The sequence below is a fragment of the Telopea speciosissima genome, chromosome 4 (genome assembly GCF_018873765.1).
Source record: "Telopea speciosissima isolate NSW1024214 ecotype Mountain lineage chromosome 4, Tspe_v1, whole genome shotgun sequence".
In the NCBI taxonomy this organism is placed as follows: Eukaryota; Viridiplantae; Streptophyta; class Magnoliopsida; order Proteales; family Proteaceae; genus Telopea; species Telopea speciosissima.
The window spans coordinates 56,183,350-56,306,509 of NC_057919.1; the positions used below are offsets into that span (position 1 = coordinate 56,183,350).

Below are 123,160 nucleotides of genomic sequence, written 5' to 3' on the forward strand. Positions count from 1 at the left end.
TCTCTTTTTCTTTTGCATATCACCATTCTGTTGTGTTGTTATCAAGTTTGTGGTTTGCTTTACTACCAAAAAAAAAAAAAAAAAAAAAAAGATTATAAGGTAAAAGAAGGCTGTTTTTGGCTGATGATGGAATGTCTTCCACCTAAAACTTGGGGGCTATATGTATGTGTGAGGTCTGAACGAGAACGTTTAAAAACCCAGATATTCTAAAGTGGGATCCATCTTCATAGATTTCGATTGGAATCAGAAGGAATTGGTTGAAAACCTTGGAGACTAAAATTTGAAAGAAGAAATAAAGATTTTCATATATATATATGGGAATTTTTTTTATTCAAAATATTAATAGTTATTGCTACAAGAAATAAGTTTCATTAATTTTCAGCTGTTTTGACTAAAAGAAGGGGGATTGGGGTGGGGGGGGGGGGAAAGAATTGACAAAAATGAAGATCCAAGTACAATCATAGACTATTCAAAAGAGGATTGCAAGAATTAAGCATAGACCGGATTACTGAAATCATGTTAATTGACGTAAAAGTCGTTAAATTCTCCCTAGAAAATCCAAAATCATTACAAGAAAAAATGCGCGACTTCGACATTTGTACGAGTCTTTTAACAGTAATTTTTACTGCCGCTAAAATGACATTTTTAGCTGCATTACCGACACTAAAATTAAAAAGGCACAACTAAAGTATTACACAATTGATTGTTATATTTCGCCTTTAAAGCTTTCTTGCGGTGGTAATATTTACCACCATTACTAGTATGAAGTTTTGAGATGAGAATTTAAAACAATCATAAAAAATTACCTTTCAGAGTGGGTAATATTCTACCACCTCCTTGATCAGATTTGGAAAACCATCTCCTTTGAAGTTTCTTTTATAATTTGCTCCCTCTCCGTGCTAATATAAAGGATTCCCCAAGAAACATGCTCATTGTTGTCTCCTAGGGTCTTCCTCTTTCCATTTTGCTGCCTAGTTAGGCTTTTGTCTTGTTTGCCTTCGGGCTTGTATATTCCCCCTTTCTTCTTCATAATACATTTTTATTCATTCAAATAAAAATATATTCTACCACCTCTAATATTTATATAGAGGTCTTCAATAGATTCAGAGTTAAAAAATTGGTTTATGATTTCTGATCATATGTTCTTGTAAGAAGTTAAAACTATTTTTCAGTGGTTAAAAAGGTTAGATTTATAATTAGCATTTCCCATGATCTTGCAGGTCAACATTGTAGATATGATGTTTTGCTGAGTTTTTTAATAAATTTGTTTTTCCATAAAATATATATATATATATATATATAAAAGCTTTTATATTCCAACGGTCTTCATAAACCACCACTAATAAATTAAAGATTGAAGCCACTCTTTAAATTCCTAAACAAACATTCTTTATAATCCATCACTAATAAATTATGCAATAGAAAAAAATAGTGACAACATAGGATCTGAAAGTTCAAAGGAAACCTCCAATGGGATGGCTTTTATGTTTACATCACAAATGGACTTGCAGTTAATTCTACAGAGACCCCATATACAGCTCAACTGCTAAAAGAACAAGATCAAAAACCTTGAGAATGTACAACTTAAATTCAGATGCAAACCATGTAACATAAAGATTTAGCACCCATGTCCAAGATAGATTTGGCCAGATCTATTAAAAACTACCTTCGTACAGTACTCTTCCACTCTAAAATCTGCAGGGAAGATTTGTTTGAGCTTGAGCCAGAGCTTTACCTCGCCAGAACCAGACGACACAAAAGCATTGATGTTCAACATTTTGTACAACATGTATCTTCCCTGGGTTAACCTCGTCTTCTGCCATTTCACACCAAAGCCCTGATTTTCGGCAAGACTAATAAGCAATGGAAACCATGTTCTTTGGGATTGGAAGAGAAGATTTGGTGTCACAGCAAAGGGAGACTGAACAATTTTTGAGTAGCATGAAATTTTGGAGATGCCTACCTTCAAAAGTTCCAGCCTAATCCATGGATTTCAGAAATCTCGAAAGCTCATCCTAGGGTCCTCCCGTTTTCCACCGGTCCTTCCTCTTCCCCTACTGCCTCCTCTCCCTCTTCCCCTTCCCCTTCCCCTTCCTCTCCCTCCCATGCGTCTGAAGAATGATTTACCATGCTTCATCTCCACAAGAGAATGCAGCAGCTCATCACAAAGAATGCAACCAGCATGCAAAGTAGCCCCGTCACTCAAAGGTGTTGTTTTCTTATTGAAGTCCACTTCTATTATTGTAGAGTCACACTCAGGACAACGTTTGCTTGTTGTTGAAATCCGATGGGCTCCCTGGGGAAGGAAGACAAGGCAGTTGCACATGTTGCAATAAAGCCGCCACTTGGGAGCACTCACTGGATCAAGAACAAGTGTGCCATTGCACTCGGGGCAGGCGCATACTCCTTGAGCTATCATAGAATGCCGGCAAGTTGGGTGTGGGCAGAGAAAGCACGGCATTCCAGCCCCCTTGCCCAATTTTCCCGAGCTTCCTTGCTTGAGGGCACCAAAAAGCGTGTCTATACCTTCAAATGGAGGGTTGTTGTAGCAGTACGGACAGAGAGGGAATGACTTGCCTTCTGGGCCAGCCATGGAGAAGATTAATAGCTCAAAATTGTCCAAAGGGCATACAAGTTCCTTGTAGAGCTGCAGAATTCAACCAATTGATACATTAGATAATTGATCTCAAGAAGAACAAGGGTATTAAAACTTTAAAAGTCATTTTTACCCTGCAGAAGGATGAACAAACAGGAAACCCACGAAAGAAAAAAATAAACATTGTTATTAAACAGATTGAGAAAAATCTATCACTATTTCATTTAGGTTTCTTGCTCAGAGATATTGATGATACAATTGTTTTGCTGCGATAATTACACCTCTCTTGAAAACCTTAGATGATTATTAAGCTAATAACTTTTTTTATTCCTTTTGATTAACAACTAACAACAACAACAAGAAGCTCAGGCTTATCCTAACTTAATGGGGTCCGCTACATGGATCCAAACAAATAAAGTAGGTAAAACTGAGGATTAGACAAAATAAGGGAATGAAGAGAGAGAAAAAGAGGGAAGGAAAATGAGATGGGAAGTGAAAATTGGGAAATGACAAATGAATGATGTGAAAACAAAAGTGAAAGATAAAAGTAAGAGGAAAAAGGCACAGCCCAGCAGGTTAGGAGAATCTCAGCTAAATAGGGTCAGCTACATGGATCCTTGCCCTCCAATAGGCTCTATCCGAGGTCATACCTGGTACATGACCTAGACTATGCATGTCCTTCCTCACAACTTCTCCTATGGTCAATTTTGGCCTGCCCCTCGCTCTTCTAGCTCCTTCAATTGGAATCAAATCACTATTCCTAACTGGAGCGTCCCTAGGCCTCCGTTGAACATGACCATACCACCTCAAACGACTCTCTTGGAGCTTGTCACTGATCGGAGCAACTCCTAACTCAGCTCTAATATGATCATTCCTTACTTTATCCTTCCTTGTTTTGCCACACATCCATCTTAACATCCTCATCTCTGCCACACATAGCTTCGCAATATGACACTTCTTAAACAACTAAAAATTTGTGTACAATATATAAATTAAAACTTATTAGAATTCCCGACCTTTTTCCTAAGCAACTAACATAATAGGGTTTGAGGAAGCGGGTTGAGGGAGAATCAAAGAAAAAAAAGGAAAAAAAAAAAAAGTGGGAAAACTAATGGACCACAAGGCAGGTAATGGCTATCTAGAACAGCAGATCATCAGATTTGGTTCAAGTTCAGGTTGAAGGGCAGAGTTGGTATAAGGAATGATTTAGCAAAATTAGGAGCTAATCCAACGGTAAGATTTAGAGAAATAAATGGATAACCAAAATAGTAAGTTGCTGAAAACAGAAAATCAGATTTAGAAACAACTGAAATTAGCAACTAAAGCAAGAATAGTAAGTAATAACCAAAATAGAAACATGGAAGGTATTTAGTAACCAAGTATTACTAAAAAAGCAAGTGAAACAGAATTTAGAAATTAGCAACTTGTAGGAAAATAGAAACTAAGGTAGTAGTACAGCTGAACAGCACTCAAAGCTAGGCATCAAACAAGGAACCAATGGATTAAACTGAAGAGTGTATCGGCAGTAAAATAACCAGGTCTAAAACTAAGAATAAAACTGACAATGGATAGAGATCTAAATAGCAGCTCAACAGATGAAACAGAAACTGTAAGTCGCAGCTGCAATGATGAAGAATAATCAGAATCTGACCGTTAGTGAATGGAAAAGAAGAAGAAAATAGAATTATAGAAGGGAAAAGAAGGAAAAGTTAGGCCCCTCATCTAACTGTGGAGAAGAATTCCATCAACTCCAGCCTTGGCAACTCACCAAGGTTTCCCTACTGCATCCCACAGTAGAGCAGTTATGAATCCCACAAAAGCATGCTCTGAGTCACAGAACTCAAACAAGCTCAAGGCTAAATTGTTACTCAAATCGTTGGAGTGGGTATGATCCCCTCATCTTTATTTATAACTTCATGGAAGTAAGCAAAATAGGAAACCCCTTATGTGTGGAAGAAGGAATCCTTTACAACCTAAGTTCTCTCTACAAAATAAAAACTCTTCTAGAACTTGGCAAAATAGAAACTAGCACCTAATCCCGTATAGGACTCAAATTCCTCATATTTGGGGTTATAGAATCCCAATAATACTAAGACCATGGCCCATATAAACCCATTGGACACTGAGAAATGAACATATTGGTCCAGTCCAATGGCCTGGTTTGCTGCTGGCCTTCTTGTTCTTCTGAACTGCATCAGCAGGGTTAGATACACATAGTAGTACTGTTCTACCAAATCCAAAACGGCGAAAAAGTAAAATTAAATAGCAATTAGCAAAGATGAAAGCCAGAGGGAAAAAGAAATTGAAAATGGTTGCAGAAAAAAGATACGGCAAACAAGCACCAACAGAACCAAAACCTATGAACAATCAAGTCAAAATAAAAATGGACTGGTCTTGCACTCAGAAGGAGCTACAAGATACTAACTGGTTGTCCTATAGAGACTGTTGGAGATTCATTTTGTCAGACAATTTCAAAGGTTTTATTTATTTGTTTACTTGTTTTTTTCGGGAGTGGGGTGTGGGGGACTCCAAAGGGTTCAAAAACTCCATTTTTTTAGTAACATTCTATTATGACTTTATGAGCATCACTAACAACAAAAAAAAATTCATTTGGCTACATAGAGCATTAAATATGATTGAAATGCCAACTCTGGAAGGATATTTTAGTGGCTGCAAACTATAAGTGCAAAAGTCAACAAAAGGTGTGTCATGAAATCAAACGTGAATACCCCCAACTATTCAATTATGAGTTTGGACAGAACAGTCCCAAGAAATATTTGGTTGTTACAGCAGAGATTCCTTCATGAGACAGATCAACAGATATTATTGTATCAACTTCACAGGGGCCAGCATAAAGAATTTTGTTTGTCATGATATCCCCCGAGAGGGAGGGGGGGGGGGAGACATGAAAAAACAGGAGGAATACAACCAAAGGAACTGTTTTATTAGAACACAACAAATAGCTATTGAAAATAGAGGACAAATTATCTGGATACTTGAATAAATTTAATTTTAGAGGTAAATGGTGAATTCACACCCACCCTTTTCATTCTGTATCTGGGTAGCACAAAAGGGGCCAGTATGTAGAGCACAGAAATTATTTGCAAGGGAATACATTACCTTAATGATGCCATTCTGAGGAACATAGTAGACCTCCTCACATGTGCCACAGTATAGGCGCGATGGTTGGGTGGAGATGTACTTCATGTACCGGAGACATTTCCCACACTTGCTTAGTAAACGCCCTGAATCTGCTAATGGAGAGAACTGTGCTTCAAATAATGCATCCATGCTTTCAATCTGTACTAAAAGAAAAGTAAACATAAAAGTTAATGCTTCTTGAAGGGAAAGGAATACAGTTTGAAGATATGAAAGGGCAGACTGCTGAAAGTTGGGCATAAACAGACACCATATCTGATCAACTCAGATTAGTGAGGACATGCAAACGAAATATTTATTGCTTGGTACTGTTAAATGTGCATGCTGGCATTTCATACTTGTACATTTAGTTATGACATTAAAAATGGGGAGGAAAGCATCGGCAACTCAAAGTAAGGGTTACTATCCCTTCCAAATAATTACATATGCAATAGTTAGAGATTAAAAAAAAAAGAAGAGGATAATATAACACCAACAACCATAGTTGACCCATCAACAGGCTTCTGAAAACATAACAAAAACTGCAGAGAGGGAAGCTGATGGAGATAAATCAGAAAAAAAGGCTTATTAAATAAGCCTTGGGTCGGGTTTCATTTGTGTTGGGCCTTCGATCCACGGGGTTTTCACTGTATATGCCACATTAATGGGCCTAAAATATGGGTAGGATATAGGAATATGAGATTCATTGGTTAGTTAAGTTGTGGGGTCTTCTATAAGTTTTTTTTTTTTTTTTATTGTTAAGCTTTTGGGATGATTTTATTTTAAGCTAAACTGACTCTTCATTTCTTATTGGCTTGATGATGTAATAGATTAGTTTGGACCTTTCTTGTTGGTTAGATAATGGAAGCTCTTATTTCCTATTGGGTGAATGATGTAAGCACTCTCTTTAGCCAATCACAGGCTTTTAGAGAAACTATAAATATATGCAATGGCCATAGGCCTTTTTTTTTTTTTTTGGTGAATGAGTATATTACCGATACCCAGAAGGGAGCCGGAAGGGAAAAAGGGGGGGGGGGAATATACAAAGAAACAGGGGGGGAGAGAGAATCAGGCCACCCTAGAAGGGGTGGGCCGCAAGAGAGAGAGGTCTAAACCCCAGGTAACAACAATGTGACTGTTCCTTGGGGTATCTATAAAGGATCGCTGAGGTAAGGTGCCAAGCTTAGAGAAGACATCAAAAGAGATGTCCTTCCAAATCCAGTCAATGGATTTAGATTTGGAAGTCCATCTCCTAAGATTCCTCTCCATCCAAATGTGATGGATGGTCGAGCCAAAAACCAACTTGCCAACAGGGTGCTGCCTTTGAAGGTCGAACTTAACCAGAGGCATTCTCTATCAAAAGGAAGATGTCTTCTGCTGCGATGCCAAATGGATAGAAGGGCTTTTTTCCAGATGGAAGAGGAAAAGGTGCAAGCAAAGAAAAGGTGGGCAGTGTCCTCAAAACCATTCCAGCAGAAAATGCAGTGGGGGGGGGGGGGGGGGACAGGGATGTTATGGTGAAGGAGGAAAGCTTGGGTTGGGAGGCAGAGGGTAAGAGATCTCCAGGTCGTAAGGCTATGGCGAGGGATGAGGCCTTTGAACCAGACTAGGTTGTGCCAGGGAACGGGGGGTCTAGGGTTGCGAGCAAAGTTCCAAGCTGAGCTGTAGGTAAAGAGGCCAGTGGGGGAAGGAAGCCAGACAACCTTATCTTCGAGAGTAGGGGGGGTAGGGGCTAGAGGAGGGAGAGAGGGCCAGATCTGAGAGAGGGTAGGGGTAGGAGGGGAAGGGGGCATCCAAGAACCATGAGAGATGATGAAGGATAAGGGGGCAGATTTGGGAATGCCAGAGGAGTAGATCGCTCTAGGACCAAAAACATTGTAAAGAATACCAAGGGGGTGCCAAGGGTCAAGCCAAAGAGAGGTCCTGGAACCATCAACAATGACCGAAGATGTGGCTCTAAGGGCGAGAGGGCGGAGGAGAAGAATTTTGAACCAAACCCAGGAGGAGTCCGAGTGGATGGGGACAGTCCAGATGGAGTCCTCTTTAAGGAGACGGGAATAGACCCAGTTGACCTAGATGGAGTCATGCCTGGAAGCGATTTTCCAGATGAGCTTAAGGATTCCCGCAGTATTGGAGTCCCTGATGCGGTGAATGCCTAAGCCTCCTTCCGTCTTAGGAAGGCAGATGGATTTCCAGCTAAGAGGGTGCAGGAATTTAGAGGCTTCTTTCCCTTTCCCGAGGAATGCATAGAAAAGGTTCTCCATGGATCTAATAGTGGCTTTGGGAATGCCAAAAATTCCACACCAGTATGTGTAGGAAGATTGAAGAATCGATCTGATGCATTCAAGCCGACCTGAATAGGAGAGAAGTTTGCCTTTCCAAAGTTGGAGGCGCTTGCGGATATTGTCAAGCATGGGGGTGCAGTGATACACCCACCAGGGTATTCTGGTCTTTTGGGGTTTATTTTTATAATGAAATCTGGAACAATGGGAGAATGATTTGTGCCAATGTGACATAGGCCAGCTTTATTTATAATAGAATAGAGGAACATTCCAGAATAGAGTACAAAACCAAAATTCCCTTATGACAGTTCTACCCTTGTACCCATATTACAACACTCCCCTTAAAGTTGATGCATATATATCTATCATGCCCAACTTGCTAACAATAGGAACAAATAACATAGGACTCAAGCCTTTGGTAAGAACATTTGCAAGCTGATCAACTGAAGGAACGAAAATAATGCACATCTGACCACTCTCCAGTTTCTCCTTGATAAAGTGACAATCTATCTCCACATGCTTTGTTCGATCATGATGAACAGGATTATGAGCGATGTTGAATGCGAATTTGCTATCAGAGTACAACCGCATAGGCATCTCAACCTCAATTCCAAGATCTTACAACAAACCTTAGAGCCAAAAGGCCTCACATATACCCAAAGCCATAGCCCGAAGCTCGGCCTCTGCACTAGAACGAGCCACAACAGTTTGCTTCTTGCTCCTCCAGGTGACAAGATTCCCCCTAACATAAGTGCAGTAGCCAGAAGTAGAACCCCTGTCATTAGGTGATCTAGCCCAATCTGCATCGGTATATGTTTCAATTTTCATGTGACCATAGGGAGAAATAGAAATCCCTTTTCCTGGTGCAGCTTTCAAGTACCTCAAAATTCTATAGTTAACATCCAAGTGTGTAGAATAGGGGTCATGGCGTCATGCATGTACTGGCTTACCAGACTTATTGCAAAGGAAATGTCTGGACGAGTGTGAGAAAAGTAAATCAAACGTCCTACTAGTCGTTGGTACTGCTTCCTATTCACAGGTTCTCCTTCCATTAGCGGAAGGTGACAATTAGATTCAACAGGGGTGTCTGCTGGCTTGCATCCCAACATACCTGTCTCAGCCTACAGATCCAAGGTGTACTTTCTTTGAGATAATGAGATTCCTTTGTTAGAGTAGGCAACCTCTACACCCAAGAAGTACCTAAGCATCCCCAGGTCTTTGATCTCAAATTTAGTGCCCAGAATTTTTTTTCAAAGAATCAATCTCCTCCTGGCTGCTCCCAGTGATGACTATATCATCTACATATACAATCAACATAGTCACATGTTTGGTAGTCCTCCTAATGAATAGAGTGTGATCTGCATTGCTGTACTTGAACCCAATGGAGACCATAGCTTTAAGAAACCTACCAAACCATGCTCAGGGAGACTGCTTCAACCCATAAAGAGCTCGATTGAGCTTACACACCTTTCCTTGAGTCTTTGGAGAATCAAATCCTAGTGGAATATCCATGTAGACCTCCTCAGTCAACTCACCATGCAAGAATGCATTTTTTAAATCAAGTTGAAATAAGTTCCATCCTTGATTTACTGCATAAGATAGGAGAACCCTCACAGTGTTCATCTTAGCTACTGGAGCAAATGTCTCCTAATAGTCAATTCCGTTCGTCTAGGTGAAGCCTTTAGCAACCAGCCTGGCTTTGTATCGTTCATTGCTCCCATCAGCCTTGTGTTTAACTGCAAACACCAATTTACACCCTACAGCTCTCTTTCCTGGTGGAAGCTGAACCAAATGCCATATGTTATTTTTATCAAGGGCTCTCATCACTTCCTTCATAGCTTCTTTCCAATCAGAGTGTGCTACTGCCTCCTGCTAAGAGTTAGGAAGAGAAACAGAAGATAAGGAAGCTAGAAAGATCTGAAGAGTAGGAGATAATGAGTCATAAGAAACAACATTTGAAATGGGGTGCTGAGTACAACTACGTTTACCTTTCCGAGTAGCAATAGGAAGGTCAAGAGTAGGATCATAATCAAAAGAAGGAACAAATGGAACCTTACCAGAGGGTTCAGAACCTGGAACCGTTGCAGTCAATTTTAGAGGAAAAATGGTAGTAGGCCTGTTCTGGTCGAGCTTTTCTTTCCTGTCATATGTCAGAAGTGACTTATCTCCCTGAGCCTTTTTTCCATTACCTGGCTGATTACTTGGCTGAATAATGGGTTCAGTGGGCATAGTAGAGGACACAGGAGTCTCCCCTAAATAGAAATCTCACCTTGTTGTTGTTCCTGACTAGTAACCCCATCCTCAAGAACATCCTCATCTTCCCAAGGCAGATCTATGAGAATTTGAAGGACCTCTTCCTGATGAACAGACTCCCCCTGAAGAGGGACAGGGTAAAGGGAACATTTTCCTGAAAAATAACATCCATGGAAACAAAAAGTTTCTGAAAAGAAAGATGGTAACATTAATAGCCTTTTTGGGTAGCTGGGTATCCCAAAAAAAATACACCAAAGACCCTTGGGATCTAATTTCCCATGCACATGATGATTCTGAACAAAAGCAACACAACCAAAAACCTTAGGTGGAACAAGGAAAGTGATACTACCTAGAAGAGTTTCAATGGGGCTCTTATTATTTAGGACACGAGATGGCATCCTATTAACAAGAAAGGCTGCCGTGGTGATAGCATCTCCCCAAAAATGAACAGGGAAATTCATAGCAAACATTAAAGACCGAGCAACCTCTAGAAGATGACGATTTTTTCCCTCTGCCACTCCGTTTTGAAGTGGAGTATCGACACAGGAAGTCTGGTGGAGTATCGACACAGAAAGTCTAGTGAACAATCCCATGGGCAGAAAAATAAGACTGAAATGCCCCAACCATATATTCAGTGCTATTATCAGACCTTAGAATTCTGATTTTAGCATCAAACTGTGTTGAAACCATATTATGAAAATGCTAAAAATAGAAAACACATCACTCTTCTAATGCATTAAATAAACCCAAGTTGTTCTACTAAAACAATCAATAAAAGTCACAAACCAACAAAAACCAGAAGAAGAAACCACACGGGCAGGGGCCTACACATCAAAATGAATTAAACTAAAAGGAATTGAACTTCGATAATCCGACACTGGGTATGTAGATCAGGTTTGCTTTGCAAGAATGCAAGCCTCACAATGGAAATTGTTCAAATTACAATCTTTAGAAAAACTAGGAAATAAGCTAGTAAGAGTTCTTAGTGGTGGGTGTCCTAATCGACGATGCCACGTATGTAAATCAGCAAGTGCTTCGGATCCAAACCCTGGGAGAGAAGCCACAGTAGATAATGCAGTAGGAGGCTGCTCTAGCAAGTACAGGCCACTTTCCATCTTACCACATGCAATGGTACAGCCCGTTTCCAAGTCCTGAAATACACAGTGAGAAAGAAAGAAAGTCACTTTACAATTGAGCTCACGTGTAATGCTACTAATGGATAACAGATTAGTAGAAAAATGTGGGACATGAAGAACAAAAGATAACGAAAGGGAAGTTGAACAATTTATAACTCCCTTGCCAGATATAGGAGAAAAAGATCCATTAGCAACTCGAACTTCATTATTACCAGCTAATGGATAACACTGAGAAAAGTGTTTGGGAGAACTTGTCATGTGGTTGGTAGTCCCAGAGTCAATAATCCAAGAATTGGATTTGATAGAGGAGCTCTGACCACAAAACAGAATACTTGTAGAAGAACTGGCAGAGGAAGGAGTAGTAGTGGCAAAGGCAACACTAGCATGGGCCGAAGGTGTTGAAGTAGTAGATTCCACTCTTGACATCAAACTCCATAGGTGGCTCATCTCATCAGTAGAGAGAGGTGTACTAGTTGTACTAGAAGAATCATCCTCAGAGATGGACTGATGAGCAGCACTTCCTCTAGATTTGGGCGGACCACCCCCACGGGACTCAGGTGGACGGCCATGAAGCTTCCAACAACGATCCTTGGTGTGACACTCTTTCCCATAGTAGTCAAACTTAATAGGAGAACCACGATTCTAAATAGTAGGAGAAGCCGCAGAGGAAGTCAAAGCCCCTTTAGAGGGAGCCGTATAAAAGGCAGCATGCTCCACAGGAGGAGGATGTACCGTAGCCTCACGTCGGCTTTCCTCAGAAGCAATAATTGCATACTCCTGGGCAAGGGTTGGGAAGGGATCCCTAGTCAAGACATGGGCACGAATGGGATCATACTCCATGTTCAGTCCGGCCAAAAAATCATACACCCAAAGCTTTTTTTCCCATTGGTGGTAAGCAATAGTGTCAGCCTGACACATAGCAGTAAACTTCCCATAGAAATCCAAAGTTTGCCAGATACCTCTCATGGCATTGTAGTACAGGATAAAAGTAAGATCCTTTTGTTCCATTTTATGTATCTTCCGATGGAGTTCATAGCACTGGGCATCATTACCAACCTTAGAGCAGGTTTCTTTGACAACACTCCAGACATCGGCAGCAATCTCCACTAACAGATAACTCTGAGAAATCACAGGATCAATGGAACTGAGAAAAGACATCACCAGGCACTCATCGAGATCCCATTTATCCTGAGCCTTCGGCAGCAGTGGGACGAATAGTTGTACCCATCAAATGGCCTTTCAAACCAAGGGAACCAATGGCAAGCAAGACAGACCTCGACCACATGAGGTAATTATTGCAATCCAGTTTAACAGAGTTAGTCTGGAAACTAGGAAAATCCTTCTCACGATGCACAGAGGTTCCCCCTTGTCCCAAAGAGATGGCAAAATTTTCATCGTCAGACATGGTTGCAAAAAAGGGAAAAAATATCCCAAATCTTCACTCAACAAAGCAGCACTTAAAAAAATCTCCAAAAGAAAAGGAGATTTAAGGCATAGGTGAAGGCAAAGAGCCCTTGGTGGGATACACTCACCACCAGGGGAAGCCGAAAGAGGTAGGCAGGGAAGGGGACCCCTGCGGCTTAGGCTGTAGAGGCGGAAAAAGGTGGGAGGGGAAAAAACGGAAGGAAAAAAAAGAAGAAAGGGTGTAGTAGTTTCGCGAGAAGAGAGAGAGAAGGCGGAAGGGTTGGTGGAGGTGGGAAGCGGAAGTGGTGCTGCTGCTGCTGCTACGGTAGTGGTATTGCGATGGGGTGAGAGGCGGCTGCGTCTGTTTTCTTAGTCTCACGCATGATCAAAAAACTTAGGTCGATTTTCCCTTGTTCTGGATACCATGATGAAATCTGGAACAATGGGAGAATGACTTGTGTCAATGTGACACAGGCCAGCTTTATTTATAATAGAATAGAGTACAAGACCAAAGTACCCTTATGACAGTTCTAACCTTGTACCCATATTACAACATTTTATGTGTAGCTGACTCTCTTAATAGAGTCGGCAATAGTAGGGTTATTTGTGTCCTATGTAATTTGTTCTTTCATTATAAATGAGAGGCTTGGGGTGATCATAAGATCATTCAAGCATTACATCTCTAATTGTTCTACTAACAGTAATCATTATTCTCATTATAGGCCTCTGTCATATTTGATAAGCCAATCATTCTCCAGCATGTCTCTTCTCAACTATAATCTTATATTGTTCCATACATGAGGTTGAGGGCAAATAATCCGTAAAACTTATATAGGCTATGTACAACTTATATGGGTACAGTTTTGGCGGGCAAGGGATTGGTAGATTTATTTCTCAACTCTGGTGCGAGGATGATGCATTGAAAGACATTCTCCAAGATACTAAATTTTATTTTATTTTATTTTTTTGGGGGGTGGAGGGGGAGTGGGGTGGGGTTGGGTTGAGAGGGATCTTTTCCACATCCAAAGAAGCAACATATTTCAATACCCAACTATATTATTGTACTATCTTCATCTAAATATATTACCCAATTATTGCAAAACTTTATTTCCATTTTGCCATGAATGCAAAGGCTGTAAATCCTTCTTGATTTATATAAATAAATTTATCTAGAAGAGGCCCATCAACCACCTAGTTATCCACCAACGATATAGTCCTGACTCCTGATGCCATTTAATTCTTCTCCATTTTCTATCTTATTGTCTCAATTCCTCTCTATCGCTCTTTTTCCTGCTTTTTTTTTAAAAGGGTGGGTATTCCTTCTATTTGCTTCTCAATCAAGTTGTTATCCATCCAAAAGTTCAACTGATCAAGGAGTCAGTACCTGATGCAGATAATCTGATATAATATCTGAAGAGCCACATGCTCACCAAATCCAAGTTGGTATCCAAAACATTGTAAACAGCCAGAATAGTAGTACTGCAGCATACCACAACTCAAAGAAGAGGAACAATTATGTCTACTTCAAGAGAAAAATCACAGACATACCTGGAAAGGTTTAAGCTTAATTTGCCTAATGCAGAATTAAGGGTGTATTCAAGGAGGAATAAAGGCCACAAACAGGCCCACACTTAGACCTAAAACTTAAGTGTTTAAACCAGCCCACGATAGGCCATTACGTAAGTTTTAAGCCAGGCCCATTTATGGCCCATATGTTGGTTATCACTTAAGCCCCAGAGAGAGCTTCTTAGTAGCCATTGGCCAGTTTGGTTGGGATAGTTCTTTTTTGGATGAATAAAAATTTCATTACCAAAGGAAAGAAAAAAAGGGGGGGGCGGGGGGAGAGAGGGAACAAACCAGCACGAGCCAAAAACAAAGCCTTACCAAAAAAGGTCAGGACAAGCAAAAGAGAGGAAGAGCCCCAACAAAATCAGCGAACTAAAGAAAGGGAAAAATACATGGTCTTCAGGAATCAGGGGACAACCAAAGCCAACCTTGACGAAGACACTCTAACCCGGATCCATAGGCTCATGGCAGAGGGCATGGTCTGTGATGTCCAAGCTTAGAGGCAAAATCTTTCCTGAACAGGGCAGGGCGTAGGCGATGTAGGGAGGGATTTTTGGGAAAGGAGGGGAGCTGGGGTTATGACGACGAAAGACAAGGGTGGCAAAAAGGATCTGGCCCATGAGGCCCATCAGGGTTAATCAAAGAAGATTGGGAGGTGGGCCGGGCTAGAGAGGGAGTAGGGACCACAGGGATAGTGTTAGAGGGATTCACCAAAGGGGTTGCGGTACGAGAGGGAGACGATGGGGAGAAGGACGATCGAGGGCCCAAAAAGGACTTGGTTAGACTTTTGATAAAGTGGGTAATCCCCAGGTTCAATGGCGTTGTTATAGGAGAAGTCAGAGGAGAAAGAGCAGGACCAGAGGAAGGGGAAGGGGGTTGGACAGTTTGATGAGAAACAGAGAAGACTGACAAAGGATGGCGACAAGTCGATTTGGAGGGGAGATGAGGATCAGAGGCCGATTCATCGGGAGATAGGATAGCAGCATCGTTCCAAAGACCCAAGGATAAGAGAATGGCGTATCGATTTGGACCAGCGGTAGCCGATAGAGGGATCAACGGACTAGAGGGAGGAGGACCTCGGAGGGAGCCTGAAGCCGGGAGCTCTTTGCGATGGGAACGGCCGTATCTACTTGTTCTCCGGCTATGGCCTAGATTAAAAATCTCGTTTTTTTCGGTGTTTCTGTCTAACCGAAATTTGAGATACCGAAATTTCATCAAAATTTCGTCGAAATATGGTATTTTTTCTATGAGTTTTTCTTGGTCATTTGTGGGTGTAAAATGCCAAATTGACCGAGATTTCCGAAATTTCCAAAACGAGATGACTGAAATTTCAAAAATTTCACCAATTTTTTTGAAATATTGCAATTTTTTCAATTCAATGTTGCATTTCATTTGGACTCAACCGAAATACTCGAAATATTTGAAATTTCGACCGAAACGAAACGAGATTTTGGACTATGGTCAAGGTTAGGTCCACGGGAAGCAGAGTCTGCCAGAATGGTTTGAGGCGATGGATAAATAGAGTGGCCAGAGTCTTTTGCCGTAGGGTCCTTTGACGCAAGCTATGTAGGATCGACTTCGCACACAACATTGGTAGGGTATTTGTGAGTAGAGTCTTCATTGCACACAGCAGTAGTAGCAGGGGACTTGGGAGTACAGGCTTTGGTGAGATGACCAAACACCATGCAAACGAAACACTGGGGCGGAAGCCTTTCAAAGTGAATATTCTGATGGAAAACCTTCATCATCCACGACAATGACTGAGGATGCAGGGAGAGCATCGGCAGAGACCACAACATAGATCCAAGCAAATGATAGCCTATCCATCTTTTTGGTTCTCTTATCGGAGTAAAGGGGTTTGCCGATGACTGAGCCGACGATGCTAAGATCCTTTTCACAACAGAAGTGGAGAGGAAGACATGGTAGCGTGATCCACAAAGGTATGGAGTGGAAATCAACCTTGTTAAGTTGCAGTTGGTGATCCCATTGTCGTAGGAAGATAGGATTTTTCCCCACATGCCAAGGGCCACCTTCAAGGGCTTTCAGTTTATCATCTTTAGAAAATTTGAAAATGAAAACTCCATTTTCTAAGAGGTAAGTATTCATGGTCCCTTGGGTTAACCATTGCTTTGTTAGAAACGACTTCACAATACTGAAGGAAAGTCTGCATCCAAGAAAGTGTCCTACCAAGCAGTTCATCCATTTAGTGATTTCAGAGTCAAGAAGCCCAAACGGGCAGAGGCCAACAATTTTATCACCAACAATGGAAGGTGGGACGAAGTGGAGAGGGTGACCCTCCCTAGCAGAAGGAAGACCAGGCCTGAAAAGAGAGTCCCAAGTTTTTACACTGAAGTCGGGGAGGGAGGGGGGAGAGTTGGAGAAGAGATTTGGAGGGGTGGGGGGTGGGGGGTGGGGGAGGGAGGAACCGACAGGCAGGGCCGCCGGAGAGAGGTTAGACATGGCGGAAGGATTTCACATGGCATAGTTATCAAGGCATCGCCAAGGCATCCAATCTCCTTGGTTGCCTTGGGCATCTAAGCGGAGGCGCCTGGCCACCTTGATTTTAGACCCTTCCCAATGCCATGGTCGCCTTGCCGCCTTGATAATTATGTTGGTTGCACAATTCTATTGCTACAAGTTATTTAGCACCAAAAGTTCTTTAGTTTCTAAATTTTGTTACTTGCTACTTAGTGGTATAGTAGACAAGTAGTTATTTCTATTTTATTTACTTAAGGCTGAACCCTGATGTAATCCAATCGTAATAGGGCAAGGAATTCCCAATTAAGATTGGATTACATAAGGGTTCAGCATTAAGTCCTTACCTTTTTGCACTTATCATGGACGATATAACCATAATTATCAAGGCGTCGCCTTCCAGACACCTTGGTCGCCTTGCTGCCATGGCGGTGTCGCCTTGCTTTTTTGACCCTCTAAAATGCCATGGTCGCCTTCCCGCTTTGATAACTATGGATATAACCAAGAACATTCAAGACATGGTCCCATGGCGTATGCTCTTCACCAATGATTTTGGTTTTGGTGGATGAGACAAAAGAAGGGATTAACTCTAAGTTAGAACTTTGGACATCAACCTTGGAAACAAGAGGCTTTAAGATTAGTAGAACAAAGGCAGAGTATACGATGTGTAATTTTAGTCACACTATGATGGATACTGATATGGTAGGAATTGAGGAGAGAGAGATACCGCAAAGTGACTATTTTAGATATATGAGGTCAATCATTAATAAAGAAGGTGATATAGAAGATGATGTTTTACAAAGAATTAAAGTGGGATGGATGAAGTGGAGAAGTACGTCCGGAGTGTTGTGTGACCAACGTATTCCTTTAAAGCTTAAAGGAAAGTTCTATAGGACTGTTGTTCGACCGACCATGATGTATGGGGCAGAATGTTGGGCAGTTAAGAAGTGTCATACTCATAAGCTTTGTGTAGCGAAGATGAGGCAGTTAAGATAGATGTGTGGAAAAACAAGGAAGGATAAAGTACGGAATGAACATATAAGAGCGGACTTGGGAGTTTCCCCGATCAGTGACAAGCTCCGAGAGAGGCATTTAAGGTGGTATGGTCATATCCAAAGGAGGCCTAGGGACACCCTAGTAAGGAGTGATATGATCCCGATGAAGGGGTTAAAAGAGCTAGGGGTAGACCTAAAATGACCATAGGAGAAGTGGTGAGGAAGGACATGCATAGTCTAAGTCTTGTATCAAGTATGACCTCGAACAGAGCCTATTGGAGGGTAAGAATCCATGTCGCAGACTTTAGTTAGCTGAGATTCTCCCGACTTGTTGGGCTGTGCCTCTTGCCTCTTACTATCTTCCATCATTAATCTTTCATGTTTTTTATTTATTTCCCCTCTTTCATTTTCTTTTTTCCTTTTTCATTTCTCATCTCTTTCCCCATACCTCTTTTCCCATCTTTTCTCTCCCTTTTTGGTTAGAACTTTGTTTTGTTTGGATCCATGTAGCCGACCCCATTAAGTTGGGATAAGGCTGAGTTTGTTGTTGTAGTTGTTGTTCTATTTCCGTGTAGTAGCTTTGGATCTCATTCTAGAAGATCTTAAATAGATTGGCAACCAAGTAACCCTTCCCCACGCATCAGGGGTTACAATTCTTGTAATAGTGTGATTGCTATTATAAATAAAAGAAGGGGGGGGGCATGTTGGCCACGATTTTGGATCAACATTATGCTCTCTTTGAGTTGTTGCTGTGGTAATTCAGTTGCAGGCTTTAGGTGTGATTCTGATGAATTTCATGCTATGAACAATGTGTCCACAGCCTCTTTATTTATAATTAGAGATCATTACAATAAAGGAAATAAATTCCTAGTTAAATCACATGTGCAACATGTGCATAATGAACCTGGACACTTTAATGTATCTGGGTCCGGGTCCGGGTCATCCGTGAACATTCAACACTCCCCCTCAAGTTGGTGCATATATATCATGCATGCCCAACTTGCTAATTACAGAAGAAAAAGACTTATAACAAAGACTTTTGGTAAGGACATCTGCTAGTTGATCACTGGACTAAACAAATGGAACACATACAACTCCTTGCTCCAGCTTTTCTTTGATGAAATGCTTATCAACCTCCACATGTTTGGTACGGTCATGCTGGACTGGGTTGTGTGCTATACTAATGGCAGATTTGCTGTCACAGTAGAGACGAATGGGAAGAGTTGTGGGAAGGTATAGGTCCTATAGAAGACCTTTTAACTATAGTATCTCACAAACTCCATGTGTCATGACCCTGAATTCAGCTTCAGCACTTGATCGAGCAACAACAGATTGCTGCTTGCTCCTCCAAGTGACTAAGTTCCCTCCAACAAGGTACAATACCCTGATGTAGACCTCCTATCATCAGGGCAACCAGCCCAATCAGCATCCGTATATGCTTCTACTCGAGTATGGTTGTGAGGAGAATACAAAATTCCTTTTCCAGGTGAAGACTTCAAGTACCTCAAGATTTTGTAATCAGCTTCCAAATGAGAAGAGTGAGGGTCATACATATATTGACTGACCAAGCTCACAGCAAATGCTATGTCCAGTTGGGTATGAGATAAGTATATCAAGCAACCAACTAATCTCAGGTAGCTGCCTTTATCAACTGGATCTCCTTCCTTGCTCTTCATATGGGTGTTAGGCTCCAATGGTGTGTCTGCAGGCTTACATCCTAGCATTCCCGTTTCACTGAGCAGATCAAGGGTATATTTTCATTGAGACTGAGAGATGCCATGTGCTGAGTGGGCAACCTCAATTCCCAAGAAATATCTAAGTCTCCCTAGATCTTTTACTTCAAATTCAGTCCCCAAGTACTTCTTTAACTTCTTCACTTCTTCAGTATCACTTCCAGTGATCACAACGTCATCAACATAGACAATCAACACTGTGACATGCTGCCCCACTTTCTTTATAAATAATGTGTGATCAACATTACTCTGCTTGTAGCCGTTTGACACCATAGCTTTGTGAAATCTCCCAAACCAAGCTATTGGTGATTGCTTCAAGCCATACAATGCTTTCTTCAGATGACAAACTTTTCCCTTAGTCTTTGAAGTAGCAAACCCAGGTGGAATCTCCATGTAGACTTCCACCTCAAGATCACCATGGAGGAAGGCATTCTTCACGTCTAGTTGTTGAAGTTCCCAGTCTAGATTAACGGCACAGGAAGGAGATTATTACTCTAACTGTATTCATCTTTCCAACTGGGGCGAATGTTTCCTGGTAATCAATGTTGTGGGTTTGTGTGAACCCTTTTGCAACTAATCTGGCCTTGTACCTCTCAACAGCCCCATCTGCCTTCTGCTTAATGACAAAACCCATTTGCAGCCAACCGGTTTCTTCCCAGGTGGAAGAGATGTCAATTCCCAGGTTTTGTTCTTTCCCAAAGCATCCATCTCCTCATTCATTGCTTCTTTCCACTTCTGTTTGACAATAGCCCCCTGACAAGAGTTAGGAATAGAAGCAGAGGATAGGTAGGAAACAAATGCTTGAAGGGAAGGAGATAGAGAATCATAAGACACAAAATTAGAGATGGGATGTTGAGTACAATGCCTTTTAGGTTTCCTAATAGCAATAGGTAAATCAAGACTAGGACCATAGATAGGCTAACCAGAGTTTGGAGCAGGTTAGTAGAACTTGGAGTCGGTAGTACAGGTGGAGGTAGGTCAGTAGTGGTAGTCTTTTTGTGCCATGTTCCTCTGGCAAATGTTTCATTGAAGGAAGGATATTTTCCAATCTCCCCCTGATCCTATTCCTGCCCAGTGATCCCTTCTTGAAGCTTTATTTCTATAGATGATTCTTCAATAGTTGGAATCTCAATCTCCAATGGCTCAATGAGAGCAGAAACCTCTTCACTCCTAGGCTCCCCCTGAAGAGGTGTAGTGGGTGAAAAATAGGCCTTAGATTCACGGAAAACAACATACATTGTAACAAGCATCTACCGTGTGGGGAGGATGTTAACACTTATAGCCCTTCTAAGTGGCAGAATACCTTAAGAAAGCTCACCGTAGACCTCGAGGATCAAGTTTACCGATGTAGTGATGATTGCGTGCAAAAACAACACACCCAAACACCTTTGGAGGTACAATAAAGGATGAATTACCCAAAATGACTTCAAGAGGGCAGCAAGCATCCAAGACCTGAGTAGGTAGTCGATTAATGAGATAGGAGGTAGCAAGCACAGCATCTCCCCAAAACCTTAGAGGGACATTCATGGTAAACATGAGGGAGTGAGCAACCTCCAAGAGATAGCGGTTTTTTCGCTCAGTAACACCATTTTGTACCGGTGTGTCAACACACAAGGGCTGATGTATAATCCCATGAGTGTCAAAGTGGGTCCGAAGACAGCCATTAATGTGCCCCTTCCCATTATCAGTGCGGACAATCTTCACTCGGGCAGCAAATTGATTTTCCACCATTTTATGGAATAATTGGAAGCAAGTAAATACATCACTCTTCTGATTCATCAAATAAACCCATGTGGTCCGACTAAAGCAATCAATGAAAGTAACAAACCAACGAAACCCAGATGTAGACACACAATGGGCAGGGCCCCACACATCCGAATGAATCAAACCAAAAGGAACTAAACTTCTTTTGTTAGAAATAGGAAAAGTAGCTCTAGTTTGTTTAGCAAATATGCAAGCATCACAACTAATATTGTTTGGATAATCTTTTAACCAAAGAGGGAAATAAAGTAGTTAAAACCCCAAGTGAGGGATGGGCAAGACATCGACGCCATTTATTAAGTTCATCAAGGGTAGAATCTGGAGTGCCAGAAGGAGAGATGTGTGAAGTCAAAGTAGAATTTGCAGAAGAGGATCCGGCAAGCACAAAGAGACCACCAACTACCTTACCATCCAATCATACGTCCCGAGTCCAAGTCCTGAAACAGGCAATGAGAAGGAAAGAAGGTTACTTTGCAGTTCGAGTCCTAGGTGAGACTACTAATGGACAATAGATTAGTAAACAATTTCGGGACATGTAAAATAGAGGAAATATGCATAGAAGGTAAGCACTGTATAGTCTCTTTTTCAGAAATAGGAGAAAGGGATCCATCAGCAACACGAACTTTGGAATTACCAGATAAAGGAGAATAAGTTTAAAAAAAAAAAATGGAAGGAGAACTTGTCATGTGATCTGTTGCTCCAGAGTCAATTACCCAAGAAGTGGAACCGACGGAAGAACAAGTACCACTAAAAGAAATAACTGAACCAGAATTTTCAGGCATGGAAACGGCAGAGGCAGCCGTAGAAGAAGTGAAGGAAGCATTAGTGTCCAGTTGGCTCATCAAAGTACGAAGGTGTTGCATCTTGTCCTGGGAAAGAGGCCCGGTCTGATAAGAAAAATGATCATCAGAAACAGCTTGGTTTGCCCGGGCAGAACAGTTTGAACCACGTCCCCGAGTATCAGTAGGACGCCCATGGAGCTTCCAGCAATGGCCCTTGGTATGACGTTCTCTGCCACAGTAGTCACTCTTGACCGAAGGGCGATCATTGCTTATACGATCAGTCCCAGTACCACGGGCAGAATTCCCTCGGACACCAAACTAAGAACCAAAAAGAAGAGCAGATCGTTCTTGGGTAACAGGTTAAATCATTGCTGTCTGGCGTTCATCTTCAGCAGCAACCAGAGAATACGCTTGTTCAAGAGAGGGAAGAGGATCTCGACTTAGGACGGAGGCCCGGATCTGATCAAACTCAATGTTGAGACCAGCGAGAAAATAAAAAACACACAAGTCCTCCTCCCATTTCTGAAAAACAGTAGTATCCGCATCACAAGTAGCAGTAAAGGTCCTATAAAAGTCTAGTTGTTGCCACATGGTACACAACTTGGAATAATACTGGGAAAGAGTCAACTCCAATTGCTTGGTCTAAAGGATTTTTTGGCGAAGCTCATACCTAGCAGCAGCATTGCCAATCTTAGAGTAAGTGTCCTTGGCTGTTTTCCAAATCTTCGCAGCCGCATCAAGAAGAAGATAACGCCCGACGATTTCTTGTTCCATAGAGTTCACCAAATAGGACATGACAAGAAAGTTAGACGTCACCCACTTGTCCTGGGTAGCACCAGCATCAGTTGGTTTGGCCTACCGATCCAGTAATATAGCCAGAAAGGCCACGAAAACCGATAGCGAATAGGCAGAAGCAAGAAAACAATAAGTAACTGCTACCATTTAATTTAATGGAGCTAGTTTAGAACAGAAGGAAATCACGCTGAGTCATGCCTTCGTGTCCAGATGTGGCAGTGGTAATGTCAGAATCTCCTGGCATGATGGCTGGTTAAAGAACCCGAACAATAAATCACCAGGAAGGGTAAAAAAAATCCGGACAAATGCTTAAAGCATATGGATCAGAAACACCCCTTGGTGGGAGTCAACTCACCACCACCACAACAACAACAACAAACTCAGTCTTATCCCAACTTAATGCGGTTGGCTACATGGATCCAAACACAACAAAAGAAAACTAAGTTCTAATAGGGGATGCAATATGAAAGAAGAAATGAAAACTGAGGAAAGATGCAATATGACACTACATACAAAATGGAAAGTGGAAAATGACGAGTGAAAGATGAAAGATCGTAAGAGGAAAGAAGCCCAACCCAACATCACAAGGACAATCTCTGCTAAATGGGGTCTGCTATCTAGATCCTTGCCCTCTAATAGGCCCTATCCGAAGTCATACTAGGTACAAGACCTAGGCTATGCATGTCCTTCCTCACTTCTCCTATGGTCTTTTTAGGCCTGCCCCTAGCTCTTTTAGCTCCTTCAATCGGGATAATATCACTCCTCCTTACTGGGGTATCCCTAGGCCTCCGTTGAATATGACCAAACCACCTTAAGCGACTCTCTCGGAGCTTGTCACTGATCAGGGCAACTCCCACATCCACTCTAATACGTTCGTTCCATACTTTATCCTTCCTTATTTTACCACACATCCATCTTAACATCCTCATCTCTGCTACACAAAGCTTATCAATATGACACTTCTTAACTACCAAACATTCTGCCCCATACATCATAGCCGGTCGTACCACAGTTCTATAGAACTTTCCTTTAAGCTTTAAAGGAATACGTCGGTCACACAGCACTCCAGACGCACCTCTCCACTTCATCCATCCCACTTTAATTCTTTGGGAAACATCATCCTCTATTCAACCTTCTTTACTTATGATTGATCCCGAATATCTAAAATAGGCACTTTGTGGTATCTCTCTATCCTCAATTCGAACCATATCAGTATCCATTACAGTGTGACTAAAATTACACATCATATACTCCGTCTTTGTTCTACTAATCTCAAAGCCTCTTGTTTCCAATGTTGACCTCCAAAGCTCTAACTTAGTGTTAATCCCTTCTTTTGTCTCATCCACCAAAACGATATCATCAGCGAAGAGCATACACCACGGGATCTCATCTTGAATGTTCTTCGTTAAATCGTCCATGATGAGTGCAAAAATATAAGGACTTAAGGCTGATCCCTGATGTAACCCAATCGTAATTGGGAATTCCGTTCCCTGACCTCCCACAGATCTCACACTAGTCACCACGCCCTCATACATATCTTTAATAACATCCACATATTTGCTAGAAACTCCTCTTCTCACTAGGACACACTGGATCAAATCTCCAAGAACTCGGTCATAAGCTTTTTCCAAGTCAATAAAGAACATATGGAGATCCTTCTTGCTTTCTCTATATCTTTCCATGAGCCTCCTTAATAAGTAGATAGCTTCTGTTGTGGATCTATCTCCCATAAAGCCGAACTGGTTAACCGAGATAACTCACCACCAAGGGTGAAAAAGGGGAGGCGGTAACAGAAAAGGGCAGAAGGGCTGAAGGTGGTAGTGTAGCGGAAAAGAAGAGGCGGAAAGTGGTGGCAGGCGGTGGCTAGGGAACAATCGTGAGAAAGAGGAGAGGAGAAAATAGAAAAAAATCCAACTCCAGGATTCCCGCTCTGATGCCATAATGAATTTCATGAATAATGGCTTATGAACAATGTGCCGACAGCCTCTTTATTTATAATCAGAGATCATTACAATAAAGGAAATAAAATCCTAGTCAAATCACATGTGCAACATGTGCATAATGAACCCGGACACTTTATTTTATCCAGGTCCGGGTCACGGGTAATCCGTGAACATTCAACAGATTCCTATGGTTTGTAGGTGGTGATGCTGACCTAGGCTTGGTGGTGATACCAAGGCATATCCCCTCTACGCTTCCTCCATCTCCTTTCTTTCTCTTTCATATAGCAGCTTTTCTCTTTCCTACCGTGGTCATCTTAGGTAATATTCTTCGTTCCTGTGTTCTCTTTGTTATTCTGCTAACCACTGTTTCTGCACGTTTTATTTTTGTTTTCCCTTCTACAATTTCTGGTTTACCCTATTATATCAGTAACTTGGTCTTATTATTTCTCTTAATCTAATCATTGGATAGGCTTCAGTTTTGATATAGTCTTCCCTTCCCCCTTCACTACATTCAACCACAACTTGGTAGCAATCTGATTAGTGGATTGTGAGATGGGCTAATTGTTATGTACTAATTCTATCTTTTATTAGTTTCTATTTTCTGTTGGCGCTTTTTCCTCTAATCCAACCATAGTTGTCATGGCGTCTAGGTGACCCAAGGCATTGGAGGGGGCCTGGACGCAAAGCGACACCAACAAGACATCCAAGGCCACCAAGATGCCTGGGCACATAGATAACACCTTGACAACTATGAATCCAACCGTTGGTTGGCCTTGATATTTTAAGCACCTAACCTACCCATGAGGACCTCCATTAAGTCCAAGTTTCAGCCCCATCGGTTGTAAAAATTGAGAGATCTATTCTGTCCTAGTTTCTGCCATATATTATAGTATTGTTCAACTGTGATTTTGGTTTTTTCTAGTAAGTTTCTTGGTGTTGTCTTTTCAGCTTAGCAAACCTCATTATTGCCCTTTCATAGATATAAGCAAAAAGGGTTGCAACCATGGCAGGGGTTGGCAGCTCTCAATTATCGGTGGAGATATCTTCCATCTTTTTAGATGGGACAGAATGCTTAGCACTTTAGAAATATCTCCTTCCTCAAAAAGATATGCTCCACCATGTTGTCTGCTTGATGAGCAAGCCAAAGCTGGAGTGGGTAGATCTCAATTGTATGCAGGGCCTAATTTTAGGATTTGAAGATCTATAACAGTTGTGTTGTGATAGCTTGTGGCCTTTGTTCGTTATTCTTGTACTAGATATCTTTTCCTCTCTACTTCTATTTGGCAATAAAATTTTGTTATTCCACTCTTTTTTTATTTGGCAATAAAAGTTTGTTACTCTGCTCTTCTTTTATTTGGCAATAAAATTTTGTTATTTATCAATAGGTGGGGTGGGGGGATGGAAAGAAAGCTAGGATAATTTATACAGATGGATTTCAATCTTCCGTTACTTCTTCTCTTTTCTGTTTTCCACCATCATACTCATTCAGCTACCATTATAAGTTTAACTATTACACAAACATTACTCTCTGAGATGTACAAATAGACTCAAACCTTCTATCCAACTCTATATCAAAAGAACTAAAATATTGTATCATCACCTGCTTAACAAAATAAGAGTACTTCCGTGTAAATTGCTGCAATACATGCTGCACAACATGAAAATGATCTGCTTGACCCTTAGCTATAAGGGTAATCTGGTGCTCAATGAAGCTGCGAATGTCTGGCAGACAAAGATCTGGATCAATACATTGATATCCTCTTATCAAGGTGATTCCCAGGGCTGTTGGTACCAACCTCCTTCCAGCATGCACCTTCAATTCAAAACAAAACTTCAAATTTTGGAATGGAGGTTGTGGGAGAGTGAGTGAGTGAGTGAGTGTGTGTGTGATCACAAACCTGCACAAAATTGCGCTCGCATATATTGTTAATATGTACAGAAATGGATGCATCTGTGCCAATACCATTCTTTTCCATAAGTGAAATCAGCTCACTTTCACTGAGGTATTCTGGAGGGGAGGTACTTCCCTAATATTTGAGGAATCATTAGTTAGAAGAAAACAATAGTAATTCCTTGAAATCTTCATATTTTGTATAATAAAAACAAGAAGCTAGGCCTAATCCTGCATACTCAAACCAGAGAAGTTTAATTAATAACTAGAAACTTCAATGAAAAATGCTGAAAATGAAAGATGAGTCTGAAGTTCCAAAGCAGTACCTCATATAGCTCAAGTTTTGCAATTTTTATCTTTTCCCCTTTTGTGAACTGAGGAAGCTTCTTCTCATTTACGGCCAGCCATGGCATAATAGATGTAAAGCCTTTGACCGTAGCCTGATGCCCTATGCAGTGGAATAATTCTCCACCAGCAGCAAATTCCACCTTTGTCCTGAATTAACCATGAAATAAAGCATATTATGGGAAAGAGAAAAAAGCTTCCTGTTTTAACATCATTCATCCAAAGGAGTTTTAAGTTTTGGCCTTGAAGAAATGTAGTGGTGTCTCAATACCCAAATTATCAAGTGTAGAACATACCCTACTAATACTAAACCCTATATACTGTTAAGACAATAATTATGAGTAACAGTGTCATTGGCGATCAAGAACAGACTCCTGACAATGAACTTTTTAATTCGAGTGGATCCATATGACATTCAAGTTTTACATGCTATTGCAACTCCCACAAGCTTGTGTTATTTCTGTGTTCTTTTTTATTCTGTGTTAAGCTTCACTTTTCATTATTAAAGTTGTTAGAATAATGTACACCAGAATACCGTGGGGGTATTCTGGTCCTTTTGGGGTTATTTTTATGTTATTAAGTGTTATTAGCTTATGTCGGCTATGTGGGTTTTAGTCCCACATCGCCTAGCTTCTATTATTTGTAACTTCCCCTCTATTATAAATAGAAGAGCCTTTTTCTCATTAATACAAGCAATTCTATTATTTTTCTTCCCTCTCTCTAGCCCACGGTTCAACCAACATGGTATCAGAGCTGGTCTGATCTAGGTTAGAGAGAAAAACCCTATTTTCTCCCTTCTTTTCCTCCAATCGATCTCACCTCCTCTTCTCCCTTTTCTCGTTTTTTCCTGCTCCTGTTCTTCTCCCTTTCAGCCCAAAAACAGGGGCAGCACTAATGAGGTAGACATAATATCGATGATTTAGTGTTGCCCCCCTTTCTCTTCTATCGTTTTTCATTAAAATCCTGCTGGACCCTAATCTACGATTTGGAGTTTCCCTTTTGTCTTTGGAGAACAGATTCCTATCACCTAAAGAAGACTGATCCTCCACTTTTGGAGCACCATATGCAGCTTTTTCTAGCACCTTCCTACCCTATTCCATTGACCTCCTTTTCTTTTTTCTATTTCTCCATCTTTCATTAACCTTTCCAGCCCCTACCCTAATCGATCTCAACTTGTCAGGGTTTTTCAAAACCCTGACTCCAATCAATTTTAGGGTTTCCCTATTCAGATGCAGCAAATTTTTTGGGGGTGATTCCCTACTACTACAAGCCATACTCGACCTAAGTTTGGACCCTTTCTGATGGCTGGATTTGTTTCTTCAGCAAAAATTCCTTAACCTGCTAATTTGGTTACCTGCCAAAAACCCTGACTTTTAGGTTTTAGTTTTTGCTAATTTTTGGAGGGCTGATTACTCCCACTTCAAGGACCAATCGACCTCAATATTGCACCTATCCAAGTTTTTTGAAGACCCCTACCCCAATCGATCTCTTCTTTTCAAGGTTTTCCAAAACCCTGATAAAAATCGATTTGGGCTAGGGATGTTTGCTGCTGGAATGTTTTGTTGGTGTTTCTACCATCACGAAGGACATTCTACTTCAAGTATTTATGGCTTGAAGAAGGTCTACTGCCCAAGAAAGCTGCTGCCCTCTTTATCTGCGATTTTTAGGTATTTCTCCCATGTAAAGATCAAGTCTCAATTACAAAGGAGATTGGTCATTCGAACTGGAGATCCATTCCAGCAGTTTTTGGTCAGCAAGTATTACAATAAGCAAGCACCTTTGACATGTCAGCCTCACCTTTGTTGAAGACCCCTTCCCTACAATCGATATTCACTTTCAGGGTTTTTTACAAAACCCTGGCTATAATCGATCTAAGGGGTAGGGCAGTCCACAATTGCCAATTTTTGAGGAGAGTTTTATCAACATCAGAGGAGTATACAGCCCATCAAGCCAATCAGCATCTTACATCAGGTTTTTTAGTAAAAAAAATTCCAGTTCATTTTGTTGGCTTGGTTTCTTCAATTATCAAGCTGTTTTTCTTGTTCCTATATGGCTGGCTACTTCAACTACCTATGGATTTGTCTGGTTATTATGAGCTTCACTACCTACCTAGCTGGTGTTATTGATTGGCTTCTGTAAGCATGGCTGGTTGATGTGTTACTGCTGCCTTCATGTGGAATACTGCTGCCCTATAATTGTGACTGTGTTTCCTCTTATTGGAGATCGAATTTCTCTCGTTATTCAAGACTCGAATCTACTACCCTGGAGATCAGCCTATTTGGGATTACCACAGTGTGTTCCACGATTTTTTGGTTGCACCTACGAACTTATTCAGTTATGTGAAGCTTTTCTGGTTAATATCCGGCATACTTTGGAGCTTGCATACTAGCGTTGTTACAGATTCAGATCTGATCCAGTTTTGTTGAGGCTAGTTCCATTCATTACTGTCCAGATATCTTCTTAGTATTGTCTAGCATGTGGGCATTTCTACCATGGAATCTTTTGCACAATTGCTCCTCCCTGTTTGAAGATTAAACAAGCCTTGACAATTGGAGCATTTCCTTACTTCGAATCAGATTTGTATTTTTTTCAGATCTGAATATTGGGGTTAGGAGTTTCTCCGCTGCAAGGGTTTCCATTCAAAGTGTTTGTTTGATTGATGGAAGATGGTTGGGGCTTTCTATGTTACCCAAGTTAATCCTACTCCATTATCCCACTACTGTTTTTCTTTCACCACCTCCCAAAACATACCTTTGGCATTACCCATAACACCCTTGGAAGTTAATGGTATTCTCTTCCTTATCATTTCTTCTTTTTTCCATTACACTTGGCAGCCACTGAACCATTCTGGAATGTTATGTTTTGCCCTATCTCTAACCTAATCTCTTTTATGTCCACGTGCACTACACGTGAGGGGGGGATTATATACAGTATACCTGCAGCCATTGCAGAGAACAGAACATGCAGGGACACTTGGTGCAAAACATAGAAGGTCAGAGGTTTCACCATTGCCAATAAGTATCTACCTTCTTATTGGGTTACGTTTGCCGTAAGAGGGAGGCTGGTGTTAAAAGTTTTGAAGATGTTTGGTTATTGCCTATCCATATGAGGTCCTACAGTTTGGTTGTTTCCGCTGCTTGATCTTTTTCTTCGCTCGACTCATCCGCTTCTCGCCCCTAGTTACTTACCTTCAAGATTATCAATCGGAGATTCATCCTGGACAATTGTTGAAGATTGGTAACAATTGATCAAGTCTGCCCAAGTTTGAAGGTCTATTTGGGAGCTGCATTCCTTTTGGAGCTGGATTCTGCTACAACCTATTTTTCCCATTTTTCATTCAAGTTGGGCATTAGTACCATGTATGCGCCAACTTGAGGGGGAGTGTTAGCATTGTTATGGAGAGAGTTTTTCTTTAGTAGAGTTTTTTTTCTTTAGCCCGCGCTGGATCTTCCTTTCATATTTGTATAATCCAGCGTGAGGGGGAGTGTTAGAATAATGTACACCAGAATACCGTGGGGGTATTCTGGTCCTTTTGGGGCTATTTTTATATTATTAAGTGTTATTAGCTTATGTCGGCTATGTGGGTTTTAGTCACACATCGCCTAGCTTCTATTATTTGTAACTTCCCCTCTATTTATAATAGAGGGGCCTTTCTCTCATTAATACAAGCAATTCTATTCTTTTTCTTCCCTCTCTCTAACCCACGGTTCAACCAACAAAAGTTTTATTTGTCAACTGAACCTAACAAACTTCAGTCCAAATAGTCAAACACTTGGTACAACAGACATTATATGTAAATGTTGTAATATGGGTTCAGGGGTAATATCGTCCTTGTACCTATAGTGTCTTGGTTCATTATGCACATGTTAAATGTGCTAGTTGAGAGTTAAGCAAGTCTTCCATATTTGTAATATCCTAAGATTATAAATAAAGGCATGGCCACTGTCTCATTGACAAGCCAGTATTCACGCAATTCAACATGGCATTAGAACCAAAAATATTCCGGGAATATGGGAATTAATTTTTCCTTTTTTTCTTTCTTTCTTTCTCGGTTCAAGATTCTACCGTAAGGAAGAGCACCGCCAGCCCCTCCACCACCTAGCACCACCTCCACCAGCCTCCGCCAAGGCCTCCACCACCTTCTGCCTCCTCCACCAGGTCCCGCCAGACCCTCCACCACTTACCGCCACCTCCGCCAGGCCCCACAGCCCTCTTCTACCTTTTCCGCCACCTCCCACCAGCCCCGCAGGCCTCTCACCTCCTTTTTCTCTCGCGAGAGAGGCTTCTACCTTGCTGCCATTTTTCTAAACCCCCTTGGTGGTGAGTTAACTCCCACCAAGGGTTTTTTACCTTTCCTCCATATGTTCTATTTTTTTGGGGGGGTTTATTTCTGAGTATTTTTTCTACCAGCCACCATGCTTGACCCTTCCGAGATCTCTTCTGCTTCCTCTGATTTTGATGGTTCATCGCAACGCGACTTTATTCCGCTTTCGCTTAATCCTATCAAGTTGAATGGCAACAATTATCTTTTATGATCTCGCTTGCTTGTTTGGGATTGGCTCCTGTGGTCTTTCTAGATACATCACGGGAACTCAAGTTAGGCTTGTTGAGACTGGTACTGCACAAAATCGATGGACAAATTTCAACTTCCTGGTTATGTCCTATTTGGTTAATTCCATGGATCAAGACCTTGCCAGGCGCTATCTCCTTCTTGATTTGGCTGCAAAAATTTGGAAGACCACCAAGGACACTTATTCTCAGGTTGGGAATGCCGCCCAATGTTACGAACTGCGACAGAAGATTCATTCCACCAAACAGTTGGAATTGTCCCTTTCTTAGTATTACAATATCATGTGTACCATGTGGCAGCAGTTAGATTTTCTGGGCACCTTCACTGCAACCACTGATGTTGATGCCACGGCCTACCGCAAGTGGGAGGATGGTTTAAGAGTCTTTGATTTCTTGGCCGACCTGAATATTGAATTTGATCATATACGGGCCAACATTTTGAATCGGGATTGATGCAGATTCATCATTGAAATAGGCTTATTTCTTTAGAAATAAGTCTAGGGTTGGGATATATATATGTTGGGCCTTTGATCCCAAGGGTTTTTTATGTAATAGGCCACTCTTATGGGCCTAAAGTTGGGGTACATGAGTTGCATACGGGATTAGCCCTATACTTAGTTTATTTTCATGTTTTTAATGTTTTAAATTGAACCGGTCTAAAGCTGGTTTGAACCAGTGGTTCAATTTAAGTGATTTTATTAGTTTTTCTTTTAGTTGTTTAGTTGGGCTGGATTAGGACTGTATTTTGAGTCTATTTCAGTTTCCTAATCAGTTTAAGTTAGCTAATAGGCTAAGGATTGGGTTAGGCCTTTCCTTTTTAGTGTCTAAGTCTATTTTTTAGTCTTCTATATAAGTTTGTAAGGGAGGCCAGCATGGAACACACGAATTTGATTAATGAAAAAATTTTTGCTTGCTGCCATAGCTGTTGCTCTGCTCTGTTGAGTGAATCTTGTGAGTAATATCAAGGTGAAGGGCGGGTGGATTCCAGTGACTCCTTGCATCTGTTCATGATCGGGAGGTTCTTCTTCAAGTTTCTTCAAGTTGCTGCTACTGCAGATCTTCAAGTCCAGTAAGTTTATTTAAATTCCTGCAATTCCCTTCTTCCTCTAATCCTCCAACCTAGCCCTAACCTATCCCATCGATTCCCCCTAACCCTAACTTCACTTAAACACTGTTTAGCCTATTCCCTCCATCAATCATCATTAAACTTCATCCACAGCCTTCATACTTTACTCGACAACAACCCTAATTTCGATTCTCCATTGCAGCCTTATAATCCCTTTAACCCTAATTAAGCCCTATAGCCCTAACTTCAACTTAGACCTAACCACCCATCAAAATCTTATCTTTTTATTTCCATCTTACTCCCCATACTGCCATTAACACTCGACCAGCTCACTTTCCCCAAATTCCATCTCTAAACCCTAGATTCTAAAAAGTAAAAACACCCAATTTTTACAAGGCCTCTAACCCGAAACCCTAGATTTCCAACTTCATCCAAACCAAACCAAAATTACATTAATAGACTCCTAAAAACCTGCACATCATTAGCAAATAAAACCCTAGCTCAAAATCCTAACCCTAACCCTAATTCTGCCCTAGTTTATCTATTCTGTCCCATTCGGCCAGCATAGTTAAAAACTCTGATTTACCTGGCTCCTAGGAGGTCTCCTACCTATCTAGGACTATATTAGGGATCCCCTCCCAACTCTTGAACAGGCCTATGCGATTCTTTCGGCTGAGGACAGCCGGTGTACAGCCATGGTTCATCCTGTTACTCAGGAACTATCGGCCCTTATTTCTGGTTCCCAGTCTTCCCGTGGAAATTCTTCCCATTCTGCTAGACTGACCGAACATCTAGTGATCGCCCTCCCATTAAATGTGATCACTGTGGGAAGGAATGGCATACCAAAGACCGCTGTTGGAAGCTTCATGGTCGCCCTGCTGAAACTCGCGGGAGAGGGAAGGGTGGTTCCAATCGGCCCAGTAAAACCCGTGCTCATCAGGCAGCTACTGAAGAACAGCCTGACCAATCAATTTCCCAACTTCAAGCTGATTTGCAAAATCTACGGGATACAGTGAATCGCTTGGACACATCTTCTTCGATATCTGTCTCTCCTTCCATGGCTGCCTTGGCTCTGTCTCTGCCTACCCATCCCATTACACCCTCTTCCACAAGTATTTCATTTGGTGGGAACTATACCTCGGTCATGCCCGATTCCTGGGTAATTGACTCAGGGGCAACCAACCATATGAAAGGTTCCTCATCCTTTTTTTCCAAATATTTTCCTTTATCTGGTCATAATAAGGTTCGTGTTGTTGATGGGTCTCTTTCTCCTATCTCAGGAAAGGGATCTGTGCAGTGCACTTACTCTCTTAGTCTTTCCTCTGTATTGCATGTCCCCAATTTACTACTAATTTGCTTTCCATTGGTAGCCTAACCAAGGATTTAAACTGCAAAGTAACTTTCTTCCCCAAACATTGTTTGCTTCAAGACTCGGCAATGAATAGTACGATTGCATGTGATAACGTGGTTGGTGGTCTGTACGTCCTTGATAGTTCATGGGCAGCTTTGACATCTCAGCCTGTGTGTTCTGATTTTGATTCTGCACTTTTTGAATTGAATAACTGGCATCGGCGTTTGGGTCATCCATCGATTGGTGTTTTATCTGGTTTATTTCCTAGTTTAGTGAAAAGATGTAATAAACATAATTTTTCTTGTGATGCTTGCACTTTGGCAAAGCAAACTCAAAGTAGTTTTCCTATTTCTGATAATCGAAGCTTAAGTCCTTTTGGTTTGAGACATTCTGATGTGTAGGGCCCTGCCCGATGAGTTTCTACCTCTGGGTTTTGATGGTTTGTCAATTTTATTGACTGTTTTAGCTGGACAACTTGGGTGTACTTGATGCATAGCAAAAGTGATGTCTTCATGTGTTTTACTCTTTTCCATAAAATGGTCCAAACATAGTTCGATGCCAAAGTGAAGATTCTCCGTTCAGATAATGGGAAAAAATATATGGATGGTGTCTTTCGCTCATACTTGGACAGCCATGGAATCATACATCAGACTTCATGTATTGACACTCCGGCTCAAAATGGAGTGGCTGAACGCATGGTTCAAAATCTCGCGATATTTCGAAATATCGCTTAATTTTGTATATCTCGAGCTTACCGAGATGCGAAATCAGGTCGAAATGAAAAATACCATATTTCGTCGATATCTCGTGAGATATCGTGAGATATCGACGATATCTCGATATCTCACGAGATATCGACGAAATATGGTAGTTTGGCTTAAAGTGTCACGTGAAGGGGGGCTTTAATACAATATTTCGTAGATTTCGCTCCATATTTCGACCGAGAGCTGCATTTGCTAAGGAATTTCAGTCTTTTGCCTATTCTTCCACTCTTCCAAGCTCTCATCCAACACTCTAGCCATTGTTCAAGCACATTGGTGGCAATGTTGCTGATGATGAAGACTGGTCTAAGTCCTCAAATGATGATGATGGTGATGATGGTGATGCTGGTGGTGGTAATGCTGGTGGTGGTGATGTTGGTGGTGGTGATGTTGGTGAAGAATTTGACGGCATACGAGAGCGTTATGTGGTAGGCCAGGAGGCCCAGGATACGGCACCTGTAGAGCCACTCCGATTCACTGGAGAGACACAGTTTGATCATGCCACACAAGATACGGACCACAGAGCACGTGCCCCCGCACCCCCACCCTCGAGAGGCCCCCTACATACATACAACAGGATGCGTAGGGGTCGACAAACACAGTTGCAACCTGATCACATGGACATTGATAACCTATCTAGCTCTATTGGTGGTTTGAGTATGGGTGATAGGGAGGGAGGACCGACTGGACATTGGCGTGCCCCATCTTTTGATGCACATACCACTCCATTGGCATCGGATTATGGTGCATCACAACCTTACGGTGGATATGGATATGGATCATCATCATATGGGCAGTTTAGTGGGGTAGGGGACTATAACTACCAATCCCAGTCCCAGGGACATACTGGATCATCTTTTGTAGATAACATCTTTGCATACCCTAGCGGACCTAGCTACCAACCTCACCAGCCATACATGCAGCTAATGCCATCGCCTCTTGCGCCGGCGCCAACATCATATCATAGTGGATCATCTTCTTCACGGACTGGATCGATTGGTAACCCTAGTTTATATCCTAGGATAGGTTACCTACAGTATGTTGATGATTCCATTTACGTGACACTTGTGGATGACTACACTCGTTTCTTCTCCGATTCTATACCGTGGTCCACATATGTCCTTCAAACAGAGAGCAATGGACGTCGACTCCAGCGAGGCATGAGTGGGATTGATCCAGGGAGGCACAACAACTACTATTAGCAGTTTAGCACTTGTAATTTGTAACTTAAGTTGTGATTTCATTGATCTATGAACTTGTGAGTTGTGACTTGCGAGTTGCAAGTCTTGTGACTTACTAACTTTGACACTTAGTGTATTGCCTTTAAGGCTTTAAGCGAGTTATTGAATATTATGGAGTTTATGAGAATCATGGTACTCATCAATGTGTATTGGCTTTAACTTGATATGTGATGAAGTTAAATACTATTATTAAATATTAACTGCCTAATCTATGTGTATTTAACTATTTATACATTAGGGTCGGCGACCGTATGTCAATCAAGGGTACAAGCCCAAAACACCAATTTGAATTCACATTTTTACAATTTTATGGTTTAAATGTGTTTATTAAGCTTAAATAAGGCTGTCCATGAAGTTTCAGGCCTAGATATGGCCAAATACCCCCCGAGATGGACCCCCGAAATATTGCAGAAAAAATGCAATATTTCGATCATATTTCGCGATATTTCGGATATTTCGGATATCTCGGTAGGCCCGAGATACCGATATATCGCGAGATATAGTACTATGGCTGAACGCAAGAACCGACATCTTTTGGAGGTTGCACATTCTCTTATGTTTACTATGGCTGTTCCGGTTCGTTTTTGGGGTGATGCTATTCTTACAGCTTCTTATCTTATCAATCGGCTTCCTTCCAGAGTTTTAGATGGCCGCTGCCCTTTGGATACTTTGTTTGGGAAATCCACTTTTGTGGTTCCTCCCAAGGTCTTTGGCTATGTCGCATTTGCCAGAAATCACCATGCACGGCAAGTTTGACCCTAAAGGACTACGGTGTGTTTTTCTTGGTTACTCTGCTACCCAGAAGGGGTATAAGTGCTATCATCCTCCTACCTGGAAGGTGTTTGTCACTATGGATGTGGTGTTCCGCGAATCTAAAGCTTACTTTAACCAACCGGCACCTCTACAGGGGGCATTTATGTGGTGAAGAGGTCCCGTTGATCACTCCTCTAGATATTGAGGTTCCTACAATAGAGGATGTCTATGTTGAATTAGAAGATGGAGTTACAAGTCAGGAACAAGAACTGCAGATTGAGCAACAACCGATCCAGGGGGAGAACAATATATAGACCTACTCTCAGGGAACTACTGCTTTTCCTTTGCATGGCCCTCGGTACAAAGAGACCACCACCACTGCTCCTACTCAATCGGCATCTGTTCCTGCCAGTCCTGCTCGTAGTCATATTTCTGGTAAGCTTCCTCCTGATCCTAGTCTTGATTTACCTATTGTTTTTTGAAAACCAAAGAGGAGTTATACACAACATCCTATTTCCAACTTTGTATCATACAACTCTCTCACCCCTGCTTTTCGTGCCTTCGTATCTTCTTTATCCTCTGTTTCCATCCCTAACAATTGGCAAGAAGCAATAGCTGAACAGAAATGGAAGATACAATGAACGAAGAAATGCTTGCCCTTGAGAAGAACCATACTTGGGATTTGGTGAGTCCTCCCCTAGGGAAGAAACCCGTTGGTTGTAAATGGGTCTTTGTTGTGAAGCACAAAGCTGATGGCTCAGTGGAAAAATACAAAGCAAGATTAATTGCCAAAGGGTTTACTCAAACCCAAGGATCGACTATCAAGAGACCTTTGCCCCTGTAGCAAAGATGAATGTTGTATGAGTTATCATCTCTTGTGCTGCAAATAAAGGTTGGGAACTCCAACAACTTGATGTGAAGAATGCCTTCCTACATGGAGACCTGGAAGAAGATGTTTACATGGAGACACCTCCTGGTTTTACTTCCTCAAAGACACAGGGAAAGGTATGCATATTGAAGAAAGCTTTGTATGGTTTAAAACAATCACCAAGGGGTTTGTTTGGCCAGTTCCATAAGGCTATGATTACTTATGGGTATAAACAAAGCAATCCTGACCATACTTTCTTTGTTAAAAGAATGGGACAGCAAGTGACAATGTTGATTGTCTACATTGATGACATAGTAATCATGGGCAATGATGCCCAGGAAATCCAGAAACTAAAGGCTTATTTGGGCACCGAATTTGAAGTCAAAGATTTGGGCAGGTTAAGGTACTTCTTGGGGATTGAGGTTGCCTATTCAGCCAAGGGCATATCTCTCTCTCCGAGAAAAATATACCTTGGATTTGTTGAGTGAAACAGGGATGCTTGGGTATAAACCAGCAGATACCCCTCTTGAGTCCAACACACACTTGAAGAGTAAGGAAGGTGATCCAGTGGATAAGGGTAGCTATTAGAGGTTAGTTGGCCGATTGATATACCTCTCACATACCCGACCAGATATCACATTTGTTGTGAGTGTTGTAAGTCAATACATGCATGATCCCCACTCCTCTCACTTGGAGGCAGCATACAGAATACTTCGCTACTTCAATTCATCTCCTAGAAAAGGAGTCTTGTATTCTCTGCATAACCATCTCCGGATAGAAGCCTACACAGATGCAGATTGGGCCGGCAGCCCTGATGGCAGGAAGTCAACGTCCGGATATTGCACATTTGTTGGAGGTAATTTGACTACTTGGAGAAGCAAAAAACAAGCGGTTGTAGCCCGATCAATTGTTGAAGCTGAGTTTAGAGCTATGGCACAGGGTATTTGCGAACTTCTATGGCTTAAGGGACTTCTTCAAGATTTGGATATGAGTACTGATCTTCCAATGCGGCTCTACTGTGACAGCAAGTCGGCAATCAGCATTGCTCACAACCCGGTCCAACATGATCGTACCAAACATGTTGAGATTGGCCGGCACTTTATCAAGGAGAATTTGGAACAGTGAATTATTTGTATTCTGTTTGTCCAGTCTAGTGAACAGCTGGCTGATATCCTTACCAAAGGAATTTGCACTAAGTTATTTTTGCCTACTGTAAGCAAGTTGTGCATGTCTAATATGTATGCTCCAACTTGAGGGGGAGTGTTGTAATATGGGTTCAGGGGTAATATCGTCCTAGTACCTATAGTGTCTAGGTTCATTATGCACATGTTAAATGTGCTAGTTGAGTGTTAAGCAAGTCTTCCATATTTGTAATATTCTAAGATCATAAATAAAGGCATGGCCACGGTCTCATTGACAAGCCAGTATTCACGGAATTCAACACTAAACATGGAGTGGCATGTATTCTTACAAAACGAAGCTAATTAAATTACTGTAAAAGCGATCAAGCAAACCAACTGTTGATTATCTCATATATGTCAACTTCAGTATTGAACCGACTCCGAATACAAGTGTAACACACTATTTCAATAACATAGTACTATACTTGCAAGAAATCAATTTCAGAATTAATTTGAAACTAAATTTAAAGAACAGTAAGTGAAGGGAGAAATTGCAACCAAAAAAATAATGCAAGGGAAAAAATCATTTCATGAAAGATCTGAATCTTACAGAAGTTTCAATATCCTCATTGAATGATGATACAGACTAAAATAAATCAACACTAAATACATGCAATGTGGTAGTTCCAGTTTTGTTAAGTCACACAGGAAAATGCATTGTGTCATTTTTGTGTTGAAAACAAACATGACACGCACAAACACACACACACACACACAAATACATATTTGAATTGTCAGGATCACCAAATATAAGGCCTGAATGATTTACAGATCTATTGTTTTCAGAAACACTGGTCAAGACTATTTTGGAGCAGATAAGTGAACTTCACCAATAAAATATGGAATGCTACTCTAAAATCTCAAAAGTGATTGGCATGGATTTTCTTTTTGTCTACAGGAATACCGTGAGCATTCAGTACACACTTGTACATCACCTTTATAAGAAGAATGAATGTGGATCTAAAATTTTCATGATTGTCTGTAACAAAGTCTTTGAAGGTGCGAGCTACCTCAACTAGTAAGGATTTGGGTTGCAATAGCCAAGACCAAGGATTTATAACAACACCGAGAAGGAATTTGGAAATGCAACCCAGAGACCACAACAAAAAAAATTTGTTAATTATTGTAAAACGATATGGGGGCTATTGGGTTTAGGAGTTGTCTCTAAGTTAGTCTATTTGAGTTGTAACTAGTTTCTATTTCTGATTCCTATTACAAATAGGAGTCTATTGATATGTACTCTTTCAGATATAAATAAAGGCTTTGCGGGGACTGCTAGTATCGGTTCTTCTTCTCTAGTCAGTCCCTCTTTCCATCGATCTCTTCTCTTTCTCACAACTCTCTTCTTCTTCACCAGTTCTGGTTCTCAAGTTCTTAAATCGTTACATGGTATCAAAGCGATGAAGAAGAGGAAGAAGAAGGGGGAAAAAAAAAAAACATTCTGCAAGTCTTAAGAAAAAAAATAGGTTTTCTTATGTGGTTCTGGTTCTGCTTCGCTGCGATTGCTTACTTACCTCTACTGCTGATCGATTGAGTCTGCTATGTTCTGCTATCAATTTTCTGAACAAGGTCTGTCATCGATGTTCAATCTCTGTTTTAGTTTATTGCTGATATCTATTACTGTTGCGGTACCATTGGGTCTGAGAAGAAGACCAAGAAGACCTGCGACACACCATATTGCTACTTTCCTCCTTCACCGAGAACTCGAGAAGCACTGCTGGTTCTACTCGTGTTATGATACAGATAGCTGGTCCTTCTTTAGGTTCCGCCTCTGGGTCGAAGGTTTTCCCTTTTGTATCGTGAGGAAGAAGAAATCTCCCTCACTGTTCTCGTTAGCTGGTTGTTACAGGTTTCAGATCACCACCTCCTCCTGCCCTATTCTTGGTTGCGACTTGCAAGTTTATCTGGTCATTGGCTGGGGTTTCGAAGAATACGACTTCATCTTGTATGGCCTACTTTTGTCGCTGGAGGTTCTACTTTTGTTTGATTCCATGTTCCACCTCTGGTTCATGCTGGAGATTGGAGACAAGTGCTGCTAGTTCTTGGTTGATCGATTTGCTGTTCTTGATAAGGTATCCACAGTTGAGATCATGCACCATGATGAGTTGCCGCTGCCGCTGGTTCCTCTTCTTCCCTGGTTTCTGCTGCCAAGTTTTCCCTGGTTTCCCTTGTTTCTCAAATTCCTTTTACAAATGGGTTTCTCCTTAAGTTTATCACGGTGTTACTATCTTTTATTTTAATTTCTATTATTGGCCCTCCACTGACAGTCCTACCCCCAACTTTACCTTGTCACCAATCCTTCTTTATTAAGTTATTTGAATTGACATAATTACCCCTCTTTTTACCCTTAATTCCAACATACCCTTTAGTTATTTTTCCTTCTAAGTTTGTCCTTATTAAATATTTGCAAATCCCACTAGTGTCCATTTCCTTTTTTGACTACCAAATTAACCCCTTGAAAATTCTGGTTTATTACCAGTTTGCCCTTTGGCTTAAATTGTGTTTAAAAGTAGATTTCAACCAAATTACAGCCATGCCATCCCTTTTCCAACATTGAAATATTTACAATTCTGCCATGCACCCTTGCTATTGCCTATTGTGTGGGTTTACACCGAACCGAACCCAATTGGGTATTTTGATCCGGTTTCCGCATTACTTGAGGATTGCATGAAGTAACTACAGAGTTGTCATTGGGCTTATATATTTACCATTTTATTATTTGGTGGGTCTCGATCATATCAATTTGGGGTTTCAATTTTTGAAGATTGGCACATGCGTGACAATTATTTGCTACCGTGAGGAAAGATTAGAAATTATTTATTGGGATCTTACTTGCATGGAGATTATTTCTAGCACAAAGGGGTGAATTGGAGATTATTGGGATCTTGTTGCAGCACTACTTGTGATTATTACATTCTTTTTTGTGATGCTCATCTTTTGAGATGCTGATTATTGGTGGCCATTATTTGTCCACGTGTAATGCTACACGTGAGGGGGAGTGATGTAGATCCAAGCATCCTCGATCTGAAGAAGCCACCCTAATCATAGGGCCATAGCTAGGAACCTTTATTTTAGCCTTAGTTTATTTTCTGCATTCTATACTTAGTTTATTTTTCAGTTTAAATGAAACCAGTTCAGTTTTGGTTCAATTTAAGTGATTAATTCTTATTGGTTGTTAGGTGCTTATTTCTAATTGGTAGACTAGGAATCTTTTGTTTTAAGTGTTTTAATCTCATCCCTCCATAATTTTTAGAGGGAGAGTTTTTAGATTTGTAATGGGATTGGGCCTTAGGCCATATTATTTATTAATGAAAACGTGGGAGGCTCCCCCACAATTTAGACTTCAAAATTTTCGTTTGTTTGCTGCTGCTGTTGACCTCCACGTGAGTGTGCCTTGTGAGTAACATCAAGGTTGCCTTGTGAGTAATATCAAGGTGAAGGGATTGGTGGACTCCGATCGACTCCTTGCATCTTGTAGATCGGGAGGTCCTTCTTCTAGTTCTTCGAAGCTGCTGCCATTGAAGAACCTGTATATTCCAGTAAGTATTTTACAGTTTTTATTCATACCCTTCTTCTCCTAATCCTCTACAGCCTACCCTAACATTCCCCTTTTATTTTATTTGAATCCCTTAAACCCTAATTCAATTACAGCCTTAACCAACCACCAAAACTCATCAATAATTCAATCACAGCATCCCCTCACTAGACCTTACACTCGATCCAACTCTCAGCCCTTTCCCTCCTTCAAAACCCTAGCAATTATCATTCCCCCATAAGCTGCCGAAATCTTAGACCTTCCTAAATCTGTCCAGACCAAGTCCACCATCAGAATCCTTTCATATTTCAACCACAGCCCCTTTACATCATTCCCCTCACTCGACCTTAACCTCAGACGCAACCTAGTACATAAACCCTAATCCCCCTTCATCTCTGTTAAAACCCAAAACCCTAAAATCTACCTGGACCTAATCAGACATCAGAATTCACTCAAATCACAGCCGAACCATCCCCTTACTACCTCTAACACTCAGCCAGAAATCCATCCCTGAATTCCCATCCTAAACCCTAATTTCATCCCTTTTCTTATTTCCCCAAACCCGAAACCCTAACCCTAATTTTCTGATTTTTAAATCTTCATTCAAACTTCATTCAAACCTTCACTTTTAGTTTTCCCTAAACCTGCCAATTAAAACCATATAAGAATCTCCTTCATTACCCTAACTCTAACACTAGAATTGACCTAATACATCACATCTGCCTCAATCGGCCAGCTGTTTTAGTTAGGCCCTGGTTATTGGCTCCTAGTAGACCTATCCTCTATCTAGGACATTAGGGAGATTGAAGATTATTATTCTCTAATCTGCTATTGAAGATTATTATTCTTATCTGCTCAAGTCATCAATTGAAGATTTAATTACTCGTGTCATCTACTCATCAGTTGAAGATTATTCTTATTATTTATTGGTTCGTGTCCTCGGAACAATTTTATCTGAAGATGGTATTCAGCAACAATTCATATTTGTTTGGTCTACAACAAGTTGTATGGTCCGCAGTAACTTATATTGCCTATTTGGTCCACAGTAACCCATACTGCCCATCTGGTTCGCAGTAACCTATATTGCCTATTTGTCATTGGAGCTTTTATCTAAGACCTCTGTTTGGGGCTCAATATCTACCTTTGTTTGAGCAGAATACTACTTACTACCTATCTTTTTTGAGAAGGGCTTGTGATGTAGCCGTTGGATGCTACACTTTTATCTTTCTTTGAAAAGATGAATATCTGCTTATGGCCTTCTTTGTAAAGTGCTTTTGATATTGTTGTTGCGGATATGATATTGTGAATTGCGGTTAGCGTTCACTACTGCATTATTTTTCTCGTTGCTGATTGGATTAGTTCGACACGACGATTATTATCTACTGATGTTGTTGATGATTTGTGTACTTGAGTTGATATTGCTACCTAAACGATGCTTCTCTCTCTCTCAGTGCTCACTCACATCTACAACTGCTATTCAAGACTCATGTTGCTTTTAATATCAATTTTTATTAGTCCAAGCTGGAGCCTTCTTTTGATATATGTATACTCCAGCTTGAGGGGGAGTGTGTTAATTATTGTAACACAATATACGGAGTTTTCCCTTCTATCCTGACTTGATGTCCTGGAGTCCTACTGTGTTTAGGAGTTGTCTCTAAGTTAGTCTATTTGAGTTGTAACTAGTTTCTATTTTTTATTCCTATTACAAATAGGAGTCTATTGCTATGTAATCTTTCAGATATAATTAAAGGCTTTGGGGGGACTGCTAGTATCAGTTCTTCTTCTCTAGTCTGTCCCCCTTTCCAGCGGTCTCTTCGCTTTCTCTCAACTCTCTTCTTCATCACCAGTTCTGTTCTCAAGTTCTTAAATTGTTACAAAACTAAATATTTTTATAAAATGTCATTTATCGCCTTGAGAATGCTAAAACTATTTCTAGGTCACAAACTGCAACTCCACGAAATTGCAAACTGCTCATAAATGCAAAAAGCATAATTGATACATAATCACTATCGGCCTTTCTCTTTATACAAAGGAATAATCATAGATAAACAGTAGCTCAACACTCATAATCTCTTTAAGACATTAAACTTGGTTTATATATTTGAAGACAAATTCCATCAGCATGAAACATTAAGAAGCTATATGCCAGTATAGGCAAAGATAGAGATGAAGTTAATACCTTTCATACTTGCAATCAGGACTCACAGTTCCAATAAAATGTTGACAGATATACTGGTACAGTCTCCAAGCATCATTACCTAACATATCCTCAGTTGCTGAACGCATGGGTGTTATGGGAGGATGATCACCTGCATCTGTTCCTGATCGAGGCTTGTGGAAACCATCGGCCAGTAGCATCCCCACATATTCACCCCATGTTGGATTTTTCTGTTGTTCTCTAAGAGTGCCTTTAAAATCGAATGAGGAAGGATAGGCAGTGCTCTCAGTACGTGGATAACTGGAGAATTTCATTCAAAATCAGTAAGTTTATGATTAAATCCAAGCATCTCATGCTCAACACATAGACAAGATTGACAAACACTTGGAGACAGAAGTCTAGAAAATTTTTTAGAAAAACAAGGTATTAATTCTATGGCATACTAGCTTATGAGCCCTACAACAAACAGAAGCCAAGGCAGTAGAGAAAGAAGATAATGTTCATAGATGAATACAATGCATATGTGTTCATGTGTGTCTGTGTCTGTCTTTGAGAGAGAGGGGAAAAACCTGATGAAACCTTGCGTGTATAAGCGTTCAGCTAGTTGCATAGCAGTTTGAGGTCCAAAGCCAAGTGCACTTGAAGCAACCTGGGTAAATGAATATCATATAAATATGTTTTCAAAGGCTCTGCATTACTACAATTACATTAACAACAACAATGGGGCCGGCTACATGGATCCTTTCAAAAACAAAGTAGAGAAAAATGAGGTCCTCACAAAGGGAAAGGAAAGTGAGAGGAATGAAGAATAAAAATGAAGAAATGGACAATGCAAAAATGAAAGTAAGTAATGAACATGCACAAATGAAAGTAAAGGACAATGCAAAAATGACAGTAAGAGGAAAGAGGACAATGCATTACTAAAATTACATTTTGTTGATAAATGCTAAAATATTATTATTTTAAATTTAAATTTAAAAACAATATACCAAAATCACAACTTTAACTCCTTCGAAGCAAATAAGAGAAGAACCCACAAACTAGTAGAGAAAAAAAAACTCCTTGGTATTCTTTAAAACTAATGTATTTAAGAGGGAAAAAAAGTGCTAATTTCTTTCTTCAACAGAACTCTAAATTCAAAGTTTATGGATCCAGTCTAATTCTGAGTTAAATAGGGGGTATTTGTTTATTTATGAATAGTATCTTAAGTAAATGAAATACAAGAAGGATCTCCATATAGTCTTCATTGACCTAGAAAAATCTTATGACAGAGTCCCTAGAGAGTTAATCTGGTAAGAACGAGAGAAGATAAGTGTTGCAAGTAAATATGTGGAAATAATTAAAGATATGTATAATGGTGTGGTGACTAGTGTAAGAACTGTGGGGGATCAAGGTAGTGAATTCCCAATTTCCATTGGGTTATATCAAGGATCAGCTTTAAGCCTTTATTTGTTTATGCTTATTATCATGGATGATTTAACCAGAGACATTCAAGATGAGGTTCCTTGCTGTATGTTTTTTTGTTGATGATATTATTTTGGTGAATGAGACGAAAGCAGGGATTCACTGACTTAGAAAAAGCCTATGACCGAGTCCCTAGAGATATAATCCAAAATGTCCTAGTGAAGAGTGGGGTGTCAAGTAAATATGTGGATGTCATTAAAGATATGTATGAGGGTGTGGTGACTAGAGTGAGATCTGTGGGAGGTCAGGGCAAGGCCCAATTACGATTGGGTTACATCAGGGCTCAGCCTTAAGCCCTTACCTCTTTACGCTTATCATGGACAATATAACCAAAAACATTCAAGACGAGGTCCCATGGTATATGCTCTTTGCTGATGATATTGTTTTGGTGGATGAGACAAAAGAAGGGATTAACTCTAAGTTAGAGTTGTGGAGGTCAACTTTGGAAACAAGAGGTTTTAAGATTAGTAGAACGAAGACGGAGTATATGATGTGTAATTTTAGTCACACCTCGATGGATACTGAGATGGTGCGAATTGAGGAAAGAGAGATACCACAAAGTGACTATTTCAGATACTTGGGATCAATCATAAATAAAGAAGGTGACATAGAGGATGATGTTTCACAGAGAATTAAAGTGGGTTGGATAAAGTGGAGAGGTGCGTCCGGAGTGCTGTGTGACCGACGTATTCCTCTAAAACTTAAAGGAAAGTTCTATAGGATTGTTGTTCGCCTGGCCATGATGTATGGGGCAGAATGTTGGGCAGTTAAGAAGTATCATATTGACAAACTTTGTGTAGCAGAGATGAGGATGTTACAGTGGATGTGTGGAAAAACAAGGAAGAATAAAGTACAGAATGAACATATAAGAGTGGACTTGGGAGTTGCACCAATCAATGACAAGCTTCGAGAGAGTCGCTTCAAAAACCTAGGGAAGCCCCAATAAGGAGGAGTGATATGATTCAGATTGAAAGAGCTAAAAGAGCTAGGGGAGACCTAAAATGACTATAGGAGAAGTGGTAAGGAAGGACATGCATAGTCTAGGTCTGGTCCCAAGTATGACCTCAGACAGAGTCTATTGGACGGCAAGGATCCATGTCGCAGACCCCATTTAGTTGAGATTATCCTAAACATGTTGGGTTATGCCTTTTACCTCTTACTAGCTTTCATCTTTCTATTTATTTGCAATCTTCCATTTGTCATTTTCTTTGTCTTTTCTCATCTCTTTCCCCATCCCTTTCTCCAGTCTTTTTATTTTTTATTTTTTTGTGTATATCTATGTTTTCTCTATTCTGTTTGTTTGGATCCATGGAGCCGACCCCATTAAGTTGGGATAAGGCTGTGTTTGTTGTTGTTGTAGACGAAAGCAGGGATTCACACCAAGTTAGAGCTATGGAGATCAACATTGGAATCAAAAGGTTTTTAAGATAAGTAGAACGACGACAGACTATTAGGTGTGTAATTTTAGTTACACTAGGTCGGATAATGAGGTGGTGAAAATTGATGAGAGCGAGATTCGCAAAGTGATTATTTTAGGTATTTGGGATCAATCGTAAATAAAGAAGGTGGTATATAGGATGATGTTTCACAGAAAATTAGATTAGGATGGATGAAGTGGATAGGTGCATCTAGAGTGTTGTGTGATCGACGTATTCCTTTAAAACTTAAAAGGACACTTTTATAGGGCAGTCATATGACTAGCTATGATGTATCATGCAAAAGGTTGAGCAGCTAAGAACCATCATATAGATAAACTCAATGAAGCTGAAACAAGAATGTTGTGTGAATGTATGGGAAACTAGGAAGGATAAAGTAAGGAATGATCATATTAGAGCTGATTTGGGAATAGCTCTAATATTTGATAAGCTACGAGAAAGTCATTTGAGGTGGCATGGCCATGTTCAATGGAGGCCTTTGGATGTTCTAGAATGGAGGAGTGATTTGATTAAGATTGAAGGAGCTAAAAGACCTAGGGGCATACCTAAAATGACTCTAGGAGAAGTGATGAGGAAAGACATGCATAGCTTAGGCCATGTATCAAGTATGACCTCAATTAGAGCTAATTGGATGGTAAGGATCCATGAATTTAGTTAGGATAAGGCCGAGTTGTTGTTGTTGTTGAAATTGGAATTTAATCTGAGAGACCCTAGCTTTTGAATCTTAGAATATCAAAGGCAACGCGAAGACAACGAAGGACAAAGGACAGTGATTTTCTTGCAAAAAAATTAAACTAAGAGTTGATCAGGGAGCTTACTATCATAGCTACTCCAAAAGTGTTCATGAGAAACTGTCCATCAAAATTAAGGATATAAGAGAGGGAAAAAAAAAAAGAGGAAAAATCCTAGAATCCAAAACGGAAAACAAAAACAAAAACAAGAACGCTACACATATTGTTGGTAGAATCGTGGGTTAGAAAGAGAGAATGAGAGAAAATAATGTGGTGTTTCATTGATAGGTAAGCCCCTCTATTAATAATAGAGGGGAAAATACAAAGAGACTAAACTAGGCGATGTGGGACTAAAACCCACATAGCTGACTGTACCTAATAACATAATAAATAAACTAACCCCAAAAGGACCAGAATACCCCCACGGTATTCTGGATTACATATTCCAACACTCCCCCTCAAGCTGGATTATACAAATAAGTAAAGAAAGAAGATCCAGCTTGAACTAAAGAAAAAAAAAACTCCTAATAATGCTAACACTCCCCCTCAAGTTGGCGCATACAAGGTACTAATGCCCAACTTGAACAAAATGGAAAAAAAAACTAAGTTGTAGTAGAATCCAGCTTGACATATGAATGCAGCTCCCAAATAAATCTCCAAGAACTTGAAAAAATAGATCTTCAAAACTTAGATAGACATGATCAGCAAACCGGGACTAGAATGTCTTCCAAAAAAGGCAGCTTTCAACGATCTTCAATAGCTATCCAGTGATGAATCTCGCATTGTCATAGTGACTTAGAATCTTGAAGTGAAATAACTAGAGCAAGAAGCAGCGAAAAACAAACCGAATCAGCAATGAAAAAATATCAGTATCAACCCAACTCGAAAGTCCTCAAACAGGCAACAACCAAATATCTTCAATACTTCAATCTCCCCTTACGGCAAACTCAACCCAATAACGAAGGATACCCACTGGCAATGGTGAAGAAAACTGATCTTCTATGTTCTGCACCAATGTTCTTGCAAATTCTGCGTTCTGCATTCTGCAATGTCTGCAGGTGTATTGTACATAATCCCCCCCTCACGTGTACTACCCCTCACGTGTAGTACACGTGGACATAACAGAGATGATGTAAGAGATAGGGCAAGAACATAATATTCTAGAATTTTCCAAGAGGTACTAAGGGTAAGTAAAAAGGAAGGAATGGCAAAATTGTAATTTACCAAAAGTTTCCAAAGGTGTTATGGGTAAATACCAAAAGTATGGGATATGAAGGGAATTAGAATTATTGAAAGGGAACGGTGTTGGGAAAAAAGGATGGGATGGCTGTAATTTGGTGGAAATCCATTTTTAAATACAATCCAAGCCAAAGGGCAAACTGGTAATAAACCAGAATTTGCAAGGGTCAATTGGGTAGTCAAATAGGGGAATGGCAGAATTGCAAATAGCATAAAGTTGAATAAGGGATGGCATAGCTGTAATTTAGATGAAATCTAACTACAAATATCACCCAAGGCAAAAGGGTAATCTTGGAATGAGAAGTAAAATAAGGACATGGGGGACTTAGTGCTAATAGGAGGGGTATAAATGGAAAACTGAAATAATGAAACAAAGGACAAGGAATATGAAAAGGAATCAAAGCACTTGTCGTTTTATACCAATTTGTAGAGGAAGTCTTCTTCCCCACGAAACCATCTGGAGCAAAAACCAGGGAGTTTGAGACCTTCACGCAACGAGAAGAAAACCACGGCTATTGCAACGGTGCAACCGAGAACCAGAGAGAGGAGGCGGTAACCAAGGACCCGTTGATGAAGGATGCTATCTTCTTCCTTACAACTCAACAGAACCAGCAAATCCAGCAGAAAAGGAAACCTGAGATTCGAAGAACAAAGCAGCAACTTCATGGCCATTCAAAAGAACCAAGTTGTGATTTCCAAAAGAAGAGACTTGATCGATCTTCAAAAAGGAAGAACCAGTAGAAACTCCAATCTACAATCTCCCAGTTGCTGGACAGAACTGATTCAAAAATCTAGGCAAAATCGATGCAGCCTTTGACCAATCCTTCGATCCAGTTAATACCAAAACCATAGCAGCAGCAGCCAGAGGCGGAAAGGAGGTGGATTCAAAGAATCGACGGCGGCAAAAGCATCGACTTGAGCAACAAAGAGCAAAGACATTGCATCGACATCGTCTTCAACAAATCAGCATCGATTTAAAATATCAATCATCAGATTCTTCAACCTTCCGACTCCTCACCAAGGCGGAAAACCCATCAACAAAAAACAAGTAACGATACTGGCGGTGGCTCAAGAGCCAGATCTGAAACAGAGTATGATGAAGTAATCGAAACCAGAAAAATTCCCCAATTGATACAACCAAAGGAACCATGGGTAGAACAGATTTTCAGACCCAAATAAAAAGTGAGCCCAGCTGCAATATGATTCCCACGAAAAAAAAACACAGAAAACCATCATAGTAGCGGTAATGGCAAATCGATACTGTCGTCAGCAAATAGATTGCAGCAAAACCAAATTTATGGGTTCTTCAAATTCAAATTGAGAGCAACACCTTCAATCGATTCCAGAAAACGACAGCAACAATAGAACGATAGCTCAGAAAGAGAAATCAGAGATCTTCCTCACGACAAGAAAAGAGAAACCGAGCAAAAATAGCGCAAGTCCTGAACTCCAGCCCCTCGATCAATGGCAAATCGAGAAAAAAATTGGTTGCACCTTCAATGATAGGTTGGTTGTGGGAGGGCAGCAACTAAATCATTGGTTTAGGTTTTCCTCATTAGTGCTACCCTCTTACAAGAAAAAAAGGCTAAAAACCAGAAGAAGGAGAAATCGAGAGAGAGATAAGAGGAAGAAGTCGATTGAAGAAAAAGAGGGGTTTTTCTTTGTTTCTAACCTAGATCAGACCTGCTCTGATACCATGTTGGTAGAATCGTGGGTTAGAAAGAGAGAATGAGAGAAAATAATGTGTTGTTTCATTGATAGGTAAGCCCCTCTATTTATAATAGAGGGGAAAATACAAAGAGACTAAACTAGGCGATGTGGGACTAAAACCCACATAGCCGACTGTACCTAATAACATAATAAATAAACTTACCCCAAAAGGACCAGAATACCACCACGGTATTCTGGATTACATATTCCAACACTCCCCCTCAAGCTGGATTATACAAATAAGTAAAGAAAGAAGATCCAGCTTGAACTAAAGAAAAAAGAACTCCTAATAATGCTAACACATATCAAACTGACGTGAAAACCACAGCCACCAACAACTAACCTGAGATATGATGAAGCTGAGAGACAAAAATTCAAGCTCTAGATTTCCGCCGAGAAACCAGCAACCTTAGAAGGACATGTTGTCAGGAATTCAAAGATTTCAACGTTCGAAAATCAATAGAAAATTTTTCAACAAGGGCGGGAGTGGGAGGAAGATGTAGAGGGTACGAGAGGGGGGCTGCCGGAAGGGGTGCTGCGAGAGGGGTTGCTGCAGGAGGGACCGATTGTCACAGGTAATTTAGGGATTTTGAATTACTAGTGGTGAGGACAGTTAAAAAGCATCATATAGATAACTCAATGTAGCGGAGATGAGGATGTTGAGATTGATGAGTGGCAAAACTAGGAAGATAAAGTAAGGAATGATCATATTAGAGTTGATTTAGGAATAGCTCCGATACATGATAAGCTACAAGAAAGTCATTTGAAGTTGCCTGGCCATGTTCAATGGAGGTCTTTGGATGCCCCAGTACGGAGGAGTGATTTTATTCAGATTGAAGGAACTAACAGAACCAGTGGCAGACCTAACATGAACCTAGGAGAAGTGGTGAGGAAAGACAAGCATAGCTTAGGCCTTGTATCAAGTATGACCTCGAATAGAGTTGATTGGAGGGCAAGGATCCATGCATAGTTGTCAAGGCGTCACCTAGGCGTCCAAGCGGATTTTGTGGGTTCTAGGCGACTGTCGCTTTAGTGGTATCGAACACCTTAGTGGAATCGAACGACTTAGTGGTATCGAACCAAGTTTGGCCCTTATTTGTGTCAAATATCATTTAAGTAATGTTTACATTTACTTATGATATTTTCATAAATAAGCTAATACCCCTTATTTGAATGCAATAAAAATAGTTAAAAAATAAAATTCCAAAAGGATAAAAGGCCAACCCCACAGTTCAAGAACAAAAACTGGATTTTTGGCTATAGGTGCAATTTTCAGCTTCCTAATGTTGGGGTTTTTCTCAAATCTAAAATTTCCATATATCTTAATATGGTAAAAAACCAAAAGAGTGGTAAATATTCATTAGTTTTGATATCTAAAAATATTTTCGTTCAGAGCGATTTTGACAGCATTTGCATACACCAAATAAGGTTTGACCGAAACATAACTCCTTCAATATAAATCAGATTTAAGCAATCTTGGATTTGTTGGAAAGCTGGTTTTGTGCTCTACCTAATACAAAAGTTCTTATGTAAAAATAAATCATTTGACCAGTCACTTCAATATAAATCAGATTTAAGCAATCTTGGATTTGTTGGAAAGCTAGTTTTGTGCTCTACCTAATACAAAAGGTCTTATGTAAAAATAAATCATTTGACGAATCAAACTTCTTAGAGAACAAGAACATTTATCTAAATCGAGAGCAGTTTAATTACTTGTAGATAAAATCATATTTTCTAAGAACAATATAAACTAAATGTGAGACTAGGTATACCAGGACAATGACCAATTGCAAGAACAGTATAAACCAAATGTATGTTTTGATTGTTTCAAACTTCCAATACCTTGCTTCTTCAGTTCTGTTGTCTTCTAGTTCTATGTTTATTTTTGATGACTTGATGTGGCTTAATATTGATTTTTGATGACTTGATGTCACTTAATGTTGATTTTGATGACATGGTGTGGATTAATGTTGATTTTTTATGACTTGATGTGGCCTAATAGATTTTTGATGATATAAGGTATATTGTAGCATACTAAATAATGCTAGAAAAGAGGGGAAATAAAAAATACACTTGGGCAACTTGGTCACCTAGGCGGGTGCCTTGCCGCCTAAGCTCTTAGGCAACCCTCCACCGCCTTGAGTCGCCTTGACAACTATGGATCCATCTACCCGACCCATTTAGTTGGGATAAGGCTGGGCTTTTGTTTTGATTTTTGAATTATTAGGGGTGAAAGAGAGATGGAAGTTTACTTTTTTAGGGGAATCAGAAAATAAGTTTGAATAACTGTAGGTCAAGTATAGGCCACCCCATTAAGTTTAAATATAAGTTTCAATAATAAGTTTGATTGGAGGGCAAGGATCCATGCAGCCGACCCCATTTAGTTGGGATAAGGCTGAGTTGTTGTTGTTATGTTGTTGTATAGGGGATTGAGAAATTTCCCCTATTTTCTATTTTTGAGGAACAAAACCATTATTCAGTTGCTAATATTCTAAATCCAGGTGGGATCTAGATGACCAACTTATAAAATAAACACTAAACAGTTAGGCTCTGTTTGGTATAGTTTAAATTTATGTTTATCTGACACATAAACATAAATAGATGTGTTTGATACGATTTATGATCCCTATTTCTCATTAAAATAAATCAATATAAGCATAAATTCATAAACAGCTCGAGAGTTGTTTATGATTTATCATCATAAACTGTTAATGATTGTTTATGCGGGTACCATTGATGAACATGTGCAGAATTGCTATTTAAGTGAGGGTAAATTGGTAAAATTAACAAAAATTAGAACAAAACCTCTCTTTTGGCCCCCTCTATCTCTCCAACCCCATCCAGCCCCCACCATAATACATGATAAATTCTTCACTTAAGCATACCAAACCTATTTTTCATTATATAATCTATTATGTCTAGTAGTAACTAAATGATTATTGTTTATAGCTCATAACCTATTATCATAATTGATTATTTATAAATAGGTAATAAATATGAATATAAACTATGCCAAAGAGAGCCTTAGTTGCATACCATTTTAAAATAGAAACTAATAATCAGCACATGAGAGACTTAGCAAAATAATGAATTCCTACAACTTGTTGGAAAGCTATGCCAAGATGTTGTATCAGTCCCCAAGCAGACTGACCTTCAACAAATTCACCGTATTAAGACCAGGAGGACGACTTTTGTACTCTTCTTTAGTTGATACATTGGTTACTTCTAGGGTGCCATCATCCGCTACCAACTTTTGAAACATCACAGCAACCTATGATCAAGCATATACATGGAAATAGCATTACTCAGAGGACAAAAAGTTGATCTAAGATCAGGGTAAAAATAACAAAGAAGAGAGGGCCTCACATCAATATCAAACAACTTGTTGCGATCCCATTCTAATTGAAGTTCATAGCCGTTGTGTATAATGTAAGGGTGCAAAGACCAAAATTTCTCTGGCTTAAAGGTAGTGATTTGCAAGTACCGTTGCACACAAAATCCAAGAGTTGGAGTCTGGCACGGCCCATAGCTGAAACAAGCACAAGATAAGCATGATTTCCTAATCTCTTTTATTGAAAGTTTGAGACTATTGAAATTAAATCACTTACAAATGCATATAAAATCCAACAGGTTGAGTTATATTAAGCAAGAACACATGAAATAGAATAAAAAATGCCAGAAAATATTTGCATAGATATAAAACTCATACAATCCTAGACTAGAAAACTTGTCAATTAAAATAGAACATCAAAAGGCATCACATAAGGAAATGAACAAGCCAAAGAGTGGCTAATCGGCTTCCTAATAAAATACTACAATATCCAAAAAAGAAAGTCGAGGCATGCACCAAGGAAAAGAAAACGCCAGTGCTATCATAATCATACAAATAACCAATTCAAACTTTTCCACAGAGACAAATCCATATGCTCCTGTGTCTTTTTCTTATTTTTTACTTTGTTTTACCCTTTTTCTAGATCTGGAATTCTTAAGAAGTGGAAGGAATGGAGTCCCACCAAAATATCACAAAAGCCACACCATCTAACAAACCATGCATACAAGATGTTTACCCATACGAGATCATATAAACTTGCAGATAAGAATAAGGTACTCAAAGTTAGAGGCCCAAAAAAAAAAAAAGAACCTGCTCCCTAACTTTTGAGGCTGGCAGAGAACAGTCATCAAAAACCTGCCATCACAGGCTGATCAGATGCACCAAACAAGGAACTAAAACTCGGAACTCGACCAGGTTTCGACCCTGGGAAAAACCGAGTTCACTCGAGATATCTCATGTCAAATAGAGGCAGGTCGTATGAAAGGCCAGATTCTGCCTTCATATTGGTCACGATGACCAGTCAATAAAGTTCTACCTTCATATTGATCGCCAAGAAACACTGCCATGTAAGTCCTGCCTGAATATGTTGCCAAAAAACACAGCCATGTGATATATCTAGATAATTCACCGTACTAATGGTCTTTTTGATATCATTTTTCATTTTGTTTTTGGCTTATTTTAAAAAAAAAAAAATCATTACTGAAAACCATTTTGATCAAAAAATAAAAACTATTTGGTAACTACATAATAGATTGTAGAATGAAAAATGAGTTAGGTAACTACCTATGTGTAAATAATTTTTATAATATTTTTGAACAAATGGACCCAAGTCACTCAACATTAAAATTAGGCTCCGTATATATTTTAGTGGTAGGTGAAGAAATTTAAGGCTGGCAAAGATGAAATTTCCATCCTCCCAAAGGTCATTATTTTCTTATAAGTCACAACCATTAGCTTAAACTTTAGGGCCCTAACCTTCAAAATACTCATTCAAAGACTCATGAATTCAAGGTTCAAAGTTCAAACACTGACAGCTTTAATTTAATGCTACCAGTAACCAAACATAAAATCCAAATGGGTTTCTCCCAATTTCTCTGCTTCTTCTTCTTCCTCCTCCTCCTCTTCTGTCACAGCGTAACAGTCACAGGTGATGAAATCTGCTCGGTTTGTACCTGTGGCGAAACTGAACCAGTGATCGGGTTCCCTTTCCAGATAAATGATTTGCAGTCGGAGACTTGCGGGTACCCGGAATTCGACCTCACCTGCAATAACCGGAGCCGGACGATTTTGGAGATCTCTTCTTCAGGAGGGTTTTGGTTACAAAGCATAGATTATATCAATCAAGAGATCCGGGTTAATGACCCGGATGGATGTCTCCCAAGACGGTTATCCCGGTTGGATCTCTGGAGTCTGGAGTTCACTGTTCAGAATGGCATTATACGAGAACTATATGATGGTGAGGTGTTCGGCGGAGCAGGCAATGCCTCCTATGCCGTATAATCCTGTAGGTTGAGATTTGGGCTACACCTTCGGCGCTGTCCATGGATATAATGGTGTCAAGCAGGGCATGCCAAGTGATGACAACGGTGCAGGTTCCGATCCCTTGGCCGGGGTACTATGATAACAGTGCCATGTCGTTTAGTGATTTAAGCGAAGACTACGCAGACCAAATGCCTCAGCACTCGGCCTCACTCGCCCAACAACCCAGACAGATTGTTTCCCTCTGTCTGAGTTGCTTTCCAGACAGAGGAGGAGGAGGGACTTTTCTAAAATCTTTTCTTAAATCAAAACAAAATGTCGATATTACCCTCACTTCTTCTGCCTTATGAGCACATGCTCATTAAACTTGAGCGAAAAAAATGAAGGAAAAACGTTTTTGGTCATAATCCATAATAGACTCTTGAGTTTATTATGATTTGGGGGTGTTTTCATTTATTTTAAATAAAAACAAGTTTCAAAAATGATACCAAACACATGAAAAAATGAAAAATGATACCAAAAAGACCCTAAATAGGAGAGAACATAGAATATCTTTCTTCATCTTTACAAAAGAAAAAAAGAGAGCAATAGGAGAAGATGAGATGGGCCAATGACGGGAATTGAACCTACGCATGGTGGAGTCACAAATGCCACTACCTTAATCCACTTGGCTACATCCACCCCCTACTCTTTCTAAAAGATTTAATAGATTCTATTTTTAGCATTCATTATTATTTAATTTAGATTTTCATACATTCATTTTAAATTTAAAATAAAATGAAAATCTTAGACATAAAATCCTAATCCTGTAACTGTATACAAAAAGAAAAGAACTTGTTTTATATGATTTATTTTACTATGACAAAAATAATATCATAGTAAAATGGATGTGCCATATAGTGAAACTATGTGTTGCAAAGATGAGGATGTTAAGATGGATGTGCGGCAAAACTAGGAAGGATAAAGTGAGGAGTGAACGTTATAAAGCTGATGTGGGAGCTGCCCCAATCAGTGACAAGCTCCGAGAATGTCGTCTGAGGTGATTTGTCCATGTGCAACGGAGGCCTGGGGACACCCCAGTAAGGAGGAGTGATCTGATTCCAATTGAAGGAGGCAAAGAGCTAAAAGAGCTAGGGGCAGACCTAAAATGACCATAGGTGAGGTTGTGAAGAATGACATGTATAGTGTAGGTCTTGTCCCAGGTATGACCTCAGATAGAGCCTTTTGGAGGGTAAGGATCCACATTGTCGACACCATGTAGCTGAGATTTTCTTGATTTCCTAGGCTATCCTCTTTCTTCTTACTTTCATTTTTCGTTTTCCATTTTCCATATCTCACTTTTCTTATCTCATTTCCTTATTTTTATTCTTTATCCCCCTTACTTTCATTTCCCTTTGTGTGGCTCTCAGTTTTCCTTACTTTGTTTTGCTAAGGATCCATGTAGCAGATCCCATTTAGTTGGTATAAGGCTGAGTTGTTGTTGTTGTTGTTGTATAAATAATATCATAGTAAAATAATGAGAAAATTACTTGGACACCCCCTTTACTATGGCCTAATTACTTATTCTCCCCAACTTTTCAACCAATTACTTGAACACCCCCTGCAGTTTACCATTTCTTTCAAGTAGCCCTGTCCGTTAGTCAGTCACCGTTACCATGGATTAAATATTTTGTAAATGCCTAAACTACCCTTAAGGTGTAGTGAAGTGATAGATTTACCCATCATCCTAATCTAACCCATCTCTCTCTCTCTCTCTCTCTCTGTTTCCGTTTCTTCAACCATGGAATCATGGCAGACCGAATTCACACCGCCATTTCTAGATGCCGATCTTGAAAGCAACCTGAGCAGCTTCTCTTCTTCTGAAGATTTTGGGATCTAGGTACCAAAATCAGCCTTCCATCCTCCAATTCAAATGTCTTGATTCAATTTTTCTCTTAATTTATTTTCCACCTCCCATGCCCCAAATTCTAATTCCAAATCGGACCTACCTTCTTCCTCCAAAACCCTAGAAAGCCTCACCGAAGAGTTGAAAGCCATATGGAGTTATCGGACTATAGAACAAATCAACGACTGGGCGCAAGTGACCATGGCAAACAAGAGGCGCCGCCACCTTCTTCTTATCCATCCTTTGCAATCAAAGAACTCCAAACTACCCAGTTCTGATGTAACATCACTAAAGGATGAGCAACACTAATTCGTATTCAAATTAGTTCAACAACTCAGTGCCTTAAACATAAAGTAGCTCCGATGATCCACGCAAAGATATCAATCAAACCATACACGATCTAGTCAAGTTGTTAGATAGTAACAGATAATTGTTTTAAAAAACAAAAAAAACATAAATTTTGGAGATTCTGAAAGCAGAAACCCTAAATTTTGGTGAACCGGATCAAAGTCTCACAACAGAAAGAAGTTTTTTATACAGAGAAATGGAGAAATGGCGGCATTGAACACACGAAACGCTCGTCTTTGCAGGATTCTACACCCCTAACCCTCCATTGGAAAAACAAACCCAAAAATGAGAAGAAAAAACTCGCAGATCTAGTACTCTGGGTTCGGTCCACTTTTTTGTTGCTTTATGTTTATCTGAAATCCAATCTTCTTTCCTGATCTATTCTTTTATCCTACCTTTTAGTCTTACACAATCTGTCTAGCATATTCTGTCCAGAATTTAAATATCTTATACTCCTTGTAAACCAGAATCACATCCCTCTGTATTCCATTAGTTTTAATCTTAAAATCTCATGAATCTTGTGGACTTACCAGCTGGTCTCCATTGAACCGGAAGGTCCAAGAGTCCCGATCAAGCACCTCACCAGGGGAGAGAAGAAAATTGAGTGATAGCGAGGGAGGGAGGGGTGAATGGCGGTGGTGGGAAGGGGTTGCAGGGGAGGAGGGAAGGGAGGAGAGAGCAGTTTCGGCTACGGAATGGTTCTGATTCAGCCTCTAGGGTTTTGAAGAGAAGAGTGTTGTTGCATCTGAAGCTGTGGAAGCGAAACGAGAACGATGAGGAGGTGGGTTTTGGAGAGAAGAGTGTTGTTGCATCTCATTTGGGTTCAAGGTTTGCAAGAAGAAGAAGAAGACGAAGAAGAGAAGAGTGTTGTTGCATCTCATTTGGGTTCAAGGTTTGCAAGAAGGGTAAGTTGGTCATTTAACTTCGTAAGGGTAAACTAAACATTTCCATTTAAACACTAACAGCAGACTAACACCGTCAGGTTTCAGGGGGTGTCAAGTAATTGTTTGAAACGTTGGTGATAGTAAGCAAAATGACCATAGTCTAGCGGGTGTCCAAGTAATTTTCTCTAAAATAAATTACAGATTTCATTTTAATATAGAACGAAACCAGAACATCCTCATGACAAGCTATACAGGAAATATCAGGACAAAAGTCCATAGCTTGCTGCTCAAGGAACCATACATCTTTCCATAATCCGCTAAGTCTTACATTGCCAATCAAAATTCCGTTACCCTGTTTAAAGGTCTCAAAATGCTACATGATCCCTTTACATAAGCCAATCCTCCGATGGAATTTGACAAGCATATATTTAAAAAACAAAGGTAACTACACTATACCTTGTCCTATTCTGTTAAAAGGAGATGGTACATAATGCATAGAATATGGTGTAAATATTAGTACATAATGCATAGAATATGGTGTAAATATTATCTTTTTCTTTTTATCTTTTTTTTTACTTCTCTCTGAAAGTGATAATGACTTACCGGGATAAAAATACAGAGAGACACAGTAAGCCTCAAAAACAGCATCATTCAGACATACTCTTATTACACTTTTCACAACTCCATGACCTGGCAATTAAGTGATAACTCAACTAGTAGCTAAACAGCCTTGCAGATGTTGGGTCATATTTGTGCAAATATTTTTTAGATTAAATTATGATGGATTTGGCCTTCCCTTTTAAGGAGTTCACAAATATGCTACACAGTTCTGGTTCCACCATTGCACTCTTCTATTAACTCATAGCTGCTAGCACTTCATTTTGTGTTCCATAATAAAAAATAAATAAATAAATAAAGTGCAAAAACTTATCTTCTGACGCAGTTGGAAGTAAGGTGGGCTAGATGTAATTCTAGCACTAAAGAACCCTCGAATCCACAAGGTAAGTGAAACCCTAATTCCACTGAAGAAGAAGAGAAAATATGAAGCTATTTCAATAAAATGGAAGTTAACCTTACAGGAATCCCCAAAGCGACCTTATATATGTAGGTCAGCTTACAAGGAAATGCAAATGCATAAAAAACAGGAAACTAGGAAAAACCCTAAATTGCACACCAAACTTGCAATCCTCGAAAACACCTTAAACAAACAATGTGGCGAATCTTCAGCTGGACCCAAAAACGGTTGGCTGTCATTTCCGAATAGGGGTTACGACTCCCATAACTCCACCCGAGCCAAAGGTTATGGTCCCGGCAGTGATGCTGGAAAATCTGTATTTTTTGGCCGGACCGCATAGCCTTCTCCCCAGTCCAGACGATCCAGGAACTTGTCTGAGACCTCCTCTACATCAGCCCCTCCCACCTGTGAAGAACTCGCCACGAGTAATGATCTGAATAAAGTGGCGCTCCTGAAGGGAAGTACTTGTACAAGTCCGCAACATTAGAAGTCTTCGAGATAGCCATGTCAGTAGGTAGATCCACTACATAAGCATTATCATTAATTTTCTGCAGGATCTTATAAAGCCCGCTTAGGCTTCAACTTATTGTAAGAACCTACTGGAAACCGTTCCTTCCATAAGAAAAACGTAACCATAACACCCTCCTGGAAAACCTAAGATAGGCGGTGCTGATCAGCGGCTAGTTTGTATATGGCATTAAATACTGCCAGCCTCTCTCGAACCTGCTCTTTGATAGAACAAACTTGCTCAACAATCTGTTCTACAGCCACACTTAATCCAGGGAGTCTTGGTAGTTGAACCAAGTCTAGAGCACGTGGAACTTTCCAGTACACAACTGAAAAAGGGGACATCCCAATAAAGTTGCGGTCAGCACTATTGAAAGCAAATTCTGCTTGGGCAAGAGCACTGTCCCACTATTTTCGTTAGTCTCCACAAATGCTACAGATTAATTCTCCAAAGTACTGCTCACCACCTCAGTCTGCGTGTCAGTTTGTGGGTGAGCAGTACTGTTATACTTCAAACTTGTTCCGAACCTCCTCCACAGGGTGGTCCAAAAAACAACTTGGTGTCACGCTCAGAAACAATAGAAGTGGGTACACCATGCAACCTCACAATTTCTTGTAAGAAAAATTTAGCCACATGAAATGCATCTGAGATAATGTAGCTCTAGATAGGAGAAGGATCCTACTAGAGGCCAAGCAACAGGATCAAAAAGGGCTGCTGGTTCGAATGGGCAGAATTAGGGTTAGGTTTATGAGAATGGAGCTAAATCTTATATGGTTTTAATAGGCAGGTCTAGGAGAAGCTAATAGTGTAGGTTTGAACAAGGTTTGAACAAAATTTAAAAATTTCAGAAATTAGGGCTAGGGTTTCAGGTTTTGGGTTTTAGAATTTAGGTTGAAATTAGGGTTTAAACTTGGAATTAGGGCAAGGGGCTAAGGTCGAGTGCTAAGGGCAATGAGAGGGATGTTCGGCTGTAATATGGTGCACTTCTGATGGTTGGTTAGGTCTACACAGGAATTTGGGGTTTTCAGAGTTTTACAGAGACAATGTAAATTAGGGTTTGAGTGTTTGGATGGGACTGAGATGAATATCGAGTGGAGAGGGAGGCCTAAGGGGGCTGTGGTTGAATTCTGATGAGGGGTTAATGCTGGACAGGGTTAAGGGTGATTAGGGTTTATGAAATTCAAACAAAAAACAAAGGGGAATCGATCAGGGGGAAAGTAGAGGGTTAGAAACAGAATCGGGTCTTAAACTTACAGTAGAACCCACTGGCAGCAAGCTTGGACAGCAGAGAAGGATAAAACCACCTTCAGATTCAGGGATCCTCCCAGCCGTCACGGCGTAAGGAGTCGTAGGAGATTCACCTACCCTTTCTTCCTTGATAGAACCACAAGGCAAGCACTCACAAAGAGCAGTAGCAGCAACAATGGCAGCAAACGATTTTTTTAATTCATAAAACTTGTGGGGCAGCCTCCCACGATTTCAATATTAATAATAGAAGGCCGTAGGCCAAATCCTAATCTAAACAAAACACTCCCTCACTAAATCGTGGAGGGGTGGACCTAATTAAAACAACTTAAAATCTTAAAAGGGCTAAAAGACCTATCTACCCCTAATAGCTTAAAACAAAAGACACTTTAATTAAATAACTTAAATTGAACCATGGTTTGAACCGGTTCAATTTAAGTTTACAAAATAGCTGAAATAAAACTAAGTATAGAACCTACTAAGGCTACGTTTGGTAAATGTCTGAACAGCGTTCAGAACCGTTGTTCCGTTCTTTGAGACAAAAAAAACATGAATTTACGTTTGGCTTGACGGTTTGTTTTTCTGGTCTTTTAGAACGGACCGGAAGGATTTTTGCCTAAAAGAATGTTCTTTACAGACCGTCTCTGAGATGGTCTGTAAAGAACAAGAACGACAAATTGACGAAGATATCAAGCAAAACCCGTGAGCACTTTCGGGTTTGAGAAAGTTATCACTTGCGAAGAGAAGGGGAAGAGAAGGATTCAGCCGGAAGAGTTCATGACCCGCAATCCCTTCAAGGTATGTTGTGAAGCCCTCTCTCTCGCTCTCTCTCTCCCTCTCTCTCTCCCTCTCTCTCTCTCTCTCTCTCTCTCTCTCGCTTCCTCTCTCACTCTCTATCTCGCTATCTCTCTGTCTCTCTCTGTCTCGCTCTCTCTCTCTCTCTCTCTCTCTCTCGGTGGTTGTTGCGTGAAGATCTGACCAGATCTGAAATTTTTTCTCCCATGTGTCTCAGGAATTGGATCAACATCCCTAAAATTTGAAGGATTCAGCCGAAAGGTATGAACTTCATGGATTTCTTGAGAAATTTTGATTTTTATGGATGGATGTTAGGGATTTTAGGTTTGTGTGATCTATATACAACTCCTGCTATTCATGTATGTTTATCTTTTTTTCTGCCTATGTTGGGTTCTATGCCTCTCTATTATGTCTCTGTTTTAGGTATACATTTTATGGATATTGTATGATCTGTGGGTCTGTTTATGATTGACCATGTACTATGGATCATGGCCAAGTCGAAGTCCCAAATCTAGTTGGTCTTCTTCCCTATTTTACTTCTTCTCTTTCTCACTTTGTTCAATTTGTGTTGAACCAATCTGTAAATTTCCGGTTTGCTCTAGTCTTCCACAAACAAAGACATCCTTGAAGGTCTTACCAAGCTAGACCTGAAGAAGAAGATTAATACAAGTTTTAAGGTGTTAAAGTTGTAATAATTGTTTTAATTAACTATAAGGTACCATATTTTAATGTATGGTAAGGTTGGTTCTGGACTTTATCTTTTAATTTATGTTAAATATGTTTTTATAAAATATTTTTAATTTAAGTTTGTTATGTAAGAGAGACATTTATTTTATTTCCTTGTATGGATGGCATTATTGTAATTGATATCAAATAGGGTAGAATAGATTATACCAAACACCATTTTCATTCTGAACGGCGTTCTTGAGACCGTTACCAGACAGTCATTTTCGGTCTCAGAACGCCGTTCTAGACTAGAAACACCAAAGCTAGGGCTCCCAAACTAAGCCCTAATTTCAGGGCTGCTTCTTCTTCTTCTTCCTTCGAATGTAGGCACATGGTGCTGCATCGTGAGGTCTTCCAACAAGGAATGAAATTGCACCATCTTGGAGAATCTATCGACTACCACGAACATAGAATCGACACCCCGTTAGGTCCTTGGAAGGCTTAGCACGAAATCCATACTAAGTTCCTCCTAAGTATCCTTCAGTGTCGGAAGCTGCATGTACAACCTTTTGTTCTACCCCTGACCCTTAGCCACTTGAACACTGGGCAGCTTCTCACGGTTGCAATGTCCTTCTTCAGTTGGGCCAATAATACCTCTCCTCGATACCTGCCATAGTTTTGTCACGCCCTGGGGGTCCACCACCATATAGGTCTCAAATCACCTTTTCCCACAAGGACATCCATGGGATGCAAAGCGAACAAATAGCCGTCTAACATATGAAAGTCCCCTACAAGTTGCTTTTGTAAACATTTCTCCCAGTTCTTAATGAAGTCTTTATCAGTCTCATAAGCTTCATGCATTCAACCCTACAACCTCACCACTTAATGCAATCAGAAGAATAGCCCTCCTACTCAATGCATCAACAACCCTGTTAGTAGCAACTTTGCTTCATCACAAAAGCATATTGCTTGAGAAAAGATGCCTACCTGGCATGCATTTTGTTAATGTGTTTCTGTGATGTAGAACAAAACATGAAGATAAAGAGGCCAAAACGTTGTTCACGAGAACAATGCCACAGCCCCTTATTTTGCCATGGTGGAATATTATTAGAAGATCCTGTGGGGCCCAAGACCAGATCATGTGATGACTTTTTATTGTCTATGAGTAGGGATTTGGAAGTTTAGTTTAGTTTCTAATTCTGATTGGTGCTATTTTGATGTTCTGCTGCAACCTATTATCGATCCTACTGCACAGTGGTTCTTACTTGCATGGAACTAAAACTCGAGGAGATCTCGGTTTTTCCCAGGGTCAACGAGATGATATACAAAACAAAAAAGTGCAATAACTCGAGCAAGATCTCGAGATCTCGACCCAAACTTTGTTATATGAGTGCCAGATCTCGAGATCTCGGTGGGAAATCTTGGTATACAGACACCTATCTATGCAAAATTGGTATACAAACACTTATTTATGCCAGAAACCTGGATAGACACTTATTTATGCCTAATATTATTTAAGTAAATGTTTTTGTATTTGTATTGAAAACAAAGTTTTCCACCAAGCCCAAGATTGATTAAATCTGATTTATATTGAAGGAGTTATGTACCGGTTAAACTTAATTTGGTGTGAGCGAATGCTGTCAAAATCGCTCTGAATGAAAATATTTTTTTAGTAATCAAAACAAATGAATATTTTACTACACTTTTGGTTTTTAGTAATGTTTTACCATATTAAGATTTATGGAATTTTTAGATTTAAGAAAAACCCCAACATTAGAAAGTTGAAAATTGCATCTACCGCCAAAATCCAGTTTTTGCTCTTGAATTGAGGGGTTGACTTTTTTTCCTTTTGGAATTTGATTTTTTTAACTATTTTTATTGGATTCAATATTGGGGTATTTGGTTATTTAAGAATAATATCTTAAGTAAATGAAATACAATTAGTGTCTGTCCTGGAATCTGGTATAATTGTATAAGTAAGTTTTTGTCCTAGTTTCCCACTAAGTGAAACTCCTATTTGGACTTTGTTTTTGCAAAATCTGATAATGCCATTGTGTTGAAAAAAACAAAAATGCACCAACTCAACTGAGAACTCGAGATATCTTGAGTCAACTCGGTTTTTCCCAAGGTCGAAACCTGGTCAAGTTCCGAGTTTTAGTTCCTTGGTTACTTGAACCCCTTTTACATTATTTTGTATCAGAGCCTAACATCTCCTAGGGTTGATGTTAATACAAGAAGATGAAGTAAGAACTTAGAAGTTCCTATGCTGGGCAAAGGAATCTATTATTTTTCTTTGATTGGTTAGACTCTCTAGAGGAATATTTTGATAGGTACAAACCAACAAAGGAACGGAAGCTTAAGTTTGTTTACTCTCGATTGACTGGCTCTGCTAGACAATGGTGGAAACTCCATGAAGAGAGACTCAAAGCTGGAAGATGTGAACCTAGAACTTGGGAGGAGATGAAGTACAAGTTGAAGAACAAATACCTACCAGAACATAAAGTTGAGGTCTATGTCGAAGCCGTCAAGGCATTAGAGGAGCTAAATTCAGTCATTGTGGGTATGGAAGCTAACCCCGATGTATAGATTTGCAAACCTCATTTTGATGATTATTGGTCAGTCAATCCAGCCCTTGATGGTGACAATGATGATGACCTTTCGGATTATGATACTGAAGAGATAGCCGAGGTGATTATGGTCCCCCAACAAGAAGAACCCGTTGAGATCACCAGTGCACAGGAGTTTGAAAAGGAGCAGTTCAAGCCCGCAACGGAAGACAATTCTGCTGTTATGATAATCAAGGATTTCTCTGGTTATAAATCAGATCACGTAGAGTTCATTCTTCCAAGAACGAGAGCCACGTCTGCAAAGTTTTATTCCAGACATAAAGGAGCTGCCAGAGTTCTACAATGGCTTGAAGATGGATGTGCACAATACAACACTCCTTCCTATCCTCTTCAAAATTCGAGGTCGAATTTTTTCTAAGAGGGGGAGAGTTGATGTAAAACAAAACATGAAGATAAAGAGGCCAAAACACTGTTCACGTGAACAGTGTCATGGGCCCTTATTTTTGCCATGGTGGAATATTATTAGAAGATCCTGTGGCGCTCAAGACCAGATCATGTGATGACTTTTTAGAAGGATCAATTTTGTCTATGAGCGGGGATTTAGAAGTTTAGCTTAGTTTCTAATTCTGATTGGTGCTATTTTGATGTCCTGTTGCAACCTATTATCGATCTTACTGTAGAGTGGTTCTTACTTGAACCTCTTCTACATTATTCTGGTCCTTGAAATACTTAATGGATTGATGATCAAAATATATCACAAACTCCCTTGGGATAAAGTAACTCTCCCAAGTCTTCAATGCAAGGTTTAAAATCTCGTTTCGTTCCGGTGTTTCGGTCTGACTGAAATTTCGTCGAAATATGGTATTTTTTCTATGAGTTTTGCTTGGCCATTTGTGGGTGTAAAATGCCAAAATGACCGAAATTTCCAAAATTTCCAAAACAAGATGACCGAAATTACCGAGATTTCCGAAATTTCCAAAACGAGATGACCGAAATTTTCCAAATATTGCATTTTTTCAATTCGATGTTGCATTTCGTTTCGACTAGACCGAAATACTCGAAGTATTCCAAATTTCAACCGAAACAAAACGAGTTTTTGAACTATGCTTCAAAGCACAAAACACTACATACAGCTCCTGCTCATATGTTGATCATCTTTGAGCTTCATTCAACTTCTCACCATGGAACACTATCAGTCGACCCTATTGGGACAGAACAGCACCAATGCTCCACAAGCATTGCACTCAAGCTCGAACACCTCAAAGTTGGGCAGAACAAGAACTGGCGCAACTGTCAACTTCTCCTTTATCAAAGCAAAGCTCTGGGTAGCGTCACCAGTCCACAAAAACTTTTCTTTCTTCATGCAATCAGTGATTGGGGCCACGATGCTACTAAAATCCCAAATGAATCGACAATAAAAATTCACTGACCCGTGGAAACTGTGGACTTCAGTAACAGTAGTTGGGACTGGCCATTATCTGATAGCGCACACCTTCTTGTCATCAACAGGAATTCCTTTGGCACTAACCACAGACCACAGGAAGATCAGATGGTCCGTTATGAAGCTACAGTTCTTCAAATTGATGTACAATTTATTATCTTGCAGCACAGTCGGTATATGTTGCAAATGATCCAAATGCTCATCCTTGCTGCAACTATAGATAAGGATGTCATCAAAATAGACCATGACAAACGTCCCAATAAAAGGCTTCAATACATGCTTCATCAGCCTAATGAAGTACTCCGCACATTCGATAACTCGAAAGGCATCACCAACCCCTCATACAGGCCTTCCTTGGTCTTGAAAGCAGCCTTCCTGATGCAGATAGCTGATGTAGATCCCACGACTGACCAGAAGAAGAAAAAGAACCAAGGCGCATCGAACCAGCTCCAGATGGACTATAACTGGACCAGATTGAGCCAGCCCAGAAGGTCTTCTAGAAGGGCCAAGAAAAAGAGGCCAAAGCACTGTTCACGTTACTGTTTTCGTGAACAGTGTCAGCCCATATTTGCCTTATGTGGGGATGCTTTTTAGAAGATTTTGTGGGCCCATCAAGTGGAGAGAGCTTCTATCCTAATTCTGCCATAGTTTAGCTTCTATTTTCATATTTCAAAAGTAGGCTTAAGTTTTTTCCCCTTTAGTTTCTAATTTTTTTAGTTTATAATTTGGTTGTCTTTGCATGTTTAGAAGGCTGAGTTATAAAGCCTTTAGTAGTCTCTATTTCCATTTGTTACTATTTTCATTAGTTTCTATTTTCCAAACAGTTGCTAAGTTTTACTTTCTATTTTATGTAGCCTAACCTCAGTCTATAAAAAGGCAGCTATTGTAATTGATTGACACAGATCTAATGAATGAAGTTGAGGCATTCTTGCACTCGATTATGGGAGTAAAACCCCTGCTCAACAACTGGAATAGCTGTGGGTGAGAGACCCAGGGCTAGTCCATCCCCTACCCCCCTTCTTCTTCTATCTTCTCTTCTCCTCCCTTCCCTGTTCAATATACACTGCTGTGCTGTTTCTGTGACTGCAATAAACTATTGTGAAGATACCCTTTGAAGATTTGAATCAACCTACCATCAATTGAAGTGTTGCTGCTGTTGCTGATCAACATAAGGATTATCCACACCACTAACCACCCCACTCAATCCCAGTTCTGGCCTATTCTATTGGCTGGATTGTCCTACAGAACCAACCTTCTATTTTCATCCCCAACTCATATCTCCACTTCTGTCCATCAGAACTGAACCAAACTATCAGCAAAGATTCTCCTCATTGCCTGCTCCACCTGATCAACCTTAGAGCCCATTCTCACCGCTGATTTGCCTAGTATTTGTTACCTTCTATTTTGGTGTTTACCTCCTGATTTTCTTCCATTATTGATGATCTGCTGCAACTAGTAACAATCCTACTGTAGAGTGGTTCTTAATTGAACCCCTTCTACATTACTTCCACTTGTCACCAGGCCTAATACAAATGTGGTGACATCCAGTTATCCACTGCGAAGGTCTATGAGGCTTGGACCCCCCAGTCCGTCTAACATGTCATCCAACCAAGGAATCGAGAACCGATATCTGACTGTTATTGTATTGATAGCCCGACTATCCATGCACATCCTCCAGGTACCATCTTTCTTCAATGTTAGTAAGCCAGGAAGAGCCCATGGACTCATGCTCTCGAATGTGTTCCTCCAGCACCTACTCTTCGATTTTCTCCTTCATGACTTCACTCTCCTTCTGATTCATTCTGTAATGTGGCAAGTTTGGCAAACTGACCCCAAAAATCAGGTCAATGTGGTGTTGGATGTCCCTCATAGGAAGTAGCTCGTTGGGCACATCATCAAAGGTGATTTCTTTAAACTCCTCCAGCAAGGGCCACACCTCTACCGGAATATCAACTGGGTGGGCTGCCTCCCCTTTTACCACCATTGCGAATGTCATACCGGCCCTCTTCATATCCAAAATGAACCAACCACGAGAAGCAGAGTTAGAGAGGAACGGCTTTCCCGCTACTATAGACATGTTGGGTTGGATGACCTTACTCTCCTTTGGTAGAATGGCAATTTTCTTCTTATTCCACCACAGTGTGTAAATATTCTGCCTTCCCCGATGGGTAGCATCAACATCATGTTGCCATGGTCTACCGAGCAAAAGATGACACACATCCATATCCATAAACATCACAGACGATATCCTCACACTAAGAGTTTCCAATAGAAATAGGAACTCGACAGATTTTAGTTACCTCAATGGATGGTCCCTTCTTGATCTAGCCGATCCAAAAAGGGAGAGGATGCAGTTCTATTGACAATTACAGATGCTTGACCAGTACCCTTGAGACGATGTTCACACAATTCCTGTTGTCAATGATCAGGTTGCACACCTTCTGATTCTCAGAACAATAAGAATGGAATGTCTGATTGCATTGGGACAGCTTGGTCTGTTTAGGGGTTAACAACTTCTGAATTACGCATGAGACCAGCTCTCCCTCCTATTCGGCAAACTTAGCATCCTCCAGTTCATCTTCGTCTTGGCCATCCACATTTGTACCTTCGTGGTCTGCTAACCCAATTGGTCGTTGTTTGGGGACACACATTGGATCTATGGCCTATTTCTCTATATTTGTAACACTTATCGAAAGCCCCTCCACTCCCTGCATTACTCCCAGCCGCTGGGGTGCTGTTAAAACTGCCATTTACAGAACTTTTGTTAGGATTAGGAGCAAAAGATCAGGCAGGAGCAGTAGGAGACTGTCTCTTGGTACTGGGTGATGGGCGTTTGGTCTCCATCGAGAGGCAACATCACGGTTGCCTTGTTGATAGTCGTTCTGCCTTCAGGGCATTATTATAAGCCTCACTCACCGAGAACACATTTTGTAGACCCATGCGATCCTGGATCGAGTACTTCAACCCATTGATATATCATGCCACTTGTTGCTTCTCCATCTCCGACAAGACACAACAAGAAGACAACCCAAGAAAGTTTTTCATGTATGCAACCACGGATCGAGCACCTTGAATGCAGTTTTGATATTGATGGAACAGGTATAGTTGGTAATCTGGTGGCAAAAACCTACCTTGAAGAAGTTTTGTAACCTGGTGGCCCCATTCCCTGCCGTTGGCAAGAATTTTGTAGTTGATCCCACCAGGAAGCAGCTTCTCCATGCAAATTGTATGGAACTATTTTGATCTGCCTCTCTTCGGGTACCGCCATCACATCAAAAAACTTCTCTACCTCACAGACCATATCGAGGAAGGCTTTGATGTCCAAGTTCCCAGGGATATTAGGAACATCAACCTTCAGGCGATATTCTCCGTCGTCGTGTTCTGAATCATCATCATCAGATGTGGGCTGTCTATGAGGATTAACAGGACCCTAATGGACAGTAGGTCGGCCAAGGTGAAGACCTCAGCCAAGGTTCTAAATCTCGGTTTCCACCTAGGTTTCGACCAGCCAGAAACTGAGATTTTCTTGGTTTCAACCATATCTCAGTCAAAACCTGATACTTTCTCTAGGGTAACTCAAACCTTGGTTTTGAGGCCCAGAAATTGTTTTTTTACCCTGTTTCTTGTTGTGCTGCCTATTTTTTATATTTTGAACCCAATCCATGCATTAGTTTTATATAGAGAACACTCAAAATAATACTTGTGGTTTTGACCCAAGTTTGATAGTGTATATTAAGTTTGATAGTGTATATTATTCTTGGACATGGTATCGAATATGGTTTGACCGGAACATAACTCCTTCAATATGAATCAGATTTAAGAAATCTTGAATTTGTTTGAAATATTTATATGAAAGAGTTATGTACCGGTCAAACTTAATTTGGTATGCGTGAATGCTGTCAAAATCGCTCTGAATGAAAATATTTTTTTGGACATCAAAACAAATGAGTATTTTACTGCACTTTTCGTTTTTGCAATGTTTTACCATATTAAGATTTATGGAATTTTTAGATTTGAAAAAAACTCTAGCATTAAAAAATTGAAAATTACACCTACCGCCGAAAATCCAGTTTTTGTTCTTGACCTGAGGGGTTGACTTTTTATCCTCTTGGAATTTTATTTTTAACTATTTCTATTGGATTCGAATAAGGAGGTATTTGCTTACTTATGAATGATATCTTAAGTAACCATTTACTTAAATGATATTAGGAATGATGTTAGGCATAAATAAGTGCATGTCCTGGTTTCTGGCATAAGTATCTGTCCTGGTTTCCCACTAAGTCAAACTCCCATTTGGTCTTTAATTTTTTCAAAATCTGAAAGTGCCATTGTATTTAAAAAAGCCCAAAATAGGCTGTATACCAACTTTCATGACCAAACTAGGTCAAAAACCCACCGAAACCATCAACCGAGTTCAAAAAAACAAAAAATGCACCAAATCGCCAAGATCTCGTCCAACTCGGTTTTTTGGCTGGGAGAAACCAGTACCGAAACTGAGTTCTCGAACTACGGCTTGAGTTGGTATTGCTACCAGAATGAAGTTCTCCATGTGCTCACTGGCTTCTACAACTGCTATATATGCTCAAAACTGATTCTGCTGTTAATATCTATTCTTGTTGTTGCAAGCTGGAGTCTTTTGACAGATATATATACACTCCAGCTTGAGGAGGAGTGTTAAAGGTTACTCACGATAGGGGGACTGTCCCTGTCTGAGTTATGTAGAGTTGTAGAGTTTAGATTTACCGTTTATGTCTATGTTTCTTCTTTAGTTATTTACCTTTATTGATTAGACTTAGGCTTGGTTATTACTTTCTAATGTAATTAAACTTGGACTCTTAGTACGTTTCCTACCAAGAGTTGGTTGCTTGATTAATATAAGGGAGAGGCTGTCCATGATAGAGGCATTCCATTCCATTACTATCATTAAAAATCTTATGCACTCTTTATCTTTCTACCTGCACAGGGTATTCTTCCTCTCTCTTCTTCCTCTTCACAGGTTCTGGTTGTTGAGGGTTTGTCACAATTTGTAAAAAGAATTTAACTGCAAGTGAAAATGTAACAAAGGCACTTGAGTGAACATAATCCACTAGAATCAAGGAATCAACTTATCAAGGTGGACTGAAGCCCACAATCTGAAATTCTGAATAATTGAAGTCCAATGCTGCAAACAGGAGTCAAAGATTCAATCCAATCTACTCACTGCACCATCCTCCCCGCCCCCCCCCCCCCCCCCGTGTTAGAGTTATTATAATAGGTGTATAAGGGTAGTTCTATCATTGTCTTATTATTAGACATGGCTAAGTTGTATTTTCTGTTATTTCTTCTTTATTTCTATTTACCTCCCTAGGGAGGTCCATGTAATTCTTAGAAGTGCTTAATGAAGTAAATATGTGTGTTGAGGATTACTCAACACACAATCGATTCTCCTATTCTCTTCTCTTCTCTCCTTCCTCTTCTTCTTGTTGTAAATCTCTTCTCTCTTACTAGATTCGATCTATCTTTAGGTTCCAACTTGGTATCAAAGCTAAGTAATCTGGTTTGAGAGTTGACTAAGCTTGGCTGTCTATTCCTTCACCTCTCTTTGGAACCCTAAGAGGACAAACGGTTCCATTAGAGGCTGTACTATGTGAAGTATACACATACTACATTCTTTGGAGGTCTATTCTTCAAACAAACACACCATGGATGGAGTGTAGTAGCTGTTGATGAAGAATGAAGCCCTAGCAGCCACCCAGATTTTTTACGCCAGCTGAAGAGTGTTTTTTTCCTGTTTCTCCCTCATCTTCCCATCTTTTGGGAAGGGATTTGCTGCTTGTGGATTGCCTAGGGGTACCCTTTTAAACCCCTCATCACTCGGTTGAAGAGAGGAGCAGTTTGAGGAGCATAACTCCAAACTGTGATGCTCTCAAGGTACTGCCAGCTCTGTTTTCTGCCTCTGGTTTGAACCTTTTATGAGGCTAAATATATTGGATGTGTGTTGGATGATAAGAATGGAGCTTTTTGTTCTTTTTACACTTATTGGTTGCTATGGACTGAAGGTTATTGGGTGTTAGAGCAGTTTGGTTGATGTTATACAAGCTTTTACTCCCTGTACACTTGCTGTTTTTGGTATTGGCTCTATGCCTGGTTGATTTAGTTGTTTGGAGGTACTTGTTTGCTTGTTTGCCTCCTTTGTTTGGGTTGAGGGTACTCCCCACTTAAGCAGCACACTATATTGATTGTTGAAGTGTCTGCTCATTATGACTACTGTGTCTGGACAAGATTCTGAGGTCAGTGGACCAACTACAGCTGGCAGCCTGAGTAGTGGTTTCCCAACCATGACTTCCTTTGAAAACCCCAACACCCAAATCTCTGTTGTGAAATTGGAAAATACCAACTACTTGGATTGGTCCCGTTCTTTGAAGTTGTCCCTACGCAGTAGAGAAAAGTTGGGATACATTACTGGCCTACTGGGTCTATCAAGGCTCCTGCTACTACTGATCCAGGCTATCTCAAGTGGGAGACTGAGAACTCCACTGTTATGACTTGGCTGTTTTTCTCCATGAAACTTGAGATAGGTAGGAGGTTTATGAGTAAGGAGACTGTGAAAGATATCTGCGCCAGTGTCTTCAAGGTTTTTGATAGAATTGGTGATGCAACAAAAGAGTATCAAATCCTCCAAAAAATTCATCCATATGAAACAAGGTGATAGAAGTATATCTGACTACTACAACACTATAATCAGCTTACGGGAGGAATATGATCACTATAACAACCTCCAGCTGTCCAATTCTGATGATTAGGCAAAGGTCTACAGGAGCCACGAAAAGGAAAGGATCCTTATTTTGCTTGGTGGTCTTAACCCAGAATATGAGCCTCTTCACTTGCAAAAAGGAGATCTCCCTTTCCATCTCTGGATGAAGTGTGCAGCTACTTGCAAAGTGAGGAAACCAGGAGAACAACTATGGATATTGCACCATCAACAGAGAGATCTGCTCTTGTTTCTAATTCCCACAGAGGCTGGAAAAGAGGGGGGAAAGGCCAAGGACCAACTCATGGAGATCACCGTGAGAGATTTAAATGTGATCACTATGGAAAGCTTGGATACACCAAGGACAGGTGTTGGGATCTTCACGGACAGCCCCCTGAGATGCGTGGTGGTTCATCTAGTGCCCGTGGAGGCAAGCGAGGGGGAGCTAGGACTCACTCTGTGACATCTGAGTCTAAAACATCTGGACCCCAGCCTGCCTTTAATTCTCTTTCACAGGATGATATTGCAGCCTTCCGCCAGTTGGTGTCTCACCTTGGAGGGACAGCTACTGGTCCTACCTCCAGAGGGTCAGCTACTTCTGCCTCAGCTCTGCAGGTCTCGTCTACTCCTTCTACTGCACCCACCTGGATTATTGACTCTGGAGCCTCTGATCACATGACTGGTATGTCACAGTATTATGATTCCTACTCCATTTGCTCTAGTCGGGACAAGGTAAGGGTTGCTGATGGTTCCCTTTTTTCCGTCTCTGGTAAGGGTAATGTGAGAGTTACCCCTTCTATTTCCCTTGAGTCTATTCTTCATGTTCCTGATTTTACTACAAACCTATTATTTGTAAGTCACCTAACCAAATCCTTAAATTGTTGTGTCACTTTCTTCCCTTCCTAGTGTCTTTTTCAGGATTTGGACATAAAGAGGGTTATTGGCAATGGGATTGAAAAAGGAGGACTCTACCTTCTTGAACCACGGTTACCTGATCAATATACTACGGCAGCTTATGTTTATGGTCGGAGTGACCGGAGTACTTTGGAGTTTGTAATGCTTTGGCATCAACGTTTGGGTTATCCCTCTTTTGTTGTTATGAGGAGACAGTTACCCCACTTGTTTACTTCTTTTCCTTCTTCTTATGTTTTTCAGTGTGAATCTTGTATTTTTGCTAAACATTGTCGCACATCTTATCCTTATCGTGGCAATAGATCTAATGCAACTTTTTCTCTTGTTCATACTGATGTTTGGGGGCCTTCACTTATTACTTCTTCATCTGGATTTCATTACTTTGTTTCATTTGTGGATGACTATTCTAGATCTACTTGAACTGTTTTGTTGCAACAAAAGAGTGATGTTTGTGATGCTTTCAAGGATTTTAATCAACTTATCAGTACTCAGTTTGGTACTCGAATCCAAATTGTTAGGTCTGATAAGGGGGGTGAGTACATGTATATGGGGCTCCAACAGTTCTTTACTGATAATGGCATCATCCATCAACTAGCCTGTGTTGACACCCCTCAACAAAATGCAGTGGCTGAGAGAAAAAACCATCACTTGTTACCGTTGCCTTTCTTATTAACCGGATGCCAACTCCACTCCTTGGCTCCAAATCTCCCCTGGCTCTTCTTTCTCCTCAATCGTCAGTCTTCTCCTTGCCTCCAAAAATCTTTAGTTGTGTTTGTTATGTTCATGTCAACAAATCAGCCCGCACCAAGCTTGATCCCAAAGCTCTCAAGTGCATCTTCTTGGGCTACTCTGATTCAACCAAAGGGTATAAGTGCTACCATCCTCCTTCCCGAAGGTGACTTCTCTCAAAAGATGTCACCTTCTTTGAGTTTATTCCTTACTTTTCTTCTCCTCAGCATCCTCTTCAGGGGGAGAGTACTAGAAGTGAACAGGCTGTTGATGTCATTCCTTTTCTATCTCCCTTGCCTACCTCCACTTCCCCATTCCTATTTGATATTGGGAAATACAAAGAAGTGGATGTTGTTAATGTTCATGGTGTTGTTGATATTGATGCTAGTAGTAGTGGTGATGCTAGCAGTGGTGGTGATGCTAGCAGAAAAAAAGAATACAAGGGAATAAGATTCAAAGATGTTGTATTCACAAGAGGTGAATGCTTGTTGAAAGAAAAAGGAAAGCAACCCTGGTATGCGTTGAAGGGAAAGCAACCCTGCCAAAACCCCTCTTTGGATCCACATCCTCAGTCTCATCCTCCTCAGTCAGGTGATACTTCTCCTTCTGAATTAGATCTTCCCATTGTTATGAGAAAGGGGAAGAGAGCCTGTACTAACCCCATAGCCCAATTTGTTTCCTATGACTCTATTTCTCCTACAGGTAATGTCTTTTCTACTGCCTTTAAGACTTCTTCTATTCCCAAAAATGTCACAGAGGCCTTATCCGATCCAAAATGGATGCAAGCAATGTCTGAGGAAATGGTGGCTCTGGAAAAGAACAATACTTAGACTCTAGTTGATCTTCCCAGAGGGAGAACTCCAGTTGGATGCAGATGGGTTTATACCATCAAGTATAGATCTGATGGTATAGTGGAAAGATATAAAGCTAGGCTGATTGCAAAAGAGTATAGTCAAATGTATGGCATTGACTACCAGGAGACTTTTGACCCTGTAGCTAAGCATAACTCAATCAGGGTTCTTCTTTCAGTGGCAACCAATAAAGATTGGCCAATGTACCAATTAGATGTGAAGAATGCATTTCTTCATCGAGATCTAGCAGAAGAAGTGTACATGCAGTCTCCACTGGGTTTTAAGTGTCCCTCAGCTGAAGGGAAAGTATCTCTTGAAAAAAGCTCTTTATGGCCTCAAACAGTCTCCTAAGGCCTGGTTTGAGAGATTTAGACAAGCCATCCTGAAGAATGGGTATTATCAGAGTCAAGCTGACCACACCTTGTTTATCAGGAGAGGTAATGGTACAGTTATAGCTCTCATTGTCTATGTTGATGACATTGTGGTAACTGGGAATGATGTGGCTGAGATAAACAGATTGAAATCTTATCTGGCTAAACAGTTTGAGATCAAAGACCTTGGACTCGTGAAATACTTTTTGGGTATTGAAGTTTCTAGATCAAGGAAAGGAATCAATATCTACCAAAGGAAATTTGTCTTGGATCTTCTGAAAGAGACAGGCACGATGGGGTACAAACCAGCAACTTCCCCCATTGATCCGAATCATAAGCTTGGTGATGAATGTGGCTCTTCTCTAATAGATGCAAGCAAGAATCATAAGCTTGGTGATGAATGTGGCTCTTCTCTAATAGATGCAAGCAAGTACCAAAGTTTAGTTGGGAAACTAATCTATCTCTCCTTAACTCAACCAGACATCTCTTATGCAGTTGGAGTGGTGAGTCAGTTCATGCATGCTCCCAGGAGTGGACATCTGGATGCAGTGTATCGCATCATTAGATACTTGAAATCCTGTCCAGGAAAAGGTCTTCTATTTGCCAGACATGACCATTTGCAGATTGAAAGCTACACAAATGCTGATTAGGCTGGTTCAGTCTCTGATAGGAGATCTACTTCAAGGTACTGTTCCTTTGAGGGTGGCAATCTAGTTACCTGGAGGAGCAAGAAACAACCAATTGTAGCCAGATCCAGTGCAGAGGCTGAGTTTAGGGCCATGGCTCATGGAGTGTGTGAGCTTATATGGCTAAAAAGACTTCTTCAAGACTTGAGTTTTAAAACTGAAGGGCCAATGAGACTTTATTGTGAGAACAAAGTTGCTATAAGCATTGCCCATAATCCTGTTCAACATGATCGAACCAAACATATTGAGATTGATCCACACTTCATCAAAGAGAAGCTCGATTCTGGGTGCATTTGTACTCCCTTTGTGAAGCCAGCTGATCAAGTAGCAGATATCTTCACCAAGGGTTTCATTCCTAGTCTATTTAGTACCTTATTGTGTAAGCTGGGAATGTATGACATTTATTCTCCAGCTTGAGGGGGAGTGGTAAGAATTCTTATAATAAGTATATAAGGGTAGTTCTATCATTGTCTTATTATTAGACATGGCTAAGTTGTATTTTTTGTTATTTCTTTTTTATTTCTATTTACCTCCCTAGGGAGGTCCATGTAATTCTTAAAAGTGCTTAATGAAGTAAATATGTGTGTTGAGGATGACTCAACACACAATTGATTCTCCCATTCTCTTCTCTTCTTCTTCTCTTCTCTTCTCTCCTTCCTCTTCTTCTTGCTGTAAATCTCTTTTCTCTTACTAGATTCGATCTATCTTTAGGTCCCAACTCCCCGCACCCAAAAAAACAAAAGAATTAAAAAGAGCAAGAGTAAGCGGAAAAAAATTACAATAATCACGCTATATATACAAGAAGCACCCTGAACACAGAAAAGAAAAACTGAGTAGAGAGAGAGAAGGGAACCCACGAAATGACTCTGGAGTCAAGGTTCCCATATTTGCCTTGGAAATAAGTAGTCTGAAACCGTGTAAATGCAACTCCAACTTTCAAATCTATCTCTTGGCGTGCATCTACAGCCAATGCTTCATCTCTGTTTGGTTCTACGAGGTTATCCATGGCCTTTAAAAGATCCTTCTCAGTCACAGAAGAGAATCGAGCACGATAAACTCTTTGCCCAGCCTCCTTTCTATTAAAGCCCGTACACTCAATGACTGAAAAATTCAGCATATTGGTATTAGACACAGAAATTATTTGATTGATAGCACTAAGATATTAAGATATCTCTATGTTTGTCCACCAATAGGTGGGGGCAGTTCCTGCTAGATCTGTAGATCATTTAATATAAATGTATAAGTATTACAAATAATAGGTTAACTTTATAACAGAAACAAACTCATGCAGGCATGCACACAAACCCATGTTAATAATGCTTATAGAAACATGTATTTTAAAAATTAAAAGTATACTAAAAATTCAGAAAATATCATTTATTAGTTCATTTCAAGGTTACTGTAATGATCTACAGAGCCAAGATCCAAAGAAAATTATTTGTTAGAGATTAAATGTCAAGCACACACCAAAGTAGGCATGCCAAACGTACATGTTAATGTATTATTAATAGAGTGTCCATTCTAATATCTAATGATATACTAAAACATCTAAAATAATCATTAATTAGTAAATAGCACAGGTTACAAAATACAGTATGTAGCCAAGATAGTCCTTCAAAATATTACTACTACTACTGCTGCTACAACTACTACTATAGCAGATGATGATAATAAGAACAATAAATTGGTAACAGGAACAATATTGATGATAAAACGAAAATTATCTTGTCACATTAAATGTAAAATTAAGGGGGGGGGGGGGGGGGAATAGGAATAGTCTTGGTCAAAATAACTTCAATCTAGATTATCAACACAAACAAAGCAACAAGAGCTCGCTAGAGATCAGTATGCATATGAATCTCTAGAGACACAAGCCTAAGTTCATAATATTCGACCAAGTTACATCACCAGATCCCAAATTCGCAATCCAGAATCCCCCTCGACCTTTCCAAATCCCAATCCTTCCTTTCCCCAATAAAATTATTTGGAAATCCCATTCCCCTCCAATATATGAGGCCTTGACTTGGGAGATAGCCCTAAAAGGGTGAATAAACAACAGGATTCCATGGAGCAGACCAATTTGGTATCTCATCCCTCAGACATGAATGCTAGGCAATACAGTGATAAGAAAAACCTTGCACTATTGCTTATGAGCCTGATAAAGTAATACAATTCTAAATGCATGGTTCAAAATTTCGGTTGAAATGTAGCAAAATATTTCAGTTGAAATGATAGGAGGAATGCATTGTATACCAAGTCTCAGAAGAAATTACCGTTACTGTTGTAAATGGGGACAAGGGTAGAATTGTCTTATTGTCTTATAGGGGTAATTTGGTGTTGTATTCATTATAAAATGTTCTCCTCCATATTATAAATAAAGAGGGCCTGTGTCACATAAGACACAAGTCATATTTTTCCCAAATTCATCATGGTATCAGATTTGGATCAACCTAGGGATCCACAACCCTGATCAACTCCTCTTCTCTCTCTCTCTCTCTCTCTCCTTCTCAGTTTCTCCCCAGCATTGCCGCCACCAGCCCTTCCACCTAGCACTGCCGCTGCCACTACTCTCCGTCTCCCTCCCTCTCGGTCTCTCTATCTTCTTCTAGCGCCACCTCCTCCGCCACCCTCAGTGGTTCTTTATAGGCCACCGAGGGTTTTTTTTGGTCCCTCCCCTAGATCGATCAGCTCTCTTGTGATGTGTTAAAAGCTGCTCCATTATTTTTTGTGTGAATCTCTTTGGGATTGGTTCATGATCTAGTTCTCTTCTTCACCCTTTTATGTGACTTTCTCAGGGCCAATCCCTGCTTTTTCTTCACCAGAGCTTCATCGGTTTTCAGGGCCAATCCTTGCTGTTCGAATTTTTTGGAGAAACCTTGCTACTCAATATTTTTTGTTCTCTCTTGTGATTAAAAGCCACACGCTCTAACAGGTTATCATCATGCCAGAGAATTCTGAGATCTCTACTGCATCTACTGGGAAGGAAGGATCTACTCAGGGAAATTATTTTTCCTTCCCAGTATGTTCTATCAAACTGGACGGCACGAATTACCTAATGTGGTCACGCTCATGCTGCATATCTATCAAATCCCATGGGTATTATGGGTACCTTACTGGAGATGCAACAAAACCTACTACTGCAAGTGCAACTCTTGATAAATGGGAATGAGAAAATTCATCGGTTATGGCTTTTCTTGTCAATTCTATGCAACCTCAAATTGCCCAAAGCTATCTCCATCTTGATTCTTCTGCCAAGATTTGGAAGGCTGCCCAGGACAAATACTCCCAGGTTGGGAACGATGCCAGGTCTATGAACTCCGCAAGAAGGTCCAAGAACTGAAGCAGAAAGAACTTACTCGGTCATAGTATTATGTTGAGTTGCAGGAATTGGATTTTTATGAAGAGTTTCAGGCTACCACCCCAAATATCAGAGTGAATTAACGAAAAAGGAGTGACACTTTTATTAATTGAACTAGAATAAAGGATCGAGTTTGCTTGGCTAAAACACAAGCCTCACAAAAAAAGAAATCACTCGATTTACAATGTGTGCAAGAAGGAAAAATGCGAACTAATGTTCCTAAGGGAGGGGGGGTTGACCCAAACGCCTATGCCACTGTAGTAAGTTAGAGCCGGTAGGAGGACACATTGTCTGAAGAGCCTGACCAGAGACTGAAGTTGATCCTTCATCAAGCAGATACAGACCACCTTGCACTCTACTAGAGCCAATCGTTGCCCTTGTCCCCAGATCCTAAAACACACAATGAGAGGGGGAAAAGGTGACTTTGCAATTAAGATTGGAAGAAAGACTACTAATGGACAAAAGGTTAGCAGAGAAATTTGGAACATACAAAACAGAAGAAAGAGACATTGTAGGAGAGTACTTAAATAAATCCTTTTCAAATATAGGGGAGGAGGACCGTGTGAACCCTGTCTTTACCACAACAGGGAGAATATTGAAAGAATAAGCCTGGTGCATAGTTCGAGATCTCGCCGAGTTTCTCGGTTTTTGGAAAAGCCGAGACGAGACTGCCTACGAGTCTCAAAAGTGCAATATCTCGGCGAGATCTCAGATCTCGGGTCTCAAAAGCTGAGGCTTCGAGTTGAAAAAAAAAAAAATACACCAACTCGGCGAGATCTCGACACGTCTCGGTTTTTCCAAGAGTCGAGTTGGTACCGAGACCCGAGTTTTAGTACCTTGGCCCGGTGAACTAGTCATGTGACCGAAAGCCCCAGAGTCAATGATCCAAGCAGTAGACGCAGCGGATGCACATAGACCAACAAAATGAGTACCTAAACTAGCATGGTGAGAATCAGCAATGGGAACACCAGATGCGGACGATGCAGGCTGAGCCGGATCCATACGAGAGAGAAGACGCCGGAAGGCACTAAGCTCATCTTAAGACAAAGAGGAACCAAGAACAGGGTCGACGGTTTCAATGTCGTTAGCTTGAGTCTGGTTGGAACGACCACGACCTCGACCAGAGGCATGAGTAGGCCGGCCATGCAACTTCCAACAGAAATCCTTGGTGTGACACTCCTTGCCACAGTAGTCACATTTCACAGGAGCTTTCTGGCCCTTCTCAGATGAAGAACCACCAAATTGTGAGGGCTCACCACGGGGCTGGTTGCCAGAAAAGAGAGCTGATCTCTCTGGAGGTGTCGAAATGGGCTGTGGAAGCATAACAGAACGGCGGTTGTCTTCAAACTGAATCATAGAATAAGCCTGCTCCACAATAGGAAAAGGGTCACGACTCAGAACCTGCGCACGAACCTGATCATACTCAATATTTAGGCCTGCCAAGAAATCATAAACTCGAAGCTTGTCTTTACGCTTCTTGAAATTGGTTGCATCAACCGATTTGGTAGCCTGAAACTCTTCAAAAAATCCAACTCCTGCAACATTGGGCTTTCAGCTCATCCCTTTATATGCTGATATTTTTCAAATGAGGAGACAGGAGAGGAGGCTTGTACAGCTCCAAAATATGAATATAGTTGGAGCTTGAGGGCCTAAAAAACATCTGGGGATGTTATAGTTAGACCTGGCCAGTGTGCAATCCCGCCTTCAATTGGATCCGCTCAACCCCTCGCTGGCTGCGGAGGAGAAAAAGCTTTCTGAAGAGCTCTCTTCCCTCGCATCTCAAGAAGAAAGCTTCCTCCGCCAGAAATCCCGTATTAAGTTGTTGGAGCTTGGTGATTCAAACACGGCTTTCTTCCATCGATCTTTAAAAGCCAGATTGAACTCTAATTCTATCACTCTGCTCATTGCTAGCGATGGATCCCAGCTTACCTCTGTCCTCGACATCAAGTGTGAGGCTGCTTCCTTTTTCTCCTCCCTCTTTAACCCTCCCCTTCCCCCCTCCTCTCCTCTTCCCCCTGGCCTAATCAACAAATTTGTCCCCCCCTTCGTTGGCTAGCTCTCTCCTTGCCATCCCTTCTAATGATGAGATTTCCAAGGTTATCCTGTCCCATAAATCCAGCAAAGCCCCGGGCCCTGATGAGTTCAACATGGGTTTTTTCCTTAGCTGCTGGGATCATATCAAAGAGGATCTGTTCAAAGCTGTCCGCAACTTCTTCTTTAATCCCAGCCACCTTGCCCAGGTCAATCAAACTTTTCTTTGCCTCATCCCTAAAAAATATGGAGCCTCTAATCTGTCTGACTTCAAACCTATCTCTCTTTGCAATCTTCTCTACAAGTTCATTGCTAAGATCTTGGCTAACAGAATCCAATTAGTCATCCCTTCTTTGGTCAGCCCCAACCAATCTGCATTCATTTATGGCCGGAGCATTGCGGATAACATCATCCTCTGCTCTGAAATAGCATGTGGTTTTGACCGAAAACCCCACTTGCCCACTGCCCTTATGAAGATTGACCTTCACAAAACTTTTGATTCCCTCCGATGGGACTTCATCTACAATGTGCTTTCCTAGATGGGCTTTCCCCCGGCTTTCATCAGATGGATTTTTGCCTGCATCTCCTCCCCCTCATTCTTTGTCATTGTCAATGGATCCCCCGCTGGATTTTTCCCCTCTCAAGTTGGGATTCACCAAGGCTGCCCCCTCTCTCCTTTCCCCTTCTCTCTGGCCCTGGAACACTGGAAGTCCTTTTGAGGAGCATCCAAGCCAAAACTGACCTTCACCTTATCTCCCCTATTCCCAAATGCAAGTATCTCAATCTTACCCACCTGGCCTTTGCAGACGATTTAATGATCTTCTCCAAAGCCTCCCCCTCTTCTATCTCTGCCATCATGTCCTCCCTTCATCTCTTCGAAAGTCACTCCGGTCTTAGGATCAACCTTCTTAAATCCAAGCTTTTTATCTTTGGTTCCTCAGACTCCGATAGAGACACCCTCCTGCACCTGACGAGCTTTTCCCTGGGCTCCCTCCCAATGAAATACCCAGGCCTCCCCCTCATCCCTGCTAGGCTCTCTAGCCACCACTGCACCCCCATGCTCGACAATAACCGCAAGCGTCTCCAGCTCTAGAAAGGCAAACTTCTCTCCTATGCTGGTAGGCTAGAATGCATCAGATCGGTTCTCCAATCATCTTATATTTATTGGTGTGGAATCTTTGGCCTTCCTAAAACCACCATTAAAGACATAGAGAACCTCTTCTGTCCTTTCCTTTGGAAAGGGAAGGAAACCTCCAAATTCCTCCATCCAGTCAACTGGAAATCCATCTGCCTTACCAAATCTAAACGAGGCCTCGACATCCGCCGTATCCGAGACACCAATATTGCGGGTATTCTGAAACTTATTTGGAAAATCTCCTCTAAGCATGACTCCATCTGGGTTCATTAGGTTTACTCCCATCTCCTCAAAAATGACTCCATTTGGACCGTCCCCACCCCTTCGGATTCCTCCTGAGTCTGGCGCAAGATCCTCCATCTCCACCCTTTGGCTCTTAGAGCCACCTCCTCTTCAATTGTTGATGGATCCTCCATCTCCCTCTGCCTTGACCCCTGGCATCCTAATGGGGTCCTTTATAATTTCTTTGGAGCTAGATCAATTTACTCCTCTGGCATCCCCAAGTCTGCCCCCCTCTCCTCCATTATCTTCCCACCCAAGCCTTCCTCCTCCACCAAAGAATCCTTGTTTCCCCTTCTTGCATCTTTTGTTGGAGCGGTCCCAAAGACATTGACCACCTCTTCTTTGCTTGCCGCTTTTCCTCTACCATATGGAAAAAAGCCCTATTGTTTATTTGGCCTCACAGCAGGAGGCCCCTCCCCTTTACTAGAGAGTGGCTCTGGCTGGTCATGACTTACCCTGGCTGTTCTATCTACGACACTGTTGGCAAGCTTGTGTTTGGCACCGCTCTCTACCACATTTGGATGGAGAGGAACCTTAGGAGATGGAACTCCAATTCCCGGTCTTTTGACTTGATTTGGAAAGCCATCTCTTCGGATGTTTCCTCAAAGCCTAGTTTACTCCCCCAAAAGCCCTTTTGTGACACCCCAAGGAATAGGCATATTGTTGATTCCTGGGGTTTAGATAGTGCTCTTTTACAGCCCCAGTCCCCCTCTTAGTTTTGTCTTTGGCCTGTATCTTTCTTCCCCCCCCCCCCCCTCTCTTTCCTTTGTATATTTCCCCCCTTCCTTTCCCTCGCTGTGGTAATTGATTTTTTATTCACCAAAAAAAAAAGTGACATTTTGAATGTTGTAAACAGATTTTTGTATGTACATTAATGTAAATACTTGCCACCAATGTACAAATAACTCTTTTAATGTAACTTAACTTGTATGCTTCCGCTGTGTAATATGCGATACTGGGTCTTTTGCTACTACTGTTACATGTTTATTTGTGACTTTCTGGGTCGGCACTCTTGAGAGCAGTGCCTAAGACCCCATTAAGATTTGGGACGTTAACGCACCAACTTGAGGGGGAGTGTTGAGAACTGTGGGATTGGAATAATTTCTCTTTACATTAGGGTTTTGTTTATTCTATTATTTTTCCCTAGTGGACTAGTTTGCCCTTGGGGCTGTAATTCTCATCATAAATAAAGTGGACCGCTGTCATTAATGACAAGTCAATTATTCTCCTCACTCTGATTCTGAATTATGATCCTAGGATGTAAAGATACCGTGTGCTCAAAGCTCATCTAATCACCTAAAGACCTAAATTGAAATACCCAAGATAGGTGGTGATTAGTGTCCAAAAACTATGTTAGATATCCATCATGAACCTTCACTAAGCCCCTTGGTAACCTCATGGACCTTACTTTGGTTCACTTGGCATGGTATATTAATCAAGTGGAAGATTTGTCCAAATTATATGGGCTTATAATGGTAAAAGGCTTGTAATTGCACTGGTGGTCAATGGAGCGGCCAACCGGTTTGAATGTTTGCGATCTACCGGTGAGCACATAGCGGCCGACTGGAACAAGCACCATGGTTACCGAGAGCACCATTATGCAGACAGTCGACAAAGCGGCTGACCAGACTATCAACTGGTAGAATATGAAAGGTGTTTCAAATTCAGTCTACATGAGAGCGGCCGACCAGCCCTGTTTAGTAGTCGATCAGTATGTTTAAAAATAGAGCCGTTAAAGAGCTAAATGGCTAGAATTTTGATTGTTGGAATCCTCCTCTATAAACAGGGGATTACTGAGTTTTCAAAGGAGGCTTTTTGGAAAATCTATGAGGCAACTCTGCTGAGCTAAAAGTTGAATATTCCACAGCTATTTGAGCTTAAACTGGAAAATCATGTGAGCTATTGAGAAAGAGCCTTTGAGCAAAGGGGATTTGATTGATTAAGCTATATCTTGTATATCCGCCTTCTAAGAGGTAATTTGTATTTTGGCTTTTTAGCCATTTGGTTTATCACTTTATAGTGATTGTGGATTGATCACGGTGGTGATCATTGTGTGTGGTTTGATCACGGTGATGATCATTGAGAAGGTTGATAGATCCTGAAAAACTATCATTGGTTGATCATTGTGGTGATCATTGTGTGAAGGCGTTTCTCCAACCTTGTTAAGGAGAGTGGTTTAGTGGATTCCAAGCAGTGGCTTGAAGAGTGGACGTAGGACGATTGAGGCCGGGCCAAACCACTATAAAGTTGGTGTGTGCTCTCTTTCTCTCTCTCTTCCATTTGATTAAGCTGTGATTTTTTTTACTAACAATTGTTGAAGTTGTGAGATAGCAAGAAAAGAATTTCAAAATTTGGGGTAAGATTCCGTATTACCTAATTCACCCCCTCTTGAGTTGCCTATAAGATCCTACACTCATCCTTGTCTATTAACGATTCAACATCTGGACCAGTTCTCTCTGAGACCATTTCTCCCTCCCCCCTGGGCCTGGGCCACAATCACCCCCATCACCCGTTCAACACTAAGTTAACGTATGTGGATGTGGAGCCATTACGGACCAACCCGTCCCATCTACCCAATAACCCTTCGTGTTCACCAAATCCTCTGGGCTCTTCTTCCTCCCTCTGTTCAACCCCTCACCCCCTCCTACCCTTGATCATCCCTCGCTCCCCCATTCATTTTACAGCCGACCATAAAATCCCCTGGTCGTATCCCAAGAAGTTGTCCCACCTGGCCTCTTCCCTGCCCAACCCTGAGAGGTTCTTGCTGCTAGCATCCCTGCCTGTTGAGGAATCAGAGGGTCATCTGGAATTCTCAAGATCTTTATACCTCATCCAAACAGGACAAAGTACAATCTCGTTTTTAGCTCCAGTACGCTGTCCTCTGCTGCCTTGGTGAAGATGGATTTTGGCCTTCATTAGAGATTGGTTCTCCATGGTCTTGTCCTTTGCAGGGTCATTTTGATCTGTTATGGTGGACAAGCCTGCATTTATTGCAGCTATCTACAATTTCTGGTTTGAGCGCAATCTCTTGTGAGGGTCCGCAAAGTCCAGATATGATCTTATTGATGTTAGTTTATTGCTAGCTTTGTCCCCTTGAATTAGTCTGTATATAGATTTTTGGGGTCTTTCCCATTCTCTTTTGCAGGCCCTTGCCTCCCTCCCTCTGTGTAAAGACAGGGACTTGTAAGTTGTCTGTTGTTCTGTTTGTCTCTCCCTTCTCCCTTCTTTTTTTCTTTGGTAATGAAATTTTTATCCATCCAAAAAACAATGACCGGCGTACTCTAATACATGAAGATTAATTTATTTTTTATTAAAGAATTCATATATTTTTGCGTGCGTTGAACAATTCTAATGGGATTTTTTTTTTTTCTTTTTTCCTCCATTATTAGTTTTCCACTACCTTAATGAAAATCTTGTGGTATTGTTTCTAATCAGAAAAAATTAATTAATTAATTAAATGGTACCTTCAAAGCATATATTTTCTCCTTCACGGTCACAGTCCAACCATAACACCAGATGCCCACATCCACGAGCTTCTTGGCTTAAATGCCTGCAAATATGAGCCTTAACAACAGAAGAAATGGTCAGTTTATATGAAATCAAGACGAAAACATCCTATCAAAAGAAATGCTGATGCAGTTAGGCGTAGTTTTAATTAGGGATAATAATGTAATTTTCCTTTTATTTTACTCTCATCTTCTAGAGTCGTTAGTAAGAAGGTAAGAGTGTTAGAATTGTTAGAAGTTATGTGATAAGGGTAGTTTGGGAACTAGCCTTTTGTCTAGTTGCCCTATTGTGTATTTTCTCCTTTTTTAACCTTTTCTTATCTCTTACCTCCCTAGAGAGGTGTATGTAATATTCTTAACTCTATTAGTGAAGTAATATAGGTGTGGAGAGAACTCTCTCATACACAACCCATTACAATCGATCTCTTCTCTTCTCTACTCTCTTGTCTTCTTCTTCTTCTTTCTCCTTCATCTTCCTCTCCTTCTACCACCCACATTCACAACCTAAAACTCAACTTGGTATCAGAGCACTGAGGTTTGAGAGTCATATCCCTTTTTTCTTCTCTTCTCTTCCTCCCTTTGGAATCCCTTCAACCCTAGGATTCCAAAGAGGAGACCTCTATGTAAACAAGCTGTGAAGGAGCATGGAATAAGTTTCTTACAACCTATTTAGATGATTGAAACCTATCTCTGCGCTCTATCGAAGTACCCTTGCAGATATGAAGCTGTTTTGAAGTTTCGGAGCTTCCTCTAAAGTCACCGCCAGCTACTCTCTACAGATCTTGTATCTCCTCTTCTCGACCTGTGTTTGGCACTTGGAATGGCTGCTTAGAATCGTACAAGGGTGCTGGTTAGTCCCCATGTGCTCTCCTTTGATGAATGAGGACCTTATGAGAGCATATCTCTTTTTCGTGGAGCCTTCCTTTCTGCCCAGGTAAAATCATGAATGTTGCTGCCTCTGTTTCTTGCATTTGGAGTGCTATGGGTACCTTTATTTGAAGTCTTGGAGCTGGTTTTGTTTCTTGGAAAGGGTTTGGGTGAAGTCTGGTGAAACTTGTACCTATTTTTTTCTTTGCTGGAATTTTTTTGGGTTGAGTGTGTACTCCCCACCTTATTTGGATACCTAAGTTTATGGTCAAGTGTCATTTCCCTTACAATATGGTTGATTCAGCTACATCTGGACTTGGTTCGGCTCATTTACAGCCCACCCCAACAGCTCCTCAGTTGGTTTATGAGAGCACACATCTACAGATTTCTTTTATGAAGCTTGATGGCACTAATTACTTGGACTGGTCACACTCTGTGAAGCTTTCCCTTAGGAGCAAAGGGAAACTTGGGTACATTACAAGTGATATTAAAGCCCTAGAGCCTGATTCACCCACCTATGAGAAATGGGAAACCCAAAATTCTACAGTCATGACATGGTTAATCTTCTCCGTGAAGCCCGAGATTGGGAGAAGGTTTATAAGAAAGGAAACTGCCAAGGCAATCTGGGACTGTGTCTCCCAGACATTTGATAGGGTGGGTGACTTTGCCAAGGTCTATCAGCTTCACCAAAAAGTTAACTCAATGAGGCAAGGCGACAGGACCATTTCTGAGTACTACAATGCTTTTCTTGGTCTTTTGGAGGAGTATAACCACTACAGGGATCTTCAATTGACCAACCCAGAGGATGAAGCAAAGGTGTATCTGACTCTTGAAAAGGAGCGTGTCTTCACTTTACTTGGTGGTTTGAACCCTGACTATGAGCCAATCAGGCTCCAGGATTTAGGCCAGTCCCCCCTTCCATCCCTTAGTGAGGTTTGTAGTTACTTACAGAGTTAGGAGACTCGGCGTGTTGCTATGGAACCAACACCAGCATCATCTCTTGAGTGGTCATCTCTCAATTCAAGTTCTTTCCATGACACCCGTGGAGGTGGTAGAGGCCAAGGGCCTAACCGTGAGGTAGACCGAGCAGTGGAGCCAATTGGTGCCAGCACACTCTGTGATGATTGAGGCAGATGCTACACAGGATGACTCCACTTTGGCCGATGCAGTGTTTCGCAGGGTCATGTCATAGCTAAGCACATCTCATGCACCCAGAGTAGCCAGCTCTTCTTCATCCTCAGCTTTGCAAGTCTCCACCTCAGCTTCTACTGCAACCCAATCTTGGGTCATTGACTCTAGGGGCCATTGACCACATGACTGGTACATCCCATTATTATGATTCCTATACCATTTGCTCTGGTAAGGATAAGGTTAGGGTGGCTGACGGCTCCCTTTCCTCCATATCTGGTAAGGGTAGTATCCCTGTTACATCATCCATTTCTCTGACTTCTGTTCTTCATGTCCCTAACCTTACACTTAATCTTTTATCTGCGAGTCATTTGACTAAATCTCTGAACTGTTGTGTCACCTCTTTTCCTTCTCACTGTCTTTTTCAGGATTTGGTGACGAAGAGGATTATTGGTAGTGGACATGAGGAGCAAGGCCATTACCTTTTTAAACCTTTTTTGCCCACAGCTTAGTCCTATGTGTGTGGACGTGATGATAGTAGTTCTGTGGATTCTGTTATGTTATGGCATCGTCATCTTGGCCATCCATCTTTTGTTGTAATGAGGAAACAATTACCTCATTTATTTCCTTTTATTGCTTCTTCTCATGTTTTTCAATGTGAACCATGTATGTTTGCCAAACACTGTCGTTCTTCATATCCATATCATGGTAATAGAACTGCCGCTCCTTTCCATATTGTGCATACTGATGTTTGGGGACCGTCCCCTACTATCTCTTTATTTGGCTATCGTTACTTTGTGTCATTTGTTGATGATTTTTCTCTTGCTACTTGGACTGTTCTTATGAAACATAAAAGTGATGTTTGTGATGCATTTAAGAATTTTTATCAAATGATTCTTACTCAGTTTGATACTCGAATCAAAATTGTTCGGTCTGATAATTACATGTTTAGTGGCCTCCAAACCTTCTTTACTAATAATGGCATTATCCATCAGCTAGCGTGTGTTGACACACCCCAACAAAATGGGGTTGCTGAGAGGAAAAATCGCTATTTATTGGAGGTTATCCGTAGTCTCTTGTTTGGCATGCATGTTCCCAAGACCTTCTGGTCTACAGCTCTTCTCACTACTTCCTTTCTCATCAATCGCATGCACCAAGCTTCTTGATTTCAAATCTCCCTTAGACATCTTATCTCCCCAAGTTTCTGCTTTCTCTTTTCCTCCTAAAGTCTTTGGCTGTGTTTGTAATGTGCATGTTAACAAATCCGCTCACACTAAACTTGATCCCAACACTCTCAAGTGTCTCTTTCTTGGGTACTCTTCTACTACCAAAGGTTACAAGTGCTATCACCCTTCTTCTCGCCGGTGCCTTATCTCCAAAGATGTCACCTTCCTTGAATCTATCCCTTCCTTTGCACCTTCTCAACATCCTCTTCAGGGGGAGAATTGTGGAAGTGAACAGGCTGTTGATTTCCTTCCTTCTCCTCTACCTATCTCTCCTTTTATGCTTGATATTGAAAAACACAGAACTGTGAATGTAGTTGATACTGATGATCAAGCAAGTGTGAATACAAAATTGGTTGTTGAAAGTGGTTCTGGTAATGAGAAGGGTAATGAGAAGGATTACCACATTGGGTACAAAAGAGGTGAAAGCTTGAAGAGTAAGAAGACCTACCAAGAATCCTCTTTGGATCCACATCCTGAGATCCATTCTCCTCCATCAGGTAACATCCCCTCTACTCCATCTAATTTAGACCTTCCTATTGCTGTTAGAAAAGGGAAAAGAGCTTGTACTAATCCTATAGCCAAATTTGTTTCCTATGATGCTCTTTCTCCTACAGGTCTTGCCTTTATTACTACCCTCTCTACTGCTTCTATTCCAAAGAAAGTTACCGATGCTATGTCTGACCCAAAGTGGAGACAAACCATGTCTGAAGAGATGATGGCACTTGAGAAGAATGGTTGTGTCCCAGTTGGATGCAGATGGGTCTACCCAATCAAATATAAATCTGATGGTACTGTTGAGAGATACAAAGCAAGGTTGGTGGCCAAGGGGTACAGTCAAGTCTATGGAATTGTCTATCAGGAGACATTTGCTCTTATTGCTAAGCACAACTCCATAAGAGTTCTTTTATCATTGGCCGCCAATAAAGATTAGTCATTATATCAATTGGATGTGAAGAATGTCTTTCTTCATGGCGATTTGGAAGAGGAAGTGTACATGCAAACCCCACCAGGCTTCAAAATGTCTTCAGCGGAAGGGAAAGTGTGCCTCCTCAAGAAGGCACTATATGGCCTCAAACAGTCACCAAATGCGTGGTTTGAGCCCTTCCGGCAGGCTATTCTGAAGAATGGATATTCCCAAAACCAAGCTGACCACACTCTCTTTACCAAGCGGGGGCAATGGTACCATCACAGCCCTCATTGTCTATGTTGATAATATTGTGGTCACTGGAGATGATACAACTAAGATAGATAAACTGAAAAACTACTTGGCTCAACAGTTTGAAATCAAAGATCTGGGTCCCTTGAAGTACTTCTTAGGAATTGAAGTATCAAGGACCAAGAGAGGAATCAACATATGTCAACGGAAGTTTGTTCTTGATTTGTTGACAGAGACAGGGATGTTAGGCTGCAAACCAGCAAATTCTCCTATTGAAGATTGTGGTCCTTCTTTTGTTGATGCGAGAAAATACCAAAGGCTAGTAGGGAAGCTTATCTATCTTTCTATGACACGCCCAGATATCTCTTATGCAGTGAGAGTGGTGAGCCAATTCATGCATGCCCCCAAGAGTAGCCACTTGGATGTTGTGTATCGCATTCTCAGATATTTGAAGTCTTCTCCAAGGAAAGGACTGTTGTATGCAAGGCACAATCACTTGAGAGTGGAAGGTTTCACTGATACTGATTGGGCTGGATCCATTACAGACAGGAGATCTACCTCCGGCTATTGTACCTTTATGGGAGGTAATTTGGTTGCTTGGAGAAGCAAAAAACAGCATGTTGCAGCCAGATCCAGTTCAGAGGCAGAGTTTAGAACTATGGCTCATGGAGTGTGTGAACTCATATGGTTGAAAAGACTTGTTCAAGAACTGGAATATGACACTGAAGGCCCTATGAGACTCTACTGTGATAACAAGGTTGCCATTAGTATTGCCCACAATCCAGTGCAACATGACAGGACCAAGCACATTGAAGTGGATCGACACTTTATCAAGGAAAAGATAGACTCTGGCTGCATTTATACTCCTTTTGTGAAGACTGGGGATCAACTGATAGATATCTTCACCAAGGCTCTTACCTCTATTCAGTTTGGTACTCTCCTATGCAAGCTGGGAATGCATGACATTTATTCTCCAGCTTGAGGGGGAGTGTTAGAGTTGTTAGAAGTTATATGATAAGGGTAGTTTGGGAACTAGCCTTTTGTCTAGTTGCCCTATTGTGTATTTTCTCCTTTTTTACCTTTTCTTATCTTTTACCTCCCTAGGGAGGTGTATGTAATATTCTTTACTCTATTAGTGAAGTAATCTAGGTGTGGAGAGATCTCTCTCATACACAACCCATTACAATCGATCTCTTCTCTTCTCTACTCTCTTGTCTACTTCTTCTTCTTCTTTCTCCTTCATCTTCCTCTCTTTCTATCACCCACATTCACAACCTAAAACTCAACTAAGAGTCCAATTTTATTGTCTTTTGTTTTAAATTAGATAGAATTAGAGTCTAGTTATGATTTCAGTTTCAGAATAGGATTAGGAATTTTATTTTATAAAAGGGCATGTAACCCAACGATGGGGATTAGAGTTTTTATAATGAAAATTTTGTTTTGGGTTAACCGATGGTTGCCAAGAGCCTCGCGTGCATCTCCTCCCTCTGCTGATTTCTTCTTCTTACCAGTTACTGTTACTGTTACCGTTGATATTACCAGGTTGAGAAGAAAAAGATCGAACTTCCTGCTACACTTTGGACTTGACCTGAGATCCTAACCGAAGGCAGTACTCCCATAGGAGATCCTAATCCAAGGGTTTCTTCAACTCAAATCAACCTCTGTTTGGAGATCAAGTCCTGCTTCCCTGTTTACTGCCAGATCTGAGTTGCAGGGATTTTCTTTAATGCTTGACCTATTATTTGGAGTGCTGCTTGTGTGGAATAGGTAAAACCTCTAGTGGTGAACCTACGCCTGAAATTTCAGGCTCATCTGACAGTTGCAGAAGGAGTTCTCTCCATCGAAGCTTGCTGGTTTTTTCGTTTTAAATTTCTGGGTTTCTATTCTGTCGAAGGTTGATGAAGATATAATCCTCTGAAATTGCAGGTACGGACACTATTGTTATTTATACTAAACCCCTAGTTGCATTAATGCTATTCTGTTTACCCCCACCTTAAGTGATTCAGTTCAAAGAATACCCTTCTACCCACACGTTGAACCCTTTACTTATGTTTTGGAATTCTGATAATTTACAATTCTGTCATTCCTTCTTTAAAACTTCAAAATAATTACAAGACTGCAATCCTATTATAAACTTCAGATTAATTACAATTCTGCCATTGTCCTTATAAAACCTCAAATAATTTACTGTTTTGCCATCAACTTTGAATTTGAGTGCTACTTTGCTTGGGTGGGTCCACAAGCAACCCAATAAGGGTCATTTCGAACCCGGGTCTGCACCAAATGCATGGAAAGAAGTTTAGATTTTCTGATAATTTCCTCTGAAAATTATCCACCGCTCCAAGAGTAATGACCACCCAATGGAAGACTCCTAGAATCTTAGCACCATCTACTCATAAAGGCACACACTGTCCAGAAAGAGTTATTGACCAACACAAAAACATAGACCTTGTCTGTACTGTATGATCTTGAGCATTCTAATCGCTATAGTTTCCTCCCGCTCAAAATATAAACAAAAAAAAAATCAATCACTAGCATTCTCTAGCACTCGTTCATCTCATTCTCCAACCCCCAATTTTTGTAAGCAATCAAATGGTTAGGCAAAACAGCCTCTCTGCGAAAGCAGGGGTAAGGCTGCATACATTATGACCCTCCCCAGACCTCGCAGTGGCGGGAGCCTTGTGCACTGGGTTCACTCTTTTAATCAAATGGTTAGGCAAAAGAAACATTATGCATTAAAAATGGGCCATTTACAAACTCAAGATGATATCTCAGTCTAGTAACACACTTTTAACATGAAAATATTTTACAAATAAAAGACAAAGTAAATCAAGCCTGTTAATAAATGTACAATCAGAAAGCAACAGCATTTCTTGTGTAAAATATTTTAACTAGTGAGACCTGCCTGAATCAAGAAATGATGCCACAAAAAAAGTCGTACCTTTGGGTTTGTTTCTGCCTTAAGAATAGGAACTTTAAAAAGATCCATAGGATCTGTAGCTCCCCAGTCCTGATATTTTGGAGGAAAATCCACACTACATATTGCACAAAGAGAAAGTGCCCCCCAAAAAAACACCCAATCCAATCAGTTATAAAGTTCATTGATGATACAGATTGTAATTACTGACAATTATCTATATATAACATATCAGTATTAAGATGTAACACTATGATAATATGTTGTTGCTATCTGCGCTTGCACTTGTCTTTCAAAATTCCAACTCCCAAGGGGTTAATGAAGCTTATATTAAACAATCATGCTCAAACTTTTATTTTTGAGGCAGAAAAAAAATTTTAATAGTGATAATATATTAGGTGGCATGTTGAGAATAATACAAAAATTTTAACATAAAACTAAGAGTATAAATATGGGCAACTCAGCTAGATATGAGGATTTAAAATGCAGACTGGGTAGAGAGATTGGACTCCACCAATCCCTAGTTAGCTCGACTAATCCAACCTGAGTTTGACCAAGTTTGGCCTGGTTCCAGAAGGAAAATGGGTGAATCAGACTCGGCCTATTCTGAGTAGCTCAGCAACCCGATCCCGATATTTAGAACCTTGGTCCACAACTACTTAAGTTCATTTTATTGTCATTAGATTAAGCAGTATGAATGGCATTTAGAGATATTGGGTTACATGAATAAGAAAATAAGACCTGAAGACATGACCAATGACCGATGTCACTTTAAAGTGTGCATGAGAACCCAATAATCTTCCTTCAAATTCATGGACCTCAGTACTACCTCTCCGAGTAGACATCTGTAGCATCCAAAGGGTATGCATAGTAAGCCAATGGTACCATCAAAGTACATCATGGAAAAAATAACTAAATAAAATAAATCCACTCAACCAAAGGATTTAACATTTTAACTACAAGTTGTTGAGACAAAAAATGGATTTGAACAACCAATGAATTCGAGGAAACAGTTAGAAATACCAATCCAAGTTTTTCCAATAAAAAAAAAAAAAAGAAAAAGGAAAAAATGAAAGTGATGGCTAATAAATCAGTACTCACACAAAACTATAGTATGCTAAAAGGATTGATGCAGTTAAGATTGTCCAATTGGACCTATCGGGCCTTGAAAGACTTTATTTTGGTCCTTAGTTGGGTTTTATTGGCCTTAGGCCTTTTATTTTTGGGTTTATTGATGTAAAGGGCTTCTTTTACAAGCTCTTATTTAGGATTTAAATTCTGAATACGGGATATATTATATTATTTAGTCTAGTTAGAGTCCTATTGGAGGGCCAGGATCCACGTTGTCAACACCTTGTAGCTGGGATTTTTCCTGATGTAATGAGCTATCCTTTTTCTTCATTTTCTTTTTTCTTTTCTTTTTTTTTTTTTTTTTTTTTTGTTTTTATTCTGCATTACTCTTATTTTCCTTTTCTTTGTGAGGACCTCAGTTTTTCCCTACGTTGTTTTGAAATGATCCATGTAGCCGACCCCATCTAGTTGGGATAAGGCTGAGTTGTTGTTGTAGTCTAGTTTGAGTCCTATTTCTTTAATTATTTGTTATTATGTGTTCTAGTTAGGTAAAATAGGTCTCTAAGAGTCCAGCCTTATTTCAGTCTCTTTTCTTTATTACTTTAGTTTCCTAGTTAGTTTAAGTTACCTTATAAGTTCAGGATTGGTTTAGGCCTTCCCTTCTTTGAGTTTTGAGTCTGTTTTTTTGAGCCTTCAATATAAGTTTGTAAGCGGCTACAGCCATGTACACACGAATTTGAATAATGAATTTGGTTTGTTGTCTTTGGTTCTGTGATGATTCAGTTTCAGCCCCTATTGTGGTGATTCAGTAGGTTGATTGGTGGTGATTCCAATCGAGGCCTTTGGCAGTGATTCCAAGGTCATATTCCCTCCTTTTCTTCTTTTCTTTCTAATCAAATACAGGTTAGATCTTACCTTCTCCATTCCTGAGCAAGTTTCTTTTCGAGTTGTGTTCTAAACTCATATTATTCTGTTGGCTGCTGTATTTAAGTTCTTAACTTCAAATCTGAATTCAGTTAATCATTGTTAAGTTCTGTTTTCAAAATCAACATTCAAAACCCTATTTTTACATCAATTTCAAGGAGTCCTTCCACAGTAGGATTGCCTGAAATCTTCAAATTCCTGAATCTGATTTTGGTTGGATCTGACCCTCAACCCCTTCCTGGTTTCAAGATTTTGATATTGATTTAACATAGTCCTTTTCCATATCTGATTTCTCAGGTTCTTTTTATACTTGAATCAATCTCTGGTTTCCGTTTTACACTGATATTCTATTGATATTGCTAAGTTCTGTACTTATTCTGATCTCTCTTGATTGCTGGTTTGATCCCATTAAGATCTGAGATTGATTCCTTGTTCTGGAAACCCTATTCTAGAATCCTATCATCAGTAAGATACTTCCCTAATTCCAGATCAGACCATCAGATCTGAACCAGAATTTCTAGAATTGTTCTACTCCATAACATCCTTCAACCAAAGTTTTGACCCATTAAGATGATCTGATTTTATTATATTGAATTTTCTCTTGGATCTGGTTTCTATAATTCTTCACTGTGAATTTGGTTTTCAAAAGGTTTTGCATTCCTAAGCCCAAGGTTGTTTACAACCCCAGACTAATAAAGGATGCCAGCACAGGTCATTAAAGAAGAAACATTCCAGACTAATGGTTCAATGAAACAGGAAAAGAAAATGTTTTCTTGTTTAATCAAAGCCGAAAGCATAGTTCTCAAGGCACCTTGTTGGTGTGGCCTTGGTTTTTTGGCACGTGACAACTATGGCCAAAAGGACCAATGCATGAACAGTTTGTAATTTAATACACCAGAATGGTACAAAATGACACCGCAATAATTTTTCACTCTGGGAAGGAAGAGTGCAGTAAAACCTGAATTCAAAGTTAAGATAAACACAAAATGCATGTAACAGAGTCAAATACAGTCAATATATTATATCATACTGCTTACATATCAGACAGCTTTGACAAAAAATGTATATGAATTGAAACATCCACCTACGTTATTTAAGCATCTTTAGTTACATTTTGACGGACACTAGATCCATATAATACAGTCTATCTAAATGCGTTAGGATTGGCTCACTCATCTTGCTTTTGCTGATGACCTCATGATTTTCTCTAAGCCTGACACCTCCTCCATCTCTTCCATCCTTTCTTCCTTGCAGCTCTTTGAGAGTCTCTCTGGCCTTCACATCAATCTGCTCAAGTCCCAGCTTTTCCTTACTGGTTTATCGGATTCAGGCAAAGTTTACCTCCTGGAGCTCACTGGCTTCTCCCTCGGCCAGCTTCCAGTTAAATACTTGGGTCTCCCTCTGATCCCCGCCAGATTGTCAAGCCACCATTGTACCCCCATGCTTGACTCAATTCGTAAAAGGCTCCAACTTTGGAAAGGCTAGCTCCTCTCCTATGCAGGCTGCCTTGAGCTGATCAGATCCAATCCTCTTACATCTGTTGGTGCGGTATCTTTGGCCTCCCAAAATCAACCATCAAGGCCCTTGAATCCCTTATGTGTGCTTTCCTCTAGAAAGGATCAGACTCAACCAAATTCCTCCACCCCCTCAACTGGGCTTCTATCTCTTCCCAGAAAGGAAGGAGGCCTTGGTTTGAGGAGAATTAAAGATTCAAACTCTGTGGACATCCTCAAGCTTATTTGGAAAATTCTGTCCAAGCATGATAGTATTTGGGTCAAGTGGATCTACTCGGACCCTCTAAAGCACGACTCTCTCTGGTCGGTCTCCCCTTCTCCTGACTCTTCTTGGGTCTAATGTAAAATTCTTGCCCTTAGACCCTTTGTTATTAGGGCAATCTCCTCCAAAATAGGAGATGGTAACTCTACCTCCCTTTGGCTCGATAATTGGCACCCTTCGGGTGTTCTTCTTCCTTTTGTGGGCTTTAGAACCATTCACTCCTCGGGCATTCCAAGAAGTTTCATTGTGTCCTCCATCATCCTCCATGGTGTTTGGTCTACCCCCACCCCGCACCCCCCAGCCCTTTGCCCCTTCTGGTCTTCCCTTCCTCCCCTCCCGGTTGGCCAGTCCCTCCCCTCCGGCACTGTTACTTGGCTCCCTTCCCCTAATGGCCTATTCACTACCCTCTCCGCCTGGAACTTCCTAGAGATAGAGCACCTACCGTCCCTTGGTTCAATATTGTTTGGTTCAAAAGCGACATTCCCCGCCATAGCTTTACCCTCTGAAGATCCTTCACCCACTGCCTCCCAACCCAAGACTTCCTTATCCGCAGACATATACATGTCCCCCCTCTTGTGTCCTTTGTTGGAATGGCTCTGAAGACATTAACCACTTTTTTTTCTCTTGCCCCTTCTCTTCTTTCATTTGGCAAAAGGTTTTAGGCATGCGTTGGCCTCGCCGTAGAAGATCTATTCCCTTCTCCAAGGAATGGCTCTAGGTCGATAAGACTTTTTCAGGTTCCTCGATTTGTGACACTGTAGGTAAGCTTGCTTTTGACACTACTATTACCCACATTTGGATGGAGCGTAACCTTCGCAGATGGACCTCCAACTCTCGCCCCTACGACAAGATTTGGAAAACCATCCTTTTTTGCGTTAGCCCCAAGCTTTCTGTTTTACCTCAGTGCAATGTTGTAGATACCCCAAGGAACAGGCTCATTGTTGTCTCCTGGGGTTTACCCGAGTCCTTGATTCAGCCTCTCCCTTCTTCTTAAGGGAGGCTCTTTCTTGGCTCTCTCTCTTCTCCGCCCTTGTATATTCTCCCCCCCCCCTCTTTGGGGTTTTTGGTAATTGATATTTATTCATCCAAAAAAAAATAATGCGTTAGGATTTTGGCATATGTGGAGATTCCCTTAAAAATATAAAATGATCTTGGGTTGCATAAAAGGCAACTTTCTCATCCATGAACTGAACCTAGCGAATCTCCAAACTGACCATACAACTGTGATGCCTCTCACTAAGTCAAAAGAGTCAGATATACCATAATCTGACAAGGAAACTGATAATTAGTTTTTAATAAACAAGTTTTTTTTTCAACCAAGAATGAGCAATGCAATCTGAAGGTGAGGAGGTAACAAAAAAGAGATGGTCCTAATTATGGATGTCAACATTTTTTAGTTCTGTTCTTTTCTTTTAAGAAGGGATGAAAAAAAATGTATTTGATAAGGATTTGCTAACTCTGCTAGAAACTTCCTAAAAAAATATAATGTCGGTTTAGTGATCAAATGGCATCAAAGTTAAAGGCATGACATCCCAGCAGGATCTAAAAGAATTTACCATTATTTGGGATAGATTTAGTTTTAGTACTTGCTGAGGATGCATTCTTATGTCCTGAGTTGGTTCATTCATTGTTTATTTCCAAAGTTGACTTTATCTTGGAGCAAGGGTTTGAGAATCGGGGGAAGTTCAAGTTTAACTGCTTTGGTAAAATCACATGATTTTCATTTTGCAGAAATTTTCATAGAAAATTCTTTTATTTTCTGTCAAGTAATGGTAACTTTCCTTAAAAGAAAATATATATAGTATCTACATAGTGTAATATCTATGCAATGTACAAGATAGATATATATATATATATATATATATATAAAAAGGGCGTACCCAGTGCACAGGGCTCCCGCCACTGCGGGGTCTGGGGAGGGTCATAATGTATGCAGCCTGAACCCCTGTTTTCGAAGAGAGGCTGTTTCCAGACTCGAACCCATGACCTCTTGGTCACAATGGAGCAACCTTATCATTGCACCAAGGCCCACCCTCATTCGATACAGACACATCATTCCCAGAATGAAGTAACTGTTGATCATAGGATCCATGCCTCTATGTTTTGGTGATGAAACAACCTTGGATGATGATATTGGGATTACTAACATGTTTGATTGTGAAAGTCCAATCAATCCCATACATATATCGACATCAAAGAGCATACATGTTGGAGTTAATACAAGCATCTTGGAACAAAAGAGAATGATTGTCTCAAGCTTGAACTGGAAAGCCTTCAAGACTCAAGATGAAGAACTTAGTCCTTGAAGCATAATGAAGAAGAAGACACCATTAGCATAGGTTTTTGTGCTTTAATATTTCATTTTTTAACCTATATTGTAGTTATTGTAACCAAAAAATAAAATTATGTTGCAGTTATCTGTCACATAGTTTAAAGCCCTCTAAAAGCCACTAAGGATTTTAATTGGAACCCCTCGAACTTAGATGGCTAAGAAATTTGGGTTAAATCTGTCCAAACAGCAAAATTGTTGTTTGCGGTCGTCCGCTTCCCCATGCAGACGCCCGCTGACAAAGGAGATACCCACTTGGTCGTGAAGACATCTGATTAAACTGAAGTATTTTTCCAAATCTTTTCTCAGAGGTTGTATGTTGAAGGAAGGAGATGTCCGCTAAGCAAGGCTAACGTCTGCATACCCATGCAAATGCCTGATCAGTGTTATGATCATAATTGGGTCTCTGAATCAGAGGACATCTACATAATGATCAGTGTTATGATCTTAATTGGGACTCTTAGTCAGGAGACATCTTCATAATTATGGAGACTTCTGTGCCTTAAGGAGATATCCAGTAAAACAAGAGGATGAAAAACCAGTATCTTGACTCTTAGACATGTCAGAAGCATAGTACTAAATCTCGTTTTGGAAGGCCATTTCGGCCAGACCAAAATTTCTGAGATACTGAAATTTCGCCGAAACACTGCAATTTTTCTATGAGTTTTGCTTGGCCATTTTGGGGTGCAAAACGCCGAAATGAGCGAAATAGCGAAACGAAATAACCGAAATCTTGACGAAACGATGCATTTTTTAGACTGAAATTTCTGAAATTTACAAAATTCCCGAAATGAGATGACCGAAATTTTCCAAATTTCACCAAAATTTCCGAAATCCTGCATTTTTTCATTTCGAAGTACCATTTCGTTTAAGTTACCTAATAGGTCAAGGATTGGATTAGGCCTTTCCTTTTTAGTGGAGGAGTTTATTTTTGAGTCTTTTCTATAAGGTTGTAAGGGGGGCAAGTATTGAACACGAATTTTGACATTCATGAAAAGCTTTTTGCTGCTCTTCTTCTCCAATAAAGATTTTTGTCTTGTGCTTGATCAAGGCTGGTGGGATTGGTGTTTGATCCAATCGACACCTTGTGGTGTGAAGCCCGGGTGGTTCTTTGAAGATCTCATTCAAATTTTAGTTCAAGTTTTGATTTTTATTCAAGTTTTACAATCAAGCAAACTGCTGCCAAGGAAATTCTGCAACTAAAGTAAGTTTGAATCATCCCCATCCCCAACAATCTTCTTCTAACCTTCCATACACCCAAACCCTAAGTTTCCCCCTTTTGTTTTCAATTTTTCCAAGGCCCAAATTCTTCCCAGACCAAACCAGCCAGCCAAATCACACCAAACTTTGATTGAATTCTCCTCTCATACTAGGGAAAACTCGATCCATGTTGCTCCCTCATCTGACCATCATAAACCCTAAAAATCCATCTTTTCCTCTTTTCAAAACCCAGAAACCCTAACGCTAACCTTGCTGCTGATTCTAATTAAAAGGCCTAGACTTGTTAAAAATTAACGTAACCTTCACTGATAGACTCCAATACATCAACTTAACCTAACCCTATCATCAAAACCTAGGTCCCATCAGACCCTAACCCTAATTTCACAATTTTCACCTGTTTTGACCTAACCGACTACATGTTCAGTTGAGATCCTAGGTCCCATCAGACCCTAACCCTAATTTCACAATTTTCACCTGTTTAAACCTAACCGACTACATGTTCAGTTGAGATCCTGGTTCTTGACTTCTAGTAGGTCTCCTACCAATCTAGAACTACATTAACTTGAAGTCTATTTATAAAGGACTATTTGACATCCTCAAATAACTTTTCAACAAGAATGTTTATGCGCTTTAACTGACTTTTCTTTAATGTTCGAATTTTATGGTTTTGTGAGAGATCTTGAGCTTTATTTTGCCATTCTACTTTCTTAGAGATTGTATCCTTTCTTCTCTCACTTTCTTGAAAGTGTTGTAAATTCCTTGTGTGGAGGTTGTTCACATAAGAGTCACAAGGTGACATTATTGGGTCCTTGATGATTCGTGGTTCTTAGGAAAGAAAATAGTATGAGTCCACTATAAAATCAAACTAGAATAAAATAGACACCTTTTTTTTTCGGGTGAGTCTTTGAAAACACCTTGAGTTTATAGTGAGCCATGTGAAAACTATAGTGAAAGGGTTTGACTGCTAACTTGGAAAGCAATTGAAATAGTGAAAATCCAAGTTCTTGAGGAGCCTTGGTAGTGGACGTAGAGAGTTGCTCGAACCACTCTAAAATTAAGTGTTCTCACTTTTGCTCTTTCTTTACACCCTTACATATTCTTGAGTGTGGATGAGTGTTCAAAAACTCTCTAGCTCTCATAAACTTCAAATTCTTAAGCCACAATTCACTCCCCTCTAGGGAAATCTCTGATCCCAGCAAGTGGTATCAAAGCCAACTTCTCTTCAAAAGGTTCTAATCAATCCAAAGAGTGAGATGGCCTCCCAAATTAGTTTCAATCAGAGCGAAGGATTCTCCACCGCCCATCCTCGGGCATTTAATGGCGAGAACTTCAACTATTGGAAAACGAGAATGATGGTGTCCCTCGATTATGACTGATACATCCAAGATTCACCGGACCAATCAGCGGCTGCCACGCTTCACAGAGCGACCCGCTCCAGAACCAAGGAGAACCAACCGGGGGTCCCACCCTGGGGCAGCCAGCACCCAGGTGCGGCCTCACCCAGGCGCGGCCTCTCACTCAGGCACGGCCTGCACCCAGGCGTGGCCTCTCACCCAGGCGCAGCATCGTGGACGCAGACGTAATGTACACGGACACCGGAGCCACTCGTCTATGACCCAATCGTGTCACTACAGACTCATGTCACCACCAGGACTCTAGGCCACCGCTTAGAAGTCACGTCACCCAGACGGATTCAAGCACCAATGACGTTATCACCACACGCGGGTATCTATCCGCCAAGGATCTTGATACCACCAGGACACTCCCTCCAGCGGGGAGATGGCCAATCAGGATAGAGCCCCGTTACCCAGGGCCTCTATCCACTCAACGGCACACTCGCCATCAAACTGGGACTCTCCACACCGCCATACACTACTATAAAAGGCAAGGTACACAACCCCATTAGGGGACATCTAAACTCATATTGAATAATCACTGTTCATCTGTTTGCTCAGGAGATCTAACTTTGGCATCGGAGAGCCCTAAGCCGGAACCACACCGGTTCTCTCCATTGACCCCTTGGTCCACTTGCAGGTGACGACACTCGCAGGACCGCCCGACGATTTCTTGACACAACAGATTGGCGCTGTCTGTGGGAACGACGCTAGCCATTACAGCTACTAGCTCGCTTCCATATACGTTCAATGGCACGAAGGAAGACTACCACCACCAACAACGGAGCGAGGAATGGATCACCACCCCCAGAGTGCTCTCGCTGCAGAGCCAATGACCATGACCAGGACCATGTCCCTCTAGAGGAAGAGATCCCCCTTAATGACCAGTTTGTGGTCGACGAGCCCAACAATGACGAGGCAGACGATGTGGTAGAGGAGGTGATACCTGACCCCAATGCTCCAGCCACTGTGGGTCAGATCAACGACCTGCAACGACAGATCCTCGATGAACGACTCTTTCGAGAATACTTAACACAGCGTGCGACGTCTCACCGCCGAAGGACGTCGCCATCAGCAAGGGTGGAGTCCGTACCTCGACAAGAGCCGAACCCTAAGAGATCATCTCTCAGGGGCGTAGGATTAGAGAGACTTGCGCAACGGGCAACCCCCACTCCGCAGCGGGGGGAGCCTTCCCAGCATCCCAGGAGAACAAGAGACCTCTCGCCACGGTTAGAACGTGGGAGGACACCAACACCCAGGGCGAGGGTGCCTAGCCCGCAGAGATCGGTCCGGAGGTCTGTGTTCGACGGACGACTTGAAGAAGGTCACATACCACGACGAAGCCGGACCTACAGAGAGGAAAGCCCCTCGCCTTCACGACAGGGTTCATCACGGCGTGACCATTCACCATCCCGCCAACACTCAAGGCGGGAGGGGACATCTAGGAGAGAGCGCAAACGGGGTCGCAGCAAACGTCCGGCCAGGCGTGAGGGACAGACACGGGACGAGGAGCTCGATCGAAGACTCCGAGACCTGGATGAGAAGCTGGAAGGGTTGAAGAAGCAGACCAAAGGCGAGACACATTCCATACCTGGACAACACCCATTCTCGACAGAGATCATGTCAGCCACGCTACCTTCCAAATTTTGACTACCCACCTTTGAACTTTACAGTGGTACCACCGACCCTAATGACCACATCAACTACTTTAATGGCATGATGACGCTGTATGGTGGGTCGGACGTGGTCTCCTATCGGGCATTCCCTGCATCCCTTAAGGGAGCAGCCACATCATGGTTCTTCAGGCTACGACCGAGATCTATATGCTCGTTCGCAGAGCTATGCGAACAGTTCGTCACCCGCTTCCAAAGCAGTGTCAAGCAGAAGAAGACCACCGTCAATCTACTGAACGTGGTACAGAACCCTGGGGAATCTCTCAGGGAGTACGTTAGCAAGTTCACCAAGGAGTCCCTGGAGGTTCGAGACTCGGACGACCAGACACAGCATGCAGCCCTAGCAGGAGGTATCAGGGACCTGGACCTGATCAAGGACCTGGCACGTCATGAGGCTAGGACTATGAAAGAGCTCCTGGAGCGGTGCAACGAGTTTGCAAATATGGCCGAGGTACTACAAGCTCGAACGAAGATAATCGAGGCCAAGCCGCAGGACAACAAGAGGACAACACCTGATGACCGCAAAGAAGGCAAGAGGTCGAGGATAGAGCGTCGACAAGAGAAGGGCGACCGCCCATCTGGGAGGACAGACCGTCGCCCGGAGAGAAGTGAGAGGGCAAGCACCCCTGAGTTCACACCACTGAACACCACCAGGTCCCAGATACTCATGCAGATCCAAGACCGTGACCTACTCCATTGGCCACGGCCCAAGCTAGCAGGACCAGAGAAGCGAAACCCTAACAAGTACTGTCTCTTCCACAAAGAGAATGGGCACAACACAGAGGAGTGCTATCAATTGAAGAGAGACATAGAACAACTTGTAAGAGCAGGAAGCTTGAACAAGTATGTGAAGGGGAGACATGACAACCGCTCAGGCCAAGGAGACAGAGGTCGTGACGGAGACAGAGTGGAACCGAGACGAGAAGAAAGAAGAACAGATCAAGAGAGAGACCACCCAGAAGAGCGAAGAGATGCAACAGAACCTAGTGGCACCAAGGGACCTCCTATCCTTACCATACTTAGAGGACCGGGGCAAGAGTCCACCAGAAAAGCTAAAGCCCATGCCAGGTTCGTGGGAGTGGTAGAGAAGCCAAGTACGATAGCCAAGACCGAGGCGGTAATCTCCTTCTCAGATGAAGACCTAAAAGGACTAAACTTCCCACATGAAGATGCCCTGGTAGTACAGGTGGAGGTAGCCAACCGACCTGTACACAGGGTACTGATAGACACAGGGGCGTCTATTGACGTACTCTCCTTGGACGCCTATCGACAATTCGGGTTCGGGGACGATCAGCTCAAACCAGAGCCCACATACCTCCATGGATTCTCAGGTGCCACCGCCTCCATCAAAGGTACTATAGAACTACCCGTCACCTTCGGGGTACACCCTCGATAAGTGACTATCATGGTGAATTTCATGGTTGCCAAGTCCGTGGTGTCCTTCAACGGCCTCCTAGGGCGACCATCTTTGACAGCCCTTAGAGGAGTCATATCGCCACTTCACCTGAAGATGAAGTTCCCCACCGAGAATAGGGTAGGCGAAGTCCGAGGAGATCAGAAGAAAGCAAGGGAGTGCTACGCCACCTTCATGAAAAAGAACAATGGTAACACCCGTGGAATGGCACTCTGCCTAGAGAACATGGTCAGTGACCAGAGAGATGAACTGACAGAGAGAAGAGGAAGACCAGTGGAAGACCTCACCCCATGGCCCCTCAGCCAGGACGACCCCTCCAAGGTCGTATAGGTTGGCTCGCTACTAAGCAAGGAACAGAAAGAAGGGCTTGGACACCTCCTCCAAGCGAGCATGGATGTCTTTACATGGTCGACCTCCGACATGCCTGGAATACCAAGTTCCATAGCAGAGCACCGACTATATGTCGACCCAACCAGGAAGCCCATTCAACAGAAGCGGCGTAACTTCGCTCTCGACCGACAAGCAACAATCAAGGAAGAGGTCGAGAAGTTAAGCCAGTCAGGGTTCATCAAAAAGGAGAAGTTCCTAACCTGGCTCACAAACTTGGTCATGGTACCAAAGCCAAGTAGGAAGTGGAGGATGTGTGTCGACTACACCGACCTGAACAAGGCATGCCCAAAAGATGAGTACCTACTGCCCAGGATCGACCTACTGATCGACGCCACAGCCGGCCATGAGATGCTGAGTTTCATGGATGCCTACTCCGGGTACAACCAGATCCTCATGCATGAGGGTGATGAGTCCTACACCGCATTCCGAACGGACAAAGAGAACTACTGCTACGTCATGCCGTTCGGGTTGAAGAATGCAGGGGCCCCCTATTAGAGGATGGTCAACAAGATGTTCAAGGAGCAGATCGGGCGCAACATGGAGGTATATGTGGATGACATGCTCGTGAAAAGCATCCGCGCCAACCAACACCTGACCGACTTAGAGGAAGCATTCACAGTACTGAGGAGGAACCAAATGAAGCTAAACCCTGCAAAGTGCGCCTTCGGTGTAACGTCAGGAAAATTCCTGGGGTTCATGGTCTCAGTACGTGGAATAGAAGCTAACCCATCCAAGATTAAGGCCATCCAAGAGATGGCACCTCCTCGGACGGTCAGGGAAGTGCAGAGGTTGAATGAAAGGGTCGCCGCCCTTTCCAGGTTCGTGTCACGATCAGGTGATAAGTGCTTACCATTCTTCAAAACAATCGAAGAACCTCCGAAGCCCTAAAGATTTCACATGGACGGATGAGAGAGCTGAAGGCGTTCAAGAATTAAAGGAGTACTGTAGAGCCCACCACCGCTGCAGGCGACCAAAACCTAACGAAGAGTTGCGCTCTACTTCGCCGCCACCGCCGCCGGTCAACGCAGATTGCTTGAAGGAAGAAGACAAAGTCCAGAGGCCTATCTACTACTACGGCACCATGTCGATCGATGCAGAGACCAGGTACACTAAGATCGAGAAGGTAGCCTACGATCGGTAATCGCACTAGGAAGCTACTACCATACTTCCAAGCCCATACCATCGCGGTCCTCGCGGACCACCTACCAAGAAGATACTCTACAAGCCGACGCGTCTCCTGGACGACAAAGCGAGGCGGTGGAGTTAAGTGAGCATGACATCAGGTTCCAACCAAGGACAGCCAACAAAGGCCAGGCTCTTGCAGATTTTATTACAGAGTGTACCCTGTCTGAGATCAAACCAGAGATAGGGGAGCCCAAGGAGAAGGATCGTGGATCGTGGGACATTTTCGTGGACGGGTCGAGTAACGCGGCGGGAAGCGGCGCTGGCCTCATATTAACCAGCCCCGAAGGATTCCGTATCCAATATGCTCTCCGATTCACCTTCCAAGCATCCAATAATTAAGCAGAATACAAAGCACTACTAGTGGACTCAGCGGCCGCCGAGCCATCCAAGTCACACACCTATCCACCCGCAGCGACTCCCAGCCTTTGGTGAATCAGGTGAATGGAGAGTACGAGGCGAAAGATGATAGGATGGCATCATACCTAGCACGTGCTCAAGCATTGATCGAGGGTTTCGTGAAGTTCAAGATGGTTCGAGTTCCCAGGGACGAGAACGCCGCCGCTGACGCCCTATCCAGGCTAGCCAATGAGGAACTCCGAAATTTGGCTAGTGCAATCTATGTTGAGATCCTGCATGAGCCAACGTATAAGGAAAAGCAGGTTAATGAAATCGAGGAGGAACCTAGCTGGATGGACCCTCTACTCAACTACCTCCAGAACGACGTCTTACCAGAAGACAAGGCCGAGGCAAGGAAGATCGTGGATGAGATCCGCAAAGTACACCGCCCTGGGCGAGTCTGCATCGTGCTGGGAGGCAACAAAGACCGCATTACTCCGATGCCTAGGACCCAAGAGGGCAAAGTACGCCCTAGCAGAAGTCCATGAGGGGATATGTGGAAGCCACATGGGGGGACGAGCCCTAGCCTACAAAATCCTCCGCCAGGGACAATACTAGCCACGAATGCAAGAGGAAGCCATCCAATATGCCAAGAAATGCAAGCAATGCCAGTTGTTCGCCCCAGTACCCCATCTGACCGCCACCAAGCTGACATCAATCCTCAACCCCATACCTTTTTCCATGTGGGGACTGGACATCTTAAGCAACTTCACCGCAAAGACCGGAAACAGAAGTACCTGGTCGTGGCGATTGACTACTTCACCAAGTGGGTCGAAGCTAAACCCTCGGCAAGATAACGAGACAGAGATGGAGAAGTTCGTCCCACGACGACGCCATCTACAGGTTTGGGGTACCACATGCATCCTCGTCTCAGACAACGGCAAACAATTCAACAACCCCAAATTCCAAGCATTCTGTGACAACTACAACATCGACTATCGGCTCTGTACGGCGGCATACCCACGAGCCAATGGTCGTGCAGGTGTTACCAATGAACACCGCTGCCGAAAGGAGTCGAAAAGGCTAGAGGGAGCCAAAGGGAAATGGATCGAAGAGCTACAGTCGTTCGTGGGCGCATCGAACTACAAGACTGGACACCCACAGGAGAGAGCCCATTCCGCCTAGCATATGGCACTGAAGCATTGACGCTAGTAGAGGTCTGCGCCATGTCCCATAGGGTTCTGCACTTCAATGAACGTACCTATATCGATGGACTACGGGCGAACCTAGACTTTATAGATGAGGTCCGTGAGAGAACACTACTAAGGAACATCGCCTACCAACAACGTACTGCCAGGTACTATAATGCCAGGGTCAAGGAAAGGCTATTCCACCAGGGAGATCTAGTCCTACGGAGGGCAAATGCATCACAGCCACAGAAGGCAGGGAAGCTGTCAGCCAACTGGGAAGGACCCTACATAGTCTCCAAGCAGATACGTCTAGGGACCTACCGCTTGATGACTCTGGGGGACAAGAAGGTAGACCGTACCTGGAACTTAGAACACCTGAAGAAGTATTACCAGTAGAAGCAAACAGCTCCATCAATAGTAGCGATCAAGTAGTAGCAGTTAGTGGTAGTGGTAACGGCCGATAGTAGCGGACAACTGATGCATGATGAAGCGACATCACTGTTTCAAGGGCAATTTGAAAATTTTCATTCAAAATAAAGAGGTGTTTCGGGAATACTTGTCTTCTTCTACCACTCAATCGAATCACTGCCACTATACCAAGGCGTTACGCCACCACTGAGGCTTTATGCCTAAGGCGTTATGCCACCACTGAGGCTTTATGCCTAAGGCGTCATGCCACCACCGAGGCTTTATGCCTAAGGCGTTATGCCACCACTAAGGCTTTATGCCTAAGGCGTTATGCCACCACTAAGGCTTTATGCCTAAGGCGTCATGCCACCACTGAGGCTTTATGCCTAAGGTGGTGGCGGGCTTTATGCCTAAGGCGTCATGCCACTACCGAGGCTTTATGCCTAAGGCGTTATGCCACCACTGAGGCGTTATGCCTAAGGCGTTATGCCACCACCAAGGCTTTATGCCTAAGGCGTTATACCTAAAGCGTCATGCCACCACTGAGGCTTTATGCCTAAGGCGTCACGCCACCATCGAGGCTTTATGCCTAAGGCGCCATGCCACCATCGAGGCTTTATGCCTAAGGCGTTATGCCACCACTGAGGCTTCATGCCTAAGCCGTTATGCCACCACTGAGGCTTCATGCCTAAGGCGTCATGCCACCACTGAGGCTTTATGCCTAAGGCGTCATGCCACCACCGAGGCTTTATGCCTAAGGCGTCATGCCACCACCGAGGCTTTATGCCTAAGGCGTCATGCCACCACTGAGGCTCTACGCCTAAGGCGTTATGCCACCAAGGTCCGATGACCACCCAAGCGCAAGGCCACCAAGGTCCGATGACCACCAAGGCGCAACGCCACTACCAAAATCCCATGACTATCAAGGGTCATAGGGCACCAATGCACAATCAACCACCAAGAGACAATGCAATCAAAGACAAGCAACAGCGATCACATATAGAAGTCATAATAGTTACAACTCAAGTTCAAAAAGGAAAAAGTTCAAGACGTCTACAAGATCGGTATGGCCATAGGGTCAAGGGACCACAGAGGGGTGGGTCACCTCCGACCCAGCAGGAGACATCATGTCCACCTCGAGAAGGCGCGCAGTAGCACCCCCCTCAGGCAGGGTAGCCTCCACCTCTGACACTGGAACGCTCTCCACCACCGCTACACCAGGAAGCGCCGCAGCAAACTCAGAGAACCCCAAGACAGAGAAGTCATAATCGGGGGTCACCTCCAGGACACAAGGGGCTAAGTCCCGAACCCCTCCCTCATACGCAGGCTGAAGCTGCGCCTGATACAATGCCGGGGACGCCTGGAACTCAGCCACACCTCGCTCGCCTGCAGACGCCAGCTCCGCCTTATGACTCCCCCTCAACGAATGAAGCTCCTCCTCCAAGGCAAGAACCCTGGCCGAGCACTTGGCCGCACCAGCAGAGGTCACACAAAGCTCCTCAGACACCTCCAAGAGCTTCCCGGACGCCACCGTGAGCTCCTCCGACGCCCTCTGCGCGCCGGCCTCGGCCCTCTCGCAGGCATCGATCTGTCCCTGGAGCTCCCTCTCCACATCACGCAGGGTGCGCTGTATCTGCACCTCGCGAGAAGCATGACCCTCCAGTCGAAGCACCGCCTCAGCAATACGGTGGTGGACCTACAATCAGCATGGCAAACGATAAACACTCTAAGTATAAGTGGAGCAACGAACATGACGAGACAAAAAGGGATAACTCACCGAAGCCATATCATGGTAGAGAGTCTGGGCCAGATACGCATCGCTAAGCCTCTGCAAGGCCACCCTCGTAGTAGGGAGCCTACCCTTGTCCACCCATTCCCGCGACACGCCGGCTCCAACCAAGGTCGAGCCCTCCAGCACGCCCAAGGTGATCACCAGGGACTCATCCATCACGGGAAGACTAGTGGCAATACCACTGGAGGAACTCACCCCTTTCCCCTTGGAGAGGGGCAATGCAGAAGACCCGAAAGGGATGACAGTAGGAGCCAGAGGCACAGAACCCGAAACACCATCATCATCAGGAGAAGTATAGGGAAGGAGGACACGCACACCAGAGCTCATCACATGGGCATGTCCTGGACCACCCTTCCGCTTCACCCGAATAGCTACAGGCGCAAATGGACCACCAACATCTGCTACTCCAGCAGATGGACCACCCTGAGAAGCGGCCTTCCTCCGTAGATTGCCACGGAGCAAACTGAAGTCCGGACGCATATCCACTGCATAGACCACCCAACCAGTCAGATGATATATATATTCAAATACAAGCAGGCCAATCAAGTACAAAAGACAGTGCTCTTACCAGGACTCAGCTTTCAGAGGGACAGGAAGGCCTCCGAGTCCAACTCCTGGACGTGGAATGGATCGCGACCAGCATGCTGAGGGAGTCACCTCAAAATCACTCACCAAGCCCTCGTCAACCCTCTTGAGGTCAATGACTTCCCTAACAGTCCGTAGTGGGCATCGGGGGACCATGGCAAAAAAGAAACGATCCCTCCAATACTTCACGTTGCTAGTGATCCCCGTGAGAAGCTCCAAAGAGGCATAAGGCCCCTTGAGCACGCGGCGAGCAAAGTGATAACATCCATGATTCCCTTTCTTCAACAGATAAAAGTGGGAGAACAGGGGAACAGTGGCGGCACGCCCCAGGCGGGCGAAAAAGACATAGAAACCCAAGATCACCCTCCAAGAATTGGGCAACACCTGCCCAGGGGTGAGGTGGCAATGCTCTAACACCAACTCGACAAAGCGAGGGATAGGAAGGCGAAGGCCCTAGAGAAAAAAGGAACGGTAGAGATAGATCTCATCCGCACGGTGAGAGAAGGCATACTAGCCAGGTCCAGGAGTACGTAACACGACCTCAGCAGGAATATGAAACTCCTCACGGAGGGAGACCAAGTCAGAAGGGGACAAGATGCTAACAACATGACCCAACCTATCAGCAGGACCGGCGACTGAGGACGCCGCCCCAGAAGGCCTACGATCCCTACTAGGACCAGAGACACTAGAAGGTCCCACACCCCCATCAATAGCACTGGGGGAAGGTATAGAGGATGGAGTACCAACAGAAGAAGGTGATCCTGGGGAGTGCTCCTCTGAAGATCCAACCCCGACTGAAGCAGGCCAAGGTCATCCGGAGACGGCACGAACGACAAGAGAAGAATGGACTACTTACTCGAGAAAGCGATCTCCCGGCATGCTAAGCTAGCAAGAAAAATGAAATGAAGGCCACCGCAAAGTATAAATAGCAGATCCATCACAGATAAGAAGAAGAAAAGTGGAGAAGCATGAGGGTCCATCACACCCACGCCGCGGCCATCCTAGGCGCGGCCTCACCTAGGTACAGCCTTGTATAAAAAAATAAAAAAAGAAAAAAAAAAAAAGAAAAAGAAAGAGAAGGGGTCGAACTTACCTCAGGGGGAAGGCGATCGCAAGGGGAAGCAGGCACACGACGACGCGGCCATACCACTGGCACGATCAAGTGACAGAGACCACCAAAGGCAAGGCACTCAAGCCCTCTAAGTAAACAAGGCACCAAGTGAGCACAAAGCAAACACAAGGACCCAAAATCAAGCAAAATGGATACTAGTCTAGGTGACCCAAGGACAAGCACATGGTGGGCACCAAAAAGAGGACAAAAGACAAAAGTGCAATGCAAAGGAGAAATTCAAGAAGAGCAAAATGGGAGACAAAAAGTAAGAAAGAGAAATGAGAAGTGAAAAAAGAGAAAGTGGAGGAGAGGAACATATATCTACAAAAAACAAAAGAAGAAAAAGTGTAGGAGGAAAGGTTTGAACCCCCAACCTCTCCTACCTCACTAATAGATTTACAAGCAAGCCTCACAAAGAAAGTTTATTCACAGCGGACCCCTCACTATGTAAAGGCATCTACTCTCTTGGACATCCTATCTCAAGAGAGTGGGGGGGCAAATGATACATCCAAGATTCACCGGACCAATCAGCGGCTGCCACGTGTCACAGAGCGACCCGCTCCAGAACCAAGGAGAACCAACCGGGGGTCCCACCCGGGGGCAGCCAGCACCCAGGCGCGGCCTCTCACTCAGGGGCGGCATGCACCCAGGCGCGGCCTCTCACTCAGGCGCGGCCTGCACCCAGGCGTGGCCTCTCACCCAGGAGTGGCATCGTGGACGCAGACGTGATGTACACGGACACCGGAGCCACTCGTCTATGACCCAATCGTGTCACTACAGACTCATGTCACCACCAGGACTCTAGGCCACCGCTTAGAAGTCACGTCACCTAGACGGATTCAAGCACCAATGACGTTATCACCACATGCGGGTATCTATCCGCCAAGGATCTTGATACCACCAGGACACTCCCTCCAGCGGGGAGATGGCCAATCAGGATAGAGCCCCGTTACCCAGGGCCTCTATCCACTCAACGGCACACTCGCCATCAAACTGGGACTCTCCACACCGCCATACACTACTATAAAAGGCAAGGTACACAACCTCATTAGGGGACATCTAAACTCATATTGAATAATCACTATTCATCTGTTTGCTCAGGAGATCAAACTTTGGCATCGGAGAGCCCTAGGCTGGAACCACACCGGTTCTCTCTGTTGACCCCTTGGTCCACTTGCAGGTGACGGCACTCGCAGGACCGCCCGACGATTTCTTGACGCAACAATGACTGTTGGGACAGAATTGAAGTTAGATATACAGTACCCACAATGATGGTTTAAGGAGCACTTGTTTGAAAAAAGAATTCCGCATGGACTGCCGATTAGAGGAAGGCCACTGGACTAACGCAAAAATCACTCAACGCGATATTTATGCACTCAGCCAAGAAAAGTTCAACAAAGTGTTTATTTACAAGACAGGAAAGGAAGTGTGGAAAGCCTTCGAGGTAGCACATAAAGGTACTTCGAAGGTAAAAATCTCAAAAATCAGTCTTTTTGTTCATTAATATGAATTGTTTAAGATCGATGATGAGTCTATTAGAATCATATATTCAAGGTTCACCAATAGTGTTAATGACTTTAAATTGTTGGGAAAAGTTTACCCGCCAGTGGAACTTGTTAACAAGGTCCTCAGGTCCCTATCCAAAAGGTGGGAGCCAAAGGTTATGGCCACTGAAGAGGCCAAGGATCTTGCGAAGCTACCCCTTGGTGAGCTGTTAGGCTCTCTACTAACCCATGAAATGATAACTGGTAAGGCTGATGAACAGAAGAAAGACATAACACTCAAGGCCTCTTTGTCATATGATGATGAGGGTGGTGATAGTTACATTGCCCTTATGACTAGTAGGTTTAATGAGAAAGGTAAGGGTGTTGCCACATAGCCAATGAAAAATGAAGAAGCCCACATTTGATAAAACTGAGAGGCCTAGGAGAAAGAAGAAGGCTCTGTCCAGCACATGGGACGAAAATGAAGAGTGTAACATGTGTTTATCAGTTTACTTGACCCTGAAGACAATGAAGCAAGTGACTGCGAGGCAGCTGATGCTCCCTCATATGAGGAATTATCAGATGTGAGATGCCTTCAAAGAATTGTACTTGGAGTTTGAAAGAATATGAAAAAAAAAAAAGGAAAGGGTTCCCTACACTGCCTGAGTGCAGTTTCGGGCCAATAAGGGAACCCCCTCTGGAATCTGACAAAAGGGGGAGGGGCATTTATGACATATCAGTATATCACCCCCTCACATGAACAGTTATATGTGAGGGGTTGTGCAATTTCATTTTTGAGTTGTCGTTGTGCACAACTTTTACCCAAAAAAAAATATGGGGACTTAAAATCCAAGACCCCTTATATGTCCTCCGAGAACAATTCTTTGAAAGACAAAGATCACAAATAACCAATGCACAACACACAAATATACGTGGATCAACAATAAACTTACATCCACAATACAATACCCATATTGGTTTTCATATTTGCACAAATTATCTCCAACACTGTAACAATAGTTATGACTGATCCTTGATTGTACAGAGACGAAGGGTAATTACTCCAAACACTCACAACCCCCAACTATGAGTACCTAGGATATTTTTCAAACACCTTATGAGCGTTACTCAAAGGCTATTACAATGAAAGTAAGAATTCAAAATTGAAATCTGCAATCTCCACAATGATAAACTAGGTGTATACATCATGCATCAACACACCCTAGGATCTATTAATGAAATAAAGGTAGGATTTCACCTAAGTGGACTAGCCTCTTGAAGATCTACACTCACAATCACTACCACAAGCTTCTCCCAGGCACTTACATTCAAAATGATGAACTCGTACAATCTTCAAGTCATTCCATGCATCCAAACACATTAAGAATAAAAAATCCTCATAAAATCGAATTTATGGGCACACATGAACTCTCCCAAGCATCCCAATGTTTTCTCCATGAAATTTTGGAAAATCCCCAATTTGATTCGTCAAATTCGGACTTAAAATGACCAAGATATGGCCATTTGAAGTTATGGGGGCAATTCTGACGGACCTAGGTATTCATAGTCATGACCAAGATCGTACAGGTTGATTTATTTAGCACTGTTTGCACTTTAGAGAATAAACTTATTTTTTTGAGACTGAAGTAAATAGTTTGAATGCTTCTCTTGATAATACAACCAAAAGAGCTATGTTTGCTAAATGAATGCTTAAAATGTTCAAAACAATCAAGTATTCTGGTGTTAGGAACTCTTGTAAGGGAAAGTATAAGAGATTGTTATCTTTGTTCACTAATTTTTTTTTTAAACCCGAATATTATCTGAGACCCGGGGAAAGCCCTAAGTTTTATTAATGAAAGTGGACAAGTATTTACACTTTTCGCTTTTGTTCACTAACTTTTGTGGACCCAAGCTCAAATGGGTTCCAAGATAGAAAACTTGTTCTGTTTTACAGGTTAAGTTCAAGAATTCTGAAAGGAAAGTCTCATCAAAAGCCAATGGTTTGCACCAAATGCAAAGACAAAGAAAAGGCTAAAGATGTGATGATTCTAGAGTTTCTATTTGTACTTCAATCCACTAAAGAAGAAGGAAGAAGATAAAGATCTACCCTTTTTACTATAATGATCAACTTGTAAACTAATCTTATCATAAGAGCATGATACATGTTGATAGAGGGAGTCTACTACAACTAAACGGTGGGAAACCTTCTTTTTTAAATGTTATTTTATGTTTATATAGATTATATAAAATGATTGATGTATGGTTAAAGTATGAACATATAAAAATACTATATATATATATATAGCCTATAAGCTCATGTACAATAAATCCCAAGTCTATAAACATACACTATTCTTCAACACTTGAATTCCATTAAAGCTTAATGAAGAGCTTGACACTTGGCTTCCAAGTCACTTGAGTTTTGGTGATCTCCATAAGTCTTGAATTTTCCATTCACTTGTGTTGGAGATGCTGATTTTATTTGCTTAGTGATTCATTTGGCTCTGCTTTGTTGTTTATTGGTGTTTGAACTCTTGATAATGTGTTGGCTAATTGTATTACAATTCCTTACAAATAATTTGAAACAACACAAATTGTAATACAATAGCTTAAGCAGTAGAAACTAGGCTTGACCTTTGGCTAAAATGAGAAGACCAAAACTTGAATTTGATGTACAGTTACACCCGCAATAACTTGAATAAGCTTGAGGTTGAGTCACACTTGTGGTGCTGCCTTTAAGGTAATTGATGTCTCCTACTACCAAGGATTGTTCTGCACCACTACCTCAAGATAAAACAACCTCCAACTAGAAGATAAAGCAGTTCTTCTAGTCCCTTGAAGGAGCCAAAAGCTTCAGTACAACAATCCTCTAACAAACTTAGAAGAAAAGAGAGAAGGAAAGATAAACCTTATGTGACTGCAAAATAAGAGCATGGATGCATCTCAAGATGTGTATGTTGTAATGCATTTGGTTGGGTTTATATAGACCCAAAATCAATCATTGCACACCCTTGGAATTTTCAAGAATAACCACCCACTTATGACCAATTTAATTAGAGAATGAGATTTATGGACATGAATTGAAAATTAAATCCTAATTCATGATCATTCCCTACTATGGATCATGAAAGGCCTTAAAAACTATTCATTCCCCACTAAAGACCATAAAAGGCCTTAAAATCCCACAAAGGGAGAGACATACCTATAGCCATGAATTGAGAATTAATTTCATAAATGAAATTAATCTCATTTAATATCCTTGACCCACCTTCCCACTCATAGTAGTGACCATGAATGGACTTTAGGGTACCCATAGAATGTTACAATCCTTTGGAATTACTTTCTTGATCACATGGGTCCCACACTATAACAAAACAATCAAAACCATTTTTGAAACTTAGAAAATAAAATATATATTAAAAATTTTAAATCTAACAATCCCCCACAAGTTTTAAAATGACACGAAAGACACATGCTGTGACTGAATTAGACACTATAGGACACATCGTTATAGGTGTCTTCCGGACTTGAACCTATACTAGGTCTAACGGACTGCGCTACAGAGTAGAGGTAGAGTTAGACTCCTTGAACCTTTCCTCATTAGTGTAGCTGACCGTCCCATTAACCATATCCCATAGGTCGACTGTTAAGCTACCCATCATATAACCACTTTGGACTTTTGAACAGGTCATGTTCCTTATCTTGAACTCATGAATGTTTTAGAGAACTCGCCTATAAGTTCTCATCGGCGGTGGCCACACCCCCTACATTCACTGAGGTTAGTCCCTGGTATGCACCACAACTAACACACCCCCACATTTCTTGGGATTAGACTAATTAAGAGCTTTACCGCTCAACCTCTTTCTTTGTGGTAGTATTACTTTCACCATCTATAACTTAGAATGAATATTTATACAAGTAGTAATACAGAATCGGTCAATTGGTGACTTCGTTTGTACCCCTTGAACCTAATTCAGGCATTTAGCCTCTTCACATAGGTAGGGTGTCCATCACATGACCTATGGATTAGGCATTAACCCCATTCTTGTAGATGCACTACATAAGTTCTTGACAGACATAGGTTTTGTGAACATGTCAGCTTGGTTACTTTCTGACTTCACATAATCGATAGCTATCAATCCTTCATCTATGTACTGTCTCACAAGATTGTGTCTGAGACGTATGTGCCTCCTTTTACCATTATATATCCAGTTCTTGGTTAGATGAATAGCTGCTTGGTTATCACAATGTAGTGATACTAATGGCGTCGATTTTTACCATAATGGAATATTCGCCATTAAGTTCCTATCCCATTCGGCTTCCGTTCCTGTCTTTTCTAAGGCTATGAACTCAGCTTCCATGATAGAGCTCATCCCACAAGATTGTTTTGTGGACTTCCATGAGATTGCACCATCTGCTAGTGTAAATACATACCCACTAGTGGCTAAGGACTCGCTTGTATCCGAGATCCAATTTGCATCACAATACCCTTCCAAAACCACTGGTTTACCACTAAAGTGTAAACTATAGTTTATAGTACCTTTTAGGTAACTTAGCAACTTATCAACCGCGTTCCAATGTTCTTTGCTTGGATTGTGAATATGTTGACTCAACTTTTCTATCGCAAGGGCAATATCTGGACGCGTACAATTCATTAAATATGTGACCGAACCAATAATTTGAGCATATCATTTTTGATTCACTGGTTCACCTAGGTTTCTTTTCAAATGACACCCCATATCAAAAGAAATTTTAACCGCTGAAACTTCATGGTACCCATATATTTTGAGTATGTTTTCTGCATAACGGGCTTGTGATAATAAAATATGATTTTCTTGTTTGATGATTTTGATCCCAAGGATCATATCAGCCTCTCCTAAGTCTTTTGTGCCAAAATTAGACATCAAAAGTTTCTTAGCTTGATTAATCATTTTCAAGTTTGTTCTCATTATAAACATATCATCTACATATAGTAGTATGAATACATCCCTACCACCATGAAACCTGCTATATAAGCATCTTTCAACGTCGTTTATAATGAACCCATTTAAAATTAGAATCTTGTCCAATTTTTCATGCCATTGCTTTGGTGTCTGTTTCAATCCATATAAGGATTTTTGAAGTTTGCAAACCTTTCGCTCTTGGCCAGTTACAACACAACCTTTTGGTTGCTTTATGTAAATTTCCTCCTTTAAGTCCCCATTAAGAAATGTCGGTTTCACATCCATTTGATGGATGACCAAGTTATGTATTAACGTCATTGCCAACATAACCCTTATCGTGGCAATTCTAGACACCGGGGTATATGTGTCAAAGTAATCAATATTAGGCTTTTGTCTAAAACCTTTGATAACAAGTCTGACCTTGAAACGATTAAGTGACCCATCACCTTTTAATTTTTTTCGAAATATCCACTTGGTTTCTAAAATTTTGGATCCGAATGGTAAATCCATCAATTCCCAAGTATTATTCGTCAAGATTAAATCTAGTTCACTCTTGATTGCCTCTTTCCAAAAGACGGCATTCAGTGATGTAATAGTCTCTTTGTATTTAAGAGAGTCTTTGTCTACTAAATAGACAAGCCACTCATCATCTGTATATTTGGGTCTTTTGAGTCGGTTGCTCATCCTAGGCCGACTTTCGCCATCATTACTCAATTCTTGATTGGTAACCCTTTTATTTGACTCAATTTCCACATTAGTCAATTGACTATCCTTACTTGTCGGTAAGTTGGACTTAAAGAAAAATAAATTTTCAAAAAACTCAACCTCTCTTGATTCTATGATGCTATTTGATTCAATAACATCATCCATGGCTTTAATCACCATGAACCGGTATGTCGTACTATTTGTAGTATATCCCAAAAACACACAATCACATGTTTTTTCTCCTAATTTTCTTTTCTTGGAATCCGATAACAACACCTTAGTCAAACAACCCCAAACTCGTAGATGTTTTAGACTTGATTTTCTACCAAATCATTTCTCAAATGAAACCATACCAGTCTTGTTCTGTGGGATTCTATTTGATAGATAATATGCTGGTAGCATGGCTTCCCCCCACATATCAAGTGGTACACCTAAACTCAATAATATAGAGTTCATCATCTCTTTAAAAGACCTATTTTTTTTTTCGGCAACCCCATTTGATTTTGGTTGGTATGGAGCAGTTGTTTCATAGATAATTCTATTTTCCTCACAAAACTTATCAATGTTAAAATACTCAGTTCCTCTATCGGTTCTAAGTCTTTTAACCTTTTTGCCAAGTTGATTTTTAACTTCCATTTTGTAAGATATAAATGCCTTTCCGGCCTCATCCTTTGATTTGAGTAAATACACCATGGTATATCTAAAGTGGTCATCTATGAAAGTTATGACATAGTTGTTTTTTCCCCTAGATTGATATGATTTGTAGTCACTTAAGTCACTATGGATTAATTCCAAGAGATCATTCTTCCTATCCATAGTCTTGTGAGGCTTTTTGATTAACTTTGCCTCTATACAAGTTATACATTGTTCACGGGGGGTTTCATCTTATCGGTGATCATGCCTAACTTGCATAGTTTGGTGATATATTTCACACTACTATGACCCAACCTACCATACCACAAATCAAAAAAGTTAGAAGAGATAACCATGTAAGCGGAAGAAGTACTAGTTTTCTCAATTACCTTAAACTTGTTGGGTAATTATATTATAATTCTTTATAAACAATTTGAAATAATACAAATTGTAATACAATAGCTTAAACAGTAGAAACTAGGCTTGACCTTTGGCTGAAATGAGAATATCAAAATTTGAATTTGATGTAGAGTCACACCCGCAATAACTTGAACAAGCTTGAGGTTGAGTCACACTTGTGGTGCTGCCTTTAAGGTAATTGATGCCTCCTACTGCCAAGGATTGTTCTGCACCACTACTCCAAGATAAAACAACCTCCAACTAGAAGATAAAACAGTTCTTCTAGTCCCTTGAAAGAGCCAAAAGCTTCAATACAACAATCCTCTAACAGACTTAGAAGAAAATAGAGAAGGAAAGATAAACCTTATGTGATTGTAAAATAAGAGCATGGATGTATCTCAAGATGTGTATATTACAATGTATTTGATTGAGTTTATATAGACCCAAAATCAATCCTTGCATACCTTTAAAATTTTCAAGAATAACCAC

General features: G+C 41.4%; 1 protein-coding gene and 1 long non-coding RNA gene across 2 annotated transcripts; one reads left to right on the forward strand and one right to left on the reverse strand.

The window, feature by feature from the left end:
• Nucleotides 1–1,846: 1,846 nt before the first annotated feature.
• LOC122658766 (DNA topoisomerase 3-beta) lies at nucleotides 1,847–96,574 on the reverse strand. The gene is made up of 13 exons (XM_043853872.1): nucleotides 96,450–96,574; nucleotides 95,733–95,826; nucleotides 88,373–88,472; nucleotides 78,960–79,203; nucleotides 54,525–54,687; nucleotides 54,310–54,429; nucleotides 45,148–45,227; nucleotides 44,600–44,878; nucleotides 27,077–27,245; nucleotides 26,758–26,886; nucleotides 26,460–26,672; nucleotides 5,717–5,896; nucleotides 1,847–2,647 (listed from the first exon to the last, which is right to left on the reverse strand). The coding sequence occupies exons 1-13, from the start codon at nucleotides 96,560–96,562 to the stop codon at nucleotides 1,994–1,996; spliced, it is 2,538 nt and encodes an 845-aa protein (XP_043709807.1). The 5' UTR covers nucleotides 96,563–96,574; the 3' UTR covers nucleotides 1,847–1,993.
• On the forward strand, nucleotides 68,542–72,737 carry LOC122658767. The gene is made up of 3 exons (XR_006332494.1): nucleotides 68,542–68,554; nucleotides 70,965–70,968; nucleotides 72,593–72,737. It is a non-coding gene; the product is annotated as an uncharacterized LOC122658767 (long non-coding RNA).
• Nucleotides 96,575–123,160: the final 26,586 nt, after the last annotated feature.

What these genes read in the sequence shown, in the direction of transcription:
- LOC122658766 (XM_043853872.1), bottom strand. Translation starts at nt 96,562, where the DNA reads ATGCTACAGATGTCTACTCGGAGAGGTAGTACTGAGGTCCATGAATTT. An exon ending in ATACGGTGAATTTGTTGAAG is followed by an intron (nt 45,228 to 54,309) that starts GTCAGTCTGCTT and finishes TCATTTACCCAG; the next exon opens with GTTGCTTCAAGTGCACTTGG. An exon ending in GCGAGCGCAATTTTGTGCAG is followed by an intron (nt 26,673 to 26,757) that starts GTTTGTGATCAC and finishes TTTGAATTGAAG; the next exon opens with GTGCATGCTGGAAGGAGGTT.